Source organism: Carcharodon carcharias, chromosome 15, assembly GCF_017639515.1.
Source record: "Carcharodon carcharias isolate sCarCar2 chromosome 15, sCarCar2.pri, whole genome shotgun sequence".
Classification (NCBI taxonomy): domain Eukaryota; kingdom Metazoa; phylum Chordata; class Chondrichthyes; order Lamniformes; family Lamnidae; genus Carcharodon; species Carcharodon carcharias.
This window is the reverse complement of record NC_054481.1, coordinates 121,985,358-122,108,865: the sequence shown is the minus strand read 5'-3', so window position 1 is coordinate 122,108,865 and position 123,508 is coordinate 121,985,358. Positions and strand designations below refer to the sequence as shown.

Sequence of the window (123,508 nt, the reverse complement as noted above, 5' to 3'; positions counted from 1 at the left end):
GGCAAACAGCTTTCAAAAGAAAACTAGATAATAATCTTGTGCTCAGTAAGATAAGAGTCCATGGTGTTAGAGGCAAGGTACTAGCATGAATAGAAGATTGGCTGTCTGGCAGGAGGTAGAGAGTGGGGATAAGGGGGTCCTTCTCAGGATGGCGGCCGGTGACTAGTGGAGTTCTGCAAGGGTCAGTATTGGGACCACAACTTCTCACCTTATACATTAATGATCTAGATGAAGGAAATGAGGGCATCCTGGCTAAGTTTGCAGATGATAAAGATAGGTGGAGGGACAGGTAGTATTGAGAAGGCGAGGAGGCTGCAGAAGGATTTAGACAGGTTAGGATAATGGGCAAAGAAGTGGCAGATGGAATACAATGTGGGCAAGTGTGAGGTTATGCACTTTGGTAGGAAGAATAGAGGCATTGACCATTTTCTAAATGGGGAGAGAATTCAGAAATCTGGAGTGCAAAAGGACTTGGGAGTCCTAGTCCAAGATTCTCTTAAGGTTAACTTGCAGGTTGAGTTGGTAGTTAGAAAGGCAAATGCAATGTTGGCATTTATTTCGAGAGGACTAGAATATAAAAGCAGGGATGTGTTGCTGAGGCTTTATAAAGCTCTGGTCAGGCCACATTTAGAATATTGTGAGCAATTTTGGGCCCGTATCTCAGGAAGGATGTGCTGGCCCTGGAGAGGGTCCAGAGGAGGTTCACGAGAACAATCCCAGGAAAGAAAGGCTTAAGAACGTTTGAGGACTCTGGGGCTATACTCGATGGAGTTTAGAAGGATGAGGGGGGATATGATTGAAACTTACAGAATACTGAAAGGCCTGGATAGAGAGGACGTGGGGAAGATGTTTCCATTAGTGGGAGAGACTAGGACCCGAGGGCACAGCCTCAGAGTAAAGGGAAGACCTTTTACAACAGAGATGAGGAGAAACTTTTTTAGCCAGACAGTGGTGAATCTATGGAATTCATTGCCACAGATGGCTGTGGAGGCCAGGTCATTGAGTGTATTTAGAACTGAGATAAGATAGATAGGTTCTTGACTGGTAAGGGGATCAAAGGTTACGGGGAGAAGGCAGGAGAATGGGGTTGAGAAACCTATCAGCCATGATTGAATGGCGGAGCAGACTCAATGGGCCAAATAGCCTAATTTCTGCTCCTATGTCTTATGTTCTTATGGTAGATGAGCATATGAGAGAAGAGGGAATAGAAAGATATGTTGACAGGCTGAGATGAGATAGGTGGAACAGGAAGAAGCTCGTGTGGACTATAAACACCAGTACAGATAAGTTGGGCTGAATGGCTTGTTTCTGTGCTGTATATTCTATGTAATCTTGTATAATAATTCTGAAGATGCCATGATAGGTATCTTGAGAAGGGGAGATGAGTCTACCCTACTGCCAAATTTTCTTGGCTGACATAGATAGATTTGTTGGGGGAGTGTAAGGTTATCAAGGAATATGGATCAAGGGCAGGTAAATGAAGTTGAGGTAGCAGATGAGCCATGGTCTAACTGAATGGCAGAACAGGCTTGAGAGCCTGAATGGCCTATTCTTGTTCCTAATGTCCTGACTTATGAAAAGAGGTTACCTCAGTTTGTTGGTTCAGTTGTAATTGAAATTTGGAAAATGGTTTTGTTTGAAATCATTGTGTTAATTCTTGACCATGTAGAACTGGGAAAATAAATTAATTGTGAATAATCCTTCATATTTTGTACTGCCCCACTTCTCAGACGAAGAGTTAAATGATGTTTAATGGATACTTAGTACTTCCTCGGAATAAACTGTGATGGGATTATTTTAGTGGAGTTGGTGCGTAGATGACAACTTAAGGGTCAAATTTTGCATCAGACATGAAACTCTTAGATACAAATCTAAATTCTCCATCACTGTCCCTCTTTCAATTACATTTGCACCATTGTTCTCAGAAGCCAAGATCTCTAGGAAAGTAACTGTGCCTGGATTTCCACCTCTTGTACATCCTCAACCATTTTTGACTAAGACTTTAGGCGGGATTTTCTGGCCCTGCCCATTGTCGGGATTGTCCAGTCCCACTGAAGGTCAATGGAGGATCCCACCATGGCGAGGCTGGAAAATCCCAGCCTTTATAGAATCTCACAACACAGAAGGTGGCCGTTTGGTCCATTGTGGTTTTTCTGGCTCTTCAAATGAACTTTCCAATTAGTCCCATTCCCTTGTTCATTTCCTGTAGCCATGTAAATTTTCATTTTCATATATATATATCTCTAACTTTCTTTTGAAAGTTACCATTAAAACAGTTTCCACCGACCTTACCAACATCACATCCTTGATCATAACAATTCGCTGCGTTAAAAAAAATCCCTCATCACTCCCTTTTTTCATTTGCCGGTTCCCTTAAACCTGTGTCCTCTGGTTATTGATCCTCCTGTTAGTGAAAACAGTCTCTTATTTACTCTATCAAAGTCTTTCACAACTGGTAGCATACCCTGTGCAGTACAAGATATTCCTCTAAAATTGTACCAGTGCCTTTTTGTTTATCTCTTGCTCTTGAGAAGGTAGTATTGAGCTGCATTGTTGAACTGCTGCAGTTGTGTGGTGAAGGCATTCCTGCAATACTGTTTTTAGTGCACTATCACTAATATTCAGTGTACTTCAGGCTCATTAATCCACTGGATCAATGAGGATTTAATACAGGTCTAGGCTTTAAAATTGGGAACCATTTCCAGCAGGGCACGACTTCTACCATGCCAGGGATGCCCTTACGCCCAAGTCCTACCTCCCATCCTGAATCTGAATCATATTCCAACCCTGAAGCTATTTATGTACAGGAGACAGGCCTGCTGCAGGAGGTAGATAGAGTCAATCTGCCTGAAGAAATATCTTATTTTGTTGTCATTTTATCTTACCTTTGCTGATGAGGCCTGTCTGTTCTTGGCCATGCACTGGCCTGTTCTATCGAAGTTCTGATGCTCCCTCAACCAATTGAATATTGGAAGCCAGGGCCTAACTGGCAAGCCCTGGACATGTGCAAACATGAGAAATAGGGCAAAGGCTACGGTTCCTCATTATCTTGTGATCTACATGTACCTGATCACATACAGGCAAGTGCATAGAGGCTGGAGGAAGAGAACTGGAAAGCCAAGGCCATAATCTCGAACCATGTAGAAAATTCTCTTTGAATCTGCAGATATTCCCAAAACAGACAAAGGTTTGACAAATGCCACAAATATCTATATCCAGACCACTTGCTGGATGGAGGCTATGAGGAGGCATTTTGTGCAAATCCTTCCTCCACCCAATTATGACATCGTGCAGTAAATATTGAGTGATGTCATGAATGGGGACATTGGGTTCTGGGAGTATTCCTTACCTGTGGTAGAGTCATAGAGTCATAGAGGTTTACAGCATAGAAATAGGGCCTTCAGCCCATCGAGTCTGTGCCAGTCAAACAAGTTCTAATCCCATTTTCCAGCACTAGGCCCATAGCCTCGAATGCCATGGCATCGCAAGTGCCATGTCCAAATACTTCTTAAATGTTATAGGGTTTCTGCCTCTCCCACCCTTTCAGGCAGTGAGTTCCAGATTCCCACCAGTCTCTGGGTGAAAAGATTCTTCCTCACATCTCCTCTAAACCTCCTTCCCCTTACCTTAAATTTGCGCCCCCCTGGTTATTGATCCCTCCACCAAGGGGAAAAGTTCCTTCCTGTCTACCCTATCTATGCTTCTCATAATTTTACACACCTCAATTATGTGCCCCCTCAATCTCCTCTGCTCCAAGGGAAATAACCTCAGTCTATCCAATCTCTCCTCATAACTAAAACTCACCAGCCCAGGCAACATCCTGATAAATTTCCTCTGTACTCTCTCTAGTGCAATCACATCCTTCCTATAATGTGGATTCCAGAACTGCACACAATACTCTAGCTGTGGCCTAACTAGCCTTTTATACAGTTCCAGCATAACCTCCCTGCTTTTATATACTATGCCTCGGTTAATAAAGGCAAGTATCCCATTTGCCTTCTTAACCATCTTATATACCTGTCCCACTACCTTAAGGGACCAATGAACATGCATATCAACGTCCTTCTGATCCTTGGTACTTCCCAGGGTCCTACAATTCATCATGTATTCCCGTGCCTTGTTTGTCCTGCCCAAGAATATCACCTCACACTCATCTGGATTAAATTCCATTTGCCACTGATCAGCCCATCTGACCAGCCCGTCTATATCTTCCTGTAATCTAAGGCTATCCTCCTCACTATTCACCACCCCATCAATTTTCGTGTCATCCGCGAACTTACTGATTAATCCACCTACGTTCAAGTCTAAATCGTTTATATGTACCACAAACAGCAAGGGACCCACACCGGTCCCTGTGGAACCCCTTGATGATGTCAGAATGGAAAGGTTATGATATCAAGGGCCTGCTAGACAGTCTCCAGCCCACAACTGGTGGTTGAGATGGACAACATCACAGATATTCATTGATAGGTGCCCTAAAATAACACCATCCATTATTGGACTAAACTAATCTTCACAATGCATCTTTCGAGCAATGATTTGTTTTATCACATTACTGGACTGACACCAGCAGATTCGTATCCAATATTACACTTCTTGTACCAAAGTATACCTTTGTGTCTTTATACTTGTAATATCAAATGAGCATAGTATTATAGTTAACTTCTAATGATGTTGTTTGGTCCATGCCACCTCAAGGCACTGTGGACCTACTTATAGTTGGGGGGAAAATTAACGTGTTTCCAACTGGCACGATAGTTTCAGTTTCTCCTTCCACTATCACCGCACCCTGGCTTTTATTTACTCGGTCTGATTTAGGTCCCTTTCAGGTTCCAACCCTCAAATAACTCCAGCACTATTCCATCCAGTTACCCTCCAATAAATAAAATATATTTTTAAACGCAGTTGAAATGTATTGAAAGCCCTGACCTTTCCAAGTATTTTATGTAAAGATGACGCCTTATCTTTTCTCCCAAATATTTTATGCTGATTTGTCATAGAGTCATAGAATTATACAGCACAGGAACAGGCCCTTCAGCCCATCGTGTCCATGCCGGCCATCAAGCACCTATCTATTCTAATCCCATTTTCCAACAGTTGGCTCAATTTGCTGTCCTGGCATTTGCAGGGGTGAGCATTGATAAATGACTCCATTGGCATCATTAAGCAAAATGATATACTGTAATGGTGTAACATGTCTCTTAACTAAAGATGGCAAGCTGGGGGTGTGTGGGAGATGATGGACAGCAATCTGGATGACATTTCTAGTAGCCTTGTATTCCCCCATGGTCCGTTTTGTATTTTGTGTCATGACAGTATACTAATCTCAGGGCAGGCATTCAACCAGTCAAAATACTGGCAAAGTAGGAATTTCAGATCATTGCAATGGAACAAAGGGGAAGGTTGGGTGAAATGACTTTATGCAGAAGCTGCTTAGGACATGGAAATGGTCCACTAGAAACACCTGGTGGAAGGAGAATCCATGATAGGTTTGAAGAGGGAAAAGAATAAATGTTTAAAAAAGAAACATGTAAAGGCATATGGGGAAATAGCAGCAGAGTCAGGGTTGCCAACTCCGACTGAAGGTGTTCCTGGAGGTTTCATCACATGACCTTGTGCCATCAGTTGTCCTGTCCAGTCAGCCTTTCCACATCTCCAATATTTTTACAACAAATTAAAAAAAAACGTGGGAAGGAAATAGGGGAAACTACTTTCTTTAATGCTCCTCTGATATTTCTCTTGGGTTACTCACAGCAGTGTCTAGGGATTAATCTTTAATTCCTGGAGACTCCAGAGCATCCCTGGAGAGTTGGTAACCCAAAGTGAAGTGGAATTACATGCATAGCTTTTTCAGAGGGCTAGCACATGAAGCAATGGGTTGAGTGGCCTTCTGTGCTATAACGTTCCATGATTTGGTTTGTTTTTCACAAATACAAATTAATACAGGGAAAATAAATGTCCCGACTGTCTAGAGTATTAACAAAGAATACCATCAGTTTGGAGCAGGGAGGAACACCACGACATGTTTCAAATTCAGATTTGAAACCAAATTTGTAACCAGGATTTTCAGTGATTACAAATCTCACATACCCAGAAAAGCTACGCAGAGCCTAGAAAGGGGTGGATCAGCCAGGGCTCCTGCTCCTCATTCCTCTCATTGCTCAGTGACCCAGGTTGGAAAGTGCAAGGGTGTGGATGTTGGTGAGGAGGGGATTGGGTTTGCATCCAATCTCTTTTCTTTGAACAGCCTGCAAGGCACTGGGCAGCATTCTGCACTTGCAGGCCTGTACCCAGAGCATGGGACAGCTTCCCTACGTAAAACAATGGCTGCACTTCAGAAGTACCTCGTTGGTCATGAAGCACTTTGGGATGTCCTGAGGTCATGAAAGGTGCTATGTAAATGCAAGTTGTTTCTGTCTTTCTTCGATGAGAGATATGGAAAAGGCTGTCTTCAAAAACGTCCTTTTTTTTTTTGCTTTTATGATCCCTGTGCACTGTGCAGCACAGAAGGACCCAGATGACAAATGTACCTCTCAGATCCCATGAAGCCATATTCAGTGTCCCTATATCATCTGTTACTCCCCTTATAATATCCTCCTGCATGTTATAATGGAGTGCTGACATCACAGTAACCCCTTGCAGTGTTGAATCCACGTATGTTTTCTCCCCATAATCTTTATTGGCATCTAACATCGTATTTATTTGGTTAAGACCACTTTATCAAACGCAGTATACAGGTGGCGAATGAGGAATAATGCTGTCATTTGATCTCAAGCTTTAGACACGTGTCATAAACCACTCATGCTTTGCTATCTTTGGCTTATGACATGAGCTGAAGCATTTCATGAAAGGGACAACTTGGCTAAAGATGACATGGCTTCAAATACAGATGAACCTTATTTTTCTAACACAGAAGAATTCCGGAACACCTTCTTAAGCGCTCTGCTGCTCTTCCCAGACGTTAAGTTGCGCCAAGGTTTAACAGGTCAGTTAAAAATCCAAGTCGCTGTGCTATAATACTGGCAGAAATTGCATGTCTCTGTGTTGTCTTGGGTTTGGGGTCTAGGTGGGGTTTCTTTAGGGTTTGCCTGTTACCCTAAGAATGCTGCCATAGACCATTACTTGTAAAAACCATTCTTGTTTATTTACAGACCTATGTACATCTCAGTACTTTACACGAGGTTGTACTACTGCTTCTCTCCAGATCTGTCTCTTAGTCATGTGACATTGCATCACAGTTACATCAGTAGTTACATCAGTATCAGGTGCTCCTGATGTTAGCCCTTTACTCTACAGTCTCAACATGTGCACTTATACCTTCAACATCTTGGCTTTGCTAGGCTTGCCACCACCCCCACCCCCATTTTGATTCTCAAGTTTTCCACTCCAGGACTCGAGCATGCAGACTGAACAGACAGTCCAGTTCAACCTTTAAGGGGGGGTCTTGACATGCTGGTTGCGGTGTTTACCTCCAGTCATTTCATTGCACAGGAATCTGTGCGAAGCTTTTGTAGGACCATTGATGGGATGAGGGGAAAGGCATTGTGTGTATGCCAGTCTTTTGTTTGCAGGGTGATTATTTTCATCTTGCTACTATCCCCATGTTTTGGGCCTGAATGGGGCAACAGGGAGGACCTCCACAGCGTCCAGAAAGTGTCCCAGGGATGTGTCACTGAATCGGGGGGCTGTACTCTTCTTGGCTTTTGGGGCCATGTCTTCACCATAGCAGTCCTGGGCTGCAAGCGTTAAGGACTGTGCACGTGGCTGCAATTTAAATATGGCACCCAGTATGAGGAAACGGTGAGGTAGCAATGTCATAGTCAAATTTGAGGCTGCCCACAAGTGAGCTGGCGTGTTTCCTGAGGCTGCATAATTTATGAGACAGGGATGATATGATGTAAAAATGCGCCACTGTGGCTGGCATGTAAAATGTCTTTTCTCACGCCCGCTACCGCACAAAGTGCAAATCTGGGATGATTCCGCCCTAGGTCTCCTTTGGAGTTCTCAAGCAGGAATTCTGCAACCAGCACCTATCTGGTGGTTTCCTCTAATAGGCCCCAGAAATAGTGTCCTGTGTGATAGTTCTGCATAACTTCTCACTGCAGTGGGGACAACGTGTGGAGCATATTGGACAAGTACCTTAACCACTATGACAAGAGGAAGGCAAAGATGGAGGAGATTAGTCAGCTCCTTTGCCTACAGGAGCACTGGATAGCAGCTGGGAGGCCACCTCCTTTTACTTGCCACATTTTGGTAACCACTGACCAGCTGGAAAATTCCGTTTGGAAAGGGGTCTCAGGCCTTAATAGAGAAAAGGAAATTCAAATACCTAAATACTCCAGTATTCTTCTGATAGACGCAAATGTTTGATTTTTTTTTCAAGTCTGTACATTCTAAAGGGGTTGCCAAATTTGGCTGGGGCCTGAAAGAACATGAGAGCAGGTTAAGATGAAGCATTTCAAGCTTTATACAGAATGCAGCCAAACGGTTATCATATTATAGTCCGATTGTTTGTGTACTACCATTGGGTACAGAAACATGAACACTAGGTTAAGAATGTAAGACACTTTTTGGATCCTGATGGCATTGACTGGGGTGATATCTGAGGAATATATAAACACTTGGGAAACCAAAGAGGAGATCTCGACTCCTGTTATGCAGTTAGGATCTCAAAACCAGTTTTACAACTTACTGGGTCCAATTTTCTCTCTGGAGCCTCCGCTCAGTAGAACCTGAAGGTCCCAATTGGGAGAGAAAAAATATGATTGTGGGGCCAGGAGCTAGGAGCTAGGTGCCACAAAGAAAAACCTGTACCGCTATTGCCTGAGCTTCCTGACCACCCCCCCTTACCCTGCAATCATAAAGCCCTCCTCTTCACCATCCCAACTCAAAAACCTAGCTTGCTGCTGACTGGTCTTCTATAATTCTGGCCGATTTACGTACTGGCCTGAATCTGGCATGTTTCATTGGGATGCCAGCTTGGGGCTGGGAGCTCACCTCCTCCACTTAAGAGAGACCCGGACCCTTGAAGTGACCTGCATTTGGCACTGCAGCTCCTGGTTGCTTGGCCTGCATGTTCTGTCGGTAAACGATAAAATATATTTCTCAAGGTTGAAACATCCTTGAGCGTACTCCAGCTATTTTAAAATCTGTGACAAAGATGAGCGCCTGTCTTTCCATTTTGCCTTTGAAAGTATATGTTCTCTTACAACTGACAGGAAGAAAGGGATTAACGTTAACTGCTGGTTGTGTCTTCTGGGCCGCTGATGCAGTTACAGCCCTTCTTGTAAAGGCCCCTTTTTCTGTTACATAATGCTTACATCACAAAGACTCTACTTGCTGTCACCCACCATTGTGACTGATCCTGGAGACCTAAGAAAACACTTAGAATAGAAATTACATTGTAAAACTTACTGGCTGGTGATCACCAGTCACCTGACCAGTGTCTTATGATCTAGTTTCATGATTTTTGACATCATTTGAATTCCTTGATTCACTATTTTTATTATCTACTCCATCACCTACACTGTATCCTTCCACGTCCCTAATATCACTTGGCTCCAGCCTTCTCTCAGCCTCTATCTGCTGATGAAATGGTCAGCCAGCCTCTCATTAACGCCTCGCACTCTCATTATAACACTCGCTTGTCTGGCCTTCTACCTTCCACTGTTCATAAACCTGAACTTACTCAAAACTCTTGACACCTGTCTTCTAACTCACTCCAAGTCCCATTCACTCCTGTGCTCACTGACCTACATTGGCTCCCAAAACAGTGCAATGCCCCGAATTTAAAATTCTCATGTTCAAAGCCATTCAGGCCTTCTCTTCTCCCTATCTTTGTAACCTTGTCAAACCCAACTAACTTCCACGAACTTTGTCTCCCTCCAATACTGGCCTCTTCTGCCTCCTGGATTTATTTAACCCCCATCATTGATTGCTATTAAAACTCTAGAATTTCCTCCCCAAACTTTCCATTGAAGGAAAGGAGATGAATTTTTGGACAGTACAGGATGTAAAACTGGAGGCCATTGCAATTCGGCTTATTTTGCACTGCAGCCTGAGATGAAATTCCATTCTTGGATTTGCCTTTAAAATCCCCTGTTACAATCTTTCTCTTGTGAGTACAGTTTTATCATGACCAAGCGGGGCAGTGTTCATGATAGCAACTAGGTAAGGAGAGGAGCTTTTCAGCACAAATAAAGGAACCAAGGAACAGGAGTAGTCTAGCCCCTTGTTCCGACATTCAATGAGATTGTAGCTGATCTGTGACCCAACTCCATATACCCACTTTTGCCCCACATCCCTTACTGCCTTTGGTTAATAGGAATCTAACAATCTCAAATTTGAAATATTCATTTAACCCAGCATCAATTGACATTTGTGAAAGGGAGTTCCAAACTTTTACCCTTACTTAGGGTGTATCCCCAGTCCTAGAACCAGTAGAAATAGTTTCTCCCTATTGACCCTATCAATTCCCCCTAATATCTTTCAAACTGCAATCATAACTTTCTAAATTCCAGGGAATACAACCTTAGTTTGCTGAGTTTTTCCAGGTAATTCTGTTTTTGTTTTAGTTTGTGTTATATCGTCTTGTAATTTAATCCTGAGAGATGTCATTCTAGCTAATATACACCTCTGTCCCTCCAAGGCTTAACTAGCATTCCTAAAATGTATTGCCCAGAGCTTAACTCAGTATTCCGGGTGTGGTCTAACCAGCTGAATCATGACTTTTACCCCTTGTATTATAGTCCTCTAGAATTAAAATCGAGCATTCCATTAGACATTTTGATTACTTTTCTGTACCTATTTAATTTACACTTTATTTATGTATGTGAACTTTTAAGTCTCTTGGGCCATCAATGATTCTAGCTTTGCACCATTTAGAAAGCACACTGTTCTATTCTTCTTTCATCCAAAGTGAATGATATCGCATTTGCCTCCATTAAAATCCACTTGGCATAGTTCTGCCCCATTCACTTCATCTATCAAAATCTCTTTATAATTTTATGATTCCATCCACTTGTTTACAGTTTCCTTATAGCTTTAATTGCTCATAGCTGTTTCTTTTGGCAAGTAGGGGTCTTACTCCGCAGAGGGGTATAAACTGGTTCATTATCACATTAAGTTATTTTTTGAACATCTCCCATTTTACCAATTAGCAGACTCCCCCAGTTTACTGTAGACAAATTGGGGGCGGAATTTAATGCATTCCATGCCCCCACCCCCACCCAAACCTGATTTAGTGCCAATCAAACTATTACCTAGTCAGGGTCGGGGTCCTTGTCATGTTCTGAGAGCCACTGGCCAATCAAAGAATGGTGCCACCGGGAGAGGTGCCCAATGTCGGTACTGCAATAGGCCCAGACTGCAGGGCCATCACTGGAGCCTGGAGTGAAGCTCCAGGTGGGCTCCCCAGGGCCAGTCAGGGAGGCCCCAAAGAGGACAGGGGTGGGGGGGGGGGGTGGATTTAGTCTATAGGACTGAAAGGGGTCTTCACCCATGGGCGGCCATACCTCTGGTAGGGGTCTCCATTTGGCATGGGCTTACCAAGTAGAAGAGACCCCCTTCGAGAAGGCTGAAGGCATGCCCACCAGGGATTAACTGGCAGGTTGCCCACATTGCAGCATCCTTGGCCACAGCTGGTTGAATACCAGCAGTGGTGGGATGAGGCCCTTCCGTGGCCTCTGTTTTATCCCATTGAAGTCAACCTGACCTAAATCTAGAATCTTTGTAGCTGTTTCACATTTTTCCCTTTCAAAGACTAGATTGAATTCAATCATATTACAGTCACTATTGGATCAATGTTCATTTAACATTTACTTGTTACCTAAATCTGGCTCAATGCTCATTATTAAATCTAATATTGCCTGCCGCCTTGTTTGTTCTTGGACACATTGTTGCAGAAAACTATTCTAACATGAGCTCATCTGCCAGTCTACATAGAAATTAAAGTCCCCATTAAAATCGCTCTGCCTTTACTGCATGCTTGTCTAATCCCTACATTAAAATGCTCTGCCTCTTTAGCTGCTGCCAGGGAACCTAGACACAACTTTCACCACAGTCATAAATCCTTATCTATTTCTTAATTCTACCCATAAAGTCTCCAGTGCCTACTTGCCTCTCATTATATCATCTCTTAACATGGGAGTAATTTCATCCTAGTCACATAAACTACTACTCCCCCTGCATGGGATTTCCTATTATTCCTGTAGACCTGATTGAAAACTTGGTAAATTCAATACCCAATCCTGACTGTTTTGCAGCCATGTCTCAGTAATGACAACTACCCTTTAAGCCGAATTGTGCCTGCAATTCATTCAATGTGTTCCTCACATTCTGACTTCCTTTTCATTTGGTTTGGAGTTATTATTTATATGAATGTTTCCACCCCCATTCCCTACTTATCCTTTCAGCCTGGATCCTGGTCTCAGCATGATTCAGTTCCTTCCTGTCCTAATACTGGTGCCAGTATCCCATGAAATGGAATCTCTCTTTCTCACACCACTCCTTCAGCCATGTATTCACCTCCCTTAACCTTCTTATCCCAAGGGCAATTTGCATGTGGCTTGGGTAATAATCCAATGATTATGACCCTTAATGTCCCGGTTTTTAATTTAGCTCCTGGTTACTCTGAACTACTCTTCCTTCTGTTATTGGTCCTCTCATGCATCACAATGACTCAATCCTCTTCCTCCCTCTCCAGCAACCTTTGAAGCTGGTTTGAGATGTCCCTCAACCTGACACCAGGAAGGTAACATACTATGTGGGACTCTTGATTCTGCTTACAAAAGATGCTATCTATCTCCTAATTACCAAATCCCTTACAACACACTACACTTCCCTTTTCCTCGATTTGGACAGCTTCATTCTATCTTACCTTGTTGCCTTTTACCCTGTACACTATCAGTCACACCAAGCTCATTCTGACCCTGCACCTCTGTAACGGTGACCAAGAAACTACCATTGGTTGTCGTAAAAACTCATCTGGTTCACTAATGTCCTTTAGGGAAGGAAATCTGCCATCCTTACCCAGTCTGGTCTGCATGTGACTCCAGACTCCCAGCACTGTGGTTGTCTCTTAAGTGCCCTCCAAAATGGCCTAGCAAGTCACTCAGTTCAAGGGCAGTAAATATTGGCCTTACCAGTGACACCCACATCCCATGAAAGAATAAAAAGTCCCTATAAAGTTTGATCAAGGTCTGAAGCAAACTGCCTAGATACTCCTCACACTCTCTTCTGTGTCAAAGTGCCTTCAGTGAGTTTGAGCTGGTGAGATTTCAGACAAAGGCAATCATAAAGAGGGTATCCAAATGGTAGTTAAATAGATAATTAGGGGTATTGATATGGAATTAATGAAAGTGGTCAGTTCCCGGTAACCTTAGGCTAACATTTCTTTTTGCTCTGTCCCATCTGAATTGCCCCATCCCATCCTGCAACACACAAAGCTTTACAAACTGGAGCATCTGAGAATGCAAAGGAATCTACCAGCATGACTAACCAGAAAACGATCGACAACGTGAATCCCAGGGCCATCAAGCACAAGAAATCCGATGACCTCAGAGATTATGGGCCTTTCTATTATGCTGGAGGCACAAATGGAACTGATCTGTACGTATAAAAGTAGAGTTTCATTGCACGTCTTGCAACTTGATGCCTCCTTAATGATGGGTTGTTCGAATATGATATCCTCTTTAATGAATTCTAGTTTATATTATTCCAAATTTCAATACTTCCTTCAAAAGATGTAAGTTAAGAATATTCAATAAACAGGCAGTGCCTTGAGTTCATGCTGAACATTAACCTGATGCAGTTTTATTCTCACACATCAAGATGTCACGATGGGTAGAATGACCTCCTTCTGTTTGAAAATTCTGTGATTTCTATGATGTCTCATACTGCTTCAGCACAGGCACCAGTGTCTCTCCTTAATCATTAGCAAAGGCCACAATCTCAATACCTATCTGTTTCTCTCTTTCCTTTTTCTTTCTCTCTGTCCTCCCTCTCTCTCTCCTCTCTTTCTTTCTCTCTCTCCATTTCTATCTCCTGTGTCTCTCCCTCTTTCTCCCTGTTCCTCTCTCTCTTTCTTTTTTAGATATATGTATATATGCTTCCCATCAAACATTTTCTGTGTATAAGAGAAAAAAATGGGTGGTGGATGGAACTCGGAGACTTTGCGCTAATTTTAACCTCATGTTCCTACAAGAAAGGGGCACGTAAGAATTTAAAGTAAAGGGAGCATTCTGCCTTCCAGTTTGGTGCCTCTCTCATCTCGGCTGATATTTGAGACCTTTGCTGCAGGCAGGCAAGGACCTGATTAAAACACCAAGGGGACCCCATGATTATTTTCACTTGCCAGTTGTGCAAAGGGAATCACAACGCCATGATGCAGCAGGCACAGAAGAGGGGAAAAAAGATAAGCCGTGGCTTTAAAATGAAATGTTTCTTTGAGGGCCAGCAGCAGCAGGGATTTTGGCGTGAGTTAGGGCTGGTACATGTAAAATGGTCAGCGCCTGACACTGGCCCCTCACACCCAGTTAGTTCAGATCAAAGCTGTTGGCTGATAGACAGGTGTGACAATGAGATGAGCTGCAAGTGGGTCCCAAGCTACACTGTGAGCACCACACGACATAGCCCTTCATTTATAGGAGCTTTGTGGCACGATCCAGTTTACAGATATGCTAAACTATAGAGAGCCATTGAGAGAAAATCAGACAGGCTATAATTTGCCAACCAAGAGTGTCTGAAAAGCCAGCTGCTGTCTAATTGACATCATTAGACACCCGCCAGCTATCTTAATTGGGCTGCAAAGCATCCTAAAATTGGAGGGGATGGAGAAGGTAACCTTTAACCTTTAGCCTGCCCACAGATTCAAGGGAACTCTTTCCCATGTTGATCAGTTTTGTTTGTTTGCTGTCCGTCCATGGCAAATGTTGAAACGATTAAAATTGCAATGATAAGCAGTCCCAGCCCCCGGAAGAATCTTCACTACTGTGATACTCCCAGCGGGATTTCCCACACCAGCCCGCCACTGGGATCTTCCTGACCCACCGCAAATCAATGGACTCCTGTCTGGGGCAGGGCATAGCCCTTCATTTATAGGAGCTTTGTGGCACGATCCAGTTTACAGATATGCTAAACTATAGAGAGACGTTGAGAGAAAATCAGACAGGCTAAAATTTGCCAACCAAGACATCTGGTGCACCCAAGATGGCTTCCTCATTTGTATCCTTTGTACTTGAGCATAGAGCCCATGGGCCAGGATATTGAGGTCGGCGAGCAGGGGGTGGGGGGTCCACTTGATGACACGTAAAATGATGCTGGATGACGTCGGGCGGAACTCCTGACATCACCCCGCGTCATTTCCATTTTCAGGTCGGCGGGGGCACTGCCAAATCAGCTGTGCGCCTGTCAACCTGTCAACGGCCTATTGAGGCCATTTAAAAAGGTAATTGAACTACTTAATGGACCTGCCCGTCCAACCTTAAGGTTGGCAGGCAGGCCGGGGGCCCTGGTGAGCTTCAGAAAAAGCATGAAGGTGGATGAGGTTTCATGTCAGTTTTTAAAAATTTAATAAAAGTTTAATTAAAAGTGATGGACATGTCCCAACTTGTGTAACAGTGTCACAAGAGGGGACATGTCAGGGAAATTTTATTTCTCTACATTTACCATTTTTAAATTTGGCGCCGATCTCCCTGAGGCCACACGTAGCCTCAAGGAGATGAGTGCGCTCTTTCGTGCATGTGCGAAAGAGCACACTCTCGGCTGAGGGATTCCCCCACCGCCAGCACAAAAAGCGCATAGCGCTTCCTGGTGGACATCACGCTGGGTGGCTCTTAATTGGCCCGCCCACATAAAATGGCGGTGCGCCCCCAGTTGGGAGGTACACCCACATGCGCCCGCTCCTGAACTCCACCCCCCCGATGGGGGGAAAATTATTCCCATGGGCACTTATGTCCTTTTGAATCTAGATTGCACAGGAGTTGTAGTTGCAGGCAGGGAGCCACAATACATGCAGATGATACTCTCTCTCATCTGCCATTCTTTCTTCCCTGTACATGGCATTGTGTACACAGGACTGTCATTGTCTGTCTACAAAGTTGGCCTCAGATGAACAACTGTTCCTGGTTGTGTAGGTTTGTTACACTGGGTTGATTCAGGACTGCCACCATTACTGGCTCAGTTTCCTCCTCGCAACTCCGCCATTTTCTCTGGGTTTGCCAACTCTCCATGATTATCCTGGAGTTTCCAGGGATTGAAGTTTAATCTCCAGGACACTGACATGTGAAACCAGGGAGAAAAATTATAGAGACATTGAGCTCTATTGTTTTTCATTTTTTTTGAACACTTTCATTTATTAATTCAAAAAACATTGCAGTTGACCAACAGGGAAGAGCAAGCCAATTGGTTAACAGAGTCTGTTTTCTTTCCTATTGGCTGTGGGAAGGCAGTATGCCAGGAGAATTGGGCCAATGATGGGAGTGTAGGGGCGGAGTGGTTCAAGGTGGGAAGTCAGGTGATCATACCTCTAAGAATGCATCCAACCTTAATTTTCTGTGCTATTTATGAGGACATGGGCAACACCACCCCCACCCAAGGACAAAATTTTTAGCTCGGCGGGTGGGCATGTGCTCAACCTGCTTGAGCGTAAAATGAGGCACGTTGATGTCAGGCGAGCGTCCTAATATCAATGCGCAATCGCACGATAGTTCATTCGGCTGGAGCACGCCGGAGTCGGTAGTGCACCCACCAACAATTACAAGGCCTGTTAAAGCTATTAACAAGGTTATTGAATTTACGTTTGTGGGCAGGCGAAAAGGCCAAGCGGCCTTTGCACTTTTTAGGAAACCTCATCCATGGGCGGGATGAGATTTCCTAAAACAAAAAATAAAATTTAAAAATTAAAATTTAATTAATATTTCCTTGCTCATGCGACAGTGTCAAATGAGGAGACATGTTTTATTACATTATTTACTTTTTTTTTGAAAATGCTTCATCTCCCTGAGGCAGCTCGCCCCCCCCCTCCCCCCACCCGCACAGGCAGCGCTAAGTGCTGCCACTCGCGTTTCATGCTGGGCGAGCCTTAATTGGCCCACCCACGTAAAATGGCCTCTGGCCTCGATCGCGGGTGGTGGTCGGCTTCCTGACTCCCCCCTCACACCCCAGCTGAGCTCACGGGACAAGGGTAAAATTCTACCCCGAGAGTTGTTGGGGGTCTAGCAAGTTTCCATCAGCAAATATTCATGATGACCGCTGCAGTTATATGTGAGATAGAGCCAAAGAGGTTCATTACAGGTTAGCATGTAACTGGAAACAAACAATACAGGAGTGAACAACGATGGAGGGATTGTTGTTATGTGTTTCTTGACCTGTAAATCCGCAGCGATCCTTTCCTTTACTCCGTCACTGCAAAACATTTTACAAACATTGCTGATACTAACAAGGCTCATGAAAGCTTACCCATACAACCTGAATTTAAAATAAACTCGAACTGTGCACATCAATTGCTAAGAAATTCATGTCTGTCTGGCTGGCTGGTTTGGTTTAGTTAGGCTTTCACCACAGTAATTAGCTTTTTGTCTATCTCAGTCATTGTGCAAGAGAGATTCTAGCATTTAATTAACCATACTTATATTTAATTAACTGTGAACAACACAGACTGGAGGCAGTGATGTTATAACTCGCAGTTGGATTCTGGGGGGGCAGAATTTTCTCCCCGTCGGAGGGCTGGGCGCACGCCATTTTAATTGGCCCACCCAGCGTGACATGCACCTGGAAGCACTGAGCGCTCCCCGTGTGGATGGGGGGAGGAGGCTGAGTTGGGGCCTGTGCTCTTCCACGCGTGCACGCGTTTGATTTTCAAAAAATTTAAATAAAGAAAGAAAAATTTTTTTTAAGATGGCCCCTCGTGGGACAGTGTCACATGAGCTGGGACATGTCTATGAATTTTATTAAAATTTTTTATTGAAATTTAAAAACCTTCATGAAACCTCATCCCGCTCGTGGATGAGGTTTCATGATAAATGCGTAGGCCGCCTGGGCTCTTCGCCCGCCTGCCGACCTTAAGGTTGGACGGGCAGCTCAGTTAATAACTTTAATTAGTATTTAAATGGCCTTAATAGGCCTTTGACAGCTCGGCGGGTGCGCAGCTGACTCCACTGTGCACCCACTGAACTGAAGATCTGAATGACGCACGGTGACATTAGGACGCAGGCCCGACATCGCCGCGTGTCATTTTACAGGCCCGCCTCGCTGACCTGAAGATTCTAGCCTGGGAGTAGTATCGCCACAGGTCGGATGGTTCAGATCTGATTCAAGATCTACTGGACCTTTCCCCTTAATTTCTTGCCCTTTTCCTTTTGTTAGGCCTCTTCCAGCCTTTACACCTTTTTTAGTTATTTTCATGTTCATTTAGTTGACAAGTGTGATCCTGAGCTTCCAGTCACCAGTCAGTTTAATTCTCAACTGCACTCCTACTCTGACCTCTATGTCCTCACCCTCCTACATTGCTCCACCGAAACTCAATGTACGCGTTGGGAAAAGCACTTCCTTCCATTAGGCACTACGACCTTCCGAACTCAACACTGAGTTCAACAATCTCAGATCATGAGCTCTGCTCTCATTTTATGTTTGTTTTTGGATGAAAGTTGATAGTAATGATTCTGCATTTTCCCATTTACACTTCCCTTAGATGCATCCTTTGTTTCTTTAACTGTCCCATTATCACCTACTTTTTACCTTGCACCATCAAGCATTTTGTCATTTAATCTCCTCTGACTTCACCCCCATCTTGAACTTCTCTTTTGTTCTTACCCTCCCCAACCCCTTTTCCTGCCTCTGCACTTGCTTGAAGCCTGCTACATCTCTGTTTCCACTTCTGAGGAGAGGTCATTAACCTGAAACATTAACTCTGTTTCACTCTCCACAGATGCTGCTAGGTCTACATACATACGAACATACAAATTAGGATGAGGAGTAGGCCATTCGGCCCCTTGAGCCTGCTCCGCCATTCAATAAGATCATGGCTGATCTGATTGTGGTCTCGACGCCACATTCCCACCTACCCCCAGTAACCTTTGACTCCCTTGTTAGTCAAGAATCTCTCTACCTCTGCCTTAAAAATATTCAATGACCCTGCCCCCATTGTTCCCTGGGGAAGGCAGTTCCAAAGGTTCACAACCCACTGACAGGAAAAATTTCTTCTCATCTCCGTCTTAAATGGGAGACTCCTTATTTTTAAACCGTGTCCCCCTAGTTCTAGCCCCTCCCACAAGGGGAAACATCCTTTCAGCAACCACCCTGTCAAGTCCCCTCGGGATCTTATGTGCTTCAATAAGATCCCCTCTCATTCTTCTAAGCTCCAATGGATACAGGCCCAGCCTGTCCAACCCTTCCTCATAAGATATCCGCACCCCCCAAACCCAGGTTTCAGTTGAGTAAACCTCCTCCCTTGAAGTGCTACTAACACACTTATGTCCTTTCTTAGCTGGAGAGACCAAAATTCTAGTACTCCAGATGTGGTCTCACTAACGCCCTGTACAACTGTAGCAAGACATCCCTACTTCTCTATTCCATTCTCCTTGCAACAAATGACAACATTCCATTTGCCTTCCTAATTACTTTCTGTACCTGCATACTAACTTATTGTGGTTCATGTACCAGGACACCCAGGTCCCACTGTACTTGAGTTCTACAATCTCTCTCCATTTACAGAATATGCTACTTTTCTATACTTCCTGCCAAAGTGAACAAGTTCACATTTTCCCATGTCATACTCCATCTGCTAAATTCTTGCCCACTCACTTAACCTATCCATATCCTTTTGCAGACTCCTTATGTCCTCTTTACAACTCATTTTCCTACCTATGTTTGTGTCATGAGCAAATTTAGCAACCATACATTTGGTTCCTTCACCCAAGTCATCAATATAAATTGATCCCTGTAACACTCCACTAGTCATATCTTGCCAACCCGAAAATGACCCATTTATGGCTTATTCTCTGTTTATTGTTAGCTAACCAATCTTCTATCCATGCTACTATGCTACCCCCATACCAAGAGCTCTTATTTTGCATAATAACCTTTGCTGTGACACCCTGTCAAATGCCTTCTGGAAATCCAAGTACAGCACATTCACAAGTTCCTCTTTATCCACATTGCTTGTTACTTCTTCAAAGAATTCGAATAAATTGGTCAAACATGATTTCCCTTTCACAAAACCATGTTGACTCTGTCTGATTGCATTGAGATTTTCTAAGTGCCCTGCTATAACCTCCTTAAAAATAGATTCCAGCATTTCCCCCATGACAGATGTTAAGCCAACTGGCCTCTAGGTTCCTGCTTTCTATCTCTGTTCTTGAACAGAGGAGTCACATTTGTTATTTTCCAATCTGATGGGACCGTTCCAGAATCTAAGGAATTTTGGAAAATTAAAGCCCAATACATCTACTATCTCAGCAGTCACTTCTTTTAAGAGCCCAGCATGAAGTCCACCAGGACCTGGGAACTTGTCAGCTTTTAGGTCTAATAATTTTCTCAGCACCCTTTCCCTGGTGAACGTAATTGTTTCAAGTTCCTCCATCCCTTTCATCTCCTGAATCACAATTATTTCTGAATGTTATATGTATCCTCTACAGTGAAGACATGCAAAATATGAATTCAATACATCTGCCATTTCCTTATTTTCCGTTATTAATTCCCAATGCTCACTCTCTAGAGAACCAACTCTCACATTACTTACTCTTTTCCTTTTTCAATACCTGTAGAAACTCTTACCAACTGTTATTATATTTCTAGCTAGCTTTCTCTTTAATTTCTCTCTCCTTTTTAATCTTTTTGACATTCTTTGCCTTTCTTTATATTCTGTCCAATCTTCTGACTTGCCACTCATCTTTGCAAAATTATACACCTTTTCTTTCAACTTGATACCATCTTTAACTTTCTTAGCCACAGATGGTGTGTCCTTCCCCTAGGGTCTTCCTTTCTCATTGGAATGTATCTCTTCTGAGTATTCTGAAATATCTCCTTAAATGTCTGCCACTGGATCTCATAGAGTCATAGAGGTCTACAGCACAGAAATAGGGCCTTCGGCCCATCGAGTCTGCACCGGTCAAACAAGTTCTAATCCCATGTTCCAGCACTAGGCCATAGCCTCGAATGCCATGGCATCGCAAGTGCCATATCCAAATACTTCTTAAATGTTACAGGGTTTCTGCCTCTCCCACCCTTTCAGGCAGTGAGTTCCAGATTCCCACCATCCTCTGGGTGAAAAAATTCTTCCTCACATCTCCTCTAAACCTCCTTCCCCTTACCTTAAATCTCCCCCCCCCCCCCCCACCCCGGTTATTGATCCCTCCACCAAGAGGAAAAGTTCCTTCCTGTCTACCCTATCTATGCCTCTCATAATTTTGTACACCTCAGTCATGTTCCCCTTCAATCTCTTCCGCTACAGGGAAAATAACCCCAGTCTATCCAATCTCTCCTCATAACTAAAACTCTCCAGCCCAGGCAACATCCTGGTAAATTTCCTCTGCACTCTCTCTAGTGCAATCACATCCTTCCTATAATGCGGATTCCAGAACTGCATGCAATACTCTAGCTGTGGCCTAACCAGCCTTTTATACAGTTCCAGCATAACCTCCCTTCTCTTATATTCTATGCCTCGGCTAATAAAGGCAAGTATCCCATTTGCCTTCTTAATCACCTTATATACCTGTCCTGTTATCTTAAGGGACCGGTGGACATGCATATCAAGGTCCCTCTGATCCTTGGTACTTCCCAGGGTCCTACCATTCATTGTGTATTCCCGTGCCTTGATTGTCCTGCCCAAATGTATCACCTCACACTTATCTGGATTAAATTCCATTTGCCACTGATCAGCCCATCTGACCAGCCCGTCTATATCTTCCTGCAATCTAAGGCTATCCGCCTCATTATTCATCACCCCATCAATTTTCGTGTCATCCACGAACTTACTGATCAATCCTCCTACATTCAAGTCTAAATCGTTTATATCACAAACAGCAAGGGACTTAACACTGGTCCCTGTGGAACCCCACTGGACACAGGCATCCAGTCACAAAAACACCCCTTGACCAACACCCTTTGCTTCCTGCCACTCAGCCAATTCTGGATCCAATTTGCCAAATTGCCTTGGATCCCATGGGTTCTTATCTTCGTTATCAGTCTCCCATGCAGGACTTATCAAAAGTCTTGCTGAAGTCCAAATAGACTGCATCAAATGCATTGCCCTCATCTACACACTTCAAAAAATTCAATCAGATTGCTCAGACATGACCTCCCCTTAACAAAACCATGCTGACTGTCCTTGATGAATCCCTGCCTCTCCAAGTGTAGATTAATTGTGTCCTTCAGAATTGCTTCCAATAGTTTCTCCACCACTGAGGGTACTCTACTGATCTATCTCGTAACCTAATTTCCCAGTTCACTTTAGCCAGCTCTGCCCTCATAATTGCCCTTATTTAAGTTTAAAACATTAGTCCTAAATCCACTCTTCTCTCCCTCAACCTAAATGCGAAATTCAATCATATTTTGATCACTGCAACCTAGGGGGTGCCTTTACAATGAGGTCATTAATTAATCCTGTCTCTTGCACATTACTAGATCTAATGTAGCCTGCTCTCTGGTTGGCTCCAGAATGTGCTACTTTAAGAAACTGTCCTGAAAACATGAACTCATCACCCAGACTACCTTTGCAAATCTGATTTGTCCAATCTATTTGTAGATTAAAATCACCCATGATTATCGCCGTACCTTTCTCAAATCTGCTGAATGTTTCCAGCATTTTCTATCTTTCAGATTTCCAGCACCCAAAGTATTTCGCTTTAGTTATTTCCACATTCTTTTGTTCTCTTAATATCTTTCCATTGCCTCATTCCTTCTTTTATACCATCTAACAGTTTTCTGTTCACCACTTTCTGGGTCATTTGACCTGTTACTATCCTGTTGTATTTGTAGCTTTTTTCTAAAATCTGAATTTTGCCTGCAAAGAGTGCAAAAGCTTTAACACTCAATTAACAACAAAGTTTAAAAATAAATAAATATTGTTTTATGTCAATTGTTTAATCAGGGTAAAAATGGTTGGTTAAACATCAAAAGCTTTACTGGCACTTGTATGATCAGCTGTTATGGAACATATGAGGGAGAACTGGGGTCTGTAAATGAGGGAACCTCAGGAGGTTTACCCAGATGATACTAGGAATGAGAGACTTCAGGTAAGTGGAAAGATTGGAGAAGCTGGGATTGTCCTTCTTAAACCAGAGAAAGTTAAGGAAATGTATTCAAAAGAATAAGGATTTTGATAGAGCAAGCAAGGGAAAACCATTTTCTCAGACAAGTGGAACAATAACCAGAGGATATAGGTTTAAAATAGTTGGGGGAGATGGTGGTGTAGTGGTAATGTCACTGGACCTACCAACATACGAACAAGGAGCAGGAATAGGCCATTCAACCCCTCGAACCTGCTCCGCCATTTAATAAGATCATGGTTGATCTGTTGGTAACCTGAAATCTGCAACCCACCTACTGTTGATAACCTATCACCCCCTTGCTTACCAAAAATCTATCCACCTCTGCCTTAAAAATATTCAAAGACTCTGCTTCCACCACCTTTTCAGGAAGAGCATTCCAAAGACTCACGACCCTCTGAGAGAAAAAAATTCACCTCATCTCTGATTTAAATGGGCAAGCCCTTATTTTTAAACAGTGACCCCGAGTTCGAGATTCTTCCACAAGAGCAAACATCCTCTCCACTTTCACCCTGTCAAGACAAATAATCCAAAGGCCCAGGCCAATACTCTGGGTCCATGGGTTCAAATCTCACCAAGGCAGGTAGAGGGGTTTAACTTCAAATAATAAATCTGGAATTGAAAGCTAGTCCACTGTGAAACTACCACCAGTTTGTTGGCACCCATCTGATTCACAAATGCCCTTTGAGGGAAGGAAATCTGGGCCTACATGTGACTCCAGACCCACAGCAAAGTGGTTGACTCTTAACTGCCCACTGAAATGGCCTGGCAAGCCACTCTGTTCAACAACAATTAGGAAGGGGCAACAAATGCTGGTCTTGTCAGTGACACCCACATCCCATGAAAGAGTAGACAAAAAGTTATTTCTTGCAGTGTTTTTGTGATCTGGGACACACTACCTGAAAGGGTGGTGTAATCATATTTCATCTGAACTTTCAAAAGGCAATAACTGGATGTCTTTGAAGAGGACTAATTTTCAGGGTTATTGGGTGGAGGTTGGGGTGCGGGACTAAATTGAATAGCTCTTTCGAAGAGGCAGCACAGGCACAATGAACCATATAGCCTCCTTCTGTACTGTAACACTCTATGGCCAGGATTTTGCCCTCGTCAGGGGGGCGAGCGGGAGTGGTCGGGAAGCCGATCACCGCCCACGATCGGGGCCCGATCATGATTTCACACTGGCGGGCCAATTAAGGCCCACCCAGCATGAACCGTGTGGGGAGGGGGAGGAGGGCGAGCTTGGAAGTTCACGCATGTCCGTGGGTGTGCACAGGAAAAGCTCCCCAAAGCACAGAGCTGCCTCAGGGAAATGAAGATTTTGAACAATGAAAATGAAGAACTTAAAAATGTTACGGGGGCATGTTAGAAATTTTAATTTGAAAAATTTTTTTTTTAAATCAATGAATGAAACCTCATTCCAATCGTGAATGGGATTTGAAAAAATATCCAAAGGCCCACTTGGCCTTTTCGCCTGCCCGCCAACCATAAGGTTGGACGGGCAGCGAAAAATTTAATTCAATTGGTACTTTAATAGCCCTGTTAATTGTTGGTGGACGCGCTACCGACTCTGGCACGCAGCTGCCGACTGAAATATTGCACAAGTGCGCAATGACACTGGGATGCTTGCCTGACGCCATCGTGCGTCATTTTATGCTCATTCGGGTCGGGCGCGCACCTGCCCAACGAGCGCAATACTCTGGCCTGTGATTGTATGTAAGAAAGACGCTGCAGTTTGGTCTGTTTCAGCTCTTCTCCTCGTACGGAAACCCGCTGAAATCCCACGCTATTTCTCTTTAATGCAGAGTTGTCAGCTACTGCGAGAACAGGGGATGGAAGCGAATTTTTGAGAACAACAGAGGGGACTACATATTCAAATGGTCAGAATACAGAATGGTTTCCAACTACCAAAACTTCCGTCCAGGTAAGGAGGAGATCAGAAGGTCTAAACCTGGGACCTATCGTAACCTTAGGCATAACATTGATGGAAGCTGATCTAAATGTGTAACAGGTGGTGGTAATATTTGGATAAATCTGGCAACTTTATCAAAGGTTGCCCAGATAAAGGTATAGTTACACTTGAGGTAAAGTGTTCTTAGCAGTTCGCAGTCTCTGACTCTTTCGGTTCTTATGAAATCTTTGGGCGGAATCCCATTCCCTCCCTGTGGCGAGTTTGGTGGCGGGAGTCATTTAATCAGGTGGGAGGGCGGTGGGAAGGAACCCCATCATCTACCTGCCTTCACCCCGATTAGGTCTGTGACAGTAAGGCCCATGGATGGCCTTCCCATCCCAACGCAAATTGAGGTCCTTGAGCGATCAATCAATGCCCAATTAAGAGACTCATCCCAACACCACCAGTATTGGCGGGGACCTTGCTACGCAGGGAGCACGACGAGCAAACCTAGGTGGGGTTGCTTGCGGCTCCCTGGGTTGAGCCGGGGGGCGCGGGTCCTTTGCTCAAAGGTGCTTAGTGCATGATTGTGGGACCTGATATTGGGAAGGGAGGGGTCCACTGAGAGCCAAGCCCCTGCCCTTGCTGCGACTCCCCCTCCCACTCCCAGGATCCCCTGCCGCCATCACTTGCCTCTGACCTGGGATCCAGTGACTATCCTCAGCCTCAGTTGACTGTCATTCCAGCAGCAGCCACTACCTCCCCAGTGGCACTGCCGTTCAATGGAGCTGCCAGCTTCTGATTGGCCGGCAGCTCTTGGTGGGCAGGACTTAAGCCCCCGGAGTCCTTGACCCGGAGGAAGGCCCGCTGCTGACCTGTCAAGTACCTGAGTGAAATAAGATTCGGCAGGCTGTCCCTGAAAGAGGCGACGCAGGGCTCTCATCAGCTCTCCGGCCGGCAGCTGAGGCCTCCCACAAGATTCTGCCCTTCATATCTAATGAAGCCTGTTTGAATTAGGTGAGCCCGATGAGTCCGTCCTCAGTGCTTTTCCCCAAATGAGGGGATTCAGGATTTCTTCACGAGGGAACAGCGTTGTGGGTGAATTTTGCCCTTCCTGCTGGAATCAAGCTGTGCTGCCCAGCTGCGTTTACATCAATGCAACAGAAGGAAGCAGATACAGAGCCTCCGAATTCCTGAGCCTCTCCATCCAATCAAACTCTCTGCGGTATAGCCAGGGGGACGAGCACCTTCTGACTCAGGTGAGGCAAAGCTGAAGGAAAAGACGTCAGAAGCAAATGCTTATCCTGGCAATAGAGAACATTGCTAAGTATCAGACTGAGGAACCGAGAATCCAATCCTGCTCAACATAATGGTTAAATGGTTAGAATCTAGCAGCATCTTTTCAAGCAGCTTTTTAGTTCCCTTTTCTCACCCTCCAGCCGTGACTCAGTAGCTGTTTGTTTTTATTCCCCACCCCATCTATAAAGCAGTATGGGTTAGTATTCTATGTTAAAGATGCTATATAAATGCAATTATTGTCCCTGACATTACTGGTTATCTCCACCAGCCTTTATCCTCATAGTCATCAAACTTACCCTGTTTGGACTTCCCTTAGGGAGTGAGTAATACTCATCATGGTGAAAGTTATCTGTGGTTTATTGAAAAATGAGGCTGATTGGCTACCTGACCTGTTCTCTGTCTGTTCATCAATAAGTGCTGACTGACTGATGTAAAGCCCTTTTGCTTATTACTCTCTTATAACAAAATTATATGAAATTTCCTCACGGTAACAATCTGTCCTGACCACCCCTCCCATCAAAATCTTTTCCTTTCTCTTATGAAGGTGGTTAAGACATAACTCAGTTTGGGCCATCATGCCCTATCCCAGCATTATGTCCAAATAGCCATTCCTAATGTGTATATCTAGGTGATAAGTATCAATGTGCTGTTTAAAACTGGGAAGGCATCACAGATGAACTTGACTGTGTCTGTACACATGCAGTTCCCTGCCTGGAAGCACTAGTTAATGATCAGCAGGAATCCTGACCTGCACTTCCCTTTCCCTAGCTCTTGGACATTCAAGCCAATTGCAACATCTTTGCCTGACTCAGCAGCAAGGTTTGGATTAAACCCGAGATCTTCTCTGTTTGTGTTGCTCAGAATGATACCAGCCTTACACATGCTGTGGCTACAAAAGCAGGTCGGAGGCTGGGAATTCTGCGGTGAGTAACTCACCTCCTGACTCCCCAAAGCCTGTCCACCATTTACAAGGCACAATTCAGGAATGTGATGGAATACTCTGCAATTGCCTGGAGGAGTGCAGCTCCAACAACACGCAAGAAGCTTGATACCATCCAGGATAAAGCAGCCCACTTGTTTGGCACCACCTTAAATATTCACCACCAACACACAGTAGCAGCAGCGTGTACCATATATAAGATGCACTGCAGGAACTCATCAAGGCTCCTACAACAGCACATTCCAAACCCACGACCACTACCATCTAGAAGGACAAGGGCAAAAGATGTATGGAACATCACCAACTGGAAGTTCCCCTCCAAGCCACTCACCATCCTGACTTGGAACTATATCACCATTCCTTCACTGTCGCTGGGTCAAAATCCTGGAACTCCTTCCCTAATAGCACTGCGGGTGTAGTGACACCACATGGACTGCAACAGTTCAAGAAGGTGGCTCACCGTCACCTTCTCAAGGGCAGTTAGGGATGGGCAATAAATCCTGGCCTGGCCAGCTAAGCCCACTTCCCATGAACGAATAAAAAAAAGATATTTTATAAGGTGGATAGGTTTTATTGCATCTATTATAAAGATATAGAGCATGAGTGATCAATATGAAAAGATGTCCGAATCTGTATTCCATGGTATTTCAGAGTTAATGTAAGCAATTTCTTTCATATTAAAGCGCTAATTAATAGTATAGGCCAAAGGTTTCCAGGAATCTAAAATGGTTCAAGGATTTGGAAGCCTTTAATATTCCCTCAAACTGAATAATGGTTAAGAATTTGCTGGAGCAAGGCCAATCACAATGTGCCCTGTTAGTTTAAAATGTTTCTGCACCCCTCCACTCAAAAACGCTTTACCAAAAGGTTGCTGGAGGTGTGAAGTGAAACTGGTGCAGCGAGGGTGACAGGGCATCTGGGATTTTGGTGAACAATAGACCCAATAATGTATCTCCTTTTCCAATGAGATATAGGAATGAGAAATAAGCAGGGGAAGGACTGAGAAGGAGGGTGAATTACAATGTCAAATCAAGTACAGAAAACGAAATAAAGGGAGAGGGAAAGAAAGATCAGATTGGGGCAGAAAGGAAAAGTAAGAAAGCCATTTTAAAATATGGCATTTTGAAAATCTCCTAAAACAATTTCAGCAAATTCTAGGCCAATGTGTCTTGTTGATTGATTTCTGTGTAACATTTGTGCCTTTGGTTGTGTCATTCTGACAGGCAGGCAGATATTAAACCAGATCCCAAACAATAGGATCCTGACCTCAAAGGCTGGCCTCTGCAGTTCCCTCAAGGAATATGAGCGGATAGCAATTAAGTATTCAAAAGGCCTGAATTCACAGTGAGTCTTCTGGCCCATAGGTCTTGACTAATAGACCTATTGGAGCGATTCAGGGATTTAGCCAACTAATCAGATATTTGAGATTTATCCATTGCATTTTAGTGAATCTAAGATAACATTCCCTTCTTCGTATCTGCAGATTAGTTGTGAATTTACTCCCTTCAAATGTAGGTCACGTTCTCGGGTTCAACTGTTAGATTCATCTGCGCTTTCACCACCCAGCTTGAATGTGTGTGGTGACAAATGTCATTAAGGGAGGTGATGTGGTAATATCACTGGACTAGTAATTCAGAGGCCCAGGCTAAAGCTCTAGACGCATGGATTCAAATCCCATCATGGCAGCTGGTGGAATTGTAAAAATTCAATAAATCTGGAATTAAAAGCATGTCTCAGTAATGGTGATCATGAAACCATTGTCAATTGTCATTTTAAAAAAAATCTGATTCACTATAATGCCCTGTAGGGAAGAAAATCTGCCATCTTCACCCAGTCTGGCCTACATGTAACTCCAGACTCACAACAATGTGGTTGACTCTTAAATGCCCTTTGAAATTGTCTACCAGATGTCTCAGTTGCATCAAACCACCACAAAGTCTACAAAAAGGAATGAAATCAACCCAGGTACCAGAAACAACAATGACAAACCTAGTCCTGACTATGCTGCAAAGTCCTCCTTATTAAGATCTGGGGGCTTGTGCCAAAATTTGGAGAGCTGTCTCACAGACTAGTCAAGCAACAGCCTGATATAGTGATACTCAACAAATGTCCCAGACACTGATGGTACCTTGAGTGGTGACACCATCGCTGGATATGTTCTGTCCCACCGACAGGACAAACCCACCAGAGGTGGCAATACAGTGGTATACATTTGGAGGGAGTTGCCTGGGAGTCCTGAACATTGACTCTGGACCGCTTGAAGTCTCATGGCATCAAGTCGAACATGGGCAAGGAAACCTCCTGTTGGTTATCACCTACTGCCTCCCACCTCAGCTGATGAATTAGTGCTTCTCCATGTTGGAACACCAATTGGAAGAAGCACTGAGGGTGGCAAGGGCACAGAATATACGCTGGGTTGAAGGACTTCAACGTCCATTGTCAAGAGTGGCTCGGTAACACCACTTCTGACCAAGCTGGCTGAGTCTTAAAGGGCATAGCTGCTAGACTGGGTCCGCGGCAGGCGATGAGTGAACCAAAAAGAGGGAAAAACCTACTTGATCTTGTCCTCACCAATCTACCTGTAGCCGATGCATCTGTCCTTGACAATATTGTTAGGAGTGACCGCCGCACAGTCCTTGTGGAGACGAAGTCCTGTTTTCACATTGTGATACCTTCCATTGTGTTGTGTGGCATTATGATAGATTTCAAACATCTAGCAACTCAAAACTGAGGCATGAGGCACTGTGGGCCTTCAGCAGCTGCAGAATTGTACTCAATCACAACTTCATGGTCTGACATATCCCCCACTCTATCATTACCAGCAAACTGGGGGATCAAACCTGGTTCAACGGAGAGTGCAGGAAGGAGCAGCACCATGAGGTGTGATGAGATGTCGACCTGGTGAAGCTACAACACAGGACCAGTGGCAAATTTTGAGGTGCAGGAGTTCTAAGAAAATGTGTTGGCCAGATCATTTCTAAATCTACTATTGTGTTGTCTTCCTATGTACTAATTATTTGAGTCCCCAGAAGTCAGTTTTAGTGAAAAATATTAGTGTCGGTAGGCATTTTAGTTTGAACCATTTATTTAGAATCATTAGTCTTTAGCATTGCTAGAATTTCATTATGCAACTGTTTAATTATTTAATTCAAGCCTAAAAAAAACATGAATTACAGAAAACTACTTACTACTGATGGGGGATGATATATAGAGAGACCACTTTTCTTGACTTCTATTAATAACCTAGACCTGGAAGTACAGGGCACAATTTCAAATTTCCAGATGGCGCAAGACTTGGAAGTATTGTGAACTGTGAGGAGGACAGTGATAGACTTCAAGAGGATATAGACAGGTTGGTGGAATGGGCAGGCAAGTGGCAGATGCAATTTAACATAGGGAAATGTGGTGATTCATTTTGGTCAGCAGAATAAGGAGGTGATATAAAAAAAAGGGGACAATTATGAAGGGAATGCAGGAGCAGAGGGACCTGGGTGCATATGTGAGTAAATCATTACAGGGCAGGTTGGGAAAGCAATTAATAAATTATACTGACTCCTGGGTTTTATACATAGGGGCATAGAGTACAAAAGCAAATAAGTTATGAACCTTCATAAAACACTGGTTCAACCTAAATGGGAAGGATGTGAAGGTGCAGAAAAGATTTATGGGAATTGTCCCGAGGATGACTTCAGTTACATGGATAGATTGGCGAAGCTGGGGCTGCTCTCCTTACAGGATTAAAGGTTGAGAAATTTGTTAGACAGTTCAAAACCATGAAGGGTCTGGATAGACTAAATGAGGAGAAACTGTTCCCATCGGCAGAAGGCCGAGAACCTGAAGGTGGTTAACAAAAGAACCACTTCTTTACACAGCAAGTGGTTTGGATCCGGAACACACTGCCTGAGAGTGTGTTGGAGACAGATTCATTTGAGGTTTTCAAAAGGGAAATGGATAATTATTTGAAGAGAAGGTTTTACAGGGCTACATGGGAAAAGGTGGAGGAGTGGGACTAGCTGAGATGCTGTTGCAGAGAGCTGACACAGAGACAATGTGCTGAATGGTCTCCTTCTATGCTGTGACCATTCTATGTGGGTGCATTCAAGGAACTTCATAAACACATTAGGAAGAAAGAAGCAGAAGGTTACCCTGATAGTATGATCAAGAAGAGTGGGAAGATGCTTGTAGGGAACATAAACACCAACATAAATGGGGTGAGCCAAATGGCCTGCTTCTGTGCAGCAAATTCCATGTAAAGCTGCCTGCAGAGAAGACAAACACTATACCGCTTTACACATTCTCAGGCCATCACAGCCAAGGAATTAAGAGAAAGACTCTCTCTCCCCCACACCCAGCACACTCTATCGCTCCCCCACACTTACTCTCTTCCCCCCACCCACGCACTCTCCCCCCCATACTCTCTCTCTCCCCCACACACTCTCCCCCCCATACTCTCTCTCTCTCCCCTACACACTCTCTCTCCTGCACACTCACTGACTCTCTCCTGCACACTCACTCACTCTCTCCTGCACACTCACTCTCTCTCTCTCTTCTGCACACTCACTCTCTCTCTCTTCTGCACACTCACTCTCTCTCTCTCTTCTGCACACTCACTCTCTCTCTCCTGCACACTCTCACTCTCTCTTCTGCACACTCACACTCTCTCTCTCCTGCATACTCACACTCTCTCTCTCCTGCACACTCACACTCTCTCTCTCCTGCACACACACTCTCTCTCCTGCACACTCACACTCTCTCTCTCCTGCACACTCACACTCTCTCTCCTGCACACTCACATTCTCTCTCCTGCACACTCACACTCTCTCTCTCCTGCACACACTCTCTCTCTCCCCCACACACACTCTGTCTCTCCCCCCCACACATACTCTTTCTCTCTCACCCCCCCCCACACACACTGTCTCTTTCTCTCCTCTCCATATGCTCACACTCCTTTTTGTTCCCACCTCCTCACGCTTTCTACCCCACCTTCTCACGCTCTCTCTTGCCCCCTTCCACTTCTCTCTCTCTACCCCACCTCATTACAAACACTCACCACCACCTCCTCACACCTCCTCTCTCCCCACATTTTCTCTCTCCACTCCCCCACCTCCTCACACTCTCTCTCTCCCAGCTCCTCACAATCTCTGTCCCCCACCTTCTTGCACTCTCTCTCTCCCCCCACCTTCTCACACATACTCTCGCCTCCTTCCTCCTCTCTCTATCCCTCCACCCCACCTCCTTACACACTCTCACCACCACCTCCACCTCCTCACACCTTCTCTCTCCCCCATTCCTCTCTCTCTCCACACTATCTCTCTCCCCCACCTCCTCACACTCTGTCTCTCTCCCACCTCTTTACACACACTCATTCATTCAACCATCACGCCATCACCTCGCTGCTTCATCATGCCAGGTACCATATTTAAAGTGCACTGTGCGCACATCTCTCAGTGCTTCCGCTCACGACTGCTGCATGGAAGACATGGCCCCGAAAGGCAAGAAGAATTGCAGCCCCCCGGTTCAATCATGTGTCCCTTGAGCACCTTTTTGACACAGTGGAGATTCGTCGTGATGTCCTCTATCTCCTGCTTTGGCTGCAGGATGGGCAGCAACATTGTCAATCTGGCTTGGGAGGTGGTGGCAGCGGTGATCGGTGCCAATGCCCTACAAAAGAGAACAACCATCCAGTGTCGCAAGAGGATGAATGATCTCCTCCGTTTTGCCAGGGTAAGTCACTCTTCTTATCACTCTCAACTCACACACTCACAAATCCATCACACATCCACAGGGCCCTCACTTACTGCCGGTTCAAGGGACCTCCACCCCACTCCAGCTGAGTGATTGGAGGCAGCCTTGCCCATTGGGCTCCATGCTGTGCTCTCAGTTCAGGCACAGGCATTCTCATGACCCAGACTGCAAGGCTGCACTGTTAACTTGAACCACGGGGGAGGCTGGTCCAAACCAGGATGATGACATTGTAAGGAGCTGTAAGAACCTCCGCCAGTGACTGCTCCACGGCCAGCTTTAACAAGGAGATTGTACAATGTGCCCAGTCGCCCAACTGTTCTGCAGTCCACTAAAACACTTATTACTTTCCGGTTTATGCCCGAGAGGTGAAAAACTCTGGTGTGCTTGGCGGCACTTTCATGCCTCTGTGTTGCTTGAGTGGGCAGATAAGCTACAGGCCCAACTCCAAGCATGTTAGTGTGGCTGCATCTGAACTGTCTCAGCTGCAAAGGAATGGTCACTTTATACAAGACTTCCTGATGCGTAGCTGCTTCCCTCCCAACCCCCAATCCCGCATGTGCTTTTGCGCTACCTTCAATCACAGGGCAGACTTGCCCTCACCCCCAAGTCGCCTCAACCTTGAAGTCCAACAGGTGACCCGGGCTGCGCAATGTTACTGTGCACTCACCTCCAGCTTCCCCTCAAAGTGCCACCTGCAAAGTGCATGCCTTATATATATATACTGTTATGAAACACGTTGGCATGGTTAGCCAGACAATCCAGTCGGGAGGTGGGGGAGTGGGGGGGGGGTGATTCTGGCAGGCTGGCCTTATAATGATATGCAAATGCTTTACAATGAGGTTCCCAACGTACGATGGTGGGGATTGTGGCCGCCATCGACAGGCTGAGCGGACGATCGCAAACTGGGTTTCATAACATCGTGGAACTGATTTCTGGCCTTTTCGCATATTGTCTGCTCACACTGCTGAACACGCCCGGTGCCAGCGGGCAGAGAAAATTCCGCCCTTTCTCTCCCCCACCTCCGGTCACTCACTTGCTCAGACGCCAGTGGGCCCTGCTCGGTCTGTCTCACGCCCCTCTTGGGCTCATCTGGGCCCCTCTCGGGCTCACTTGGGCCCTGCTACGGCTGCCTTGCACTCCACTCAGGCTTACCTGGGCTCCACTCCATCTTGCCTCACGCTCCAGGCCCTGGGACTTACCTTTAAAACTTACCTTCCCACTCTTTGCTGCTCTTCCAATCACAGGTTGGTTCCTCCCTGCATTTGTTACTGATAGGCTCACAAGTGATTGGATGAGCAGCCTTACAGCATTTTTTCAAAGTTTGGCAGGCCGCATTGAGTTGGACAAGCCTATTTTAAATAGGTGCTGGAGTGGTGCAACACTACTTGCATGCCAAACAGAGTCCATTTACTGTGCTATTAAAAGGCACTTGCTCAGCAATAACCTTCTTACTGATGCCCCATTTGGGTTCCTCGAGGGCCACTCTGTTCCTGATCTCATTACAGCCTTGGTCAGAACATAGACAAAAGACCTGAACCCCAGAGGTGAGGTGAGAGTGACTGCATCAGAACATCACCACCTGCAAGTTCCCATCCAAGACATACACCGTCTTGGCTTGGAACTATATTGCTGTTCCTTCACTGTCGCTGGGTCAAAATCCTGGAACTCCCTTCCTAACAGCACTGTGGGTGTACCTACACGAGGACTGCGAAGGAAGATATAGATACAGAAATGATTAGCCAACTATATAGAAAGGCTGTAGGCATCAAAATGGGTCGAAACATATTTAACTCAAAACCGAGACCTGTCTAAAATCACAAAGAGGACATGACTACTGTAATATATGTAAAGCAAAAACTCTTTTAACTTTAAAATGAAATGATTGCTGTATACTGATAATGGAAACCTGTTTTAAAACCCAAAGAGACATGGCCACTATAAAATGCCTCAACCCGTCTAGTTTCACAAAGAAATGCAAAGTACTGTAATAGTTCTGCATAGCTTGTGGTCTTATGATAATCAGAAGACCGAAGTAACCAACATGATTGTAAAGTGTATAAATGTGTAAAACGAACTACAATCGGGGAGGCAGTCTCTCCACAAGCTGTGTCCCCTGTGTGCACACTTATAATAAAGCCGTTGTCTTGTTCGGATCTCCACCGTCTCCGTCTCTAGTGTCGCTTGAACACTACAACAATTGGTGCAGTCGGCAGGATAATCTACTAGTGGCCGGGGAATCGGACGACCAGTCGCACCAAGTGGGTGAGTACCTTTATTTATCACTCATAGGTCGGGTGTTAGTCTGGCGGCCGGACAAATGGACCACTGAGATCAAATTTGGAGGCGGTGGTGCGGAACAAGTCAACGGGTTAGCGCGTGAAGCTGCGAGCAGCCAGGTGGATTAACCCCATCACACAACCTGTAGGCCGGAATCACCGGGGTGGGGTAGATCAAGAACTGTTGTGTGGTAGGGGCAAGCATCAGCACAGGGCAGGATATAAGGAGAAGATACACGAGCTGGTGGTCACTGAGATAATGACACCTTTAGTTGGGGGCCTGAAGGGGTCAATAACTAAGTTTTTGGTGGATAAGAGAAAGAAAGTAATAGTTAAGATGAGGAAAAAGGGCTGGAATTCCAGGGATTCACCAGTGGCGCAAAATACCTGGTGGGACGCACAGGGAAGATAAGGCAATAGTGTTTGTAATTAGTAGCTATTTGGAATTGAGGAAACAAATACGGATCTTACCGACAAGAGGACCAAGGTAGGGGCCTTACAAGCAGCTGGGCCACGGTTCATGGCTATAGATAGAAACGACTTTGACCGGACTCAAAGAAGACGCGTGATATGATAGTGAGGTTAGGTGGAACCCACCCCCCTCCGTATAATGGGCCAAGTCCCATGCTTTCACCCCGGGGAATTGTTTGGCAATGGCACCCATAACACAGGAGCAGAGATGGGATGGACAGGGTGATGTAATATAGACACTCACAAAACGTGTGCCGTTCACTCCGGCTGACAGACAAATGATAGCCAAAGAACTGCCTACCCCGAAGCAGAACCATGCCAACAGTGAATTTTATTCGTGGATGGGTCACGTTGATATGTGGATGGGTTCCCCAGAACAGGGTGGGCGGTGATAGATGTGGAAGGAGGCTAAAGGAAGCCTCCCCGAGGAATTGTCTGCCCAAGTAGCGGAGTTAACAGCCCTCCCTGAAGCTTTGAAGTTAGCAGAAGGCAGGGCAGTGAATATATACACCAACAGTCGATAACCTTTTGGGGTCATTCATGATTATATGATGGCGTGGAACAGATGGGATGTGTAAATTCCAGTGGGGGACCCATACAACATGAAGAGGTGAACCGGTGATTAGTCAAGGCAGCCCTACTGCCCAAGTGTGCTGCATTAGTCAAAGTTAAGGCACACCAAAAGTTACAGGGGAAGGCACGGAGGGGGAACGCGATGGCAGATCTAGCAGCCAATGTCACTGCCAAGGAGAGTGTATGACAGATTGAGGTGGCAGTGTATAAGGCAAAGGCAGAGGAAGTAAGTGTAAAGGCAGTGCAGGCAGATAGCAGCCTGCAGGAGAGAGGAGTGAAATAAAGCCAGTGCGGTTGAAGCGAAGGATGGAGTATGGAGAAGGGTGGATGAGTGTAAGGGTAGCACTCGAGTGCATACGACGGACATTACCTGAGCTGTATCATGGATATCAGCACTCAGGGTGCTCTGCCATGATAGCACATCTTGAACAGTGTTGGTGGTAGCCCGGCATATTTTTAAAAATTTATTCATGGGATTTGGGCTTCATTGGCTGGGCCAGCAATTATTGCCCATCCCTAGTTGCCCTTGAGAAGGTGGTGGTGAGCTGCCTTCTTGAACCACTGCAGTCTATGTGGTGTAGGCACTCCCGCAGTGCTGTTAGGAAGGGAGTTCCAGGATTTTGACCCAGTGACATTGAAGGAACGGCAATAGTCAGGATGGTGAGTGACTACAATCGGGGAGGCAGTCTCCCCACAAGCTGTGTCCCCTGTGTGCACACTTATATTAAAGCCATTGTCTTGTTCGGACCTCAACCGTCTTCATCTCTAGTGTCACTTGAACACTACAACAGACTGCGGCAGTTCAAGAAGGTAGCTCACCACCACCTTCTCAAGGACAATTAGGGATGGGCAGTAAATGCTGACCTAGGCAGCAATGCCCACATGAATAAATACATAACACATGTCGGTGTCTTTGGCATCATCTCACTCCAGCATTTTCCAAGAGCTGGCAAAACATCACTCTGGCATCAAGCCACCAACTTAGGCCAGTCTTACTGGTGCGACCAACAACAGTGCAATTGGCTGCTCTCTACATTTTGTGCCAAACTTGAAGCCCCTGTAGGTGTGTGTTCAAAATTCCGGGTGCAATAAAATGCATTCCTTATTTGTGATATCAAGCCCAGTTTGCAGCTAATGCTTTGTTACCAGGGATCAGCTCTGGTTTTTTCATTAAATCATCTCAATATAACTGCCCTGTAAGCTTTAATGTGTTTCTTAACAGTTGCATGTCTGCACTTTGTGACTTTCTCTTTTTCTCATGTTATGTAGTAAGTCCATAAGATTGGATGATTTTTTCCCCGAGTCGTATCGCATTGATGTGCAAAGTGATCGGCAACTCTTTTTTGATACCTTCAGAGGTAAAGTCTTTCTTCCTCCCAATTTAACTAAGTTTTCTCCTCTTCCCCATGTTTGGAGTTGTAGCCACGAACTTATGTTCTACCACTTTGTACATGGTATATTCAAACTAATTGTCTTACCCCTATTTCACGAGGTATGAAGGGATATAATTGTATAGTATCCTATTGCTGTCCCTTCTGTCTGTGATCAATGTATATATAATATGTGTGTATGTATGTCTGTGTATATATGTGTGCCAAAATATGCTACTACTCCTTTACCCTCTGGCATACCTTCATAACAATGATTATTCTGAATGGCTCCTAAAACAGTTTAAGAAACTGTAGGATGCTTCTTTCTGTTTAATTTATTGATACTATGCTTTATGTGTCATATTAGCTTTGGCAGTGAATGTCACAGACAATTAGAATATGGAGGGTGCTGTAAGCCAAAGCCATTCCTGTCCTGATGGGAATTCTGATAGAAGGCCACGAATGTTAACTCTGTTTCTCTCTCCACAGATGTTGCCTGGCCTGCTGAGTATTTACAGTATTTTCTGTTTTTATTTCAGATTTACAGCTTCCACAGTGTTTTGCTTTTCCATACCTGCTTTAGTCTAACAGCACATGTACGCACTTTTCACAACAGGTCACTGGGAACAATCTGAAGTAGCAACTAAAAGAAACAAAAAAGCCTGGGATTTCTATAGCACCTTTCATGGCCACAGGACGTCCCAAAGTGCTTTACAGCCAATAAAAAGCTTTTGAAATTTAGCCACTGTTGTATTGTAGGAAATGCAGGAGCCAATTTGTGCAAAGCAAGCTCCCACAAACATCAATGTGATAATGACAAGATAATCTGTTTTTGTGATGTTGATAGAGGGATAAATATCAACCAGGACACTGGGGAGATCACCCCTGCTCTTCTTTGAAACAGTGCCATGGGTTCTTTTATGTCCACTGGAGAGGGCAGATGGGGCCTTGGTTTAGAATCTCATCCAAAAGGCAGCACTGTGGCTTACTCCAACCCCATCTCCCAATCCCCACCCAAGCACACTCTTCCTGCCAAAACCCGGGAGCACAAGGCCAGCTTTAGATTCTCTAGTGTTGCCGGTGAACTCAGCAGAGACTGGCCACTGAGTCTGGTTTTTATGGCTTGAGACAATTTTAGAAGAGAGTTTTTAAGTTTGAATTCTGGCATTGCTTGTCTTTTCCACTAGGAGGAAAGAAAAGCGCTGAGAATCAAAATTCATGTTGCATGATTCATGATCCAAAAATGTCTCTTTGTTGAGAGTCCTGCATCTATTGCCTCATCCTTGGTCTCCCTGGGGAATACATTGCTCCGGTCGTGATGTCTTTATAATTTTATGGTGTAGAGCAAGCAAAATGACTCTTGTCCTCCAGCCCCAATCTCCAAATGTCTTCTGACAAGGCGCCTCCCCTGCATCATCACCAAACCTGAGCAAATGAAGATGAAGCTAAAGTGCCTGCCCTTTCCCCTCTCCTGCTCTTATTAGCATTCTGTAGATGGTGTTAGCCCAAGCTTGCAGTTATCCATGACCGAGAATGATCACAGGAAAACAGTGCTTACTGCTTTACATATTTGTTTTCTGTTTCTCACCCTTTGACGCAGATGGGCAGATTTGGATTTGTAAACCTTCCAATTTACAAGAGGGCCGAGGGATCTTCCTCCTGAAGTCTCGGGAAGACCTAGCAGTGTTCCATGCAAAGTTGAAAAGTGTTGAGGAGAACCCAATGTTCAAACCATCTCACTATAATTCCATCATTCACAGAGTGGTGCAAAGGTGAATGAGAACAAATAAAGTAAAAAGAAAATGGGGCAAATGGTTTCACCTATAATGTATTATAACTCCTAAATGTGCCTGCACTGCATGTCAACTTTTCATTACAAATTCCTAGACTCAGGTTTATTATGAAAATGACTTATATAAACATGTCAGACTGTAACTATATCTCGTGAAGACATTGGGCGATAATTTTGGCTTATGGATTTACGAGCGTCCCTTGAGCTTCAAAATAGCATCCATGGTATGTTCCACACTTGTGGGGTGAAATGCATCAGGTGCCATATTGGTGTAGGTGCTAGTACACGCGGTGAGCTGCCACTGGAAGAATACAGAACAGGCAGTTCATGCTGTCAACCAGTGTGCGTTGCTGATTTGACACCAATGATACCTTTATGAAGCTCAATGTGCCAGCCAATGCCCTCTCTTAACCTTCCACAGCTCTGTGTGCTTTCAACACTATTTAAAGGGATCATCAACTACTTACTGATTAGTTGCTGGTTGCTGGTTGATTTCTTCTGGCTGTAGCTTTGATTTTACAAGCGTTTGGTGCTTAGTATAGTTCTTTCAAGTTTTAAAAGTTGAAAGGGAACGGAGTAGCAAGTGCTAATGCTGCTCAAACCAATTGGCTGCTCCCAGACATTCACCTTGAAATACAGCATAACTTGGAGAATGAACAGCAGCCACACAGAGTAGGACAAGCTGCTTGAAGAGGGAGAGATGGGCACTCAGCAGGAAGCCTTATATGCTCAGGGTGTTCAGGGAACAATTCTCTTAGCCGAATCTCAGTGAGGAACAATGTCCTCACTGAAATCTTCTACCTGCTGCAGCCACAACTGCAACCTCAGAGCAGGGCGAGGACCACATTGCTAGTGGCAGTGAAGGTGGCCATGCAGTTTTACACATCAGGCTCCTTCCATGCTGAAACTGATGATATTTGCAACATCTCGTAGTTTGCCATCCATTGTTGCATCAGGGATGTCAATGAGCCTCTAGTCAAAGAGAGCTAACCACATTTCATTCTCTCTTGCCAGAGACGAGCAGGTGGAGTGAGAATGATGTTTCGCTGGGGATGCAGGCCTCCCCACGGTGCACTGATGCCTTTACTACGTTTACATCACTTTGTGGGCGCCCCGGGTCAACTCTTCCCTATATCGAAACCGAAAGGGATTCAACTCCCTCAACGTCCAGTTGGTGTGTGACCAAAGGCAGCAATTCTTGAAGGTCAGTGCTTGGTATCCTGGCAGTAATCATGATGCCTTCATTCTGCAGCAGTCACCATGCCAACTGCATTTGAGCCATCACGTCCAACCCAAGGGTGGCTACTGGGTGATGAGAGCTATCTCCTAACGACATTGCTGATCACCCCAGTGTGCGAACCATATACACATGCACAACATACATACAACAAAAGTCGTGCTGCTAGATGAAATGTGATAGAGCAGACCATTGATGTGCTGAAACAACACTGCTGCTGCCTGGACTGCTCTGGAGGAGGCCTGCATTACTTGGCAGAGCACACATCAAGATTCTGGGTGGTCTGCTGTGTATGGCACAAACTTATCATCACAAGGGGACAGGCCAGGCTTGCTGAGCAGCTGAAGGGCAGGAGCATGTGAAACAGAAGGAAGAGGAGGAAAATTATACAGCTGCTTTCTGCCTGGGCTGTCCTTGAAGAATTCAGTGCAATAATCGCAATACCAACTGCCCATTCACCAACAGCCCCACACTTTAGTTTGCTCTGTCACTGACTATCATCATCTACTTGGCCGCAATGCAGAAATAAAAACAACAAAAACTAAACAATCCAAAACAAATTTATAAATGAAATAATGCCCTATTGCATACAAAAGTCAATGAATCACTCTTGTACATTCTCTTAGTTCTTGTCTTCTGTATGCCCTTGCCTGTCCTCGTGCTCCCCCAAGGAGTGTTCTCCCAGTGGCTGCAGCATGGCTGGTGACAGTCTGCTGACTTTCAGTGGAGGAGATTGCAGATGATCTTGGGGGATGAGCAACTCTGGACCTAGAAGGTCTGTCTTTGGACTGTGTCATCTCAACATTGAAGGCAACAGTCTGGGCTGGCTGACCAGCAGGCAACAGAAAGGAGACCAGTGGAATAGCTGTGGTGGCAGGAGACATTGTGTCTCCTGAGAGAAGATATCAGGCTTGTGCTCCATGGAGTCACTCAACTCCCCTGGTATGAAGCATCAGCAATCTAGTGATCTGTTGGACTGCTGTAACACCCTGTAAACCCCTTTGGCCACTGTAATCCACAAACCTGATGGCAGCAGTTAGGATGGCCTTACATGACAGCAGTCTGAACTTCCACTGCAGCACACAGACATTGGCTGACTTCTGCTTGTGCTGCAATGGAAGCTGCAACATTGGCCATCAGACACTGCATTATGGTTAGATCCACAAATGTGTGTAAGTGGAGTTGACTAGCAATTCAAAGCCCTGAGCCAAGTTGGTTCTCGTCTCCTCTAAGCTCCTTGACATTGATAAAGGCAAATACTGCGGACACTGAAAATCTGAAATAAAAATAGAAAATGCTGGAAATACTCTGCAGGACTGGCAGCATCTGTGGAGAGAGAATGTTTTGAGTTGAATATGACTCTTCAGGACTGAAGGAAGGTAGAAGTGTGATGTGTCTTATGCTGTTGAAACAGGGGAGAGGAAGCACAAAAGGGAAGGTCTGGTAGAGGACGGAAGAGATTAAAGGACAAAGATGTCATGGAACAAAAGGCAAAGGGAATATTAATGGTCCTAGTAAAGAAACAGAGTATTGGTCCAGAGTGAGTGTGAATCTAGAATAATATACAGCTCTGTCCAAAAGTAAAAACATGAAAAACAGTATTCAGACCAGCATGTGGCGATGAAACAGAATCAAAATGGAAGACGGAGTTCTCCGCTGGTTGGAGTCAAACCTAGCACAAAGGAAGACGGTTGGAGGTCAATCATCTCATTTCCAGGACATCACTGCAGGGGTTCCTCAGGGTAGTGTCCTAGGCCCAACCATCTTCAGCTGCTTCATCAATGATCTTCCTTCCATCATCAGGTCAGAAGTGGGGATGTTCACTGATGATTGCACAATGTTCAGAACCATTTGCGACTCCTCAGATGCTGAAGCAGTCCATGTCCAAATGCAACAAGACCTGGACAATATCCAGGCTTGGGCTGACAAGTGGCAAGTAATACTCGCGCCACATTAGTGCCCGGCAATAACCATCTCCAACAAGAGAGAATCTAACCATTGCCCCTTGACATTCAATGGCATTACCATTGCTGAATCCCCACTATCAACATCCTGGGGGTTACCATTAACCAGAAGTTGAACTGGACTAGCCATATAAATACTGTGGCTACAAAAGCAGGTTAGAGGCTAGGAATCTTGCGGCGAGTAACTCACCTCCTGACTCCCCAAAGCCTGTCCACCATTTACAAGGCACAAGTTAGGAGTATGATGGAATACTCCCCATTTGCCTGGATGAGTGCAGCTCCAACAACACTCAAGATGCTTGACACCATCCAGGACAAAGCAGCCTGCATGACTGGCACCCCATCCACAAATATTCACTCCCTCCACCATTGACACACAGTGGAAGCAGTGTGTACCATCTACAAGATGCACTGAAGGAACTCACCAAGGCTTCTTAGACAGCACCCATGACTACTAGAAGGACAAGGGCAGCAGACACATGGGAACACCACCACCTAGAAGTTCCCTTCCAATCCACTCACCATCCTGATTTGGAAATATAACACTGTTTCTTCACTGTCACTGGGCTAAAATCCTGGAGTTCCCTCCCTAACAGCACTGTGGGTGTACCTACACCACACAGACTGCTGCAGTTCAAGAAGGCAGCTCACCAACACCACCTTAAGGGCAATTAGGGATGGGCAATAAATGCAGACCTAGCCAGTGACACCCACATCCCACGAATGAAAGAAAAGTTCATGATCTCAATATGTTGAACTCGATGTTAAGTCCAGAAGGCTGTAAAATGCCTAATCAGAAGGTGATGTGTTGAGTTTGTGTTGAGCTTTCCTGGAACATTGTAGCAGGCCGAGGATGGAAATGTGGGCATGAGAGCAAGGCGGTGAATTAAAATGCCAAACAGACGGAACTCAGGGTCATGCTTGTGGACTTAGCCAATGTGTTCTGCAAAGTAGTCACCCAATCTGTGTTTGTCTCCCCAGTGCACAGGAGACAGCATCGTGAGCAGTGAATACAACATACTAAATTGAAAGAAGCACAAGTTTTAGGGTTGGTTTGCCAATGCACCAAACATTTCATTGTGTATACCCTTATTGATAGAGACTGTTAGTAGGTAGTGATGGGGATGTGATGATTTGAGCAATGGTTGAGGCAACTGGTGCAGTTGATAGGGTATGGTATTTGAAGATGTAATCACTGACCCTAATCATTCGTGTGAGGACATTGAACTTCTAACAACACTGCATCCTCAGGACTTGACTCCGGGTATTGACCTCCATGGCTATCTGCTCCCTCTGCCATCTGACTGTGTGTCTGATGGCCTCATTCCCTCTTGTACCTTCTTTTCCATCTCCTCCACCAAGACCTCTGGTGCAGTGTCCAAAAACCTTGGGAGTCCGTGCTTTCTCACGTTCCATTCCTCACTATTTCTCGGGTCAGATTCTCTTCAACCACAATCCCCGGCACCTAAGATCCATCCTCAATTCACCTCCCCTTTAAGAGGTACAGGCTAGCTTCAAGTGGTACGCGCCACTCACCATGTTGGCCCCCTGCTGCTACACCTGGCCGATGGTAAGCACTGGGTGGATGCAGAGATCACTTAAATGAGCAGGTAGCACAGAGCTGATGGGTTGCCTACATTACAATCATCAGGTGGGGGTTAATCGCGTAACATGATCCCTGTGCCCATTTTCAGGGCCAATCCAATATCGCCCTCACTGGACCATGAGCACTCATGAGTGGGCATATTAATAGTGGAAATCTGAAGACAAGGGCAGAACCTTTAATTTTAAAATGGGGAATCGAATTATGTCTGCATGTCCTGATCCACTTATCGCCTGCCCTCTAACCTGGTTTCACTTGAAGGCTACACTTGTTCTTGTTGCCTCATAGGAAATCAACTAGAATGGGATAAAATCTCCTGTTGGGTTAAAAGATCTTGCACTAATATAGCATCTTTCACAATCTCAGGGCATCTCAAAACATTCCATAGCCAATCAAGTACTTTACTGAAATGTACTCACTGTTCGAATGTAGGAAATAAGGCAGCCAATTTGTGCACAGCAAGCCCCCACAAACAGCAATGAGATAATGATCAAACAATCTGTTTAGACGCTGTCAATTTAGTTAGTGCCTTGCTCTGTTACATTTGTTGCAAACCTGCAGCATGATCAATGCCTGGTCCAGGGTACAGAGAGGAAAACTTATATCATTCAAGCAGAATTTTAAAGTTAAATCTGTTTGCCTATTCCCCCACACTATTCTTTGGGGTAGCCATACATTGTGGTCAGTGATCTAATCTCAAGTTAATATGAAAGAATCACAAGTGGAAGTGTCTCACCGTGATGCTCCAGCTGCCATGAGTTTGTGGGGAAGGTTTGATGGTTCCACTGATCGTTCCCTAACCATCAATGTATCCATCAATGTGTGGCAGCTGTGGCTCAGTTGATAGTGCTTTTGACCCTGAGTCACAAGGTTCTGGGTTCAAGTCCCAGTCCAGGATTTGAGCACAAAAATCAATGAGGGAGTACTGCACTGTCAAAGATGCTATCTCTTGGATGTGATGTTAACCAGAGGCCCCATCAACCAACTTGGGTGGATGTACAGCATCCCAAGGCAATATACTTGAAGAAGAGCAGGGAAGTACAGAACTTGAGTATTGATGAAAAAAGACATTTCTTCGAAGCTTTTTGTCTTGCACTCATCGGGACAATTGCAAGAATATCAATGTCAGGGGAAGCAACAACTTTATACTGTATGAGAAGAGTGCTGATTGGTTGGCAAGTGGACTCTGATTGGTAGAGGCGCTGCCATGGAGAATGCACCAGTTAATGGTGACTGACAGTTAACTGCCAAACATTGTTTAAATTTTAAACCAGGCAGCTTGACTCTGGTCAAGGCATTGCCCTGAGGAATGAACCAGCAAATGGCTATCGCTTATTTTGTTTAGCTGAAATAGGTGCAATGTGTGTACATGTTCTTTCTGTCTGTAATGAGTCACTGGAGAGCAATCTGAAGTAGTAACTAAAAGAAAAAAAACCACAAAAACTGATTATCTGCTCATTCTTACAGTGCTGTTTGTGGGAGCTTGCTGTGTGCAAATTGGCAACTGCGTTTCCTTGTTACAACAGTAACTGCACTTCAAAAGTACACCATTGGCTGTACAATGGTTTGAGATGTCCAGTAATTGTGGAAAACGCTATATAAATGCAAGATTTTTTTTCTTTTTTATATGGTCATATGATATATATTGGTCTGACCAGCTGATTGCACTCTGTCTCATCTAATGGAAGACATGGTGCTTGGTATTAACCCTGGTTGCAATCAGTTTGAGCAAGAATAACATGAGTGGAAAGTAGAATGGTGACAACTTTAATAGGATCCCACCAACCTCCCCCCCCCCCACCCCGCCACCCCCCATCACAGTCTTTGTAAATTGACTTGTGATTCTTCGCTCCATGGTGATGCAGGAGGACATCACTTGCCCCTGTGCCACACAAAAATAAATCAGGATTCTTGAAAGAGTCCTTACATTTAACTCAGATTATAAATGCTGAGAATGAAATACCTGTCCGTGGAAGTGTACTAACAAGCCTGTGCATTTTACCCAAACAGATACATTGTCAAGCCCTTACTCTTAGAAGGTAGAAAGTTTGATGTCCGCTCCTATTTCCTGATCGCCTGCACCGCGCCCTTTGTGGCTTTCTTTCACCATGGTTATGCCAAATCAACATGCAACATATATGATCCATTTTCTGATGATCTGACAAGTCACCTGACCAACCAGGTAAGTTGAATGTGAGGAAAATGCTGTCACCTTCTTCCTCCTTCTCCTCCCATAGAACTCAGGAACAAAAGGAATCTTAATTGTCACGCCGTATTGTTTTTAATAAAAGGTACCCAAAAGGCACAATTTCATTTCATTATTATTTTCTGTTGAAAATGGGTGATTTGAGGTTGAAGCCTGACTGTCAGAATCCAGGTACCAGAATGGTAGCAGGACTTGAAGGGTTAAATTATGAGAATAGGTTTCATAACCTTTATTTGTAGTCCCCTAAACATAGAATGTTGAGTAAAAGGTGACTTAATTGCTGAAAAAAGACGTGCTTTTCATTTTACACTCGTCAGGACAGATGCTAGAATGCCAAATTTCAAAGGGAACAATTTATGCTGCATGAGAAAATGTTGCCATGGCAAATGCATCAGGGAGCTTCGTCCCCATGTTTTTGTCTATTTAAAAAAGGTGCAAAGTCTTGATCGACCAACTGCCAATCAGCACCTCTTTTCTCATGTATTATGAATTGTTGTTCCCTTTAAAATTTGGTATTCTTGGATCTGTCCTGATGAATGCAAGACAAAAAGCTTTGACAGCATGTCTCTTCAGATTCTGTAGATTATCTAATTGAGGCATTTACAATGATTAATAGGTTCAGTATGATATAGAGAAACTATTCCTTCTCATGTGAGAATCCAGAACAAGCGGACATAATGTTAAAATTAGAGCTAGGAGTGAAATCATGAACCACTTTGGAGATATTTGGACCTCTCTCTTAAAAGACTGTCAAACTGGGCTAAAGGAAATTTTTAAGACCGAGATTGATAGATTTTTGATAGTTAAGGTTGTCAAGGGATGAGCAACAATGGCAAGGAATTGGAAACTGAGTCGTTCAGTCGTGATCTCATTGAATGCTGAGCAGGCTTGAAGCAGCTGGATGACTTCCTACTGTTCTATTCTAGGTCAATTTTCAATCGCCATGGCACATTTTAAAAATGATATACAAATGCAAATTATTGTTACGTTAAGGGTGAAAACAATTGCAAAATTGTGGGTTCATAAATTAGATACAGATCTTTCGATAAGTTACATTACCAGCTTCATTAGGCTATTGGCACCATGTTTGTGCCATAATCTCACTGCAAAAACTTATTTTCTCAAGTAAAAATTGTCCCAAAAAACTTTAAGCAAAGATTACAGACTAGAATGCAACCTTTTGTCATGGAGATAACATGGAATGTTCTAAAGCTAAATCTGTTGTTAAAAACAAGTAATCAGCTCTAACCAGCCGAGTATTATTGAAAGCAAAATTCCTGACACTATTTCTATCTATGCTGTGGTACTTGAACCAAATGGTTTATATTTCTTTAGCTGCCACACACACTGTAAAGCAATGCTCAAAGGAATAGGTCATCAGTAGTCATCATTAAGTTTTCATCCAGGCTATAATTATAACAGGCTCACTCAGTCATCTTACCAGCAAAAATATATAGGCCGACTGATTAAAAATGGCATGTGTTACCATAGTAACACTTTGAGCACCAATGTCGGCATGCCTTAGGCAACTACTAGAGGCATGAGTGCAGAAATGTGATGTTAGAGGGTTACTAGCAAGCTCTATCCAGAAGGTCAGGCAAGCAAAGAATTTGGCCTCCATTAAAGAACAAAGAAAAGTACTGTACAGGAACAGGCCCTTCGGCCCTCCAAGCCTGCGCCTGTCAAACTAAAACATTTTGCACTTCAGGGTCCATATCCCTCTATTCCCATCCTATTCATGTATTTGTCAAGCTGCCTCTTAAATGCCACTATCGTACCTGCTTCCACCACCTCCTCTGGCAGCGAATTCCAGACACTCACTACCCTCTGCGTAAAAAAACTTGCCCCGCACATCTCCTCTAAAATTTTCTCCTCTCACCTTAAATCTATGTCCACTAGTAATTGACTCTTCCACCCTGGGAAAAAGCTTCTGACTATCTACTCTGTCCATGCCACTCATAATTTTGTACTTCTATCAAGTCGCCCCTCAATCTCCATCGCTCTAGTGAGAACAATCCAAGTTTCTCCAACCTTTCCTCAAAGCTAATAACCTCCAGACCAGGCAGCATCCTGGTAAACCTCTTCTGCACCCTCCTCAATGCCTCCATATCCTTCTGGTAATGACCAGAATTGCACACAATATTCCAAGTGTGGCCTAACCAAGGTTCTACACAGCTGCAGCATGACTTCCCAGCTTTTATACTCAATACCCCTGCTGATGAAAGCAAGCATGCCATATGCCTTCCTGACTACCTTATCCACCTGCATTGCCACTTTCAGTGACCTGTGGACCTGTACACCCAGATCCCTCTGCCCGTCGATGCACTTAAGGGTTCTGCCATTTCCTGTATAATTCCTATCTGTATTAGACCTTCCAATTGCCTCGCATTTGTCCGGATTAAACTCCATCTGCCATTTCTCCGCTCAAGTCTCCAACCAATCTATATCTCGTTGTATCCTTTTACAGTCCTCTTCACTATCTGCAACTCCTCCAACCTTAGTGTCGTCTACAAACTTACTAATTAGCCCACTTACATTTTCCTCCAAATCATTTACGTATACTACAAACAGCAAAGGTCCCAGGACTGATCCCTGTGAAACACCACTAGTCACAGCTCTCCATTCAGAAAAGCACCTTTCCACTGCTACCCTCTGTCTTCTACGACCAAGCCAATTCTGTATCCATCTTGCCAGCTCACCTCTGATCCTGTGCGACTTTACCTTCTGTACCAGTCTGCCATGAGGGACCTTGTCAAAGGCCTTACTGCTTATAAACTGACATTTGAAAGCCCCTCACATGTCAGTTGTTGATTTGCCCTCAAACATCCGCCTCCAGTCTAGATTCCTCAGTTCCTGCCTAATATTGTTATAATTAGCCTTCCCCAATTAAGCACCTTAACCCGAGGACTCCTGTTATCCTTATCCACCAGTACCTTGAAACTTACTGAATTATGGTCACTTTTCCCAAAATGCTCCACTACTGAAACTTCGACCAACTGGCCGGGTTCATTCCCTAATACCAGGTCCGGTATTGACCCTTCCCTAGTTGGACTATCTACATATTGTCTCAGGAAGCCCTCCTGGATGCACCTTACAAATTCTACACCATCCAGACCCCCAGCACTAAGTGATTCCCAGTCAATATAGGGAAAGTTAAAATCACCCACCACAACAACCCTATTGCTTTTACATCTTTCCAAAATCTGTCTACATAACTGTTCCTCAATCTCCTGCCGGCAATTGGGAGGTCTATAGTAAACCTTTTTTTACAAAAAGAACAATCCAACCACTGGACCAGGTTGCTAACCCGAGACCAGAGTGGACTCCCTATCTATCAGTCCATTGAGCAGTAGGCCAGGCTCATTCCAGCATCCTCCTTGCTGGGTGGAGCTGAGTCCATTGGGTTGAAATTAGGCTGCGTGTAGACCATTGCACTGCTAAATTGGTTTGCTATGCATGCATCTGACACTCACAAATTGGGCATAAGGCATACCAATGTCTACCCCTAGGCTAGAGAAAATCCTGGGTGGGAATATCCCATCCCCTTGGTACATCTCCTGAAGCCAGGTTCCATGTTGAAAGCAGACAGGTGTTTTGCATGCCCTAGGCAGACTGGGCACCACTGGAAAATTGAGTGCTGACCTGCCATTTTCCGGTTCCTCCTGAACTTGCATGGTTTGCTAATTCTGTTTGTGCCTTGTATCTACCGGAGTTCCTGTGAATTTTTTGGTCCTTTATATTTAAAGTTCCTCTTACATGTGTACTGATTTCAGAAGTGTGATGTAACTTCACCTCACCTCTTATAAAATGGAGTTTTATTCCATTAATTGCAACTTTGCGCTTTCTTATCCATAGTTCATGCAGAGAAAGAACCCCCTGTACAATGAAATGAAGGAGGAAACAATCTGGTCCATGGAACAATTGAATGACTATATTAATAAGAGGTATATGAAAGAAAGGCATCTTCCAAAGGACTGGGTCTTCACTGTTTTTGCAGTAAGTTTGTGCTCTAGTTTTCACACAGGCTCTAATTAACGGGACTCAGTCATGTCACCATCAGAGAAGTTAGGTACTCGGGTCTACTAATTAGGGACGGCATGCATTGCCATAGTAGCAGTTTGAATACCAAGTGTATTGGCTTAGAGAAACATGTTTCTAAATCACGACAATGATTAGACGTTAATTAAACGTGCACACAGTTGAATATAAGGAAATAGGCCATTCATCCTTTCAAAGCTGTTCCTGAGGAGACGATCCAGAGGGAAGAGTGGAAACTGGTATGTGTACTGAACTATAGATCAACAATAAAACAGTTTTGATTCACAAATAAAAATAGTCATCGAGTAAAACTATACAATCCCACAACAACTTTACTGTACTGTTATAAGGTCCTAATTTACTAACAAGGCCTTCAACAACTTGTATTTATGTGGCATCTTTAACATACACCCCAACACGCTTCATGGGAGCATTATCAGACTAAATGTGATACCAAGTCACATAAGGAGATATATGGGCAAATGACCGAAAAACATGGTCATAAAGGTAGTTTTTATGAAGTGCCTTAAAGAAGAACAGATAGAGAGGCAGAAAAAAATAAGGAATTCCAGAATCCAGGCAGGTGAAGGCACAGCCACTATTGGTGGAATGATCCAAATCAAGGATGCTCAGAATTGGTGGATTACAGACATTTTAGAGTTGTAGGGATGGAGCAGATTACAGCGATAGAGGGATGAGGCCAGAGGGAGATTTGAAAATAAGGATGGGAATTTTAAAATCAAGGCTTTACTTAATCAAGAACCAACATAGGTCAGTGAGCACAAGGGTGATGGGACGTGTTGCGAGGTAGGACGTGATCAGCAGAGTTTTGGATGACCTCAAATTTACCGAGTGTACACAGCCAGGTGTGTGTAGAAATAGGCAAGTCTGGAGGTGACAGAGGCCTGAAGTAGGGTTTCAGCAGCAGGCAAGAGTGGAGTAGGGCGATCTTTCAGAGGTGAGAATAGGTAGTGTTACTGATGGCATGAATATGTGGACAGAAACTCATCTCTGGGTCAGATATGACACCAAGTTTGAAAATAGTCAATTTATAATACTTGTTCAAACTTAGGTTGTTTCCAGGGAGAAAGACGGAATCAGAGGATGGGATACAGATTAAACAGATCTGACCAATTAACAGATTTTTTTTAATCTTGCTTGTAGTGTAAAGGGTTAGCAGGTGGGATATGTTAATGTACGATGTAGATGATAATGTACCACTGACACCAGTCAGTCATGTGTTAGACTCTCAACAGAGAGAATGGAATCATGCCTAGGAGCTACTCGGTGCTACCTAGGTGCCCACTCTGTAACCTGTTTAGATGTAGTGCTAATAAACAGATACCAGACTAAGCCCTCGAACAATTTTGTCATACATACATTTCTTTTAGTAAAACAATTAAGGGGAATGGTTGGAACTGTTACATTAATAATAACATGCTGGAAGGCACCCACCAACTCAGGCAGCATTTGTAGAGAAAAAGAAACAAGAGTCAACATTTTGGGGCTTGACCTTTTGTCAGAACTGATAAACTGATTAACGAATGTGATTGAGAAATTTAATATTTTCTTGCAGAGGAGAATGCAGGAGATCATGACAATATGCTTCAATATTGCCAAGAGCAAACTGGATTCTAAACTGGGCTACTTTGACCTCTTGGGCTGTGACTTTATTGTTGATCAAAATTTCAAGGTGATTGTATTTTTTTTTACTCCTGCTATGGATGATTGTTAAGTATCAGTGTACACGGATATGTATGTGATTATATAACCGGCGGTGGGGGGGGTCACAAAATGCCCATCAAAACCAGCTCATAAGATGATTTCCCTAACATTAGAGACATGAATATTATGGCGATGTAATTACAAAGTGTGTTAAGGGGAAGGGAAATCCCAGGGCTAAATCCTATGAATTGTAAATAAGGTTCTGTCTCTGCGGTGGTAATTTCATCTCTGTTTCAGAGGTTGAGATGTTAAAACCCAATTCCAGAGACTTTGGTAGCAAAGTCTAAGCCGGCCTCTCTGTGCTGTACTGAGGGAGCTCTGCACTGTTGAAGGTGCCATCTTTTGGATAAGATGTTAAACTGAGGACCCTGCTGCCCTCTCAAGTAGATGTAAAAGATTTTATGGTATTATTCAAAAAGAGCAAGGGAGTTCTTTGCGGTGTTCTGATCAACATTTATCCCTCAATCAATACTTAAAAAACATATGATTTGGGACATTTATTTCATTGCTGTGCGAGGGACCTTGCTGTGTGCAAATTGACTGTTATGTTTCCTACATTATAACAGCAACTACGGGCGGAATTGTCCCAGATTTTCACAAAAGTGCAATAGCGGGCGGGAAAAAGAACGTCTTACCTGCCAGCTACGATGGCTGGTTTTTGCACTGTATCAGTCCCTTCTCAGCATGTTCCCCCCTCGTTAACAATGCATTCACAGAAAACACACCGGATCGCCAGCAGGTAGCCTCTGATTCACTCCCCCCACCATCACCTTAGGCCGTCAAGGGTGCCCTTGCACAGAGCTACAATGCTCTAAGGGTTCAGAAACTGTTGCAAGGTCATGGCTGCCAAAAGGAGGAAACATGCTGCCTCCAAATTTAGCGACACCTCCCTCGGGCACCTACTGGGCGCAGTGGAAGCCCACTGTGAAGGCCTGTACTCTCACTCTGGGAGAAGACCAACAAGTAAGCACACCAATCCTGCATGGGAGGCGGTGGCAGCACTGGTCAGCACCAACGCCCTACAAAAAAGGACAGCCACCCAGTGCTGAAACAGGATGAATGATCTCCTCCGTTCCGCCAGGGTAAGTCACTCTTCTCATCACTCTCAACTCTCACACTCTCAAACCCATCACACGTCCACAAGGATCTCATTCACTGCCAGTTCAAGAAAACATCACCAATCGCGTTCTCACACACACCTTCACCTGCCCTGCGGATCATATCTCATCCCATCCATGGCACCATTCACCACCCACACATGCCAGGCATCCTGCTTACACTGGCAGGCATCCTGCTTATACTCTCTCCACCTGTATTCATGCAGGACAAGCTGGCACACAACAAAAAGGAGAGGTGGCAGAGTAGAGGAGGGACGCCTGACATCAAGGACCTCACAGACTTTGAAAATAGAGTCATCCAGCTGGTGACAATCTGGGCCGTTCCTGTGCTGACAGTGAGGTCGGCAGTGCTCAACCAAGTGAGGATCCAGCAGTGCAACATTCATCAGACAACCATGCTGTGAGTCAGTTCCCCTGTTCCACAGTCCCCTGCCAGGCACTAATTATCTCCCCTTGTTTTCGCAGGCACATCAGGGAAAGAGCCGAGTGGGTCCATGAGCCAGGTCCTCAACTGAAGCCCTGAAGACAACTCAGAAGAAGAATCTGATGACAACCTAATTGAAGGCCCATCACAGCGCTCACCCACAGCCTCCATCACCACTAGGTCCTTGGTGGGACCTAGTTCTAGCGTAGCCTCCGGGTCACAATCTGTGAGAACATCCCACTGTCAGATCCACAGCAGGTGGCAGCAGAGACTTCCCAGGTTTCCAGCACTCAGAGGAATGCTGGAGGCCAGAAATCTGCTGAGTTCGAGTCAGATGAGGCGCCTCTGGACTCGGTCATACCTCAGTTGCTGGAGCTGCAAAGGCAAGCTCGGGAACATCAGGAAGGGATGTCCGCTGCACTCCTCAGATTGCAAGGCACGATGGAGCAGTCCATCAGCCTTCAGTCTGAGGTGATAGTGCCAGAATGCCAATTCACCAAGGTCAACATTGGTAGGATGGCGGCCGCCATGGAGACCTTGTTCCAGGCCATCACTCTCGCACTGTTGCGCAGGCTGAATTCCATCGCATTGCTGGCCTCCAACAGTGTGAACGTGAGGGGGGCAACTCGATCTCACTCCAGCTTCCTCTTCTCAAGGAGTCAACCAGGGCACCCATAAGGAGGACGATCAGCAGGTGCACACCACCAGGCCATCCAACCAGGTGACTCCGGGAGTACCCAGCCCATCAGAATCCCCTCTTCCCGTAGCCCCAGCAGCTCCAGCTCCACAGGCCGAGGAAGGAGCCACTGCCACACAGAAGGATCCCAAAAGCAGGCCGGGGCCCTCCAGGTCTCGACCCTCCAGAGGATACCTGCCAAGGTCATTACAGACAGGGCATAGCGGTCAGCAGGATGTCCAGGAAGCACCAAGACATAGCAGGGTTAGGAAGGTTAAGAAGATGTAGTTGCATAGCCTGAGCATGGATGTTAATCACTTGTACATAACGTTCACTATTAGAATGTCTCCTTGCCCATGGCTCCTTGTTCTGATAAGCAGTGTTCGTGTCGCTCAGATATAAAACCTTGGTTCCTATACAAGATAAAGGCAGGTGTCTGAGTCCAGGGCCACTTCCCTGTGCAGTGTGCAGCCTTCAGACCAAAGTGATGGTCCGGATTCACACTCCCTAGATACATTACTGACGCCTGCACCTCAATGGTGCTTGTCATTGCTGCCAGAATATTGTGGGCAGGAGTCACAGAGTTCTGACATTCTCTCTGTGCTCTCAGCATCTTTGAGGTGGACCTGGCCCCATCTCTTCAGCGTCTGTGATCAGTGATGTTGTGCTCCTGAAGGGGTCAGGTGCTGAAGGCTGACAAAGGATCAGGTGCATTTAAAGTTTCATGGCTGCGTCTTCATGGTACGACCCTGATCACAGAACACAAGTGAGCTGCCCTCAACCAAACAGGAGTCAGACATTCACAGAAGCTATGTGAAGATCTATGGAGTATCCTCACTTAATGTTAACATCATCATCCCCCTGGAATCTAATGACTTTTATGGCCCCCGCTGCGTCTCCATGGACAGAATTTTGAGGTCATCAGGCAGGCAGGACATGACCCGCCGCCCGCGATCGGCCCCCAACTGTGATTTCACTCAGGCTGCCCAATTAACAGGTAGCGAGCGTGAAAGGCACGCTGAAATGCTCAGCACAGGAGGTGGGAGGCGGGCAAGCGCTGAAGTCAGCGCAGGCGCGGGCGGGCGTGCAGTGAAAGCTCCCTGAAGGCAGAGAGCTGCCTCAGGGAGCTGAAGAGTTCATATCCATCAAATAGAGATTTTAAAACGCAGTAAAAAATGTCCATGCATCGGATTCACTCACCTAAATGTATAATTATAAAAATTCTGCCCAAACATTTTTAATTTTTAAAAAATTAATATTGGAAACCTCATCCTGGCCTTGGATGAGATTCCCTCAAGAAATCCAAAGGCCGCCTAGTCGATTTGCCCACCTGTGAACTGTAACGTTGGACGGGCAGCAAAAAATTGCTTTTAATTAATTAATTAAGGGCCTTAATAGGCCTCTTATTTGTTGGCGGGCACGCTGCCAACTCTCGGGCATGCCCACCGAACGAAATATCGCGTGCTATTTTGCGCCCGATTGGACTGGGCATGTGCTCGCCCGCTGGACGTAAAATTTTGTCCCATGACATGAGCCTGAGCACTGAGGGTATGTGTGCTGCCATCAGCCACACAGGAGTCAAACATTCACAGATGCAAGGTGAGGATGTCAGAACTGTCCTCCCTGCATCCTGTCATCATCCTTCATGAACCTTGCAGCTATGAGGGCCTCCGGAGCGCGCCTGCTTCGTCTGGCCAGTCCTATGGCCTCACTTCCGGCGACCTCATCATCATCATTCCCTTTGACGTCCTCCTCATTGGAGGATGAGTGCAGGTCTTCCATTTCCTCCTCAGCCAGCCTGCCCCCGTTGCAGCGCCAGGTTATGGAGCATGCAGCAAGTGACCATGGTGCGCGACACCCTCTGGGGACTGTTTTGCAGTGCTTCACAGAACCTGTCGAGGCACCAGAACCTCATTTTACAAAATGCTTCTCCTTTGCTCCACCAAAGTCCAGTTCGCGGCAAGAGCTTCGTTATACCGTTGCTCTGCTGCAGCCCGAGGCCGACGCATGGGTGTCATCAGCCACGTCCTCTGTGGGTAGCCTTTGTCCTTGATGATCTGACCCTGCAGCCTCTCTGGACCCTGGAAGATGTCAGGGATCTGAGAACTGGTAAGGATGTAGGAGACGTGGACGCTCCCTGGGAATCGTGTGCAAACCTGTAGGATGCGTTTGTCGTGGTTGCACACCAGCTGAACATTCAGTGAGTGGAAGCCCTTGCAGTTGATGTAGTTGACTGCTTGCTGCCACAGAGATCTAAGTACCACGTGAGTGCACTTGCACCCTGCACCTTTGGAAAATCAGAGTTCTGCACAAATCCCAGCGCTCTTGCTTCCTGGCTTTCCTGATCCTGGCAAAATGCACAAAATTCTGTGCCTTCGCAAAGATGGCATCCGTGACCTCCTGGATACATTTGTGTGTGGAAGCTTGCAGCAAGTAACAAATGTGACCGACCATTTCCCTAAAAATGCGCAGCCTTTGGCACCACTGGTTCTCAGTCATCTGCAGGAATGACAGGTGCCGTCTATAGACACTCAGTCTAGCAATGCGCCTATTAGCGACAGCTCGCTGTGGATCTTCAGCTGCGTGCACAGCAGGCCCTGCTGCCCCTTCATCCCCTTGTTGAGCCAGGCACCTACGCCACTCACTCTACCTTCTTCTCTGCTCCCTGTAAGCCATGAGGCATACGGCTAAATCACCAGCCTCCTTGATCCTGATGTTCTCCTCCTGCAGGATCAAAGAGAGAGAGAGAGAGCTTGGCCTAAATAGCCAAGTGGTTATGGTACTGGGTTTGTAACCCTAAGATTAAGAGTTCAAATCTCACAATGGCAAACTATGAAACAATGTAACTTCATCTGAATAGGAACAGATGGAAATGGGTTTGTACTCGAAAGAGTTACACTGTTTAAAAGATTATCAAGAGATCAAAGAGAGAGATGCAAAGGTTAGCATAGGTATATTAAGAACTTCTGTTGGTTCAGTCTGAAGGCTCCTTCATGCATTCAAGAGAGTGCTGGCCACCACTTGGATGGCCAGTGTGTAGTGCGCTCATTGGCTGTCTGAAACCCCACCCATTCCCGCCCCACTCCACTTAACTGATTGTTGTTAGCTTCAGCCACTGGACTGCAGGCTGTGCTCTCAGCTCAGGCACAGTCATTCCCCTAACCCACATGCAAGGCTGCGCTGTTAGCTTGAACCATGATGGATACTGGTCCAAACCTTAATAAAGACATTGCGAGGGGCTGTGAATGCCTCCACCAGTGACTGCGCCATGTCCACCTTTCGCAAGGGGATTGTACAACTTGCCCAGTCAGTCAATTGTTCTGCTGCCCCCTAAAACAAACATTCATTTGCAGTCTGTGCCCAAGGGGTGAAAAGTTCTGGACCATTTGTGGCACTTTCATGCTTTTGCATTGCTTGAGTGGGCAGAAAAGCTTCAGAGGCCCGACTCCAAGCATGTCAATGCAGCTGCTGCTGAACAGTCTCAGCTGCGGAAGAATGCTCACTTTTGACAAACTTTTCCAAGGGTGTGGCCGCTTCCCTCATGACCCCACACCCGGCACGTGCTTGAGTATTTCCTTCTGTTTGTCCTGCCTTGACCCCCAGACCCCCACCCAACTTGACCCGCACTGGAACCGTTGCCCTGGCAGTGCACTGAAAGCCAGCTGGGAAAAAGTGACTTGCCTGTGACCCCCCACCGAATTCGCAGCACCTCTTCCCTGATGTCCTACAGACGATGCTCATGAGCGTTGCGCACGATTGTGTGCACTCACCTCCAAGTTCCCTCGAAGTTCAGGGTGCCAGGTGCATGCCTTTTAAAGGCAATCATGAATCATCACGCCGCTCTGAAGTCACATGGATGTGGGCAGTAAATTTGATGTGGGGGGATGATTCTGGAAAGCAGGGCTTATAATTAGATGCAAATATATTAAAATGACGTTCCCAACGTGCGGTGACAGGAAATGTGGCCCGCAGTTGATAGGTGGAGCGGACGGTTGCAAACTGGTTTCACAACGTGGTAAAACCAATTTTTGGCCTTCTCGCCATATTGTCCCCTCCCCCATCTGTCATGGTGCCTGACACCAATTCCAGCCTACATTTCAAAAGCACTCCATTGCATATGAAGTGCTTTGGGGTGCCCTAGAGGCATGAAAAACCTGAAACTGGAACAGGCGGTGCATGCTGGCATGTTCAAGGCCTTCTGTGACCAGTGGGCACCACAAGGACGTTCATTATATAAGCAATCAACATAACATTTACATTAAGCTTCTATTAGTTTACTTGATTGGACCTTGATTAGGTTACTGATAATGATGCTTTCCCAAAGGGGGCACGTGTGATTCTGATTTCTCTCTGGTGACACTGGTGTTCATAGTATCACCTCTACCTGTCCAATTCAGATAAGCATTACAAAGTAATTATAGCACAGAAACCACTAGGCAGTCCATCAGGTCCTCACTGGTGTTTATGCTCCACACAAACTTTTTCTTAGCCTACTTAATTTAATCCCATGAACATATCCTTCTATTCCTTTATGACTCATGTGCTTCCTCTTGAATACATCAATGCTATTCACCTCTACTCCTTGTGATATTGAGTTCCACATGCTAACAAATCTCTGGTTAAGAAATTTCTCTTGAATTCCCTCTTAGATATATCAGTAACTATCTTATATTTATGGCCCCCGATTCTGATGTCTCCTGGAAGTTGAAACATCTCCTCTATGTGTATCCTATAAAATACTTTCATAAACTTCTAATTTTCAATCGGGCCATACCTGTCTTCGCTTTTCTGGGAAAAGAGCCTGTTCAATATTTCCTTATAGGTATCACTTCTCAGTTCTTGTATCATTCTGGTAAATCTCTGGCATTGACTAGGAACTGAACTGAACTAGTCATATAAATACTGTGGCTACAAGAGCAGGTCAGAGACTAGGAATCCTGCAGTGAGTAACTCACTTTGTGACTCCCCAAAGCTTGGCGGAAGGCACAAGTCAGAAGTATGATGGAATACTCTCCACTTGTCTGGATGAGTGCACCTCCAACAACACTCAGGAAGCTTGATACCATCCAGGACAAAGCATCCTGCTTGATTGGCACCCCATCCACCAACATTCGCTCCCTCCACCACTGAAGCACAGTGGCAGCTGTATCATCTACAAGATGCACTGCAGGAACTCACCAAGCCTCCTTAGACAGCACCTTCCAAACCCACGATCTCTACCATCTAGAAGGACAAGGGCAGCAGACACATGGGAACACCACCACAACCTGCAATTTCCCCTCCAAGCCACTCACCATCCTGACTTGGAAATGCATCACCATTCCTTCATTGTCACTGGGTCAAATCCTGGAATTCCCTCCCTAACAGCACTGTGGGTGTACCTATGCTACAGTGCCTATGCAGCAGTTGAAGAAGGCAGCTCACCACCATCTTCTCAAGGGCAATTAGGGATGGGCAGTAAATATTGGCCTAACCAGCAACATCCACATCCCATGAATGAATAAAAAAAATATTTTTTGTACCAATTCCAGTGCCTCTCTCCTTTTTATAATATAGAGACCAGAATTGTTCACAACATGTCAAGTGGAGTCTAACCAGGATTCTATACAAGCTTAACATAACTTCTCTACTTTCAATTCTATTTCTCTAGAAATGAACTCCAGGGTTTTGCTTGCTTTTTTAAGGCCTTGTTAACCTGTGTCACTATATTTAGTGATCTGTTTATCTGTCCCTCAGATCTCTCTGCTCCTCTTCCTCATGTGGACACTTAATTTCCAAGGAGTATTTGACCTCCTCATTCTTTCTGTATTATTCACACCTTCCTATACTTTGTTCCAGTCCTCTTCTGTATTAACTTTTCCCCCTAATTTGGTGTTATCTGCAAATTTTGAAATTGTGCTTCTGATTCCTGAGTCAAAATCGTTTATGTAAACGACGAACATTGGTCTCTGCACCAATCCTTGTGGAACACCACTTGCTGTTATTTGCCAAACCTAATTTGCTATCCATTCTGTTACTTGTGCCTTGCATTAACAGGAAGCAGGTCCAGTCAAGGCTTAATACAATTAGATGCAGATTAAAGCTCTCCTATTCTGCTCCAATAGCCCTCACTACTGCACGTAGTGTGACATTTTTCCTAATCCAAGAGCAACAATCCAACAGTAACAACTTGTATTCATATAACATCTTTAAAGCAATAAAACATCCCAAGACTTTCTCACAAGCATTATAAAACAAAATGACACTGAGCCGTGTAAGGAGATAGTAGGGCAGATAATTAGTCCAAGAGATAGGTTTTAAGGAAGGTCTTAAATGAAGAAAGCAAAGTAACGAGCTGGAGGAGTTTAGGGAGGGAATTCTAGAGCTAAGGGTCTAGGCAGTAATCCAGTTCATTCCCATTGAATGATATTATTAATTCAGTTCTTAATTCAGGCTAAAGGACCACATTCACAGAGAACTAGATCATTTCACTACAGTCAGAAGACAGATAATACTTTTATCCCAACACTGGATTTCAACCAAAGTTCCAGAGATAGAGTAATAGCACCTAAGGGAGCTACAGTATCCACCGCCATCTGAAGTATTTCTATGTCCTGAGATCAGGATGACGAGTGTACCCATGGATTAACTGTTGTGTGTTTGATCTGTTTGCAGGTCTGGTTACTTGAGATGAATGCCAATCCCTCTTTACATAGACATTGCTCAGCTCTCAAAGCAATCATCCCTCAATTAGTGTATGAAGCTCTTGGTAAGATGATCATTTCAGTCAGGTAGTTAGAGAAGATGATTAACAGAAACCACTGATAATTTTCAAGTGATGAAATATTTCATAAGTGAACAAATAGGTGTGCATTCAACATTTTTTTCTCTCTATTCTTAGATGTGGTAATTGAGATATTCAAAAAACGTAGTAAAGGAGCTTACGCTTTACCACTTCAGTCACTGAAAGAGTTCGTCCTAATATACAACGATTGCCATCAGGACCAGATTCCAAGACCAATAAGAGTTGGAGGGACATCTCCAACAATTAAGCAACCTTCCCAGCTGTGTCCACATACTTTGAAACGCCCGGTAAGAAAGTCCTTGAGAAAACCATCAGCAATTAGATCACTCTCAGATCAAGTGGCTGTCGAAATGAAACCCCTTCAGAAAGCCGTTTCATTGCTAACCCATGGTCAGCTACCAGTCATCGCCCAGATACAGAGCTTGTACTGTGCAGAGTCCAAAGCTAAAACCAACCCCTTCTCAAGAAATCAGACTGCCTCTTTGGAAGGATGGAATCAACTGCAAACCAATGTTTCCAAACCACTGATGATGACTACACCATTTGTGTCTGGACTCAACAAGAGGTTTGCTGTAATTCATCAACAAAGTAAGAGCATGGAAAGTAGTCTACTCTCTAAGTAGAGCATCTTCTTCCTTCCAATTGTGCTACACCAAGTATAGCTCGTCAAAACCATCTGGAATGAAATGAAGGGAACATTACAGCAAAATGATATATAGCCAGCTATCTTTATGTCAGGAGGCAAGTCAACTCCAGTGAGGCAAATGGAGGTCCATGCTGGCAGATTCCATGCTTCACTGCAAGATGAACAAATTGTTTAGCTGTAGTAAAACTGCAGTGTTCACTATGCAATTGTGGATGGACGAAGAGAAACATTTGATAGCATTCTGTCTGTTCATTCAGTTTGTCAAATTAAAATCTGTCCCAGTCATGTAGTCTTCTGTACGCTCTCATATCAGTACAAAATATTTTTTCCTATTTTACAGCAGTGGTTATGCAGTTCAGTTGCAAAAAAATCTGAATTATTACACAAGATTTTAGCATTCCCAATATATGACTTTATTCCTTAAAAGTACAGTATCATTTTATAGAATAATTAATTGAAAACACTGTTACATTGCAAAGTAAGTGGTGTTGATGGGAGCAGAAATTGCAATGGCACAGTGATAGACCAAGTGGTCAAAACTGTGGCAGATGGAGTTCAGTATGGAGAAGTGATGCTATCCGCTTTGGATCAAGTACAAATTGATCAGAGTATTTTATAAATGTTGAGAAGCTAGGCACCCTGCAGCAGCAGAGATATTTAGGGATCCAAGTACAGAATTTGCTAAAAGCTAGCGGACAGTTACAAAAAAAAATTAAATGGCTCTAGGAATATAAAGGGAGAAAGTTATGTTTCAGTTATATAAAGCCCTGGTCAAACCCCGGTTATTCATCCATGGGATGTGGGTGTCATCGGCAAGGTCAGCATTTATTGCCTGTACCTAATTGCCCTTGAGAAGGTGGTGGCGAGCTGTCTTCTTACCAACTGAAAGGTTTGCCAAGCCATTTCTGATGGAAGTTAACAGTCAACAACATTGCTGTGGGTTTGGATTCACATCTGGGTCAGATCAGGTAAGGATGGCAGATTTCTTTCCACCGAAGGACGTGAATGAACCAGATGTTTTTTATAACAATCAGTTTTATGGTCACCATTGCTGACACTAGCTTTATCCCAGATTCATTAACTGAATATAAACTCACCAGCTGCTGTGGTGGGATCTGAATTTATGTCTCTGGAACATTATAGGCCTCTGGATTACTTGCCCAGTAATATAACCACAATGTTACTGTACCCCTGGAGTATTATGTACAGTTATGATCCGGTTATGAACCAATAACCTTTTGTCCAAAGTCTGAAATCCCAGCTACCCACTAGGAGAGTAAAGCCACAAGATTCCAGGGTTTTAAACAAAGAAAATTAAGTTTACTATAAAAAGTCAGAAAAGTAAAACACTCTACAACATCTATCTTATACTCTAACATTCAGAATTAACATGAAGTAAATATGAATTAACAGGCAGGCTGTGGTTGAACACACCACACTGCACATTAAATGGCAGATGCGACCAAGACAGATCACATGGATTTCTCAGCAGCCTATCCAGATGTCAATAACCACGGTGAGTCACAAAATTTCGATATAACTCTGTCTCCCTCAGAGGAATTTCAACTCTTCACTTTAGAAGATCTAGCCTCTAAATTGCCTCAAAAACCACTCCAACTCAGACTGCCTTGATTGCTCATCTCCCAATGGTTCAATCCCCTCTCCTGAGATTGAGTTCCATGGGATTCACAAAGCTACACTCCCACATCTAATTATCAGCACACTTCCAACTCTTTCACAGACTGCTATCTAAATTAGTTTAAAAACATTCATTTTCTACAGTTAAACTTCCCAGAACCAAACATTACCTCTAAAATATTAACATGAACCATGAACTAGATATTCATCACAGTACCACAGGAAGGATGTTTTGGATGCATTTGCAGTACATATTCACCAGAATGACACCAGGGCTAAAAGGTTAAATTAAGTTGCACATATTAAGACTTGAATTTCCTTGAATGGAGAAGATTAAGGGTGATATAATTTAGATGTTTAAGATCATTGAATGAGTTGATAGGGTAGATAGAGCTAAATTATTTTGTCTGATGAGGGGCTTCAGAACAAGAGTGCATGACCTTAAATTAGAGCCTGGCTGTTCAGAGGTCAGGAAGCACTTCTTCACACAAAGGCAGTGAAAATCTGGAACTCTCCTTCCTTCCAAAAGTAGTTGAGGTTTGAGGTCAATTGAAAAATCAAAATTGACACTCCAGTACAGTATTGAGTGTGCGCTGCATATCAGGCAAGATGTTAAACCGTGGCCCTGCCTGCTTTCTCAGGTGGATGTAAAAGATCTCCTGGCACTATATTACAGAAGTGCAGGGTAATTATTCCCAGCCAATACATATCCCTCAATCAATATCACAAAACAATGATCTGCTCCTTATCGCATTGCAGTTTGTGGGAGCTTCCTATGTGCAGATTGGTTGCAGGGTTCCCTACATTACAATAGTGATTGCACTTCAAAAGTACTTCACTGGCTGTAGCTTTGGGACGTGTTGTGGTCATGAAAGGCACTATATAAATGCAGTCTTTTTGTGGCATTCACAGGTGGAGATAAAACTGGAGTATTGGTGCCATTTGCCTGTGTGATTGCATTGATACACCATCATGCAGAAGACAGAGGAGCAGGCCCCACATTACACTCAAACCCACACCACTCATTGGTTTTGTATTGGAATCCTGAACGTCCAAGGCATACAGAGGCAATTCGGCATGTTTGCCCTCTAAATTGCTATTTGAAAAGTGGAGGATCCGGAGGATTGCCCTGGAGTCTCCAGGAATTAAATCTCCTGGACACTGCGGTGAGCAACCTGGGGATAAAAAAAATCACAGGTGGGCTTTTTAAAAAATAGCAGCTTTTAAAAAAAAATTCCTTAGTGCTTTTGTTTACCAGCTACAAAACTATGAGACATGGACGAAAAAAATATGGTTTGCCTGTCAGTCAGTAATCATCCAATGAAGAGTCTATTCACTTTCCAATTGGCTGGGAAAGGTGGTAAATCCTGAGGATGGACATGTTGGGTGACCGGTAGGGTAGGGTGGTTGGAAGCAGGAGGTCATGTGATGATACCTCCAGGAAAATCTCCAATCAGAGTTAGAAAGCTCAGGTAATTGGTGAAAGCAAAATACAGTGGATGCTGGAAATCTGAAATAAAAAGAGAAAATGTTGGAAAAACTCAGCAGGTCTGACAGCATCTGTAGAGAGAGAAACAATGCTAATGTTTCAATTTCATATGGCTCTTCAGAGCTGGGTAGCTAGGGTAATTGGTGTGTCTGCAATGAGTGTGTTTTGAAATTCCTAATTAGAATCAATTCAAGAGGTAGGCTATGCTCCGTTGAAACTTTAAACACCATATTCCATTTTATTTCTATCTAAGGAAGCAACTTAGCCAAGAGTAAGCAGCATTTTGTTTAGTTGCACAGATTTTGAAGATCAGTTAAGAAGAATAAACTTGTTGATCACTATACAGAGGTCCAAGGCAAAACTGAAAATTAGGATGATGCAGTGAGTTAGACACTGGCCTTTTACATTCAGCAGCTGTGTTCAATCCAGCCCAGGCTAATGAAGTGAAAGTTTCTTCTGTCTCTTAGCTGTAAGGGACCTCTGAAACTGAGCTTAGGCAGTCTCCATCCAGGCTATGCTTGATTATGGGTCACAACATAAAACTATGCTAATTTGGCAAACTCAATCCAAGAGGCCACAGAATGGAGAAATGGAAAGGTTTCAGAGGGGTGATCTTCTGAGATTGAAGCTAGAACACTTTGTTGCAATATAGTAAAAGTGAACCTTAATCTCCTTCTGTGTTTCCCATGTGTTGGGCATACCTGATGCTGACACTGAGATGGAAGATAGCCATTTCCACAGGACAAACGCCCCAAAGAAGGAAAGTTAAGAATAAGTAACATCTTAATTTAGTTGCACTAAAATTATAACTAAGTACCACGTGCCCAGTCAGTCAAAAGACCAAACTGTCAGGCAGTTAGCTCAATGCAAGTCATGCCTATTTTGGGAATCTTTAACTCAAAGAACAATATTGCTGTCAATTATAAAAACAAAAAACTGAGGATGCTGGAAATCCAAAACAAAAACAGAATTACCTGGAAAAACTCAGCAGGTCTGGCAGCATCGGCGGAGAAGAAAAGAGTTGACGTTTCGAGTCCTCATGACCCTTCAACAGAACTAGGTAAAGCCAAGGAGAGGGGTGAAATATAAGCTGGTTTAAGGTGGGGGGTTGGGGGGGGAGAGAAGTGGAGGGGGGTGGTGTGGTTGTAGGGACAAGCAAGCAGTGATAGGAGCAGATCATCAAAAGATGTCACAGACAAAAGAACAAAAGAACACAGGTGTTGAAGTTGGTGATATTATCTAAACGAATGTGCTAATTAAGAATGGATGATAGGGCACACAAGGTATAGCTCTAGTGGGGGTGGGGGGAGCATAAAAGATTTAAAAATAACAGAAATAGGTGGGAAAAGAAAAATCTTAATAAATTATTGGAAAAAACAAAAGGAAGGGGGAAGAAATAGAAAGGGGGTGGGGATGGAGGAGGGAGTTCAAGATCTAAAGTTGTTGAATTCAATATTCAGTCCGGAAGGCTGTAAAGTGCCTAGTCGGAAGATGAGGTGCTGTTCCTCCAGTTTGCGTTGGGCTTCACTGGAACAATGCAGCAAGCCAAGGACAGACATGTGGGCATGAGAGCAGGGTGGAGTGTTAAAATGGCAAGCAACAGGGAGGTTTGGATCATTCTTGCGGACAGACCGCAGGTGTTCTGCAAAGCGGTCGCCCAGTTTACGTTTGGTCTCTCCAATGTACAGGAGACCACATTGGGAGCAACAAATACAGTAGACTAAATTAGGGGAAATGCAAGTGAAATGCTGCTTCACTTGAAAGGAGTGTTTGCGCCCTTGGATGGTGAGGAGAGAGGAAGTGAAGGGGCAGGTGTTACATCTTTTGCGTGGGCATGGGGAGGTGCCATAGGTGGGGGTTGAGGAGTAGGGGGTGATGGAGGAGTGGACCAGGGTGTCCCGGAGGGAACGATCCCTATGGAATGCCGGCGGGGGGGGGGGGGGGGGGGGGGGGGGGGTGAAGGGAAGATGCGTTTGGTGGTGGCATCATGCTGGAGTTGGCGGAAATGGCGGAGGATGATGCTTTGAATGAGGAGGCTGGGTGATAAGTGAGGACAAGGGGGACCCTATCATGTTTCTGGGAGGGAGGAGAAGGCGTGAGGGCGGATGCACGGGAGATGGGCTGGACACGGTTGAGGGCCCTGTCAATGATTTGCTGTCAATTAATTTGTTTTCCATTCACAGGGTGGTCCAACCCATCCGACAAAATAAAAAAGTGGTAAAAAGAACACCTGCGGTCTGTCCGCAAGAATGACCCAAACCTCCCTGTCGCTTGCCATTTTAACACTCCACCCTGCTCTCTTGCCCAAAAAAACCTCTCTCTCTCTCTCCACCCCCCACACACACACCTTAAACCAGCTTATATTTCAACTCTTTCTTGGACTCGAACTCAAGTTCTGGCGAAGGGTCATGAGGACTCGAAACGTCAACTCTTTTCTTCTCCGCCGATGCTGCCAGACCTGCTGAATTTTTCCAGGTAATTCAGTTTTTGTTTTTGAAAATAAAAGTGGTGGTCAGTGGGTTTAGGTTCAAACTCAGGGCATAGGATTTGGAAATTCATTAGAAGAACTGGAGCAGGGGTCTCATGAAGACACTGTACTTTCTTGGGTAAGGACAACTTTTCTATTCAAACTTCCAACAATGGCCTTCTTGGTATCCAGTCATTTCCCTTTCTTTCTCTGCTTGCTTCTCCTCCTCAATGTTAGACGTTTTTTAACCAATTTTCTGCTAATGTCCACTTCTCGTGCTAGCGAAAAGTTTGATTAAAGGCCATTGCTCTCACCTTGTCCCCCATGCCAACACAGAAGTAGAAAGACAGCCATTTATGAAGCTCTGTGTTTGCTGCCAACGCTGTGCATGCGCAGTTCAAGTGCTACTTCGTGATGTCATTGCGAGCGAGCGGACAGGACCAAAGATGGCGCTGCTCAAATCATCACAGCCCTGTTTTAGGAGGCGGGGTCCTTTTATTTGTCCTTGAGGCTTCCTTAATAACTCCACAAAGTTAACACAACAGTTCCAAATCCACTAGATGGAGAAAATGCCTAAACTTAACCAACTGGCTGCGTCACATTTTTAACCCACGGTGGGATAGCAGTGAATTAAACAGACTATTTGGAGAAAAGTCCCAGATTGCAAGCTGTTTCATTAAATGTGTAACTTTTCTTGCATACGAACTGTCTCCAGTTTCAAAATGCATGTGCAGTACTGTCAAAATAATGTGGTTTCCACGAGTTTCAGTGTGTCCCTGAGGAGGACCGCACAAAGGCAGACTGACGTAACGGCGGTTGTACGTATTGACGTCATTGACGCAAGCGCAGAGGGGTGTCGGCAGGCTGGGGTTGGCCGCGGCGGAGTGACGTAATTGGTTTCCTGCGCATGCGCAGACAGGAACTGGTGGCCGTCTGACGTGGCTATCTTACATCGGCAGTTGACTCAGTGTTTGTTAAGTACCTTTAAAGGACTTTAGCCAATGATAGTTTTATTGGATACTGTTGTATTGTAGGACTTTTGGCAGCCAATATACACACAGCAAGTTCCCACAAAGAGTGTGATGGCTACCAGAATTGCCCTTGAACTGAGTGGCTTGCTAGGACACAGAGAGGGCAGTTAAGAGTCAGCCACAATTGCTTTGGGCCTGGAGTCGCACGTGGGCCAGACTGGGTAAGGCTGGCAGATTTCCCTTACTAAGGGACATTAGTGAACCAGGTGGGGTTGTACAAGAAATTGATGGTAGTTGTCATGGTCCCCAGAGACTGGCTTTGTTCCATATTTATGAATTTAATTTAAATTCCACCAGCTCAGGTGGTGGGATTGGAATCTGTCCCCCCCACCCCCGGCCCAATCCTGGACTAAATAAAAGCAAAATACAGCGGATGCTGGAAATCTTGAACAAAAACAAAAATACCTGGAAAAACTCCTGGACTTCTGGATTACTACAGTGACATTACAACTATGTCACTGTCTCCTCGTTTTCTTGACATTGGCTGGGGGGAAAATATCAGGCAGAATACAGGGTGAACTCAACTGTTCTTCCTTGAAATAATGCCATGGAACCTTTTATGTCCACCTGAATGGGGAAAGAGGGTCTCAGTTTAACATATTATCTGAAATCTGCTTAAGTAAGGTACTAGATTTTTTCAACCACTTGAATTGTCTGGGCTGAGGGTTGAGTCCACAACCTGACTTAGAGATGAGTGTAGCTACCCCCTGAGCCACAGCTGAAACATTCAGAAGAGGAAATAAGAAAATAGAGAATTCATGACGAAATAAGAAAATAGAGAATTCATGAGTTAACACCTAGTTTTAAAATAACTGAAACTACCCAAAAGGTTTTTGGTATCCATTAAAGATATTTTCTCATTTTGACCATTGTTCTCAGCACAAGTGGAATGAAGGCAACAGTTTAGAAAATGTCATAAGTATACTAAGGTATTTTTATACACTCAGAGTTTCAGTGTGATGACATTTCCTCTTGGTATCAAAGCATTTGGAAATTGCAACAGGATTGAGAAATTTGAAATGCAATTTCAAAGTTCCCCCATCATGGTGGCCCAAGCATCAACATATTTATCTTTGGGATAGTTGCAACAATTGATGGGAACCCCCCCCCCCCCCTTCCCTCACCACCTCATGCCTCATTTGATAAACTGTTGACGTCAGTCAATCCATGAGGTATGAACTGAAGCAACGTCAGAGTCTTCTCTAACGTCCTGCCAATAGTCACAACCTCAACCAATGTCTCTCCAGAGAGTTAATCTCCGGAATGCTGTGATCCTCTTCCCTCAAGGCAAAGAAAGACAGAAGCCTTGCATTTATATAACGCCTTTCACAATCTCGGAACATTCTAAAGTGCTTTAAAGCCAATGAAATATTTTTGAATTGTAGCCAAAGCAGAAGGCAATTTGCAAACTGCAAGTTCTCACAAACAGCATTGAGATAATGACCAGACAATTTGTTAATTTTTGGGGTATGGACTGAAGGATCAACATTGACTAGGTTTTAAGGGGAAACCTGTATTCTTCGAGTAGTGCCATGGGATCTTACACTTCCCTGCTGTGGACACCACAGAATTCTTACTGAAATTATGACATTTATAGATGACTCATTGGAATATATCTTGTAAAATAAACCTTGCCTTTTCCGAAAGCACCTCTGAGTCAAATCATCATGGGTTCAATGTGCACTCCAGTGAGCTGAGCGTATAAGCCAATCTGATACTCAAATGTGGCACTGAGGGTGTACTGCACTGTTGGAATTGATGTACTTCAGATGAGGCATTAAACCAAGGCCCTATCTGCCCACTCTGGTGGATGTAAAAGATGCCATGGCGCTATTTCAAAGAGCATTGGGTTCTTTCTGATACAAAAATACCTGGAAAAACTCAGCAGATCTGACAGCATCTGCGGAGAGGAACACAGTTAACATTTCGAGTCCATATGACCCTTCAACAGAACTAAAGAAAATAGAAAAGAGGTGAAATATAAGCTGGTTTAAGGGGGTGGGGAACAAGAAGAGCTGGATAGAGGGCCAGCGATACATGGAGATAACCAAAAGATGTCATAGACAAAAGGACAAAGAGGTGTTGAAGCTGGTGATATTATCTAAGGAATGTGATAATAAAGTTACAGATAGCCCTAGTGGGGATGGGGTGGGGGGAAGGGATCGAAATAGGCTAAAAGGCAAAGATAAAATAATGGATGGAAATACATTTAAAAATAATGGAAATAGGTGGGAAAAGAAAAATCTATATAAATTATTGGAAAAAGGGGGATTGGAAAGGGGATGGGGATGGAGGAGAGAGTTCATGATCTAAAATTATTGTACTCAATATTCAGTCAGGAAGGCTGTAAAGTGCCTAGTCGGAAGATAAGGTGCTGTTCCTCCAGTTTGTGTTGAGCTTCACTGGAACAATGCAGCAGGCCAAGGATGGACATATGGACATGAGAGCAGGATGGAGTGTTGAAATGGCAAGCGACAGGAAGGTCTGCGGTCATGTTTGCGGACAGACTGAAGGTGTTCCGCAAAGCGGTCACCCAGTCTGCATTTGGTCTCTCCAGTGTAAAGGAAACCACATTGGGAGCAGCGAATGCAGTAGACTAAATTGAGGGAAGTGCAAGTGAAATGCTACTTCACTTGAAAGCAGTTTGGGCCCTTGGATGTTGAGGAGAGGGGAAGTGAAGGGGCAGGTGTTGCACCTTCTGCGGTTGCATGGGAAGGTGCCATGGGACGCGGTTGAGATGTAGGGGGTGATGGAGGAGTGGACCAGGGTGTCCCGGAGGGAACAATCCCTGCGGAATGTGCCGGGGGGGTGAAGGGAAGATGTGTTTGGTGGTGGCATCATGCTGGAGTTGGCGGAAATGGCAGAGGATGATCCTTTGAATGCGGAGGCTGGTGGAGTGATAAGTGAGGACAAGGGGGACCCAATCATGGTTCTGGGAGGGAGAGGAAAGTGTGAGAGCGGATGCGCAGGAGATGGGCTGGACACGTTTGAGGGCCCTGTCAACCACCATGGGTGGAAAACCTCGGTTCAGGAAGAAGGGAGACATGTCAGAGGAACTGTTTTTGAAAGTGGCATCATCAGAACAGATGCGATGGAGGCGAAGAAACTGAGAGAATGGGATGGACTCTTTACAGGAAGCGGGGTGTGAGGAGCTGTAGTCGAGGTAGCTGTGGGAGTCTGTAGGCTTGTAATGAATGTTGGTGGACAGTCTATCACCAGAAATTGAGACAGAGAGGTCAAGGAAGGGAAGGGAAGTGTCAGAGATGGACCATGTGAAAACGATAGAGGGGTGGAAATTGGAAGCAAAATTAATAAATTTTTCCAGATCCAGACAAGAGCATGAAGCAGCACCGAAACAATCATCGATGTACCGGATAAAGAGTTGTGGGAGGGGGACGGAGTAGGGCTGGAACAAGGAATGTTCCACATACCCCATAAAGAGACAGCCATAACTGGGACTCATGTGGGTACCCATAGCCACACCTTTTATTTGAGGAAGTGAGAGGAGTTTAAGGAGAAATTGTTCAGAACAAGTTCAGCCAGACGGAGGAGAGTAGTGGTGGATGGGGATTGTTCGGGCCTCTGTTCGAGGAAGAAACAGAGAGCGATCAGACCATCCCAGTGGGGGATGGAGGTGTAGAGGGATTGGACATCCATGGTGAAGAGGAGGCGGTTGGGGCCAGGGAACTGGAAATTGTTGATATGATGTAGGGTGTCAGAGGAATCACGGATGTAGGTGGGGAGGGACTGGACAAGGGAAGAGAGAATGGAGTCAAGATAGCAAGAACTGAGTTCCGTGGGGCAGGAACAGGCTGACGCGATAGGTCTGCCAGGACAGTCCTGTTTGTGGATTTTGGATAGGTGGTAGAAGTGGGCCATCCGAGGGTGGGAGATGTTGAGGTTGGAAGCTGTGGAAGGAAGATCTCCAGAGGAGATGATGTCAATAACAGTCCTGGAAACAATGGCTTGATGCTCAGTGGTGGGGTCATTGTCCAGGGGGAGGTAGGAGGAAGTGTCTGCGAGTTGATGCTCAGCCTCTGCGAAGTAGAGGTCAATGCGCCAGACAACAACAGCACCACCCTTGTCAGCAGGTTTGATGACAATATCAGAGTTGGACCTGAGAGATCGGAGTGCAGCAAGTTCAGAGAGAGACAGGTTAGAGTGGGTGAGAGGAGCAGAGAAATTGAAACGACTGATGTCACGCCGACAGTTCTCAATGAAAAGATCAAGAGAAGGTAAGAATCCAGAGGAAGGGGTCCAGGTGGAGGGAGAATATTGGAAGTTGGTAAAAGAATCTGTTGAACAGGGAGAGGACTCCTACCCAAAGAAGTGAGCACGGCGACGAAGGCACCGGAAGAAGAGTTCAGCATTGTGCCGAGCCTTTTCTTTCTTTCTGATGTCCTGGGTAATTGATATCGCTGCACTAAAACAGATGATCTGGTCTTTGACCCATTGCAGTTTATGGCACCGTGCTATGTGTAATTTGGATGCTGCATTTATACATATACGCATATATATATTATATATATGTATATATAATATATATATATATAAAACAGTGACTATACTTCAAAAGTACTTAATTGGCTGTAAAGCGCTTTGGGATATCATAAGGGCATGAAAGAATGTAAGTCTTTCTTTTATCCTGTCTGAGTTTGATACGACATTAACAAATAGAGAATTACAAAAGACCTTTGGTCAGCTTAACACTGATCCGAGTACATGCACCAGGCTTCAGAAAATAACAACAGTTGTTGCTTCGCGGATTCTACAGGAAACTGAAGACGTAAGGAGAACTTGAGATTTACACAGACAGGAAGCAGTGCAGTTTGTTAACTATCCACCACGAACCCCTTGGATTAGACGATAGTTACTAATATTGTTAAGTTTGGACTGATCGCTACCTTTTCAACCAAGGAAACGACAAGGATAAGAAACTTGGTTGTTTAAAAAATATTTTGGTTTTGCTTATAACTTCGCAAAGTATATTTCCTGATTTTCTTCAGTGACGTACTATGTGAAGCAAGATGTTTATGTGGAAAATTTATGATTTGTGTAAGTTAACTTGCCCACCTAGTGAGTGGGCTTAAACTTTATGCTCTCTAAGCGCATGTGGTTTACAATATGGGCTGCATAATCGCTACCCCTCGATGTTGCAAAGCAGCTAATGAGCAAGAACATGAGGACTTGGTACAAATACCAAGCACCAGGTATGTGCTGGGACTCTTTCATTGATCAACTAACAGCCATTGTGATTCTGTGATTCTGTAACTGTGAGCTTGGAAATGATGTGTGGTTTATTAAGGAATGAATAGAACATTCTGAGTGGTCCAGCTATTTAAACCAAAACCTCACGTTCTAAACGTTCGTATTACAAACTAGGCAAGTAGAGAGGGTTTTAAACTAAATAGTGGGGACGAGGGATCAAATTTGGGAAGATGTAGTAAATCAAAGAGCAGAGACAAGCATAGAGGAAAGAAAAAGGTATTATTACGGGAAATGAAAAACAGACCATGACAGGAAGGGATGGAGAGCACAAATCTATCAGTAAATCAACAGATGAAACTAGAGGTTATAAAAAGAATAAAAGGATAAAATTAAAAGCTCTGTATCTGAATGGACATAGCATTCGAAACCAAACAAATGAACTGACAGTGTGCATAGAAATAAATAATTACGATTTGATAACCATTACGCAGACAAGGCTGCAGGAGATCATGGGTTTGGACCTGAATATTGAAGGGTACAGGATGTTTAGGAAAGACAGGAAGTGAGGAAAAGGTGGAGGGATGGCTCTTCTAGTTAATGATGGTATTAGCACAATAGGGAGGGATGACCTAAGTTCAGGGAACCAGAATGTGTTAACGGTTTGGGTAGAGATAAGAAATGGTAAAGGCAAGAAGTCACTCGGGGGAGTTGTGTACAGGCCTTCTAACAGTAACCGCATGGTAGGGTTGAGCATAAAGTAAGAAATAATTGGAGCTAGTCAGAAAGGCACAGCGATAATTCTGGGAGATTTTAATTTGCATATAGGCTGGAAAAGTCAGATGGGCAAAGATGGCCTAGATGCAGAGTACATTGAATGTTTTCAGGATAGTTTCTCAGAACAGCATGTTCTGGAGCCAACCAGAATGCAGGTTTTGTTTGAGCTGGTATTGTGCAATGAGATGGGAGTAATTAATGATCTCCCCTAGGCAGCAGCAATCATAATATGATTGAATTTTACATTCAGTTTGAGGGAGAGAGAAATGGGTCTGAGACTGAGTTTAAATGAGGGCAATTATGAGGGCATGAAAGCTGAGCTAGTTAACGTGAATTGGCAAATTAGGTTAAGCGATAGGTCAATAGAGATGCAGTGGCTGATATTTAAGGGGATATTTCAGAATGCACAGAATAGATACATTCCAATGAGTAAGAAAAGTCCAAGGGATGGACAGAACATCCGTGGTTAACCAGAAAGGTTAAAGATAATATTAAATTTAAAGAAAAACAATATAATTGTGCAAAGAGAGATGGAAGGCCAGAAGATTGCACAGAATATAAAGAACAACAAAGAATGACCAAAAGACTAATAAGGAGGGAAAAATTAGAGTGAGAGAGAAAGATAGAAAGAAATATAAAAATAGATAGTAAGAGTTTTTATAAATATTTCTTAAAAAAGAGTTAACAAAGTATGTATTGGTCTTATAGGGCTGAATTTTGCCCTTGACGGGCTGGCGGGCCTGACTGACTCGGCGTCGGGCTGGCAGCCGATCACTGCCGCTGAAATGGGCCCCGCCGTCATTTTAAGTGGGCCAGCCAATTAAGGCCCGCCCAGCGTGATGCCCAGCAGGAAGCGCTATGCGTTTCCTGTGCAGGCGGTGGGGGGGATTCTCCAAATGCGAGAGTGCGCTCTTTCACACATGCGTGCGAAAGAGCGCACATCTCTCTGAGCCTAAGTGGTGCCTCAGGGAGATCGCTGAAAGGTTTTCAAAGTTTAAAGATAGAAAAATAAAAAAATCATTAACATGTCCCCTTCATGTGACAATGTCACACGAGATGGGACATGTTAACAAAGTGCACAAAAACTTTATTAAACGTTGTTAAAGCCGACATGAAACCTGATCCCACCAGTGGATGAGGTTTGTTAAAAAATCACTTACCTGCCTGCCCATTGGGCCTGTGTGCCGAGCTGAAGTTCGCATTGGCTCCTCAAAATCGACGTCAGTTGCTGAGTTAGGGGCCTTAACAAAGCCTCTAATTAGTGGCGGGCATGCGTCACACTGCGTAGCGGGCACGCCCATCTAAATATCGCGATGCCGCGTGCTGACGTCAGGATGCTCGTGCGACGTCAGTGTGTGACATTTTAAGCGCTGACATGCGGGCTCCGCCACCCGTGCCTCAGCCAGAAAATGCAGCTCATAGAAAGTGAGTCTGGAGAACTGATAATGGAAAACGAGGAGATGGCAGATGAATTGAACAGGTATTTTGCATCTGTTTTCACCACAGAGGATACACGTAACCTTCCAGAAACAGCTATAAACCAGGAAATGGAAGTGGGGAAGGAAGTCAGGAAAATTACAGTCACCAGAGAAGTGGTATTGTGCAAATTGTTGGAGCTGTGGGGTGACAAAAGCCCAGGTCCTGATGGACTTCATCCTAGGGCCTTAAAAGAAGTGGCCAGTGAGATAGTTGATGCATTGGCTTTAATTTTCCAGAACTCCTTAGATTTAGGGAAGATCCCATTAGATTGGAATATAGCACATCTAACTCCATTATTCAAAAAGGGAGGGAGACAGAAAGCGGGAAACTAAATAGCCAGTTACCATAACATCTTTCATAGGGGAAATGTTAGAAGCTATGATTGAAGAAGTTATAGCAGGGCACTTGGATAAGCTCAAGGTCATCTGGCAGAGTCAGCATGGTTTTGTGAAAGGGAAATTGTGTTTAACCAATTTATTGAAGTTCCTTGAGGAAGTAACATACGCTATGGATAAAGGGGAACCGGTGGATGTACTGTACTTAGATTTCCAGAAATCATTTGATAAAGTGCCACATCAAAGGTTGTTGCAGAAAATGAAAGCTCATGGTATAGGGGTGATATATTGGTATGGGTAGAAGATTGGCTGGCTAACAGGAAGCAGAGAGGTTGGCAAGATGTAACAAGTGGCATGCTACAGGGATCAGTGCTGGCACCTCAATTGTTTACAATTTTTATCAATGACTTGGATGAAGGGATTGAAGAGATGATTGCCAAATTTGCTGATGACACGAAGAAAGATTGGAAAGTAAGCCGTGAAGAGGACGTAAGGAGGCTACAAACAGAAATAGATAGGTTAAGTAAGTGGGAAAAGTTCTGGCAGATGGAGTATAATGTGGGAAAATGTGAAATTGTCCATTTTGGCAAGAAAAATAAGAGAGAAGCATATAATCTAAATGGTGAGAGACTGGAGGGCTCTGAGGTGCAGAGGGATCTGGGTATCCTAGTGCATGAATCACAAAAGGCTCGTATGCAAGTACAGCAAGTAATTAGGAAAGCTGATAGAATGTTATCATTTATTGCGAGGGGAATTGAATTCAAAAGTAAGGAGGTTATCCTTCAGTTCTGCAGGGCACTAGTGAGACCACATATGGAGTACTGTGTACAGTATTGGTCACCTTTATTTAAGGAAGGATGTAAATGCATTAGAAGCAGTTCAGAAAAGGTTTACCAAACTAATACATGGAATGGGTGGGTTGTATAATGAGGAAAGGCTAGACAGACTAGGCTTGTATCCGCTGGAATTTAGAAGAGTAAGATGCGACTTGATAGAAACATATGAGATACTGAGGGGTCTTGACAGGATGGATGTGGAGAGGATGTTTCCTCTTGTGGAAGAATCCAGAACTAGGGGTCACTGTTTAAAAATAAGGGATCGCCCATTTAAAACAGAGATGAGGCAAAATTTTTCTCTCAGAGAGTCTTAAGTCTTTGAAATTCTCTTCCTGAAAAGGTGGTGAAAGCAGAGTCTTTGAATATTTTTAAGGCAGAGGTGGATAGATTCTTGGTAAGCAAAGGGGTGACAGGGTATCAGCAGTAGGTGGGATGCAGATTTCAGGTTACTCTCAGATCAGCCATGATCTTATTAAATGGCAGAGCAGCCTCGAGGGGCTGAATGGCCTACTACTCCTTGTTCGTATGTTTGTATGTAAATGTGGAAATAAATTTCAAACAAGGGGTAGACATGATTCAGTGATTATAATCTCTGGTGTTTTGGTCTGGTGCATATTGCATAGCAGGATTCCCCATTGGTTTAAATGTACCATCTTGTCAAGTACTGAGACATGCAGAGTTAGAAAGTGCCATATTTGACCCCTGGTGAATGCCAAGCCAACTGACCTCAACCAGACTAGTAATTTGGGTGCGTCAATGGCTTTGATTCTCCCAGGGCTGTCAAGGGAGTGAAGAAAATGAGTCAGGGTTCCAATTCCTGGTTGCTGTTTAATGGCCCCTTCAAGAAACTGCATGTTTTGTGGATATAAGAATAGGATTAGGATTAGAATTGACTTTGATGCCTGTATTGCCTACTCACTCCGAAAGGAAGAATTTCTACTTGAGGAAAATGTCAGAGTTACACAGCAACTCTGTCAATGCACCCCAGTGAGTGTCAGAGGATGGAATTTTCCAATCCGATGGGAAAATCTCTGAACTGGCAATCTGGGTTTTTGCTTTAGAATCTTCCTGGTAAGCGCCTACCCCTTGCCTACCTTTCAGGGTCAGGCTCACTTGCAAGCGGATGATGTGTCCTCATTGGTACCTCACTGCCAGTGGACAGCTGCTTCAGGTGGATAGGAGGGAAGTGATTGCAGTGCCTCCCAAAGCCAACAGTGGCTGGCAGAAGGAAAGCAAGTTTTTAAATCTCTGGCCTTGTGATTGATTGTGCTGGTGATCCTTTAAATTTGCAACCCTTCCTTTCTCCCAACCACCACCATTCCCCCCACCCCAACCCTCAGCCCTAACTGCCTGAGCACAAACATATGCCAAGAACACTCTGGCATTCCTGGTGCCCATCACAGCTAATAAAACCTGGAAATGGCGCCAGAATCTAGGAGGCCTCAGAAAATCCAAACCAGAGGTTTTACCACAGGAGGTGGGGTGGGGGACAAGAGGTGAAGGTCTGAAGTCCATATCCCCGAGAGGCACTAATGTCAAGGAGCAGAAGCGGGTCACTTGAGAACAAATGACTAGATAATAAACTTGTGTTTTGAAAGCAGGCAAATGTGGGAAGACAGAAAGACTGAGAATGACTTTCATTGTTTCAGGTACCCAGTAGAGAAGGAGGGTACATGTGTAGGCACACATGAAAAGGAAGGCAGTTGAGGTTTTGGGTGTAGAACGGGTACGAGAGGTGAACCTGTTTATATGACCAACAAAAACTTAGAGCAGGGAGTGGGTGGAGCTGAGCAACAGGCAAAAATTACAAGTGTGCAAACTCATTTTCTAAAGAGATACTCAGGAGCTTAAACAGATACTTGAGTTCAGTTATATTGAAAGGTCTCACCTGAAATGTTAGCCTGATCCATCTCCATTAAGTAACTCTTTCAAGTACAACCCCGTTTCCATCTGTTTCAGATGAAGTTATATTGTTTCATAGTTTGCTATTGTGAGATTTGAACTCTTGATCTTGGGATAACAAACCCAGTACCATACCCACTTGGCTATTTAGGCAAGCCATTAAGTACTGGTACATCCACTTTGTATTTCTGTATATGGGTATCAATTAAACACCTTTCTGCATTTTATTACCTTTAACCACACAATAAGCAAACATTTGAATGAGTAACAAATGTGCTAAAACCAAACTACCTGATCACAGACCAACTTCTTGTCTGTGTGATCTAACTGCTTGCCACATTTGGCTAAGTAACAACAGTGACCACTTCCTGGCCTGTGCAGTGGATAAGAAATGTGATCAGCTGTTTTTATTAACAAATAGTAGACAGGAACTTCATCTCATTTCTTGTTTAAGAGACCAATCTGAGTACAGATTACCTACCACACTTTCCAAATCACCCCTGTGCTCGATCACCCACATTTGCTCCCATTCTGACATATCACATTCAAATTCTCATCCTAGTATTCGAATTTCTCCATAGCCTCACCCTCTCTATCAATATAACATCCTCCAGCCCTGCAACCATCAGATCACTGTGCCGCCACCCCCCCACCCCCCCATTTCTCACCTCTTGTGCATCTCCAGTTTCCATCACTTCACAATTGACGGCCCTACTTTCAGCTACCTAGATCCTAAACTCTGGAATTCCCTCCATAACACTCTATACCTTTCCCTCATCCTTTAAGATGCTCCTTGAAAACCAACTCTTTGATCAAGCTTTTGTTCACCTGTCCTAATATCACTTTATTTGATAACACTCCTGTGAAGCACCCTACTCTGTTAAAATGCTTTATAAATATATATATTGTTGCTTTTGCATAACAATTGTAATTCATTGGACTTAAAGAGCACATCATGAGGATGCAATAATGTATTGTATACGTTAAAGAAAGGTACTTCCTTTCATTCTTGCTGTTTCTTGATTTCTTTCTTTATTTTCTTTTATTCCTTAGCATACCATGCCTAGCTGAAGAAAAATTTTGTACAACTGCACTCAAGTCTCTATAACCAGTTTGTGGAAAGTGCACAAATTGATTCTGCTGTTGAGAATCTTCCCCCTTTCTGCAGGGAGGTGGTGGCCAGTGGATTGGTTGAGATTTGAAACCCAAATAATCAGGGGGGCCGGAATCTACCTGGTCAAATCCATGGCACAGGTTGTTGCACCAGCAGCAGGTAGTCCCAATTTCATAAAGCACTGGAAGCACAGGGCATGGAATTAGCTTTACAGCAGCTGCTGCTGCAGTAGTTTTTCTAGCAGGACTAAGGTAGGAATGCTACCCTGGGGGGTCTGATGAAGTTAATAAATTATGATTGTCTTGATACCATTACAACTGTTGGGAATTGTTGCCTAGTAGTGAATAATTGGCCACCTTTTATCTTCAATATCTTATTCTGGGTCTCGTGTAACTTTTGTCCTACCTCTCCTGCAAACACTTTTTTGTTTTTGGGTGCAATTCTATTGACCACCTCTTGCCTTGTGTGAGTCCAGGCTGTGTTTTCAGGCTATTTGGCTGTGATAAGCATCAAAACTGACCCTCATATCTGCCCTCACTCAGAATCCACTTACACACTCACTCAAAAGCAGATATGGCTGAATTGTGATCGGGAGCATGTACAGTGGTTAGTCTTTCTCCTTCCTTCTGTGAAGCAAATTGTACCCCACCTCCACTGCTTCCCTTCCTCCCCATTTGAGACTACCAGTGATCAAAGCTGTGACTTTCCTGCTCTACATCATTGAAATACATACTAGAATCACTAATTCAATCACTGAGGGCATCTCCATTGCTACACTCAAATCTCAAAGCATAAACCAGTTTGAATACACTTTGTATAGTACATACTGGTAGTAAGTCAGAAAGTTTCAGATCTTCCTTGAAACTCATCGTTCCCTGGTCAGCACCTCAAAGATGTTCACATTCCTTTTCAGACACAAGATGACAGCAACGTTGATAATGTTTAAAGAAAAAAAACCCAACGTTGATACTGTTGCACCGGTCAATAAGCTGGAAGCTAGCTAGGATTTATGACAGGATTTACAGCAAACAGAATCTACTTAAATAGCAACCAGCAAACAGAGTCTACTTAACAATTTTCTACAAACTACTACAAATAGAACTCATGAGCGAAGCTCTCCTGAGAGTCTCCCGGTAAAAGCAGGATTATTTTTCTAGCGAAATGCAGGGTGTGAAGGATATTTACATAATACAACTTATCTGTAAAATCAATCCCAGTCATTTATAGTAGAGTGGTTTCCAGGAATGACTGATCAAGGTTTTAGCTAATCATCTCCATTTCTGGCTGGGACGTGTGGTGTCATCATCTGCAGCCTAGAAAAAAAGACAGACCATCTTTTGGCTGGTCAAGTGCTTAAAGGGGCTGTCTTCAAAAAATTGTTTACAAAACCATGCAAAGATACAACAATGCAAAGCTGTGAGACACACCAGACACAGCACTTTTCAGAAAGCTGAACAGGTAATAATATAGAGACACATGAAAACATATTGCCGGCTGTGTTTTCCGATTTAACAAAGAACGCTTGAATTTCCGACAAAGTCACTTCGACAAAAGGTGACACTAAAATGATACATGATTAGTAGCTCCTGAATCAATTTGGAGCCAGCTATGTCCACGCTGCTCTGCATATGATGCAGAAGGAGGCTATTCAGCCCATCGTATGTCATAGCATTTTGACAAAAATGATACATGGGTTCTTGGCAAAACATTTTTTGCCTTTAAGGCATTCCTGTTTTAATGGTGAACAGAAAAAAAAAGGATGTGTGAAAATGCAAGCTAAATTTGATGCCAGTTTGGCAATATATTAGCAGATTTAATTCCAGAGGCTTTTTTTTTTACGAGGCTTTGTCTTATTTTTAAGAAAAATATGTATTATGGAACTTTGAGTTGTTTGATTCCTTTCCTTCCCAGGAGACACTCTGCACCTCCGGTGAGTGGAGGGGAAGTTGCCACGCCTCAGGAGCTGGATAAGTTGATAGGGTTGGAGGAGGTGAGCATTCATTAGATTTCACCTTTTGGCTCTAAAGCTATCATATATGTGATGTTACCTACCATCTCTTTGTATGAGAAAGGGCAGCATAGGTTCTACCTGAAGCTGGGTCTAAATCAAGGCACAGATTCTGCTACAAGTATTTTTTCCATGTTACGTTTAGAATACAAGTGTGAATGTGTGCATTTGACTTTTGATTCAACTGCAAGTTCAGAGTGCTATAACCTAATCAGCATTTAATTTAGCTCAATATTTTTCTTTAGTTTTCACATTTTTGTGCTGTGAACATCACCATCAATTTGCTGCACTCTTTCCTCTCAGGTAGGGTGTTGGGGGCTCTAAGCTTCAGGGACTTCTGTGCATAGCTCCTCTAACACTTAATTGAGAGACAGTGCATTGTCAGAGGTGCCATCTTTTGAATCAGTCTTTAAGCTGAGGTCTGTTAGTGTGGTTTAGGTGGATGTAAAAGATCCTAAAAGACTATTCCAAGAAGAGCAGAGAGTTCTCCAGTTTCCTTGGTGTCATTACTCTCTTAGGCAACACTGCCATAAACAAGATTTACTGGGCATTCATTTCATGGGCAGAATATTGCACTCGTCCGGTGGGTACACGCCTGACCAGAATGAGTGTAAAATGATGCGCGATGATGTCGGGCAAGCGTTCCGATGTCATCTCGCACTCGCGACATTTCGGTTGGCGAGTGGATGCGGGAGTCGGCAGTGCGCCTGCCGACAATTAACAGGCTTATTAAGGCCAGTAAAGATCTAAGTAAATGAAATTTTTTGCTGCCCATCCAACCTTACGGGTGGCGGGCAGGCAAAAAGGCCAAGCAGCCTTTGGATCTTTTGCAAAACTTCATCCAAGAGCGGGATGAGGCTTCGATCAGTGATTTAAAAAAATAAACATTTTTCAAATTAATTTCTAACATGTCTCTGCTCATGTGACAGAGTCACATGAGCAGGGACATGTTATTAACATTTTTAACTTCTTTATTTTTTATTTTCAAAATTCTTCAGCTCCCTGAGGCAGCTCTGTGCCTCAGGGAGCTTTTAATGCGCGCACCCCCATGCATGCGCACGTTTCTGCGCTTGTGCTCCTCCCACCCCCACCCCAGCAACGCTAAGCTTTTCACGCTGACTGGCCGTTAATCGCCTGATTGTGGGCGGCGGTCGGCTTCCCAACTACTCCTGGGTCCATCCGTCGAACCCGCCCGACCAACGGAAAATCCTGGCCCCTGTGTTGTTTGTGGTATCATACTATGTGAAAATTGGCTGCTGTATCGACAGTCACTGCTCATCAAGAAAGCAACTAATTGGTTTGGGCATCCTTTCCTCCAGAAGACCTCCCTAATACACTTTTAGGCAAGCATTGCCATTGATGTCAGCTTGGCTCAATTGGTTGCATTCTTGCCTTTGAGTCAGCAGGTCATGGGTTAAGTCCCATCCCCAATAAGGAGTTCACCATTAGAAGAATGCTGGGGATAAACTGAGTGATGAACCCCATGGCATCAATGAAACCATGTTACAGAGTAGATTGCTGCAACCTGCGGTTATAGATTTTATAAAACCACTTTGTTAACGTTAGTATTGAACTGTATTAGATTTGTGTGTTTTTCATCCTCAGAATATTGCACTGAGGTACCTGTACAGGCATGGAACTGTCCATAAATATTATTTCACACACATGACACACACCAAGTTAAATCAACTGCACAAATGGCTCTTTATTCAAAACATTTAATTGGTTTATCCTTCCAATCTATTTATCTTTCAGAAACAATTTTCTGCAAATAACCATTTATTAAGAGGCCGTCTAGAAGAATTGTCTGAGGTAAAATGATCGTAAAAATGTGTTGAAAACAAAAACAGAATTACCTGGAAAAACTCAGCAGGTCTGGCAGCATCAGCGGAAAAGAAAAGAGTTGACTTTTCGAGTCCTCATGACCCTTCAACAGAACTAGGTGAATCCAAGGAGAGAGGTGAAATATAAGCTGGTTTAAGGTGGGGGGGGTGCGGGGAGAGAAGTGAAGGGAGGGTGGTGTGGTTGTAGGGACAAGCAAGCAGTGATAGGAGCAGATAATCAAAAGATGTCACAGACAAAAGAACAAAAGAACACAGAGGTGTTGAAGTTGGTGATATTATCGAAACAAATGTGCTAATTAAGAATGGATGGTAGGGCACTCAAGGTATAGCTCTGGTGGGGGTGGGGGGGCATAAAAGATTTAAAAATAATGAAAATAGGTGGGAAAAGAAAAATCTATATAAATTATTGGAAAAAACAAAAGGAAGGGGGAAGAAACAGAAAGGGGGTGGGGATGGAGGAGGGAGTTCAAGACCTAAAGTTGTTGAATTCAATATTCAGTCCGGAAGGCTGTAAAGTGTCAGAAGATGAGGTGCTGTTCTTCCAGTTTGCGTTGGGCTTCACTGGAACAATGCAGCAAGCCAAGGACAGACATGTGGGCATGAGAGCAGGGTGGAGTGTTAAAATGGCAAGTGAAAGGGAGGTTTGGGTCATTCTTGCAGACAGACCGCAGGTGTTCTGCAAAGCGGTCGCCCAGTTTACGTTTGGTCTCTCCAATGTAGAGGAGACCGCATTGGGAGCAACGAATGCAGTAGACTAAGTTGAGGGAAATGCATGTGAAATGCTGCTTCACTTGAAAGGAGTGTTTGGGCCCTTGAACGGTGAGAAGAGAGGAAGTGAATACCAATATCCACCAATATCCATTACAAGCTTACCGACTCCCACAGCTACCACGACTACAGCTCCTCACACCCCGCTTCCTGTAAGGACTCCATCCCATTCTCTCAGTTCCTTCGCCTCCGTCGCATCTGTTCCGATGATGCTACGTTCAAAAACAGTTCCTCTGACATGTCCTCCTTCTTCCTTAACTGAGATTTTCCACCCACAGTCATTGACAGGGCCCTCATCCGTGTCCGGCCTATCTCCCGCGCATCCGCCCTCACGCCTTCTCCTCCCTCCCAGAAACATGATAGGGTCCCCCTTGCCCTCACTTATCACCCCACCAGCCTCCGAATTCAAAGGATCATCCTCCGCCATTTCCGCCAACTCCAGCATGATGCCATCACCAAACACATCTTCCCTGCACCCCCCCCGGCGGCATTCCGTAGGGATCGTTCCCTCCGGGACACCCTGGTCCACTCCTCCATCACCTCCTACTCCTCAACCCCCACCTATGGCACCTCCCCATGCCCACGCAAAAGATGTAACACCTGCCCCTTCACTTCCTCTCTCCTCACCGTCCAAGGGCCCAAACACTCCTTTCAAGTGAAGCAGCATTTCACTTGCATTTCCCCCAACTTAGTCTACTGCATTTGTTGCTCCCAATGTGGTCTCCACTACATTGGAGAGACCAAACGTAAACTGAGCGACCGCTTTGCAGAACACCTACGGTCTGTCCGCAAGAATGACCCAAACCTCCCTGTCGCTTGCCATTTTAACACTCCACCCTGCTCTCTTGCCCACATGTCTGTCCTTGGCTTGCTGCATTGTTCCAGTGAAGCCCAACGCAAACTGGAGGAACAGCACCTCAACTTCCAACTAGGTACTTTACAGCCTTCCAGACTGAATATTGAATTCAACAACTTCAGATCTTGAACTCCCTCCTCCATCCCCACCCCCTTTCTGTTTCTTCCCCCTTCCTTTTGTTTTTTTCCAATAATTTATTAAGATTTTTCTTTTCCCACCTATTTCCATTATTTTTAAATCTTTTATGCACCCCCCACCTCCACTAGAGCTATACCTTGAGTGCCCTACCATCCATTCTTAATTAGCACATTCGTTTAGATAATATCACCAACTTCAACACCTCTGTGTTCTTTTGTTCTTTTGTCTGTGACATCTTTTGATTATCTGTTCCTATCACTGCTTGCTTGTCCCAACAACCACACCACCCCCCCTTCATTTCTCTCCCCGCACCCCCCCACCTTAAACCAGCTTATATTTCACCCCTCTCCTTGGATTCACCTAGTTCTGTTGAAGGGTCATGAGGACTCGAAACGTCAACTCTTTTCTTCTCTGCCGATGCTGCCAGACCTGCTGAGTTTTTCCAGGTAATTCTGTTTTTGTTTTGGATTTCCAGCATCCGCAGTTTTTTGTTTTTATCACAGAGGTGTTGAAGTTGGTGATATTATCTTAACGAATGTGCTAATTAAGAATGGATGGTAGGGCACTCAAGGTATAGCTCTAGTGGGGGTCGGGGGGGGCATAAAAGATTTAAAAATAATGGAAATAGGTGGGAAACAAAAATCTATATAAATTATTGGAAAAAAAACAAAAGGAAGGGGAAGAAACAGTAAAAATGTGTTGATTCACTTCAATTACTTCAGAAACACTTGTCATGAATGCTCTTACAAATCTAACTTAGAAGCTGCTTCGGAGGGGCCGAGTTGAAGTTGGCCTGTTGACCTCAGTGATGAAGCTCGAAGGTTCTAGGTTAGATCGCACTTTCCGATACACAGGGCTTCCTTCTATGGGGAGGACAGTCTGGAGGTGAAAAAAGGTGAAAAAATTTTGACAAATACCAAATCTAGAATAATTTTGATGTCTTAGTTCTTTGAAAGACAAAGCAAGTAATCCCCCTTTATAATGTTCATCAGCTTAAACGTTTCTACCTGGCAAAGTACCTCAAGAACCAAACTGGGAGAAAATAAAGCTGGAACATTTCCCACAAGGCAGCCAAAAAGTGTTTGGAACCTTTACAAAATAGTCATGAATGCAGAGGGTCACCATGTTATATTGCACCACATTCTGTCACTGCGCACTCAATTTAATGATCATTAATTCCAGTGATAAAGTGCCCAATAACAAGCTTGTCAGCAAACTTGAAGGCCATTGAATAAAAGGGAAAGTGGCAGCATGGGTACAAAGTTGGCTGAGTGACAGGAAACAGAGAGTAGTGATGATTGGTTGTTTTTCAGACTAGAGAAAGGTATGTAGTGAGGTTCCCTAAGGATTGGTGCTGGGAACACTGCTATTTTTATCTATTTTTTTAGATATTCGATCATGGGATGTGGGCTTCGCTGGCTGGGCCAGCATCTATTGCCCATCCCTAATTGCCCTTGAGAAAGTGGTGGTGAGCTGCCTCCTTGAATTGCTGCAGTCCATATTAATGACCCAGACTCTATTGGGTGTGCAAGGCACAATTTCAACATTTCAGAAGACACAAAACTTAGAAGCATTTTGACTGTAAGGAGGGTATAGACTTCAAGAGGACATAGACAGGCTGGTGGAATGGGAGGACAGGTGGCAGATGAAATTTATTACAGAGAAATGTGAAGAGATACATTTTGATAGGAAGAATGAGGAACAGCAGTATAAAACAAATGATACAATTCTAAAGGGGGTGCAGGAGCAAAGGGACCCGGGGGTATGTGGGCACAAATTGTTGAATGTGGCAAAGCTGTTTGAGAAGGAGAATAAGAAGGCTTAAGGGATCCTGGTTCTATTAATAGAGGCATATGGTTCTAAAGCAAGAAAGTTATGGTGAACCCTTATAAAACATTGGGTCACTCTCAGCTGAAATATTGTGTCCAATTTTGGGCATCACACTTCATAAAGGATGCAAAGACATTGGCAACAGTGCAGGAAAGATTTGCTAAAATGGTCCTGAGGTTGGGAGCCTTCTGTTCAGTTGACCGATTGACAAAGCTGGGGTTGTTCTGAAGAGAAGGTGAGGAGGAGACTTGATAGAGGTGAACGCTATTCTTGAGGGGTTTGGAGAGAGTAGACAGAGGGAAGCTGCTCCCATTGGCAGAAGGGTCAAGAACCAGAGAACACCGATTTAGTTAGCGAAAGAACCAGAGGCGACATGAAAATCTTTTTTGTGCAATGAGTTTTAAGGGTCTGGAATGCACTTCCTGAGAGTGTGGTGGTGGGCAGAATCAATTGTGGCTTTGAAAAGGGAATTGGATAATTATCTGATGAGAACAAAGTTACAGGGCTATGGGGAATAGGTAGGGGAGTGGGATTATCTGAGTTGCTCTTACAGAGAACCAGTGCAGACATGATGGCCTCCTTCAAATGTCCTCCTGCTGTGCTTTGATTCTATTCTATGATTCAGAGGGGTCGCCTTTCAGATGAGGTGTTAAACTGAGGCTCTGCCTGCTCTCTCAAATGGCGTCAATGAACCAGGACGGTATTTTCTAACCAATATTTACCCCTCAATCAACATCACTAAAACAGATGATCTGGCCATTATCATAGTTTTGTTTATGGAAGCTTGCTGTGTGCAAATTAGCTGCCGTTACAGTGACTACACTTCACAAGTACTTCATTGGCTGTAAAGCACTTTGTAATGCCTGAGGTTGTGACAGGCACCATATAAATGCACATCCTTTCCTTCTTTAATGATAGAGGAGCACTGGATATTGTTCACCTGTTACACTGTCATTGTTTTCAGCAGTAGAAATAAGGATCAAAACAATTTCTCTTTGCAACAAATGATATGCATCCTAACCTCTTGTGATGGTTCCATGGGGTCATAGGCCAAATGGTGAGGTCTGATCTGAAGTAATTGATCTTCGCCAGAGCAGCAGTCAAGGTCTCGTGCCCCCTCAGCTTAGAAGGGGAAGATTAGTCAATGTTCCCATTCTTTGTCACAATCCCATTGTATGGATAGAGATGTTGGATGAGGACAGGATCTAATTTGAGTGTGATGCCCTCCTTGGACAAAGAGCCTGCTGGCTGCTAATTGTTTAACTCTCACCAGAGTGCTGACAGGAACTGAGAGTAGTGATGAATGGTTGTTTTTCAGACTAGAGGAAGGTATGATAATCAATCCTCTGAAGCACCTTGGGACACTCTATTGTGTTAAAGCTGCTATATCAATGCAAGTTGTTGTCGTTTAAGCGCAAGTGTCAGGAGTCTAGTACCTGCTGTAGGATGTTCCAGAGCTTAGAGTTCAGCTGTAGGATTGTTTCTTCAATATACGTTTGAAAGCTGCTTGCATTTTGAACTGATCTCATGGTTTCCTCGTAATGAATTATGGGACGCCACTTAATGTGCAGCAACACCATCTCAAAAAAAGATAAAGTTTCAGGTTTTGGGCCTTTTTGGGGAATATGGCAGTTTCATGATCAGACTAGGATTTTACCCCAGACTTATTAATTAATTGAATTTAAATTCCCCCAGCTGCTGTGTTGGTGGGATTTCAGTTCATGTTGCCAGAGCATTAGTCTATCGCCTCTGGATTACCAATCCAGTAATATTACCTCAATGCTCCACTTCCCGCCTTCTCAATTCTGAAGGACTCAGAATATCCGCTGCTGAGGGTGTATGGCAAGCTACTGGTAACTTCTGTCACTGGCCACCAGGGGCAGCAGGAGAGCAACAAGGACCTAGACAAAGACACACCAAACACCAGAAGAAAGGCTTGCATTTATATAGCACCTTTCACAATCTCAGAACGTCCCAAAGCAATTTACAGCCAACTAAGTACTTCTTTTGAAGTGTAGTCACTGTTGTAGGAAGGGCAGCCACTTTGCGCACAGCGAGCTCCCACAAGCAGCAATGTAATAATGACCAGATCACCTAGTTTTTTTTTAGTAATGTTGGTTCAGGGATACACATTGAACAGGATCCTTGGGAGAACTCCCTTGAGAACTCCCCTGCTGCTCTTCAAGTTAGTGCCACTGGATCTTTCACATTCACTTGAGAGGGCATCAGTTTAACATCTCATCTGCAATACAGCACCTCCAACAGTGTAACACTACAGAATCAGCCTGGACATTGTGTCAAATCTCTGGACTAAGAGGGAAGAGCACGGCCTAGCTAGCCTAATAGAAAACAAAAACAGAATTACCTGGAAAAACTCAGCAGGTCTGGCAGCATTGGCGGAGAAGAAAAGAGTTGACGTTTCAAGTCCTGAGTTCTGTCGAAGGGTCATGAGGACTCGAAACGTCAACTCTTTTCTTCTCCGCCGATGCTGCCAGACCTGCTGAGTTTTTCCAGGTAATTCTGTTTTTGTTTTGGATTTCCAGCATCCGCAGTTTTTTTGTTTTTAGCCTAATTGAAAAGTTGTTCTTTTTACTGATTAGTGCAAGTGCTCAGTGACATGGTACAAAGAGTGGGGCCAATATCTTTAATCCATTATTGTTTAGTCAATTCTGTGCACAATAAGAAGAAGCTTAGGGTGAACACCATTTTGGGCACCAAGAGTCAATATCAAGAACTCCCAGAGCAGTTATACAGCTGAATGCAGAGTAAAGCTCTTCCTACTTAGCCTCAACTCTAGCCCTCAACAATACCTTGTCCTGAATCAGTGCAACAGGATTTTTGTTTTCCACATAGGTCATTCCTGTGACTTTTCTTATTGTGATTGCCAACTTAGTGACAATTAATGATAAGATATCTGAGCTCCTCCAATTCTGGCCTTTTAAGCAGCCCCAATTTTAATCATTCCACCGTTGGCAGCCATGCCTTCAGCTGCCTAGGCCTTAAGCTCTGGAATTCCCTCCTTAACCCTCACTGCTTCTCTGCCACTCTCTCCTCCTCTGAGACGCTTTTTAAACCCACTTTTGGCTAAGCTTTTTGTCATCTACTCCAATATCTCCTTAAAGAGGTCAGTGTTAAATTTTGTTCAATAGTCCTCCTTTGAAGAACCTTGGGGTATTTTACTATGTTAATAACACAATATAAATATAAGTTGTCGTTGGTGCAGTACTGTTTTGGCTTCTTGCTGACACTGAACTCTCAAGTGGAATGAGACTGCCCCCTTTAGGTTGTTTGATGTCATGTCATGCTGGGCCTTGACTAGATTCAGGCTGATGTGATGCCACAGCTTTAATGGTGTGAAGCATCTTCATCTTGCAGCAATGCTGTAGTTATAGTGTGACTCCACTGCAACCCGAAATAATGTAGAAAATATTGTTTACAACAGAAATTACTAGAAAAACAACTGAGCAGGTCTGGCAGCATCTGTGGAGAGAGAAACAGTTAACATTTCGAATCTGTATGACTCTTCTTTAGAGATAAAGAGAAGTAGAAATGTGATGGATTTAAGAGGAGTGGAACAGGTGGCGCAAAATGGAAGATCAGGGACAGGTGGGAGCTCTGGAGAGATTGACAAAGATGTCATCAACACAGGACAAAGGGAGTGTTAATGGTAGTATTAAAGAGTAAAGAAGGTGCTGATAGTAGCATAAAGATAAGATAGCAGAATGTGTTAATAGCAGAACAAGTGTGAAAGCACAACATAGAAAAAAGTGACAGTTGACCCTGTGGGGTGGGAGGGTGGGGGGGCAGGATGGGAGGTTTGGGGAAAAAGGATCAAGAAAAAGATTAAAAAAAACAAAAAGAAGAAGAAAAATGAATAAATAAATAAAAATAAAAAGATATGATTAAAAAAGTGGCAAAGATGGAGGAGAGAGTTTATGGTCTGAAGTTGTTGAACTCAATGTTGAGTCCAGAAGGCTGTAAAGTGCCTAATTGGAAGATGAGGTGCTGTTCCTCCAGCTTGCATTGGGCTTCACTGGAACACTGCAGTAAGCCAAGGATGGATGTGTGGGCAAAATTTTTACCTTATTTTTTCTTATTGGCATTGGTGGGAGAAGGAGGGGGGGTGCTCTTAATCAGTGTTCAAACTATATTTTTATTCTTTCGTGGGATGTGGGTGTCACTGTCAAGGCCAACATTTGTTGCCCATCCCTAATTGCCCTTGAATTAAGTTGTTTGTTCAGCCATTGCAGAGGGAACCACATTGCTGTGGGTCTGGCGTCACATGTAGGCCAAATCAGGTAAGAATGATGGATTACCTTCCTAAGGGCAGATGGTTTTTTTTTACAACATAGCTATTGTCACCATTACTGACATTAGTTTTATACTCCAGATTTATTAATTGAATTTAAATTCCACCAGCTACCAGGGTGGGATTTGAACCCGCGTCCCCAGAGGTTTAGCCCAGGCCCCCAGATTACATTACCACTACGCCACCATCTCCCTGGGTAAATGTACAACAACAACTTGTATTTTAATAGCAAGATGCTTTAAGGTCATTGAACTCAGCATTAAATGGACACCAAGCCAAAGAAGCAAATATTAAATGGGGTAAACAAAAGCTTGGTCAAGGAAGTGGGTTTTGAGGAGGGTCTTAAAGAAGGCAAGCAAGTTGGAAAACAGAGTGGTTTTGGGAGGGAATTCCAGAGCATGGTCTTAGGGGACTGAAGGAACAGCTGGCATGATGGGACAAAGAAAAAATGGCCAGAGTCACAGGAACAGAGAGTTAGGGAAAGACTGTGCAGTGGCTGTAGGACTCGGGGAGGTTACAGAATTATGGCAGGGGTAGGCTATGAGACATTTTGAACACAAGGGTCATCATTTTAATTTGGAAGTGTTAAGATATGCAATGTTTAATTATTTACCACATTATGTGTTTAATTATTTGTAGACGGAGTTGCTTTGGGGGAAGTCTCGCAGAGAACTGGAGGAGATAATCTACGGTGAGGCCATCATAGGATGGGAAGGAGAAGACATCAGGTCTCTTGGTGAAATTGTATGGTCCTCCTCAGTTGTCCTTCATGAGCAATACACTGAGGTAATTTATTTTCGAAGCTATCATGTCAAATTAAAACACATTTAAATGATTACCTCTTTGGACCCCTTGCTTCTTTAGTCTGGACCCTCTCTTTCTCCCATGCCTGCTGAAAATGTATAATTTTAAAGTTTTTGGACAGCGCCTGTTGCAAGCTCAGCAGCACCCTCAGCTGGAAATCTGCAAAGAGAGGCCTGCATTTATATAGCACTTTTCACAAACTCATGGCAGCCCAAAGTGCTTTATAGTCAATTACGTACTTGTAAAAAATACATAGAATCACTGTTCTCATGCAGAATGCAACAAGCAATTGTACGCAGCAAGGTTCCACTATCAGCAATTTGATAATGATCATCTAATCTTTTTTAGGTGTTTGTTGAGGAATGAATATTGCCAAGACAATGAGGATAATTCCCCTGCTCTTCTACAAACTAGTACCAAGGGAACTTTTACATCTGCCTGAGATGGCAGTGGGGACTCCAGCTTGGCATCTCAAGTGAACAACAGTACCCCTGACAATGCTGCACTCCCTCAGTACTGGGCTAAAGTGGCAGCTGAAATTTTGTTCTCAAGTAGTTTGAGTGGGGCTTGAACTCATCAACTTTGTGACTCAGAGGCTAGTGTGCTACCACTGAGCCATTGCTGACAAATATTGAAAGGAGCAGGTCTCCCATCACTTGAATTGTAATTTCAAAACTATTTAGAATCTGCGTAGTTAAATCTTAACAAGTCGCTTACTGCTGCTGCTTTAAGGAACTGAATTCCTTTGCTCATTGGAAGCAGGAACTCACGTGAGATCCATCAGTTTGAGTGACAGCAAAAGATGAGCCAGGTATTGGTGGGAGATGAGAGAGTGCAGCATTAACTGGAGGGAACGGTTGATTGAGGTAGTGGTTAGGGCTGCTGAAGTTGGTCAGGAGGGGGGTCTTCTTACTCCCATGCTGTTTACCTTGGGTCAACGGGTGTTGGGCAAGGCCCTTGACTGTGACACACCTGGGAATGAATAGATTGTGGCGCTGCAGATTGGGCCGTGGGTTATCAGTGGAATTGTTCCCCCACACTCTGCCTTACAGCCAATCTCAGTTACATCCTTCGGGAGGGGGAGGATTAGAAGAATGGCACGCTGCCAAGGCACGCAATTCCAAACTGCAGGTGAGCAGGAAGTGCTGAAAGTTGAGCAAAAAAATGCAGAAAGAAGAGTGATGGGGTTTGAAGAGAGCAGAGACGGGGGCTTGAGTAAAGAGAGTTTTTTAAATTTCTTCGGTGGTGAGCATTGCTGGCTAGGCCAGCATTTATTGCCCATCTCTTTGCTTTTGAGAAGGCGGTGCTGAGTCATTGCAGTCCATGTGGTGTAGGTGCACCCACGGTGCTTTTTCCTGTAGTGGTTTGATACAACTGAGTGGCTAGCTTGGCCATTTCAGAGGGCAGTTAAGATTCAGCCATATTGTTGGGGGTCTGGAGTCACATGTAGGCAGGACTGGGTGCAAGGATGGCAGATTTCTTCCCCTGGAGGATATTATTGAACCATATGGGTTTTTACCATAACCCAGTATTTTCATGATCATTATTAATGAGACATGCATTTTATTTCAGATTTATTAATCAATTGAATGTAAATTACCTCAGCTGCCATGTTGGGATCTAAACTCCAGAGGATTAGACCAGGCCTCTGGATTACTAGTGCAGTAACATTAGCTTCCACAGCCAATGGTCCACTGAGCCAGCCACTCAAAGGATAGGCAAGACCTATCCAGGAAACCCCCCCTGTAGCGAAGGTTTAAAGTAGAACATTTTACTACCTGGAGATGGGATTAGTCAGAAATACTTACTATTAAGAATCATTGACATAAACCAATGAGGGGAGTAGTTGACACTGCGTAGCCTCCCCGTTAATTACAATTGCACACTAGTCACGTATTAAACTCGCCCCAGGAAATTAAGTCATCATGAGTAGATTTTTACAATAGCATTGTATTAGTAACTAATCAAAAAATATGATTGAAGAATATAACCTCACACTCTTCTTGTAATTTCCACAGGAAGAGAGTAAAAGGCACCTCATCCTCTTTCCTTTACATCTATTAATTTTGGCTGTAGATGATAAGAAAAACAAGTTTATTTATCAGGTAAAGATCTGTGTGTTGTCTTCATTCTAAATCAGATTACAGAACAATGGGCTGTTTACTCCCTCACTAGACTCTTCCATTGACTTCAATGGGCAGAGTATGAAATGGGCTGCTGTTATGCCAATGCTTTTGCTAAGGACCAATTTCACCCCCTTAGACCCAACAGCATGACCCAAACTTCCAGCTTTTTTGCTCCTTTACATTGACCTGCTGAGGAGAGTCAGCGCTGTTGGGTGGGATGGGGGTGTGGCAGTGGGTGGGTGGTGTTGGGGAGGGGGATATTGGGGTGGGGTGGTGTTGGGGGTGTGTGTGGTGCTGGGGGAAAGGGGGGGGTAAATCAACTTCCCCTGCTGCCTAAATTGCCCAGACACTGTCCAGCTGTATCCCAACCTAGAACTCTGAGACCACAAGCAGCATGTTTGATATCTCTAGGCTGGGACGAGACTGAGACATTAGAAATAAAGATTTTCATTTGCCTTTCACAAGATCCCATGCAGTGGAGTCACTGTTGAAATCTAGGAAGCACAGCTGCCATCTTATGCGCAGCAGGATGGCTGCATGATCATTATTAATGAGGCATGCATTTTATTTCGGATTTATTAATGAATTGAATGTAAATTACCTCAGTTTGGTGGGATCTAAACTCCAGAGGATTAGACCAGGCCTCTGGATTACTAGTGCAGTAACATTAGCTTCCACAGCCAATGGTCCACTGAGCCAGCCACTCAAAGGATAGGCAAGACCTATCCAGGAACCCCCGCCTGTGGTGGTTAAATTCCCATAAATGTGCAGTAAAGATCAGAGAACCTGTTTTTGTGATGTTGGTTCGGGGATAAATATTGGCCAAGACACCAAGGTTAATGCCCCTGCTCCCCTTCAAAACAGTATCTTTTACACCCACCTGAGATGTAACGTCTATTTAACGTCTCTCCAAAAGACCGTGCGGCGCATCCACAATACTGCACTGGGGTGTCAGCTTTGATTCCTGGGTTCAGGTCCTGGACTGGAACTCTGGCTCAGAGGCAGACATGCTACCCACTGAGCCCTGCAATGCACCTGCACTGGCCTCGCAACCCCCTGACAGTGAAGGCGGGATGGCTTCCTGAATCTCCAGTCCCCTCTGGAAGGGCATTTCTACCTGGGGAGTGGGATCATTGCCTGAAACATGGCTCCCCTAAAGATCCCTGGCAGAGTTTGGGACCAAGGGGGAAAATATTCTCCACTTTTATGTATTATGTATGAGGAATCTGGGTGTGAAGGACACCTGTGTAAAGGGACATAAGCATATGGGAGACAGATGTAAGAGATGGCTGTATAGTAGTCTTGTGCATCAGGGGCTGAGTAAGGGATGTGCATTAGTAAGGAAGCTTGTGTAATGAATGCAAGTGTAAGCAACATGTGTGCAAGGGACAGCGAGCAGAATTTTCTGTGCCTGCTGGCGTTGGGTGTGTTCGGTGGTGTGTGCGGACAGTATTGTGAGAAGGCCAAAAATTGGTTTCACTACGTCATGAAACCAGTTTGCGACCATCCGCTCAGCCCGTCGATGGCGGGTCCCGTTCCCCACCATTGGATGTCGGGAACCTCATTGTAATACATCTGCATATTGTTATAAGGCCAGCCCGCTGGACTCATCCCCCTCACCGCTGGATCGTCCACCCACGTTGGCGGAAAACTCATCTTGACAAATGTGACGTGCAGAAGTCGGGACTTACTGCCTGGGCCTTGCTCACATCGCAGACCTCCGAGGAGCAGAAGATGCTGGAGCCCGACAGCAATGGCACACTGGAGGAACGTCCATGGAAAGCTGGATAGATTCTCATGGACATGGCTCTGCTGTGAAGCAGCCCACGGCAGATGGAAAATCACCATTGAGGGTCTGCTCACAACGGATGATGGTCGAGGGGGTGGAGAGGAAAGTCTGGCTTTGTCTGGGAGAGGAAGATGTACCGGGGGGGGGGGGGGTGGGGGGGGATAGGAAAGAAATATCTAGGATCGACTGCAGGAGGAACAGGCGTTGAGTGGGGGAACGAAGGTGTCAGGGGGTAACAAAGGTGTTGGGGGCATGAGGTAGAGAAGGGGGAATGAAGGTGTTGGGGGGGTGAGGTTGGGGGGTAAAGGTGTCGGGGAGAGATTGTGGGGGAGGGAGTACGGGGGGAGGAGAGGCTAAAGGGGAGAAGATGGCAACTGGGGAGGTAGGTGTAAGTGGGGTAGAAGGTGTAGGAGGGCAGAAGGAGTGCGGAGAAGGGAGGGAGTCCGGGGAGAGGAAGGAGTGCGGAGAGGGTAGGGGGTCTGGGGGAAGTGAGGAGTGCAGAGAGGGGAATGAGTAAGGGTGGAGGAAGGAGTCGGGAGGTGGAAAGGAGTAAGGCTGGAGGAAGCAGTCGGGGGCGGGGGGCGGAGTTCCAGCGGGGAAAGGGGTCCCAAGGTGGGAAGGGGTCCAGAGGAGCAGGATGTCCTGGTGAACATGCAAAGGACCTCTCATGTCTGATGAGTGCCTCCTCGGGAGCGAACTGGGGGTGGGCATGGCATGAGGGAATGGTGAGTATGACTGAGGGTGGGAGGGTGAGGGTTTGATGGTATCAGTAGGAAAGGACAGCGAGGGTGGTTGGTGGGGACTCGGAGGCAGACACAGACCCTGGGAATGGGAAGGAAGATGTCGGGGAGGTGAATATGGATGGTGGTGGGATTTTCGGGAATGAAGGGAACGTAGACATTCACCCGGACATCCCTGAAAGAAAAGGGTTGTGGCTGGTATGTCACAGAGGGGAGATGGAGGGTGATGCCTGTGGGGTTAACTGTGATGGGGGAAAGGAAGTGGGTGACTAGGGGAGGGAAGAGGATGGGGAAGTGAATTAAATACTGTATCACCATCATGCTGTCTAAATTGAAAGTGAAATAAGAGTCATGGTGGGCAAAATCAGGTTTTGCATCGGAGTGTGATCAGTGGGTGGGCAGAGATGCAGGTCAGTTCAGATGGACAACTGAAAGCGAACCCCAGCAGACAGCATTGAAAATGCTCAGGACATTGAGATGAGTGTGATATGAGTAGGATCCTCATGCGTGGGAGAGCGCTTAGATGAGGCTCCGAAAGGCCCTGCCACATACACACACACATACTTCTCCCTCCAGGATCACTCATTGGCCAGCTGCTCCCTCTGCAGTGACAGAGGATGAGCTGAGCACATCACAGGCAAAGGGGACTCAGAGGGAGAGGGACAGCCTCTGAGATTACTGAGTGGATGACCCAGGGGCGTCCAGCTGCCGCTCCTCCTCCCTTCGGGTGCCGGGGGCCCCCGGCCTGACTCCTTGAGAAAATAGCACCTGGTGGGATATTGGGGTGCCCCGTTTCCCTCTCGTGTTGCCACTGCAGGAACGCACCCATGGCTCCTGCGATTGGGTGCAGGTCTGCACACATCTCCGTGTTCTGCTGGATCAGGATCTCCATGGCGTCCGCCATCCAACCCATGGAGATCTGTATACGTGCATATGTGGGCATTGCTTCATCAGAGAGCAGGCTGATGCACTCCTCTGACTCGCGAGCCATTCAGTTGAAGGCTTCCAACAGCTCTGCATGATGTTTCCCCACCTTCTGCTGACTCTCCAGGATGAGTTGGAAGGCCAAATCCAGAGATTCGTCATCTGACTTGGATCTCACAGATGCTTCTTCCCCAGCAGTCCTCCGTGTGCCAGGGAGCTCGGTTGAACCTGCCTTCTCCTGCTGTGGACACATGTCCGTGCAGTGACCACCAGGTTGTGAACCCGAGCCTGCTCTAGATCTAGGTCCCGCTGAGGTGTTTCTCTCTGCGCTGGTGCAGGGCGTTGGTAAGCGCTGTGATGAGTCTTCCAGGCTGCTTATTTCCAGCTCTTCAATGGAGGAGGTGTCCTCTTGGCTAGAGTTGAGGACCTGGATGGAGCTGAGGGACTGGCTGGCTGAGGCCGTCGATCGCTTGGCAGAGCTCCCTGTGAACCAATGTAGAGATAATTAGTGCATGGCAACAGAGTCAAAAGCAAGAGAAAGTGCACTTATGTTTGCATTGAGAGGGATGAGATCACTAGGGTATTCACTGCCAACCTCACCCATCACCGCAGGCACAGTCCATGTCCTCACCAGTCAGCATGATGGCATGTCCCTCAAAGTGAGTGAGGGGCTTAATGTGGGCCACTCCATCCCCAATCTGGGACCTCTTTCTGCTGATGTGAACAGGCTTCTCCTGCATGAAAACACTTGGAGAGAGTGTGAGCAGGAGGCTTGGCACTACATGAAATTTTTGTGTGGTGAGTGGAGCCATGGATGAGATGAGGACCCAAGAGGATATGAGCCTGTTGGAGATGTGAAGGTGTATGTGAGATACCTCAATGTCCCACCAGGTGCTTCTTTTCTTCAGAGAGCCAGGCCGGGGCCCCTGGGCACCCGCAGGGAGGAGGAGCAGCAGCTGGACACCCCTGGGTCATCCACTCAGTAATCTCAGAGGCTTTCCTCTCCCTCTGAGTGTTGTCCCTTGAGGTGTGAGATCCCTGTGGATATGTGATGGGTTTGTGAGTGTGAGCTGAGAGTGATAAGAAGAATGAGTTACCCTGGAGGAATGGATGAGACCATTCATCCTATGGTGGCACTGGGTGGCTGTCCTCTTTTGCAGGGCATTGGCACTGACCACTGCTGCCTCCATCTCCCATGCTGGATTGATGATACTGCTGCCCGTCCTGCGGCCAGAGCAGGGGTAGAGGACATCACGACGTTCAAAAGGCACTCGAGGGATGCATCACTAAACCAGGGGGCTGCAGTCTTTTTGCCTTCCAGGGCCATCTTGTCTTCTGTGCAGCAGTCCTGGGCTGGAAACACAGAGAGGTGTGCGCGTAGCTGCACCTTAAATGTGGCTCTCGGCATGATGAAGTGGCAAGGTGATGGCATGGCAGGCCGATGAGAGTCTGCCCGCCATCGAACCGGCCTGTTTCCCGGGACAACATAATTAACACACTGGGTTTGGGATGATACGGCATGAGAAGCCACTATTGCGGCTGGCGGGTGAAGCGTCGTTTTTCCCTCCCACTACTGCACTTGGTGCAAATCAGGGATGATTCCCGCACCCCCCCCCCACCCCCGGGCTTCTGATTTTGCTACAAAACAATCAGAGGGAAAATGGAGAGTGGGGAGAAAGGTTTCCTGTGGAATGATTGGGTGAATAATAAAAGTATAATCCATCCAAACACTTAGGGGAAAAAGAGCGAGGCTTGAAATGCCAAAACCACATCACTGCCTAGCTCTGCATGGAGCTGAGGGATTGCTAACATTTCATTAATGTCCTCTTTATTTTCCAGGGGTTGTTACCGCTATCAGGAATTTCAGTCAAAGCGTTAATGAAGAACACTTTTGAAATTACTGGTAAGAGCAAGCAGCACACATCCTCCTGAAGGGAATTGTGCACATAACCACCGGTGTCCTGGCCGATATTTACTCATTCAACCAACATCACAAAAATAGGATAAAAGCAGAAAATGCTGGGAAAATGCAGCAGGTCTGACAGCGTCTGTGGAGAGAGAAATAGAGTTAACGTTTCAGAATAAGTGTCATATGGACTCAAAACGTTAACTCTGTTTCTCTCCCCGCAGATGCTGTCAGACCTGCTGAGTTTCTCCAGCATTTTCTGCTTTTATTTCAGATTTCCAGCATCCGCAGTATTTTACTTTTTCATGAAAATAAATGATCTGCTCATTATCACATTGCTGCTTGTGGGAGGTTGCTGTGTGTGGCCGCTGCATTTCTTATATTACAACAGTGGCTACACTCAAAAATTCATCAGTTGTAAAATGTTTTGTGATGTACTGAGGTTGTGATAGGCACTATGTAAATGCAAGACTTTTTTTTTTCTCTCTCATAACTTCACTTAAATGATCAGACATTCAAAGCCTTCCAAATATCAAGGAAGTTTGCAGAGAGAGTTAATCCGCAGTCTCGCTGGGAGCTGTTAGACATTGAAACTTATCCAGACAGCTTACAGAGATTTTGTTGGACTGGATGACATTAAAGGCTTTGCACTCAGCTGCTATTAACTTATTAAACCACCCTTTGTCTAACAGAACAAGTTACAGAGGCATACTAATAGTCGGGTGACTATCAGTCTATCGTATATTTTGATTGTGTCTTGAGAGATCAGCTAACTGCAGTTAATGATGGCCACTGTACATTCATGACTAACAACTACATAATCCACTTTAGACAAAAAGGCTTCATTTCTGTTACATTTCTTGAGATTGTTCTGTACATTACAGTGAGCCCTGTCCCAGGCACTCTGAGCTGTTAGACTGTACAAAAAGAAAATTACATCTATATGGCATCTTCTCACACCTTCAAGCTATCGTGAAGAGTTTGGAAAACAATTCATTACTTCGGAAATACTTTTGTTGCTTGGGTAAATGTGGCAATTAATTTGTGCATAGAAAGGTCCATGGCACTGGAAAACAAAAAAAACGATGAAATGCTCATTTGTCTCATTGCTGTTTGTGGACCTTACTATGCACAAATTAATTGCCACATTTACCCAAGCAACAAAAGTATTTCCAAAGTAATGAATTGTTTTCCAAACTCTTCACGATAGCTTGAAGGTGTGAGAAGATGCCATATAGATGTAATTTTCTTTTTGTACAGTCTAACAGCTCAGAGTGCCTGGGACAGGGCTCACTGTACTGTACAGAACAATCTCAAGAAATGTAACAGAAATGAAGCCTTTTTGTCTAAAGCAGATTATGTAGTTTTTAGCCTTGAGTGTACAGTGGCCATCATTAACTGCAGTTAGCTGATCTCTCAAGACACAATCACTATAAGATGTGGTCTTTGCACCCACCTGAACTGGTTAAGCATCCTGTTTGAAGGTGGCACCTCCAACAATGCAATACTCCTTCAGTACTGCAGTGAAGAAACTTTGTCTTCAAATCTATGAAGTGAGGTTTCAGCCCACAACCTTTTGACTCAGAGTTTCAAATGTCACCCGACAACAAGATGGCCTTTCAATTGTGAGAGGCCGAGTATTCACGTGATGACTGCAGTTTCCCTTTGGAAAGCAACAATAACAGACAAGGTGTCGTCACAATCACGTTTGCTCTGGCCTTCAAAATAATGACACCACTCTCAGTATTCACGTCAGGTTTCCATATATTCATCAAAACATCTTTCATAATAGCTGGGGTTCAACTCTGGGATCTGGGATTCACATCCATATCAGACTGACTGAAATCTGCTCTGTTGACTAGCTGTAAAGGTATAGCTGAAATGAGTACCAGAGTCTCAATTCAATTGAGCTACTGCGCAAACTTTTCAAAACCAAGCAAAAGAAAGGAAAGACCTACATTTAAGTATATCTTTCATAACCACAGGACATCCCAAAGCACTTTTCAGCCAATGAAATCCTTTTGAAGTATAGTCACAATTCTAATATACAAAACGCAGCAGGCAATTTGCATTCTACAAGTTCCCCCAAAATTTGTTTTTGATTGAGGGATAAATATTGATTGAAGACACTGGTGAGAACACTCCTGTTCTTCTTCAAAAAGAACATAGGATCTTTACATTCACCTGAGAAGACAGACAGGCCCTCAGCCTAACATCTCATCTGAAAGACGGCACCTCCACAGTGCAGCAGTCTCTCAGTACTGCATTGATTTTTATGCTGCAGTCCTACAGGGGCCTTGAACCCACATCTTTCTCAGAGGCGTGAGGGCTACTCACTGAGCCATGCTGACACTTCAGTATTGTAATGTAGCTACAAAGTACAAGTAATATTGCATCGAGTTCTGGGCACTGCGCTTTAGGCAGGATGTGAATGCAAAAGATTCACGAGAATGGTTCCAGGGATGAGGGAACTTCAGTTATGAAGACAGATTGGAGAAGTTAGGCCTATTTTCCTTGGAGAAAAGGAGGCTGAGAGGAAATCTGATAGAAGAATTCAAAACCATGAGGGGTCTGGACAGAGTAGATAAGGAGAAACTGTTTCCATTCATGAAAGGATCGAAAACAAGAGGGCACAGATTTAAAGTAATTGGCAAGAGAAGCAAAAGCAAAATGAGAAAAATCATTTTCACGCAGCAAGTGGTTAAGATCTGGAATGCACTGCCTGAGAGTGCGGTGGATGCAGATTTAATCAAAGCATTTGAAAGGGAATTGGACTTTATTTGAAAAGGAAGAATATGCAGGGTTATGGGGAGAAGGGGGGAGAATGGCACTGAAGAATTGCTCATTTGGGGAGCTAGTGCAGACACGATGAGCTGAATGGCCTCCTGCACTGTAACAATTCTGTGATTCTGTATACCTAACAAGAAATACAGATATATCTGTCACCAAGAAATTGGATGCACTTAAGACATGTACTTTTTTAAAATTAATTCATGGAATGTGGGTTTTGCTGGCAAGGCCAACATTTATTGCCCATCCCTAACTGTCTTTTATTGTATGCTCCCCTCACCCACGTGCAATTGCTTCGTAAGTGCACAACTGAATCCCTCAAGTTTCTTGGCACAGCCAGCTGTTTGTCATTGAGCTTCCAGTCAGCCACAGCCTACTATATGAATGACTAGAATGAATCTTAGCCATTTTGTTAATGGATTTATCAAATCTGGACATCTAATAAGGAGAATAGAAAAAGGTGCAGTCGCTAGCGTTAACGGAGTAGGAGCATAAACGATAAGACAGAGACAGGCACACCATCATGTAATGTCATTGGACTAGTAATCCCAACAGGGCAGCTGGTGGAATTTAAATTCAATTAATAAAATCTGGAATTGAAAGCTAGTCTAACTGAAAGCTAGTCTCAGTAAAGGTGACCATAAAACTACCATTGATTGTCATAAAAAACCCATCTAGTTCACTGATATCCTTTAGGAAAGGAAATCTGTCATCCTTACCCGGTCTGGCCTACCTATAACTCCTGACCCACAGCAATGTGGTTGACTCTTAACTGCCCTCTGAAATGGCCTAGCAAGCCACTCAGTTCAAGGGCCATTAGGGGTGGGCAACAAATACTGGTCCTGCCAGCAAAGCCACATCTCGTGAAAGAATAAGAATACATTTTTTTAAAATCAGGATTGCGGACTCCCATGCAATGTAAACCAAGAACCACTTTTCCTCATTATTAGTGTCACTTCAGGGCAGCGTTTGCGCCTTAAGCATATGGGATATTATATGGAGGTTAAAGCAAATTAACCGTCTAAATAGAGGCTGAATACACTGACTTTTGCATTGTGTACTTTAAGGGCAGAAGCATCTATAATAAAACAGACACACGTGCAGCTCCATGATAGAATAGGCTTTGAATTGTCCTCATCTTTCTCTGTTTTTTTTCTCATCAGGGTCGATGTTTGACTCTAGGATAATAACTTGTTCAGATACTGAAGAGTTTAGAATATGGATGGCCCATTTGCCAAGGAGAGTGAAGAAAGCCTCCATCTACCGTCCACATAAACAGCAAAAGTTGTCCGTACTGGTGAGCAATGCGCTATTTATTTAGACTTCACAGGATCAATCATCAACAACAGGGTGTCAGCCTTTAGGTATTAATGGGCCAAATCTTCCAAGGAATGGCATATTTGTTTACCTTGTACTGGAGGTCCACATTTCTCACCTGGACTTGCGAACCGGGCCTCCTGAGAAATGTGGAGCGTACATGTTCCTGGAGGCCTTCCTTCGTGGTTTGAGAATGTCAGGAGAAATAAAGCTATGCCCCTTTTTTTACAGCACTAGCTGCCATTTTCTGGTAAGTTTAGATAACCCAGCTACTTTGACAAGCTAGGAGAGAAGGTAAGTATGTAAGGGGGTAGAGTGGCAGGTAAGTGGGTGAAGGGGTCGAGAGATGGGATGGTAGCCAGGTTTGGAGGGTAGTCTGGGGGTCGGGGATATTTGGGTGGTTGGGGGGTGGTCAGGGGGCCAGGGATAGTTGGAGGGTGAGGGTTATTCAGGAGGTAGAAGGGTAGTAGAATGATCAAGGGAGTGGTATTTGTGGGGTCCAGTGGGGAGTCGGGGAGGGGCCAACACTAGTGTCGTTACCAGGAGTTAGAACTGGCTTTAATCCTTCTAACTTTTCTTGGGTTACAATTCTGCTAAGTAAGTTGGAATCATCTGAAGTCTCCAACTTTAACTCAGAACTATAGAGGGTTCCAGAAGCAGGGTAATTGCCCAGTGAAAGTTGAAACTTCATGGGCAATTCCTGTGTAGTTAGTGTGTGGGGTCTTCCGTGGGGTTTCCCAGTGCATTTTCTGGGGTGCCTCTGGGGTATGACCATCTGGAGACTGAAAGATCTGGGCCATTTGTTTCCTGATGTCTATTTGAATGAGAGTTTCAGAGAGTTCTGGGTTCAATCACTGGTCTGCATTAAGTAAACTAGTAATGGCCAGGACATTTGTAGGGATATTCCAATTGACCTCAGTGATTGTGGTACCAAGGAAGGATATCTACCACGGTTCCTGCTCCTGATCACTTCCAATGGATTTTGCTGGATGTCAAGCGATTGGGGTTGGGCACTGCTTTGCTGTTCCTGTGCTGGAGTAGACAGTGTCAATGCTGATTCATGAAGATCAGTCCTTCAGGCAAGGTAAAAGGTGGCAGTTAATTGGCCAACAAAGCATGCTTCAGCAAGTTTCAACACCTTCATGAAAGGAGGCGAGAGAAAAATTGGGGATGAAGAGGACGTTCAAAAACTCACCAGAAATAGATGGGGGAGGACATTAAAATTTAAAGGAAATTCTAATTTAAAAAATGATAGTTAAATTTATGACTTGATTTGAGAGGATTGAGAAAGGAAAAGAAAGCAAGCGTGTGAGGAGCTATGCACCAGACATAAGGTATCTGTCACTGACAGCAGAGTCTCCCTGTTTTGGGAGGTCACCATTACAAACCCATATCTTATCATTGAAGAGTACAATTTGTACATGTAAATTACATCAGTCTTTGCAACTCCCACTTAGAAAGTGTTTTTTAGGAGCAAAGTAATGCAGAACACATAAAGATGAATGGGTCTGTTATAGATTAATGCATATTGTATGAGTAATATTTCTGGAGATGTGCTAATTTATTCATCACCTTCACAGTGACTTGAAAGGGAGCACTTAATGGAACTTGAATTCATCTGGTCTCTTTGCAATTTGACTTGCTTCCTTGAATCTTCTACAGGAATAAATTAAGGAACTTGTTTTCTCATTTTGAACTCTAAGTGCATCCAGAACAATAAACCAGGGAAACATGACAGCATTTTATTTAATCTTGTTTGTCTATTGGTTCTCATTATCAGGTTCCTTGTGATGAGATATGGAAGAGGCAAGAGCTAGAGAAGTACCTGCTACAAAATCCCATTAAAGGCTGGGAAGGAACCCCTATCCAACATCTGGGAGACATCATTTACTTGTCCATGGTGAAAATCAACCTTGTACAGAGTCAGGTCTGTCAGATCCTCCTATTTAAGTTCATAAATGTACCTTGACTGTACATCAAGAATATCTCAATGAACAGGAAGTACATAGGACGTCAGGACATCCCACATTACTCCATCACTAATTGCTAATGATTTTTGAAATGTTGCACTCTTGTTATGTAGACAATCATGGCAGCCATTTGGATCCCACATACAATAGAGGAGATGAATGAATTGTTAATAAGTTTTTGGGTGGTATTGGTTGCAGGAGGAATGTTAGCAAGGACCCAGGGAGCATTTTCTTTATAGGGTCTTATACATCGACCTGAACCAACAGCAGGGTGCATTTGCTAAACATATCTAAAGGAGAGCATCTACAGCAATGCAGCACTGTTTCAGTGCTGCACTGAACTGTCACCCTAGATTATGTACTTAGCTTGAGAAGCATAACGATACTTTGGGAGTAATTATACCAACCCCCCCTGCCTTTTATTTCAGAGCATCTGAAGTAAAAATGGAAGTTGCTAGAAAAACATAGCAAGTCTGGTAGTATCTGTGGGGAGAGAAAGCTAATGTTTTGAGTTCAATATGACTCTTTTTCAGAACTGAAGAGACGTAGAAATGTGATGGGTTTTATGTTGTTGAAAAATGGGAGAGAATCAGGTGGAACAAAAAGGAACAACAGGGCTAGGTTAGTGAGTGGGGGAGATTAAATGACAAAGATGTCATGGAACAAAAGGCAAAGGGAGTAATAATGAAAGTAGTAAAGAGCCAAAGCATTGGTCTAGAGTAGGTGTTAACAGCAGAATAAAGGTCAGCTCTGTCTGAAAGCAAAAACATGGAACAATACAAATTGGAACTTGGGGGAATAAAATTAAAATGGAGGACATAGCTTACAATCTGAAGTTGTTGGATTCAATGTTGAGTCCAGAAGGCTGTAAAGTGCCTAATTGGAAGATGAGGTGCTGTCCCTCCAGCTTGTGTTGGGCTTCATTGGAACATTGCAGCAGGCCAAGGACAGAAATATGGGCATGAGAGCAAGATGATGAATTGAACTGGCAAGTGACCAGAAGGTCGGAGTTATGCTTGCAGACTGAATGAAGGTATTCCACAAAGTAGTCACCCAGTCTGTGTTTGGTCTCCCCAGTGTGAGCAGCGAAGACTAAATCACCCAGAAGGAGTGTTTGGGGTCTTGGACAGTGAGGAGGGAGGAGGTAAAGGGGCAGGTGTTACACCTCCTGCGATTGCATGGGAAGGGAATGAAGTGGTGGGGGTGTTGCTTTTATGATTGAGCACAGTCTATTCTTACTCTCTATCGTCAATGGAGAGTTCAAATCAGGTGTGTTATAAAATGGATGGTCAATCTGATCGTATCAGATTCCTGGTGGACAGGTAAATTTAAAATGACCAACTTTATGCTCCAGAGGTAAGAGCGATATTAATTGAGTCAAGCTTACACATAAACAAAATTCAGTTAAATAAACTAACTCAAGCAATTTTGAATCAGATCTTCTCTTGGTGACAATGGGGAACAAACATATTTTGCCACTGAGTAAAAACCTAATGACATGATATAAATACAAGAAATGGTCTTCATCCTTTAAAAATGCAGTGCAATGTTCATACTTGGCATGAAAAGCTATAAAAGCCCTCACTCTGGAAGATTGGGATTGTGGAAAAAGGCATTGCAACAAGCTTCAGTGAGATAAGACAGTGCTTCATGGCCTCCTAATGCATAAGCTTGTCTTGTACTCTTGCCTCTGACTTTGAAGGTGTTGGTTTCAAGGCCTTTTCTAGGATTTGATTTTATAATCTAGACATTGGTCCAGTAATGAGGAGCAGAATTTTATAGCACCCCTTTTTTAACTTTTTCATGGGATGTTGGCTTCCCAGACTACAATTTTTTGGGTGGCGAGAGGAAGTCGGGGATGTGGGAGAAGCCCGGTTGGATAGCCTGCTTAAGCTTAGGGCGGAAATGAGGGGTGGGGAGTGTGCCCCCTCCAGCGGCCCCCTTTTGCAATTGGGGGCACCCTCACCACCCAACCTCATCTCCCCAGGGGCCTCCTGTCCTGGCCCTGGCAAGAGCCCCCTAGACTTGCATCTGGCCTCCTGGCTGTACTCCACTGGGGCTGGATGCAGGCCCAGCAGTGGCCACCACTCCCAGTGGCGCTGCTGCGACCAGAGAGCTGCTGGCCAATCGATGGCTGGCAGCTCTTGGAGGTGGGACTTCCTCTCTAGATGGGGCCAATTAAAGCTCCTTGGAATGTTAAATAGCTGCAGGGCTGCCGTATGGATGGTGGTGAGTTCCCCTGCAGACTTTTTGGGTGGCAGGGCCAGAAACTTCACCCTCCATTAAATGCTGCCCAAGGGAGGTGTTTTTTTTGATAGGAGTTAAACCAACATGGATATCAAAGCTCTCAAGGCATTAAAAGAAGATCCTGGCCCTGACCTTTGTGTTCTGGCCAATATTTCTCTGCAATCAGGGGCACTGAAAACAGACTAAATTCACATTCATCTCATTTGCTGCTACTGTGACCTCATAGTGTGTCAGTTGGCTGCTCCATTTGCTTATATAACAGTTAGTGCACTTCAAACGTATCTATGACTATGAATCATTTCAGGACAGCCTGAAGTGTAAGGAAGCATGATAAAAATACAAATTTTTTTTCTCATTTATTTTAATTGAAATCCTTGAATATTTGGGCTCTGTAGAAGTTGTTGTGTGCCTGCGAATATTATTAATGGCAACAGAAATTGATAAAATGATTCAGTGCTGCTATAGATACCATCTTGTGAAATGGAGAATATAGCATTTGAAGAAAGTATTCTGGGTATTTCATTTAAATCAAAAATACAATATAAAACAATGACAATTCCTGATGTATTTAGTTTGTGTGATTAGGGCCTTGTCAGCTTCTAATTGTCAGCTCTGGCTCAGCTGGTAGCACATTTGCATCTGAGCTAGAGAACGTCTGGTTCAAACCCCATTGCAGAGAATTGAGCATAAAATCTAGGCTCACACTCCAGTGCAGTACTGCAGGAGTGCTGCACTGTTGGAGCTGCAATCTTTTAGATGAGACCTTAAACCCAGACCTCTCAGGTGTGTGTAAAAGATCCTGTGGCATTATATGGAAGAGAAGGGGAATTCTTCCAGTTTCCTGGCCAATATTTATCTCTCAACTAACGTAACTAAGACAGATTATCTGATCATTAACATGTTGCTGTTTGTGGAATTTGCTGTGGCACAATTTGGCTGTCCTGTTTCCTCCGTTACAAGAATGACTACACCTCAAAAGTATTTTCTTGGCACTAGAGCACTCTGGGACGTCCTGAGGTGGTGAAAGGCACTGTATAAATGTAAGTTTTTCTTTCAAAAAGTGTCCAATAAGGAAGTGCGGGCCGCTCCATTCACATCTGAAGATCTTTCACTGAATCTTCCAGTGACAAAAATATTCAATGACTGTTTTGGGTAGCCCCAAACCTTTCATGACTCACTTGTCAGTAAATGGATTAGTCAAGGTTTCCACGCTGAGGGAAGGCTCCCCAGGCTGCAAGACATTTGGATTCACTGCTATTGCTGTTCCCCCTAAGTTAGCACCTATGGATAGACATTTGCTTTTCTCTTCCGGGACCAAGATTCAGGTTCAGTCAAGGCTGATAGGGTGAAAGTCTGCAGTATTTGCAAGCTGTAAGGGTCGTGCAAAATATTCAGTTCCAGCAGGCATATAAAGCTGCATCACAGAACTAGCTTTAGGTCAACAACAACAACAACAACTTGCCTATATCATGGGCCAGAATTTTCCAGCTGACGTGCGGATGGAGGAGCCTGCATGTCAGCGCTTAAAAAGTCGCGTGAGCGTGCCGATGTCAGCGCGCGGCATCGCGATATTTTGGTCGGCAGACGAGCTCAGCAGCGGGATGCTCGCCCATCATTAATTGAAGGCCTCGTTAAGGCCCTTGCCGATTGTCCAGGATTTTGAGGGGCCCGTGCGAACTTTGGGTCGGCACACGGGCCCAACGGGCAGGCGGGTAGGAGATTTTTTTAATAAAACTCATGCAATGTCGGGATATGTGAACTCCGAGGGGTTGTTCATGTTTTACACAAAGTTTTAATTGCTGAAAGTGTTTAAAAGTTGCCTGTGTGATCGTTAGCAGTTCTCATCGATTTCCAAGAGCTTCTTGTACTTCTTGTACTTTGAAACCAGTCTGCAGACAGTAAACTTTCTCGGGCCTGCAGCTTTCCAGAGGCCTCCATTTAGCCTGGGGGTATGGGTTCTGACTTCGACACTGGAGGCAGCTCCCCTGAGGAAGAAGGGAGGGATAGAATAAGGAGGAGGCCAGGACAGGACAATTAGCCTCCAGGGGAGCCACATTTGGGAGGCCAGATGCAAGCACAAGGGGCGCAGGGCCAAGAGGTTGTCCAAGGCTCAAGAGGCCGCAGAAGATGCCACCAACCTGCTGCCAGGGTATACAGGCGGCAAAGCAGCTACCTCAATATGAATGAGGTGCAGTGCCGAAGGAGGCTCCGACTCTCAAGGGAGACAGTCAACTATATCTGTCAGATGATTGGCCATAAGATCTCCCCTGTGGACACCCCATGCCAGCGGCTCTAAAGCTCACAATTGCCCTCCGCTTCTATGCCTCTGGCTCCTTCCAGGGCTCAGTGGGTGATCTTTGCGGTGTCTCCCAATCAACTGTCTACACTTGTGTCAAGCAGGTTACAGATGCTCTGTTCAGATGGGTATCCACCTTCATCCACTTCCGCTGTGACCAGGCAAGTCAGGCACAGCGAACCAGAGGCTTCGCGGCCATTGCTGGCTTCCCCCGCGTCCAGGGTGCTATAGACTGTACTCATGTGGCCATCAAGGCGCCAGCAGGTGAGCCCAGTGCCTTCGTCAACAGGAAGGGATTCCGCTCCATGAACGTGCAGATAGTGTGTGATCACAAGCTGCAGAATCTGCAAGTCTGTGCAAGGTACCCAGGCAGCTCCCACAACACCTACATCCTCAGACACTCCCAGATGCCGGGGCTCTTCAGTGCTCCGGCCCGGCTGGATGGTTGGCTGCTGGGTGACAAGGGCCATCCCCTCAGAAGGTGGCTCATGATGCCTCTCCGCTATCCAAGAACAGAAGCTGAGGAGTGCTACAATAGGAGCCAGGGCACCAAAAGGGTTGTAGTGGAGAGAGCCATCGGTCTTCTCAAGATGAGCTTCCGTTGCCTGGACCGCTCAGGGGGGCACACTCCAGTACCCCCAGATCACGTCTCTTCGATAGCGGTAGTCTGCTGCGCCCTGTACAATCTTGTACTGGAAAGGGGGAAGCAGTTGACGATGAAGACCTTGGCGTCCTGGATGAGACTGCAAATGACGAATGCAGCAGTGCCTCACAGGATGAGGAAGCACAGGGCGATGATGAGGGGCAGAACAACGACCCGCATTTACACCAAGGAGGCAGGGACACCTGGGACAATTTAATCCAAAGAACCTTCAGCTAGCTCCACACACATGGATCAGCAGGACCAACATTGCCTGGCACTTCCACACATGGCACTTAGGTGCCACATCTTCCACCTGTTCAGCTGCAAATAAGGGCTTAGTTCAGAAACATCAATGTCCACTCAAACACTCATGATAAATATGTGCAAAAGAAAAATGCACCACAAACAAAAGAGCCCCAGCCATGGTAACAAAGGTGGACTTTATTGTGTCCAAAAGAAAAGCACACAGCACTTTTGTGCAGTAAGAAAAACATGGGTCCCTATTCTAAGGCCAACACAAAATCATCAGTGACATACCCGTGGAGTGCCTAAGGTGCCTTATGCTTACATTTTCGGGTGCTACGTCTAGGTGCTGCCCCATCGCTCGGCGTGGCTTGAGAGACTGCTTGCTGACTCTGCTGTCCTATTGGGCTCGATGACCTTGGCGGGCATCCTCTGGCCCATGGAGCCTGTGATAGCCCTACCTGGGAGGGAGTGGCCAGTTCCTGAACAGGCACCTCCCCAGTTGTTGCAGCCTCAATGGAAGAAACGTTGACTGACAGAATACAATCAGATTCAACTTTTATACATGTATCATAAGGTGAATCAATACAATCAATGAATATTACAATCATTTCAATATGGTCAATGCAGACAATCAGACAATGGTATTGGAGTTATTAGTATTCAATGCAGACATTCATTTTGAGCTGTATCGTCCAAGGGGCTCTCACCTGTTCCCAGTCCCTCGGTGCACTGTGGCAGAAAGGTCTTAGACAGTGACCTTTCCCCATTGCCCCTTTGCGGCAGCTGCCCCAAGCTTTAGTGCATCCCTCAGCACGTAGTCCTGGACTTTGGAATGTGTCAGTCTGCAACACTCGGTCGGGGACAACTCTTTGCGCTGGAAGACCAACAAGTTTCGGGCAGATTCCATCGATCTCTCTATTATCTCAACCAATCTCTTCAGAAATGCTTTCTTCCCAGGATTAATTACATTGTTCTTTACTTTAGCTCTTAGCCTTGTAAAAACAAAGTTACCCTATCTTTACCTTATTTCCTTATACCTTTTTAAAATCTGCATGGACCCCCTTTGAACTAAAACAACTCAGTTCAAAACTATTCCTGTTATCGCTTTATGTAAAACTCTGATTGAAGTTCCTTTTGGTTTATTAGCATATCAAAACCACTGTTGGCTTCAGACCCTTGCAGTCCCTCTGGCTCTTAATCCAATTATCATATCTACAACCCTAACAGCCTGACTTCCAGCACATAAGAAAATATGCCAGGGCTATTACCAGAAGGAAAATATTACAATTTCTTGTGTCTTTGACAATTGTGAGTTAACTGTAGAGAAATGACAGCCAATCGTGTTCCAGTCTTTACCTCATATTAACATCTTGCACCTTCCAGCAAGAGTCATTATGGAGTGATCAGGGGTTGAACTCCGAGCTGACATTCTCCTTTCTCCCTGAAGCAACACAAACTTAGGATCTTCCTGTTCTTTATAGCTCATTTATCCAGTAAGCTATGAACTACTGGGGGAGCTTTCTTTCTTACGTGTGTTAGCTTTGGCTCAGTTGGCAGCAATCTCACCTCTAAGTTAGACGTTTGTGGGTTCAAGTCCCACTCTTTGACATGAGCACAGAAATTAAGGCTGATCCTCCAGTGCAGTTCTGAGTACTGTCTTTTAGATGAGATGTTAAAAGCAAGGCCTTGTCTGCCCTCTCAGATCAATGTGAAAGATTCCATTGCACTATTTTGAAGAAGACTTGGGGAGCTCTCCCTGGTGTTCTGACCAGTATTTACCCCTCAATCAATGTCACAAAAACAAATTATCTGGTCATGATTATGTTGGTGTTTGTGAGAACTGGCTGTGTGCAAATTGATTGCTGTGCTTCCTGAATTACAACAGCGACTACACTTCAAAAGTATTTCTTTGGCTCTAAAGTGCTTTGAGTTGTCTGACGGTAATGAGGAGTGCTACTTAAAGTGGGTTTTTTTTTAGTTTTCATAGTGAGTCTTCCATTTGGACCCTTACTGGCGCTGCATCCAGCTTCTAGTGACAGATACTCTCCACTCAACAGAGGATGCCTATTTCCCCAGACTTGATAATTTCACATGGTAATTGATTTGGCCCTGTTCACTTCTGTGGCCTTTACTTTATTCACTTACAGGATGTGGGCTTCGCTGGCTGGGCCAACGCTTATTGCCAATGCCTAACTTCCCTTGAGAAGGTGGGGGGTGAGCTGCCTTCTTGAACCGCTGCAATCCCTGTGGTGTAGGTACACCCACAGTGCTGTTAGGGAGGGAGTTCCAGGATTTTGACCCAGCGACAGTGAAAGAACGACGACATATTTTCAAGTCAGGATGGCAAGAGGCTTAGCGGGGAACTTCCATGTATCTACTGCCCTTGTTCTTCTAGATGGTAGCGGTCGTGGGTTTGGAAGGTGCTGCCTAAGGAGCCTTGGTGAGTTCCTGCAGTGCATCTTGGAGATGGTACACGCTACTGCCACTGTGTGTCAGTGGTGGAGGGAGTGAATGTTTGTGGAAGGGGTGCCAATCAAGCAGGCTGCTTTGTCTAGGATGGTGTTGAGCTTCTTGATGTTTTTGGACCTGCACTCATCCAGACAAGTGGGGAGTATTCCATCACACCCCTGACTTGTGCCTTGTAGATGGTGGACAGACTTTAAGGAATCAGGAAGTTAGTTACTTGCTGCAGGATTCCTAGCCCCAAGTTTTATTCTATTCTGACTTTGGATTTAAGTGGTTGTGTGATTTTGAATGTTCTACATTTTGTGTACATTGGTTAAACTTTAGTGTGGAAAAAGCAGGGCAAAAAGATGCAGAAGTCCTATAGATGGCTTCTATTCTGAAAAAGACTGTCAGCTCTCTGCTCCTCAGCTCAAATAACATCGTGATAAAACAGCTACCCATGGATGTGTCATGCAACCCTATGGATAACTACCTGGCGTCTCCTTGACACATCTTCGCATCCTGCCACTTGTAGCATTCCAACAATGTAGCTGACCGTTAACTATATAAATGTCAACCCTGTTTCTCATTAATATTAGCACCGTTTCTCAGCTTCAATGTTCTCTTTTAACTTTTTTAAAATAACTTTACAGATATTTGAAGAAAGGATCATGGTTTTATTTCCTGACGATCTTATTATACTTTCCACCGATGAACAGAAAACCATTGTTCAGTATGAAGTAAGTGTTTCATTTATGTCAGCTCCCACTTTAAACTCATGAGGTGAAAGTGCATGACCAAGGAAATATTTCAGGTTCATCCTACAAGGCAAGGACAATCCATAGCTCTATTCAGCATGACAAACACCTCCTCAAATCACTTACCAAGATTCCCTATCATTAACACTTCCAATACCATGTTCAAAGAGCTCAGAGATTCCTTTATCTGTAAGAGTGAGACAATCCATGGAGTGACCACTGGCTCAATCCCATCTCTGGCCACAGGATCAGGCTGAACCAGGTGACATGAAATCTTGATGTCCTGTTCTACACAGAGCTGGGCTTCAAACCCCATACCCCATTGATAACAAACACCACACACTTTCACCTTCGTAACATTCCTACCTCACCCTGCTGCTAGCAAAACCTTCATCCACATTTTTATCCCTTTGACACTCATGAAAAGCGCTATATAAATGCAATGTCTTTCTTTACTTTCCTTTAAGCAGATTGTCCTGTGAAATCTGGCTTTGAATCTAGTTCACAGTGATAACTTTTCCTGGCTAATGTTTGTCCAGAACTGGCTGCCCTGAAAGATTGGCTTGCCACCCTCCAGTGTCCTTATCACAGTAAGAGCCATGCTGATGAAAATTATATTTGCACTTGTTCTCAAAATAATTCAGAAAACTCAAACAAACTTGATGGATGGTTCACTGTGTCCATCTTCGCTGTGGAGTGATCAAAGCAGCCCGCTTGATTGGCACCCCATCCACCACCTTAAACATTCACTCCTTTCACCACCAACAGTGTGTACTACATGCAAGATGCACTGCAGCAACTCATCAAGGCTCCTTCGACAACACCTTCCAAACCCATGACTTCTGTAGCTTAGAAAGACAAGGTCAGCAGACGCATGGGAACATCACCACCTGCGAGATCCCCTCCAAGTCACTTACCATCCTGACTTGGAAATATATCGCTGTTTCTTCACTGTTGCTGGGTCAAAATCCTGGAGCTCCCTTCCTAACATCACAGTGGGTGATACTCTAGCAAAAGTCGGCACATTCAGGACAGAAAGTGTCTAGCAGGAGAGAAAATTGGGTGAAATGGGACAGTAATGTTGCCATGGTAAAACTAATAACATTTTTAAAGTGCAATTCATGCCAAGTGCTCGTCTCCAGATCCCTACCTTTATTTTGGGGGGATATTTTTTAGATACAGCTTTGTTTTATTGAAAGCTGTTGCCTATTCCTTCAGGCACATGGATGCTATGGTTAGATTATAATGTTTCAGAACATTAAAGTCAGGTTAATTAATGTATTTAAAACCTAATGATCATAATAAAAGTGTTTGTTGACAGGAGTGAAGACAAACGGATCTTTAATCGTTATTTTGTCCCACGCAGGGCAGACTTCCTACTCAAAGCATCAGAGCTTTGGAAAGATCAGCTCGTATGGGGCACCTTGAGTTTGAAATTACAGGTGAGTTATTTCATTACATACACGCTCTGTTCTTACATCTTCCATTATAACACACACCTCCCATTATTTGTTGATGCGATTGTATCTCTAATCTTACTAAGACACATCTCTCTTCCAATGAAACAACAATGTAAATCTCCAGGACTTTGTGTTTGGGGGCTTGGTAAGTAACTGCTCCATCTCGTGTCTTTCTGAGCCTTACAAGCCAGGGATTGTCTAATCTCTCTCTGAATTAATTTACCTAATCTCATCTGGAGAAAGAGTTAATGCACTACAATTGCCGTCAGCACCCCTCATATCAACCAGTGCTCCTATGCAGGGTTGTTATCCAGTGCTGGAGAGTGCACATTTGGATTTCAGGTTGGACTCATCTACTGTTGAATAGCCTGTGAGTGGTCTTGGAAGTTTTGTCCAGGATGTAGCTGGACTGATGCAGTTTACTGTTGTGTTTTGCTTTTTGTCAAAATTCAAAGTCACTGAGGCTGATTGAGGAGAAATCTTTTGAATTAGATCCACATTCCTTGGCAAATCAAATAGCTTGCAAGAGAGATGTAGCTAACCTAGTCCAAATATGCTAACTCACAATCCATGTGGTGCAAACCAAAGCGCCGTCAGTTAGACTGTGACTGACCTTGCTTAGTAGATTTTGCTTCCTAGTACAAAAAGACACTGGGCCCTGACAATATTCCGGAAATATTACTGAAGACTTGTGCTCCAGACTTGCCGTGCCCCTAGCTAAGCTGTTCCATTGCAGCTAGAACACTGGCATATACCCAGCAATGTGGAAAATTGCCCAAGTATATCCCATACACAAAAAGCAGCAGAAATCCTACTCAGCCAATCACTACCTCTTCAGCCTACTCTCAATCGTCAGTAAAGCGATGGAAGGGTCATTAATAGTGTTATCGAGTAGCACTTGCTCAGCAATAACCTGCTCACAGATGCTCAGTTTGAATTCCACCCGGGCCACTCAGCTCCTGACCTCATTGCAGCCTTGTTTCAAACATGGACAAAAGAGCTGAACTCCCGAGCTGCGGTAAGAGTGTTTGCTCTTGACATCAAGGCAGCATTTGACGACTGTGGCATCAAGGAGTCCTAGCAAAACTGGAGTCAATGGGAATCAGGAAGAAAACTCTCCACTGGTTGGAGTCATACCTAGCACAAAGGTTCTGGTTGTTAGAAGTCAATCATCTCAGTTCCAAGACATCACTGCAGGAGTTCCTCAGGGTAGTGTCCTAGGCCCAACCATCTTCAGCTGTTACATCAATTGTCTTCCTTCCATCATAAGGTCAGAAGTGGGGATGTTCGCTGATGATTGCACAATGTTCAGCACTATTCACGACTCCTCAGATACTAAAGCAGCCCATGTCCAAATGTAGCAAGACCTGGACAATAACCAGGCTTGGGCTGACAAGTGGCAAGTAACATTCGTGCCACACAAGTGCCAGGCAATGACCATCTCCAACAAGAAAGAATCTAACCATCACCTCTTGACATTCAATGGCATTACCATCTCCCGCTATCAACACCCTGGTGATAGAAACTGAACTGGACTAACCATATAAATGCTGTGGCTACAAGAGCAGGTCAGAGGCTAGGAATACTGCAGTGAGTAGCTCACCTCCTGACTCCCCAAAGCCTGTGCACCATCTGTAAGGCACAAGTGGAATACTCTCCACTTGTCTGGATGAGTGCAGGTCCAAAAACACTCAAGAAGCTTGACACCATCCAGGACAAAGCAGCCTGCTTGATTGGCACCACATCCACAAGCGTTCACTCCCTCCACCACCGATGCACAGTGACAGTAGTGTGTACCATCTATAAGATACACTGCAGGAACTCACCAAGGCTTCTTAGATAAGATCTTCCAAACCCACAACCACTACTATCTAGAAGGACAAGGGTGGCAGGCACATGGTAACACCACCACCTGGAAGTTCCCATCCAAGCTACTCACCATCCTGACTTAGAAATATATCGCCATTCTTTCAGTGTTACTGGGTCAAAATCCTGGAATTTCTTCCCTAACAGCACTGTAGATGTACCTACACCACATTGACTGCAGCAGTTCAAGAAGGCAGCTCACCACCACCACCTCAAGGGCAATTAGAAATGGGCAATAAATGCTGGCCTAGCCAGTATGCCCACATGCTATGAATGAATGAAAAAAAAATTCCCAGCATAGTTTTGTTTTGTGATCTTCAGATCTATTCACTAGCAAACCACGAGCTTGGCCAACAGCTTTTCAGATCTATCTCCTGGAAAACTCCAAGCTCACCTCCAGGCAGGTCAGCTGAACGATACTGGCAACATTCATGGAGTTGGTTAGGCTTGATCATCCTGCCCTCCTGGCTAAGGGTAGCAGGGCTGGGCAGGTGGGTGGCACTGGGACTTATTGACAAAAATCTAAGCTAAAGTAGAATTCAATTTGATTGAGAAATAAGATGATATCTTAGTCTCTGCTGTCCACCAGTTCTGGCCTATTGTCTATCCCTTATTTTCAGCACTGTATCATTGGCAGCCAAGTCTTTTTTATTCTTTCATGGGACGTGGGCATCGCTGACAAGGCCAGCATTTGTTGCCCGTCCCAAAATACCCTTGAACTGAGTGGCTTGCTAGGCCAGGCCATTTCAGAGGGCAGTTAAGAGTCAACCATAATGTTGTGGGTCTGGAGTCACATGTAGGCCAGACCACATAAGGATGGCAGATTTCCTTCCCTAAAGATCATTAGTGAACCAGATGGGTTTTCACAACAATCAAATGATAGTTGTCATGGTTACCATTACTGAGACTAGCTTTTAATTCTAGATTTATTAATTGAATTTACATTCCACCAGCTACCATGATGGGATTTGAATCTATAACTAGTGACATTACCACTACACCACCATCTCCAGTCAAAATATCCAGTTGCCTTGGCCCTAAGCTCTGGAATTCCTCCTCTACCTCCCTCTCTCACTCTTCACCCCCCCCCCCCCCCCCCCCCCCCCACCCCTTTAAGGTGCATCTCTTTTGACCAAGCTTTTGGTCACCAATCCTAATATCTCTTTATGTGGCTCTGCGTCAAAATGTTGTTGAATAATGCTTCTGTGCAGCAGCTTGGGATATTTCACTCTGTTAAAGCACTATACAAATGCAAGCTATTGTTGTTTTGTCACAAATGGAAATTCTTATCTTTAAGGCGATATGATGGAGCCTGTGAAGGTCTCTTGTGCAAAGCCAGGCGAATATAAAAAGTGGTTTTTCCACCTCCAGAAGGTATTGTGAAAATATTCAACTTCTGTGGAAACTGAAAATTTCAACTGTGTGGGATATCATTCAGGAGTTTAACCAGTCTGTGCTCATGTTGGTTAATTTAAGCAGTTTAAATTAAACTTATTCAGGGGATAAAGGAATTTGATACAAGTGTCCTCTAGTGTTCATTGCAGAGTTTAATTCCCAGGTCTATGTAAAGTGATAGATGTTTTTGCACTTGTACGTACTGGATTACCTGGTGCAGTACATAGCAGGAAATCAAGCAGGGAGGAAACACTCATGATATAACCTGACTTCATTATCAAAGAGCAACCCTCCCTACTAGAAATTAAGCACAGACTTACATTTACACTAATAATTAACTTTTGTTGGTACATTGGTCCTGTCAAATGGTAAATCTTAATGAACCCCTAATGATATTACAAACTGTCTTTAAGTATATAATGCAAGACATTTCGTTAATGAGTTGACACTCTTTTGTATTTCCCTGTCAGCCGGACTATAGCACCAACACACTGCCTTCCAGTGGGAAGCTCCCACCTAGGCCTCCCAAGAAGAGAAGAAGCTGTCATTATTGAGGTAATCATTGCACAGACTCAGGAATCAAGCTCAACATCATAATGACCAGATTATGTTTGGAAACCGTGAAGGCTTCAGAACGATGACGCTGAAGGCACAAATGCACTGCTCGACCATCTCCACTGGCTTTGAAACTGTCATTTTGTTACTCACTAACTGAGTTAGTGAGTAACCAGGATCTTGTTTCTCTAAGATGTTCATTGTTAGCCTCCCTGTCTTACAACTCATCACAAGCCAAATGGAGATAGATAGGCAAGCAATTTGCTGACTTCTGCTGTCGCCACTCTGAAACTGACTGCAACAATAGGCAGCTTGCATCTTCATCCCATGTTCCTTCCCTCCGTCTAACTCTTGACAACATTGCAGCTAAAATTCTCAACTTGGTATGTGGAAAATCATAGTCGCAAAGTCGTAACTTACCGTTCTTTTGGACAGCATGTTAGAACTACAATGGATTGGACTTCTATGGCCACCAGTCATCAGATTGTCACTTGAAATTAGGAAACAGAGATCCCTAGTAGCCCAACTGAGTACACTGTCTGTCATAAAGACCAGGAAGGCATAAGGTGCTACCCCCATCTACGCTGTGTTAGCTGATCTCACCTGAGATTGTGGTAGAGAAGCATGTCCTTAGCACACCGTTATGCTGCTATTGATTGTTTTCTGGGATTTGTGTGTGTGTAGATGTTGAAGATGGAGTCAATCCTGGCTGTCATGCTTCTAAAATTAAACTCCACCCTAACAGAGAAAGATCATTTCCGCGAGATACTATATACAAACTGGCACCCATGGAACTATAGGCCAGGATGAGTCATGGCTTTCGGACTGGGAGTAAAAACCTGTTTTAAGTAAATTGTTCTGGGAAAATGGGCATCACCTGTAAGGCCGGTATTTATCACATCCCCAGTTATTGTTGAGAAGGTGTTCGTGGGCCGCCTTCTTGGACAGCTGCAGTCCATGCGGTGAAGATGCTCCCATTGTGAACTTTGATAGGGACTTCAAGCATTTTTACCCAGCAACCATGAAGGAACAGTGATAAATGTCCCAATAATGTCCTTGGTTTGCTTTTTTTCTTAATTTAGCGCTGCTAATGACATTGGAACTTTGCATTTGGAGGAGATACTCAACTCAGCAATACGATGAAGCTGAACTATGATCACTAGACAGTTGCTTATTAATGCAATATCATGGTTCAGCACCACTTGCCAATTACTTCTTCACTGACTACGTCATCAGCACTTACAGTTCAAATAAAATAAAATACATATCTCTTTAAAAATTGTCAAATTAAACTGATGATGATTCTTCATTTACTACTAGTTCTTAAAGATCCAGGTGGTGAATTTCTTTAACCTTCCATTGCACTTTCAAAACAAGAAACTTACTTTTGTTCAGCATTCAGAAGAAAACCATTCCATATTAACTAGAGCCCAAGACAGTGAAGCCTGCTGCCTTGTTAGATATTGCTGCAGTTTTGATAAAGATAAATTTATTCATTGGGTATGTGCTCAAAGTCCATAGAATAATATAAAAGCAAAACCTTGCGGATGCTGGGAATCTGAAATAAAAACAGAAAATGCTGGAAAAACTCAGCAGGTCTGACAGCATCGGGTGGAGATAGAAACAGAGTTAACGTTTCGTGTCTCTATGACTCTTCATGCTCTGAAGATGAGTCATTCAAACTCGAAACATTAGCTCTGTTTCTCTCTCCACAGATGCTGTCAGACCTGCTGAATTTTTCCAGCATTTTCTGTTATTGTAGAATAATAGATGGGCGAAAGGTTCATACCTCATAAGAATATAAACCTGCATGAATAATGACCGTGACATAATTTTGTCTTTTTTGCTCATTTTTATTTTAGATGTGTAGTGTAATTTATAGATGTGTTTTATATGGAATTTTTCAGGGCTGGAAAATATTTTTTAAAACTTTTGTTTTTGAAAGAGATTTTGATAGAGTGTATAGGAAGAAATTGTTTTCATTGGCAGGAGGGTTGGTAAGCAGAACACAAATTTAAGGCATTTGGCAAAAGAACCAGAGGAGAAATGAGGAGATTTTTTTTAAATCCCACTAGTTGTGATCTGGAATGCACTGTCTGAAAGCAGATTTAATAGAAACTTCCGAAAGGGAATTGGATATATACTTGGATAGGAAAACTTTGCAGGACTATGAGAAAAGAACAGGCAAGTGGGACCAGTTTGATAGCTCTTTCAAAGAGCCAGCACAGGCATAATGGGATGAATGGCCTCCTGTGTAGTGAGATTCTATGATTCAAGCTTCTAACCTTTGTCTAAATGAAAGGCCTTCAGAATTTATCACATTTATTCTTTGCTGAGCAAAAACATATTACCTATATTCTAACCAGGACAAGAATCCTTAAAATAAGGAATAAAAAGTGCAAGGTTTGGGCAGGTAGTCTAAGTGGATAATTGTGAACCATTTTGGACAACACGTGCCCGATCACTAGTCTTAAGGCCTATGCTCCCAGGCTTGGGGGTGAGAAAAGGTCTGCCAGGAATTTAGTTCAAGCTCCTTTACGTTGAACTCTGCTGAATGGAATATGCTTGTGGATGTCAGGTTATTTCCTTTGGCTGTGATGGACATGCAATGGTTGATTAATTGGCTGTCCTCAGCTGACACCTGAAAAATGGTTACTAGGCTAAGTATGCTGTCAATCCCTGAGAAACCATATGCCAGACAAAGATCCATGCTCTCAGCAGCAGTGGAAGGAACAGTGGAGGAAAAAAGAAACAAAAGAAGATTAGAAATTGGGGGAAATAGAAATGATTGATTTAACATGTGCTGACTGGCAAATTACTTTGCTTATAAGCTCAGCTACAGTTTTAGAATCACCACAGGATACTTGGCAAATCGTCTTTTCCAGCCCTGATGTCTACCTTTTCAAACATGTAAATTATTTTTATGTTTTTTGTATGTTGTACAGCATCCTCTGTCAGAGGCAACTCAGATATATATTGACTAAGTTCTGGAATCTCTCTGTGATGGCACTATTGTCTATACTGTAATCTAATTCTGGGAATATCCTTTTTTTTTTAGCTCCTGTCTTACTTTTGATTTCTAATTTAATTCTTTTCCCTCTCAACCTTGGCTCACTGGTAGCACCCTCACATCTGAGTCAGAAGATTGTGTGTTTGAGTCCTGCTC

At 44.4% G+C, this 123,508-nt stretch overlaps 2 protein-coding genes across 4 annotated transcripts; both read left to right on the top strand.

Moving 5' to 3' along the window:
- The first annotated feature begins 33,989 nt into the window (after nt 1-33,989).
- LOC121288469 (protein polyglycylase TTLL10-like) lies at nt 33,990-62,016 on the top strand. Its single transcript, XM_041207009.1, has 9 exons — nt 33,990-34,197; nt 35,312-35,504; nt 37,726-37,814; nt 39,427-39,598; nt 46,433-46,604; nt 50,484-50,624; nt 52,243-52,359; nt 61,264-61,357; nt 61,490-62,016. The coding sequence occupies exons 1-9, from the start codon at nt 33,990-33,992 to the stop codon at nt 62,014-62,016; spliced, it is 1,713 nt and encodes a 570-aa protein (XP_041062943.1).
- An 11,447-nt stretch (nt 62,017-73,463) lies between these two features.
- Nucleotides 73,464-121,634, top strand: LOC121287875 (probable pleckstrin homology domain-containing family N member 1). Of its 3 annotated transcripts, XM_041205866.1 has the most exons (12): nt 73,464-73,874; nt 82,224-82,302; nt 84,076-84,132; nt 92,705-92,851; nt 94,888-94,974; nt 100,288-100,351; nt 104,308-104,441; nt 106,242-106,388; nt 114,962-115,048; nt 116,433-116,508; nt 119,690-119,766; nt 120,258-121,634. In XM_041205866.1, exons 1-12 carry the CDS (start codon nt 73,789-73,791, stop codon nt 120,339-120,341), a joined length of 1,125 nt encoding a protein of 374 aa, XP_041061800.1. In that variant the 5' UTR covers nt 73,464-73,788; the 3' UTR covers nt 120,342-121,634. The 3 variants fall into 3 exon arrangements, with proteins under 3 accessions (XP_041061800.1, XP_041061801.1, XP_041061802.1); XM_041205867.1 differs by lacking the exon at nt 84,076-84,132; XM_041205868.1 differs by lacking the exon at nt 94,888-94,974.
- Nucleotides 121,635-123,508: the final 1,874 nt, after the last annotated feature.

Coding starts and splice junctions, on each gene's coding strand:
- LOC121288469 (XM_041207009.1), top strand. CDS start 33,990: ATGGTGGGGATTGTGGCCGCCATCGACAGGCTGAGCGGACGATCGCAA. Junction 34,198..35,311: donor ACGCCAGTGGGCCCTGCTCG/GTCTGTCTCACG, acceptor CTCCGTCTCTAG/TGTCGCTTGAACACTACAAC. Junction 35,505..37,725: donor GGTGCGGAACAAGTCAACGG/GTTAGCGCGTGA, acceptor CATGTTATGTAG/TAAGTCCATAAGATTGGATG.
- LOC121287875 (XM_041205866.1), top strand. CDS start 73,789: ATGGGCTGCATAATCGCTACCCCTCGATGTTGCAAAGCAGCTAATGAG. Junction 94,975..100,287: donor AAAACAAGTTTATTTATCAG/GTAAAGATCTGT, acceptor TTTATTTTCCAG/GGGTTGTTACCGCTATCAGG. Junction 104,442..106,241: donor AGCAAAAGTTGTCCGTACTG/GTGAGCAATGCG, acceptor TCTCATTATCAG/GTTCCTTGTGATGAGATATG.